Raw genomic sequence first — 144,179 nt, forward strand, 5'->3', positions numbered from 1 at the left:
TTTAGAGCTTTTTTAAACTCTTGATACTTCTTTTTCCGCTCAACTCATGTCATGGCTAACTCCTTGTCCTGTTTTTTGGCCTTTGCTTGAGTATCCTTCCTCGTTTTTCTCGATGTTTGTGGGATTTTTGGATTTTTGTTTGAAGGATATCTACCAGTGATTTTGTCCTTGACACAATCATGTGCATCTATCTGCATCAGGAACTGTGTTCTACTAGAGACTGATGGCATAGGTCTAGCTTTCACGTTTCTAGTGTCTCTTTTTTGTCTATACCATTTCTGTCTTCTCAATTTCTGGTTTGGAAAGTCAAAAAAAATTCCTCCCCTCCTTTCACGAGTAGCTTAGCTCTCACGTGTTCCTTTTCTGATCCCAAATCATTTGAGGTAGTTGAATGTCCTTCTAACACATCTGTTGCATCGTAGTAGAGGTCTGAAAAGACTTGTTGAGCTTTCATTAAGTCCTTGGGTTCTTCAATTTCATCTTCAATGTGGAGGTTTTAGATCATTTGTATGGGAATTATATCATAGCGATCCTCATTGCAAAATTGAGTAGGCACAGACGTATTCACACATACATCCATTGTCGCTAAAATTCGAGTCCACTCAAATGGCTCAAACAGATGCTCTAGAAAGGGTTCAGGTACATAGGCTTCGTCAGTGCAATACCTTTTTAAGATACATTCTTCTCTTTTTAAACTCCCGTTTTTTGAAGCTCCGCACATCCAAATAGGATTGTCTTTGTTCAACCAAGATGGAAGCTTAGTTTCAACCGAAGAGACTAAATCAAACTCTTGTATGTGCGTTCTCATGACATCTCTATACGTGTGACCTTTTAGATTGACTTTTGTTATTGATCCCACTTGCTTCAAGTATAGATAATTGTTTCCCCAATCTTGGATGAGTTGTACCTGTCGCATGAAAGGTCTTCCCAATATGATTTCATAATTTAGTTTCTTTCCAAAGTCTACTATGGCAAAAGTGTGTTGATATTCAATCCCACAGGAATTAACTATCACTTTTTCAAGCAGTCCTAAGGGTCTTTCAATATGTCCATCAGCCAATTGCAATTTCATTCGAGTTTGTCTAATGGCTGGTTGTCCCCAGGATTCGCATACTACTTTCATGGCTATGGCTATGCCTGTCCCACTATCCAGTATTGCCAAGGTTTCTATGTCATTATATTTCACTGGAAGGGTGGTGTTTCCTTCTTCCCCTTTGTAGTATTATCCGACTTTGTTGATTGGAATAGTTCGAATCTCTTTGTTATCCATTTCGTGTTTCAATTTTCCAAAAAAAATTGCGATTAGCCCCGCTATCCCCACCTTCTTTAGAGTTTTCTGAAGATCATTCCATAGATATGGTTTGATTTTTAACAGTTCTCTTAAAGTAAGAGTGCATTGGATAGGTGTAGACATGATTGAATGAATGTTGTCTACTTCGAGGATCTGTTTCGCTCTTTTTACTTGAGTGGTCTTACACACTATGGATTCATCTTCGTTATCTCCCAAGTAAGAGGGTAATGTTTTCAAGGTCAATGTTTAGAAATTCCTGAAGCTTCCGATCCGCAATCCCCATACAAGGATTGTACATTCATGTCCATATCAGGAGGTAGATTGTCTAACCACACTTCCTCTATAGGAGCTGACTTTAGAGTTAGGCTCCCATCATTGATCTCTCTAAATTTTTCCCATAAGTGTCTTGGCCAGTCTTCCTCTACAAATGGAATTCTGTCTAAGATATCTTCACTGTCCGGCACAATAAGTTCTGGCTCTTTTGTTTCTAGGTGGGGTTCTACCACCACTTTGGATTTTTCTTGATTGTCTCTTACCACAAGCTCCTTAGGTTTTGCCAGACTTTCGAGCCTGGGTTTTTGTTTTTCCAACATTTCTTGCGTGATTCTTACCAAATTTTGGTAAGCTTTAAGTCCTGATCGGTAGGCTTCCAAGGCTGCATTAATAGGCTCAAAAATTTTATCAACCAAAATTGATCCTCCAGATTTCACGGTTGTTTCTTTGACTTTGCTTCCAGTTTCTTTCACCTTTTCCTGGAATAGCTTTCTTGCTCCTCAATTTCAGCCCGTTGTTTCTGTTTTCTCATCTCATACCTTTTGCTTCTGCTTCTTGGTCTTTTGAGAGGTAATTTTTGTATTCTCCGAATCATCAGAGGAGTTATGTTTCTTTTCCTTAACCTGGGCTTTGGTGATTACTTGGATTGGAACAATCAGTTCACTCTCCGATGAGCTACTAGGTATCACTTGGACTACGTTCACTACTGTTTTACCCTTGTTTAAAGGATTTTTAGGACAATCTTTCGGGAAGTGTCCTCCCTTTTTGCAACATTTTATGCAATAAGCTTCAACTGACTAAAGGTTCTTGTCAGGCTCTGCGCATTCATTTTTCCAATGATCATCTGCACCACAGTTATGACAGTTTTCCGTTCTTGGCTTAATCATGGGTCTTACCATAGGATGTCTAACACCTTGATTAGCCACAAAGTACATTGGTCCAAGCTCTGGTGGAGTATAATTCATAGGTTCTTCCATTGGTGGTGGATGTGAATTATACCAATCTCCTTCTACCATTACTGTAGATGGACTAGGCTCAGCATAGGGTATAGCAGGCACTAGTGCTTATTCATCTATGACTCCTTCTGAATGCATGTACTTTACAGATACTGCATTATGTCGTGGATATGGAGGTTGTTGACCCAACACAGGTTGAGGTCTTTCCATACCCATCGGTGGTCTTTGAGCTGGTGCTCTATTAGGTTGGTATCTGTACATGGGTTGTCCTTGTGGCCTCATGGGCACATACTGAACATTCCCATCATACTTTGGTCGGTAATAGCACTCATTGGTCTCATGGTTGGTCCATTTACCCTCGATTACACACCATTTTTGTGGTCTAATTGGTTGTCCCTGTTGAGGTATTCCTTGCCCTGGTCCTCCCATAGGTGTTTTTTGCATGTTATTCATCATGTCATTCATCCTTTTGAGCATGTCTTCTATGGCTGAAAGTGGTGCTACAGTAGCCGTTCCCACTTGTGTTGGTTTAGTGGATGTTGTTTTCTCACTTTGATTATCCTAAGGGACATCTTCTTCGTTGAAAATATCACAATTGTTTCCTAAGTCAATACCATCTGACACACACTCTTCTAGGGTTGTATGCTTCTTGCTATACAGTATAGCTTGAAGTTCTTTGTTTAGCAGTTCCTCTAGAAACAATGATACTAGTCGTTCTTCTACAGGTATCTCTAGCTCTGGGCATCTGGCAATGAATTGTTTCATTCAATTTTCACAATCCCTAACAGACTCACTTTGTTTCTGTTTAAAGCTGTAGATTTGAGATACCGTATTGTGTTTGATCCCCGTTTTGAAACAAGCATCTACAAATCCTTGAGCTAATGTGTTCAAGTCCATGATTGACATTGTTGGAATGTTTTGGAACCATGTTAATGCTTTTTCTTCTAATGTCATTCCAAACCCCTTGAATTGAGTATGAAAATTGAATATGTGTTCTGCTCTTAGCACTTGCTTAAAGCTTGCTAAGTGGTCGTATGGATGCCCCGATCTACTATATTTTTTGACCCATTTTTGAAAATCAGCTGGTCTGACACATCTATTTGGTTCAACTCCCGGTCTCCTAGCAGTTTGTCCTGTTCCGAGTCCTTCAAACCAGTCTGTTGGAAATAGTGACTCATGTAGCCCTGGACTGGCTTTAGTGTCACCCAGTTTTCTTTGTGATGAGGTGTTTCTAGTTTCTTAACATTACTCTCAGAAGATCTCTCACGGTGTTCATCTCTTGGAATAGTTTCTGGTCCTTGGCCCAATATCCAATCCCTTATGGAATACCCTTGGTATTTGGTTTGTTCTACCTCCTCAGGAGTCATCATAACAAAGTTGTTGTTATAACAATCTCTAAACAGGTAGGTTGGTATATCTGCCAATCCCTTATCCTTGATCTTGAAGATATAGATGCTCTTCATGGGTGTTAGTTGTTCTGATTTGGCATGCGAAGTCCATAGAAGATCTTTTACATGTCTATCCTCCCAACAATAGACTTCGATCCTAGGATTATCTGTACTAAGCCATTTCAAAGGCTTCAAATCAACTTGATTGTATCCCTCAAATTCTAAAGTTGGTGGACCTTCTTTTGCGGCCATATCTAAAATTATGGTGTTTAGTTCTAACCCACATTTGTCTATCACATCAGGGTTTTCGACTTGTAAATATTGAGTTCCGTTTCTATCCATGTACATTTTTCCTTGTTTGTTTGCCCTGATTTCCTCTTTGAACTCAATACCATGGTCATCAATGCGAATAGCATACTCTTCATTAGGATTCAGGTAAACCTGAGCTCCATGGCGATTAGTCTTATAAAATGAGAGTATATGCTTATAGCGCAGTGTTGTTCCGGTTCTTGAGTGAGTCGAATAAGAAGACATTTTAGATGTTGAATCTGAGAAAGTGTTTGAGACTTCTTCAAGGATAGTGTGCAAAGAATTGCCTTGATTCACACTTTCTTCGGTGGATACTCTACTGGAGGTTTCTCCAAATATGCCTTGGTTTCCTAGTACACGACCAGATCTAAGGTTCATAAAGACTTATGAAGCCCTGGATAGAATACTTACCATTGTTGTCAATTTCTTCCTAAAAACTTGACTTGATTACCTGACTCCTGTATCAATTTTGATCAAGTTAGCTATTCTTTCACAAAGACTGTATAGTTTTTGCTAACTATTGTGATTACTCTATGTGCATCACTTCAATTCGAGCTATGGGAGTCAGCAATTGAGACTTTCAGACTCGACTTTGGCAAAAATCAAAGGATTAATCTGCAGCTTGGAAACTGAGTGAACATGTACCAATTTGGATCCGATTGAACCCAAAATTGCCCGATGCCCTTGTATTATGCTTGTCTAACTCTGTACAAGCTCAAAAGTAAAAAATGGTATCTCTTTGTAGCAGTAGTAAATAATCGCAATTATTTACTTTTGTCAGTTTTTTGTACTTTTTGGCTTGGTTTGCCAAGTATACAACTTGTTAAGGTCCTTGGACAAATTTCAACAAGTTTGGACAAAATATGTTCAAGTTTATCAATTGTTTCGTGTCCGCAGACTCTGATTTCAAGAATCTGGCTTAAATCTCACTTTTGAGATCCAAATTTCACCAAATTTGATTTGTGTGGTCTACTTGATATGCTTGACCTTGTGATATGCTCAGCTATGCAAGATTGTCAATTTTTGAAGCAAATATAAAAAATTACGATTATTTACTCTAGCTAAATTTTTGCAAGTTTTTGTCCCAATCTTGACACAAATTTGTTAAGCGCCTCAATGTAAGGTCTCTAGCCAAGTTTCATCAAGTTTGGATAAGTTTTGATCAAATAGTCATCAATTTTCTGTCCGCAGACTAACTTTGCAAATATGATCACAATTTTCAATCAAATGATCCAAATCCTACTAAATTTGGTTTGTGGGCTTATTACAACATGGTAAAACTAGTGGTATGCTAACTTAGTCAAAAAAGTTTAAAAAATTGGCCAGATGTAAATAATCGCAATTATTTACTTATGGTAACTTTTTGCATCTTTTTGGTCAAGTGAGCATGTACACATGTCTATCACATCAATATAAGCCTATGAATCAAATTTCATTGAGTTTGGACGATTTTTTTCCCAATTTTTACCCAGTTTTTTGCTAGTTTGGTGATCCAAATCTTTTGTGCCTTTACAAAAGCTATTTGTACACATGCAATGAGTCACTGGTACAAACCTTGGTCAATTTTGAGCTGAAAGTAAATAATCACAATTATTTACTTCAAGCTTAAAATGAACATGTTTTTGCACTTTTTCAATGGACAATCTTTTCATGAGTTATTTTAAGTGTATGAATCAAGTCAAAACTTAATTTGGCCTAAAATGTCAAGAAAAAGTAAATAATTTGAGTTTTTGTAAACTCTTGAAGTTTTCACCTCAATGTGTCCTTGAGCTTACCCACTGCTTCATACAAATTTTAAGCATACTCTCGAGTCGGACTGAGTGGTTGGAGTCTTTTCGTGTTATTTCTAACTGTAGACCTAAAATTTTGCAACTTCAAATAACAACTCACAATGATTCTTTCGGAGAAACCAATGTTCTAAAATCCATTTCGGATCCTACTTACCCTACTCTTAGGTTCTCATGCAATGGGGTTATGAAAAGTATCCACAAACACTCATTTTCTTGTTTTTTATGGGTTTCTGAGCATTGATCTTTAGACTTGTTTTGTCTATCAATCATCCTCAAAATCCTAATCTAGTTCTACAATCCTAAATGCACTCAGCAAGTACAATTACCTCCAAGCTACCTCTACACAACAAAAGACAACAATCTTAAGCTATGCAGTTTCTAAAAGAAAGTTCTGACTCTAGGAGATCCTAGAGGAAGTTAAAAGATAACTGCACAAGATGCTCGTGTTTTTTCCTAGTTTAGATCTCTTCGATCCCCAGCAGCGACGCCAAATGTGGGACGTGTGTCTAACCTCACTCTTATCTTATTGCATATTTAGCGAGAACCATGATTAAATTGTCAATCCATGGGACGAAGGTGACACAACTAGTGCATAAAGGCTACAAGAGGTTGTCAATCTCTCGGAAAACAAAAAACAACTCGCATCTAACTCAAGCTACACTCAAGTGACTAAAATCACCAAAAGCCATTAGCGCATTGGCAAACAAATCACATCTGTTACAGCATCAAATGACATCCAAATGTAACGAAGCTTTTAGGACATGTTTATAAGACCTAAGCACACATGCTTATGGTCTCAAATCTCACTTTAGGTCAAGTGAAAAAATCACGATTATTAACAGCAGTTGGATTTTTGACTTAGTTGTTTTCGACCCATAATGCACCTTAATGCTTAACAAACGATGCCCAATATCCCACCTATGCTTAGCTTTTGATTTTGAAGAGTAAACTCCTACTTATGATGAAATTAGGCCGCGGGTCGGCGACGCCAAAAGCTACAAAATACCATGAAGTGTTTACGCCAATGCGTAGAGCTCTTACCTGCGGTTGCAATGCAACAAATGCGACTGCAATGTGACAACCGAGGAGGGAGTAGGAAGCGCGAGAAGGAGAGAAGTGAGCGTTGTTAGCTCACGCTGTGTATTTCATTATCCAAAACTTGAAATTAACTTACAAAAATTGGCTTTTATACCTTAGCCAAGGTTTTTGGTGGTTGAAATCAATAATCTGGGAGCTCTAACTACAGATGGGTTATGACAGGTTGATACAATGTGGAAGCTTGTAGCCTTGGCTCCTCTATTATAAAGTTTATCCAAAAAAAAGGAGTTATAATATTCCCAATTTATCAAAATAATAAGTGTTTTTACAATGAGAGCTCCAAAAAATGGTATCCGAGTTAGTTTGCTGCTAACAGCGACCACAAAGTTGGACGGGTAGGGGACATGTGATTGCCTTCCGACAAGATTTGCTCATTGAGCAACCTATCATTACATCAACAAGTGAACACAACAATCATATTATTGAAATGTAATTTTCACTTTGGCATGCTTAGGATACAAATATTTACTTGAAACGCTCTATGACGGTGGTGTCAGACGACCTGTGGACAAACTGCAAATTAAGCATTACCAAAGAGGTACGGAGAATTGAGATTTTTGCACCATCTTAAAGCGACATACGTGCAAGAGTTTACATCATCTCGTCCTCTTTATCACTGCTATCATGCCGTCGATATGGACGGGATGACTAAGGTTGGTTCGCAGCTTTGCCTTGAATGTTGTCACCTTCTAGGTTTTCAATGACGGGATCCATGTCAAAGAACTCGTCTAACATCTACTCCATCTCTACTTCTTGAAATGTGGAATCATGTATTGGTGGGGTGGACTCACTTAATGGCTGTTTTTTTTTAAATCGTCTTCTCAGGGATGAAGCTGGAGCAATATCTACTTGTAGAGGTTGATCTACTGCCTCCGGACCATGAGATTGATAACGCAGGTCTTGGTAGTTGCTCTCTGGGAAAGAGACTGTTATTGCGTATGTGTTGATCACATATTTTTTGTTTTTGAAAGATTTGATGCTTGCAATGCGCACAAGGACACGCCATCCTATCGTCCATACTTTATCTACCAATGATGCAACAAATAAATAAATCACTCTAGTTATAAGTACACACCACTAACTACATGACAACCTCACATTCTCTAGCCATGTCCAATCCCTGTACACCTCGGTCTAGAGGTACACAAAGATCAGGACCACAAGTAATAATCTCGTCTTTATTGGTCAATGATAATATATTAGGGGTTGTTGGACGGGGAGCGACTCACACACCCATGAAGTGCATGCAAACACTACCTAGATCAACATAATGTCAATCGAGGACACAGATGACACGATAGGCACACGGAGGAAATCTCTTTAGCTTGTCAGGCTGAGACCATCCTACACATACACCACTCTAGAAGGCCAACTAAACCACAATCAAGAACCTCACTGCTCTCAACTACACCACCTTGCCACATACACACATACGGAAGGTAACTCACCCAATCATGTCAGATTCATACGAAACTTAAGGAACACCATCCCCTCACTAGCATACACCTGTCCCTAAGCTTCTACACTCAAAACCCTCACTCTAAACACATCTGCGGAAAACGCGTAGGATGACAGAGCAAAATTTTGAAAGTGCCCGAAACTGAAATTTATGAGTACCTATGCGTAGCTTATGTCTCCACGATTCTATAGACTACTAGCACGCGGAAAACAGACATCGTTTGATACACTTACGGCCACAAATAGCTCGTAGATGCGTCAGCGTGTGCGCTTCGTCTCGCGTGGAATGCTTGGCGTTGTCACGTAGCTCTCCTCGAGCCTACCGCAATGGTGCAGTCGGATCTCCAATGTGTTGAGCGAGTTGGGCGTAGCAAGAGGATGAAGCTCACACTCACTCTCTTTCTCTCTCACACACAGTAGACGGCAGCGCTAAAGTTTGATTATGATAAAAAGTCTTCCTTTTACAAAATGACCTAGGTACCTTATATACTAAGGCTACCTTAGGTTTAACCAAAAATGGGGTTGAAAGGGTCAAATGGCTTTGTATTTACAATCTGGAAGTGCCATTGCACCCCGGCTTCTGAAACTAGAATAACTACTCATTACAAATGATGTTTATAGCCCTAATCCGCAGCATTTCATAACTCACAAAAGATACGACTTTGGTACGAAACTTGAGTTATGTTGTGTTGTTGACCCAGCGGTCAACATTCCCCCCTTCCGCGTTCATGTCGTCCCCGACATGACCTGATTGTCGATGCCGATGTGGTCTTGGCTATCGTTTTGTTGTTGTAAAGAAAGTATAGACTATAGCCTTTGCAGTAGCTTGTCTTGTTCGTCCAATCTGATGTACATAGTCTTCACATGATTCGGGAAAATCATAATTGATGACGAACTTTATGTCTTTCACATCCACACTTCGAGCTGCAGCATCTGTTTCTGTCATTATAGGTCTACTGCCATATCTAAATTCAAAAAGAACCCAATGTCGTTTAACTTGACTCTTATCATCATGGATAGAGAAAGCTCCATCCATCATTTGCTCCAGCAAATCTGTCAATTCGGAGTATTTGTGATTCTCATAAACAACTTCTACAATCTGTAGAATTGAGTGATTGGCTTTCTGATCTTGTGAGCCAATGACAACTTTGTAAGGATTTTGTAGAAATTGTATGGCTAAACCCTTCACTTCTTTAGGCCAAGTTGCACTCCAATGCAAAGTCTGTCTGTCGGGCCGAATCCACGACTTAATTATTCTAATTTGAGGTTCAAAACCCTACCGAGCATTCGATGCGCATTATGAAGGACAAGCTTTTGAAATCCTCTGATTACCCTTATGTCTTCGCTTCTTCATTGGGGACTTCTTTGTTCCTGTGCAATCATGTTGTTAGTGTTGTTTGCAACTTTGTCATTGTAGGCCATTCTTCGACTCGCCATTGAGGAGAAGTATGCTATGATCTGAAATTGGTGCTCCAATTCATTTGTCAATTGATTTGAGTAGCATTTCCTTATTGTTGATGTAGAAGGAATATGTACAAGAGGATGGTGATAGGTGTCTTTAGATTAGGGTCTAAAACCTGGATGACCAAAGGGAAAAACCCGATGGGAAAAAAAATGCCTTTGGTATACGCTCTTATTGGAGTTGAGCAGTTGAACGTGAAGTACATGTTCATGAAAGGTGAGTGCTTGGGTGAAACACGGAAAGAGTGCGTGATGCAAGTGCCAATTATGGGACACTCTATATGCATATGAGAAATTTGCCACCAAAAGCATGCAATGTGAAAGAAGGAGATGATGGGTGTTTCGAGGAATAAATGTAGCACATGTGACATCAAAAGATGTCTCAATAGCTTCCACCTTTCCAAGAAGGGTTTTCTATGTAGAAGTTTCTCCACTCGTATCTCATTGTGCTCAGTATGTGAGTGTCTTTTGGACCTTCTTCTTCACTTCACCAGACTTAAGTACTTAGACTTCGACTCTTTTGCTCACCTATACCAGCATGAGCGACACAACGTAAATATGCTCAACTCTTCCAGCTTGAGCAGTACCTAGAATAGCTAAGACGCTTAGACCATTAGCTACTCGATTCTGACTTTTATGACTTGTCGGTTGCCTGTTGACACTACTTTGTGACAAGTTCTTCGGCTGTTGTAGTGGCTGCTGAGACATACTTCGTGAAGTTTCATCGTTTCTTGTACCTTCTTTTCTTTGTAGTGCTCAGGCCTCTCGTCAGTATTTTCTTCATGTGGATTATGGATTTTTTTTCTTAATAATAAACAAAGAAAATCTTAAAAAAAACTTAACAAAAGAAAAATCATTCAAATAGAAATCTAAATGCTATGTACACTGTACACATGTCCCTAGGGGCTCATATATGGATTTTGTCCCCATACTCCTCTGTAACACTTACTATGAGGGCATATACTCTAAATTTCGTCAAAAAATTATCACAATAAAACGCAAAAATTCAATGCATCTCACAAAACATTGCCCTCTAATAGTCATAATGTTAGGTCCACATTCAGAATGCCTCCCCCCTTCCTATTTGGAGTCATCCTTTACGACAGGGTATTGCAAAGGGTATGTGTTGTGCTTGGGCAATTAAAAGTTGTGCCTATGCAGGCCTTGTAATGTAGCCCTATTATGCATACACAGTCAATGCATGGAAAATATTTATGTTGTGCAATATGTGGGTATAAGCAATTTTCTTATTGGCATTTGTTGGCGAGGCTTCCTATTCTAAGCAATGTAATGGTCTTTGAAGCTTCTGTATCGTTGCTTGATTGAAGCGACTTGCTCTCTTCTAACTGTACTGTAATCGTAGGAATAATTGTAAGAATTCAACCGGCGATGCACTGACAACAGTTTTTTTGTTCTTCTTTGGGACCCATTTCTTTGCGATTATTGGTTGTTTTGTTGCTGACGCTCGTTTGGGAACCCATACTTGCCCGTGCTTCGTTTGTGTTTGAAGAGACTTCTTTGGGATCCACCTTTTTGTTGTGTGAGTCAACAGTGGCCTTTGCTTCAGCCCTTGTACACTTGGTTGGTGACGGGATTCAGGCTTTGAAAGTTGATACTGTGGTTGTTTTGGAATCCAAATGAATTCCTGACTTTTTTGTGCTTGAATCAACTTCTTTGGAGCCCAAACCTGAGTTGTGAAAGCTTGCAATTTTGTGATATTCTTACCTGTTCGTACACGCTTTCCTTGTTTTTGTTTTGGTGTTGGATCTTGTGATTTGTCATTAGAGATCTTTGTCTTCTTTATCCATATCTGTTTTTGGCCGATCTGGCTTTTTGGTATCCAGATTTGTCAAGCTTTTTGGCTTTGACTTGTTGTCCTGTTCTTTTGACCTGTCATGGTTGTTGCTGAAGGGGTTGGTGATAGTGATGGCCTGAGTTGATGATAGGGGATGTCGTAAGATTCATCACTATCGCTACTATCCTCAGCAAGGTTGACTTCTTGTACTTTCCCTTGATTTTTTGGCTGGTAGTGGAAAGTTACTGTCTGTTGCTCGTGGGTGGTAGTTTCTTGGAGGACTTTTCTAGCCGATTGATTAGAGCATTGTTAGCTCGTTGCTCTGGTCGTATTCCTCCTAGTTGAGTCTTTGCATCCTTATTAGGAGCCATGTATGAGGATGCTTGTGGTGGCTGTGTCTTCACCGAGGACTTTGGAATCCACTTTTGATGTACTTTATTCCTGTAGCGATGACCTTGATTCCCGGGTTGTTGATCTTCTTGAAGCTCGAAGTGTTCTACAGAGTCATAGAACTCGTTGTCTTCCTTATCTTTTGATTCTCCACATTTCTTTTTTTGCTCCTTATTTCGAGAGCTTGTTGATGTCTGGTTCTCTTCATTTTCCTGGATTACACTCACTGCAAAATAAGGAACGACATCATAGCCATTTTCATCACAAAACTTTGTTGTGGGAGCATCCTCCACGGTGCACACGTCCAGAGTATCCAAGATGTGTTCCCATCCAAAAGGCTCTAACTCTTCTTCAGGAAATGGTTCTGAGATATAGTCCATATCCTCTATAACCCGCTCTAGGATACATTCCTCATGTTTCAAGCTACCACATTGTGAAGCTCCACACATCCACACTTCTTTAGGCTTACCTAACCACGCTGTAAGTTCTGATCCTACCACCGTGGCGGAATCAAACTCCTCAACCGATGTTCTTGTCACATCCCTATAGCTATGGTCCCTCAAGTTTATCTTTGTTATGGTTTCCATATGTCTCAGGTATATATGGTCATAACCCCAATCTTGGACCATTTTCAATTGTCGCATGAATGGTCGTCCCAGAATGATGTCATAGTTGTTCTTCTTGCCAAAGTCAACAACAGCAAAAGTGTGTTCATATTCAATGCCACAAGAAGTAACAAGTACTTTTTCTAACAGTCCTATGGGCTTTTCCTTGTGTCCGTCTGCAAGTTGCAGGGTTATTCGTGTGGATATCAAGGCAGGTTTTCCCCATTTTTTCCAAACCTCTTTGGTTGCAATGGCCACACCAGCTCCACTGTCAAGGATTTCCATGGTTTTTACACCATTGAATTCCATAGGAAGGGTGGTGTTTCCATCTTCTCCCTCGTAATACTCGCCTACCTTGTTTAATGGCACTGGCCTAGTATTTAGTTGAGGCATTTCAAGCTCTTTGATGCCTTCCTCGATTTGAGTCATTGGGGTTTTTACACCAAATTTCTCTAGACATTTACCCACATTAGCCCACATGTTTGGTCTTATTCTGAGCAACTCGGCTAACATTATTGTACAGGTGACTGAAGTAGATAGAATATCTACTAGCCCCTTTGAATCGATGGCCTTGTTGGGAGACAGTCTCTTTGATGGGACTGCAACCACATCTGACTTGGTCTCGTACTCTCCCATGTAGGACGGTAGTGTTCTTAGCGAATGGGGTTGACTATCCATAGATTGTACAGATCCTTTGTCGCCCCAACACGATTGCACGTCTAGATTCATTTGAGATCCAGTCTCAAATTCCTCTATTGGTGGTAGAAACACTCCTCGTTCATCACCAGTCTTGTCTATTCGTCTTCTTAGGTCATCGGCTTCATTGGCCTCTCTGACTTGTTTCCACAATTCGTCAAGACCATCTATCTCTTTACAATCCTCAGGTATAGCTTGGTGAAATCCCTCGGAAGAGTTATCCGTGGTATTCAGTACTATCCTTGGTTCTAATGCTGGGTCTTTGAGGTTTGTTTTGTGCTCATGACTAGAATCTGGCTCTTTTAGTTCCTGGTTTGGTGGGATTACTTGTGTAGGCATGACACGGATCACATCCTCAGGTTTTGCAACTGGTGGTTCTAGTAAAGCTTGGGTTGTTTGAATCATTTTCTGGCACATTTCAAACTTTTGCTTTTCTAGTTCCGCATAGGGATATGTCATCCACCTGTGTTCTAGGGTTTGGTTGTTTTTGAGCCTCACATCATAGGCTTTCAAGAGGGCATCTAATGTCTCATTAACCTTCTCTGCCAACACAGATCCTCTTGAACTAGCACTTCTCGGTTTCTCATCCGTGGATGGTTCTTCTAGAGGTTTAACCATCTGTGTAAGAGAAGGTGCCTCCTTTTCCTCATGCTGTTTTATCTTCTCCTTAGCTTTGGTAAGCTTCTCAGCTAGGGATTTTTGCTCTCGTTCCCTGTGTGCTTTCATCCTAGTCTTTCTAGCTTTCCAACTATTTCGTTTGCTCTTGGTTTTCTGACTAGGTGCGTCTATCTTTGGTCCATCATCTGTCTTTGGACTCGTGTCACTTTCCGTGTTCTTTGTCTCTGGATTCTCATCAGCTTTCTTTTGAGCTTGTGCTCTCGTAACCACTTGAACTGGTACAACATTTTCATTTTCTGAGCTACTAGGTAGCTGAACAATCCGTAATACATTTGTCGTGATTTTTCTGATTTGGTTTGGTTTTTTCGGGCAATCAGGGATCAAGTGAGTGATGCCACACTCAAGACAATAGGCATTTACTTCAGTGATCTCCGTATGAGGACATTCTTTGACCAAGTGGTTGTCATGACTTTTGTGACAATCTGTCTCTAGTTGAGGAGATTCTTTTAGCATTTCCTCTTGGCGATAAGCAAGCTTTGACCTAGATAAGCCGTTATTTGCAATGAATCACAATGTCCTTTCGTCCATTTCATACCTTCTTTCTTTCGAATGAAACCCAGGAGGTGGAGGTTGTACCGGCCTCACCACTCCATGTGTTTCTCTCACATTTTGTTGCTCCGAAGGGTAGTACTCACTTTGGTTGCTATACCACATTGTAGCTGGTACTGGCGTTGGTTTATTTGATGCTTCCATCATTGGCATGTATCTCATGTCTACCGGCATTCTAGAACCTGGCAGCGGAGGTTGTTGTCCTAAGACAAGCTGTGGCCTTAAAACTCCTACTGGTCTTGGCGCATTCCCCGTAATGTATCTAGGTGGAGTAGGTGCTTCTGGAACAAGTTGTACATACCTCTCCCTAGCATCTTCCATGCTATAATAGCACTCTTCCCCCGTATGGTTCGTCCATTTTCTCTCAATTTCACACCACTTCGGCTCTCCCGAATCAGATCTTACAAGAGGAATCAACCTCTTGACCAAGTCGTCGATAAGCTTTTCTTGATCAATAGGTGTTGTTGGCTTGGCAATGGACTCACTTATTTGTGAAACACTGTGCTGAGAGGATATGTCATCTCCTTGACTCTTTAAGTCCTTTTCTTTGTATGCCTCACAGTTATCCACTAGATAAAGAGCTTCTTTGATCAACTCGTTTAGCGTCATCCTCCTTATCATATGCAAATCCTTCTGAAGGCCCGCATGTCTCATTCCCTGGATAAAGATCAACATCAGTCATGCTTGCGTAGGTCATTCCGCTCTCGGACAGAGCTTAACATATCTCTTGAGCGGTAATGATGCTTTGCGTACTGATTCATCCTCTTTCTGTTTGAATCTATGGATTTGTGAGACCGTGTTGTGAGCAATGCCTTTTGGCGAGAATTCTTCAATAAACTCCTCAAACAGCTCATCTAGGGTCTCAAAATCCCATTTTTCTACCGAGTCGATGCATCATTTTTATCTCTGTTTTCCATGGGCTTGACGTTCCGCCTAGCCCCTTGATGGAAATTGATGCGTGAAGCAACTATGGTGTGATGGATTACCTTGCTGATAGAACCAGGCCGTTGAGAGTTGATGTATTTGGCCATCTCTTCAGGTAATCTTGCACATGATTGCTAACTTTCTCGGCAAAGTCTATCTCTTGAAAGACAGTAGCCTTGAGATGTAAATCCCAAAACTTGTCTACATACTTGTGGATAGACTCATGAGAGAGAAGCTTCAAGCAGCGCCATTCAGTAAGAATTTGTCCTTTGCATCACTTGCAGGGAATTGCTTCATGATGAACTCGTAGAGTTTCCCATGTCTTTGGGTCTTCGTCATTGCCACGAAGGCTAGCCCACCATTGACGAGCTGATTTTTGGAACTGCATAGCTACATGGTGTAGCTTGGAGGACTTTGTGAAGCCCTCGTCTCCAAAGGCCGCATCAAATCGCAGGATGAAGGCCAACACTTTGTAGGTAGCACCAAAGGTTCCATCATAGGTGAGAAAAAAGATACTCTTTCCTCCCTCCTTGAACTTCTTTAGCTTTTGTGACCTTCACCATGCAGGGTATGATTTGTGATGTCCTCCCCTCTTGTATTCTCTAGGAGAATAGCCAGAGCTTTCGTCAAAAGAGGAGGAAGGTGAAGAAGAAGGAGAAGAGGGTGACCTCTTTCTAACCCTTTTCTTCCTTTGTTTCCTCTCTTCCCTCTCGGAATGACAAAGAGAAGGACTGTGTGTTGATCTTTTCTTCTTGGGAAGAGTGGGCGATTGTCTAGACCATCGTCTTTGTGGAGCCACATCTTCAGAGGAACTTAAAGTTTCATTGCTTTCTTGCACTTTGGATTCCTCCTCTCGTATGGGAGAGAGTCTTCTTTTGGGGGTCTCTTCAAAAGGTTTCTAAGATCTCTACCCTCTTGGAGAGGAAGGGAAATTCCATAAGCGCGAAGTTGTTGAGTAACTTCGGCTTGCAAAGCAGGGTTGCCCATAGCTTGCTCCAACCTAGTTACGAGATAATTTACGAACATGGGGGCATCATCATTAGCACCTTCATGTGCAAAATCAAAGCTATCAATGTTCATTCTACTCTCTTGATTATTGTCAGCCATGTTAACAAAGTTTATGTATGTACTTAGTGTATGTTTTTGCAATTCAAAACCTTTAGCCTTTGAAAATTGGCTCTTAAGTATCTACACCCATGGCTCGAAGTTGTTAATTATAGAGAGTAGTGGAGTAGGTCTAACATAGCAGAGTTGCCGAGGGCTAGCTCCTTTTGGAATTCTTATGGCTCAATAATGGTAAAGCCGTAGGCAAGTCTAAAAAGACTCCATTATTAAGTCCAAAGCTCTCGAAGTGTGCACCATATCCCACATAGTGGGCTCAACAAAATCGATAATAGATCTCAGTTCCACTTTCCCTTTATATAATTAATAACATCAACCATTTATAGGCTACTTAAGGACCTCTCTTCTTAAGCAAGAAAAGAGAAACCAAATGCGCTGATACCAATGTAATGGAATTGGCCTATTAATTTGAGAGTAGCGGAAATGAATGAGAGTACTTTGGAGAAACTACTTTGTGAGCATAGGGGGTGACAATAATTGAAGATAGCAACATAATCATAGCAATTAGTTAGCCTGCATGAGCAATACTTTTGCAAGAGAGAGAATTTAGAGAACATGGCAACAATTGAGGACCGGAATTATGTGGAGTCGGTCCCCCCTCCAATAGGCATTTGTATTATGATTTCTCCCATCAAGAGAGACTTGTTACAATACAATCTTTGTGTTCCTTATTACCTAGGTGATGCAATGAAGATGGAAAGCTTCATGGCATCATAAGCATAACATAAACATTGAAGAAAGCTTTAACTATCCCAAGCCTAGTCATAAGCATAACATAAACATTGAAGAAAGCTTTAACTATCCCAAGCCTAGTCACAAGACCTCAAACACCTTTGAAGGTGTTTTGAGCTAGCAGGGAATGAGGGTAGGGAAGAGGAAGAAGAAACATTTCATAGGAGAAAGAATTAGTTCCTCACTTATCGTCGCTCTTCTTGCTAGCATGCATAATAGCATAGTAATGAAGATGGAGAAGATTGCAATCTTAAGTATTGATGCATGGCTCTTGGTTGGATTTGCACTCCATAGCCAAGAGTGTTGGTGTAGGCTCTCAACCTCTACTTGCTTGGAGAAGGAGAGGGAGCTCTTGCACTTTGCACAATGCAGAATGAGAGTGTGTGTGGGAGAGTATACCCCCTAAGCAACCCCCTAGCTTTCTTTGGTCGACCCCCTCTTGTAGCTCATGATTGAAGCTCATTGGACCCCTCCAGGCCTAGCCAATCACAAGCAGGAGGAATTACAAGCAACAGGGGTAGCCTTGGGACAAGTGTCCCCCTTTCCCTTTTGAGAGAGAGGACATGATAAATGCAAAGACGATTAATTAAATCTCCTAATTATCATTGGACCCCTTGGGTGGCCAACCAATAGGCTTCAGGCAAACCATGAGGGAAACATGAGGAGGAACTTGACAAGTGTCCCCTTTTCTTTCTTTGTACTAGGCATGCCGCGCGTGTGTGTATGTGTGTTTGTGTGTTCTCTCTCATGCCCCCTCACGTAGGGCTCGCCCCCTCCTTGTAGGGATTGGCATTGAGCTTTTGCACACCTCAATCCACTGAACTTGGGCTTGGTTTCCACCACAAGCTTGGCAGTTAAGCCCCTCAAGCTTGGGTCTGGTTCCCACCTCAAGTACAACCCTAGCATCTCAAGCATGACAAGCACCTCAAGCATCCCAATCATCAAGCACCTCAAGCATCTCAATCATCAAGCACCTCAAGCACCTTAGTCACCAAGCACGGCAAGCACCTCAAGCTTGGGCCGGGTTCCCACCTCAAGTATATTCCTAGCTTACCTAAGGTCAAAGGACTTTTACACTCATTATTGGAGGTCTTCAATGAAGCTAACCCTAAGGTTTTATGCTCCATTGGTTAGCTTTGCTATTTTATAGACCATCTCTCATTTGGGCCCCTTTACCATTGGCCCCGTGTTGAGATAGATCTATAAGCATGTGTCTATATCTTAACCCTTGTTCCCGTATATTCTCCCACATTAAATGATCAGTTTAATATGAGAAAATCATTTAGTTGGTTAGATATTAGATTTTATGAAATCACCTGTTCCCACCTCAAGCACAACCCTAGGTTACCTAAGGTCAAAGGACTTTTACACTTATTATTGGAGTTCTTCAATGAAGCTAACCCTAAGGTCTTATGCTCCATTGGTTAGCCTTGCTCTTTGATAGACCATCTCTCATTTGAGCCGCTTTACCATTGGCCCCGTGTTGAGATAGATCTATAAGCACATGTCTATATCTTAAGAAAAGAGAAACCAAATGCTCTAATACCAATGTAATGGAATTGGCCTATTAACTTGAGAGTAGTGGAAATTAATGAGAGTACTTTGGAGAAATTGCTTTGTGAGCATAGCGGGTGACAATAATTGAAGATAGCAACATAATCATAGCAATTAGTTAGCCTGCATGAGCAATACTTTTGCAAGAGAGAGAATTTAGAGAACATGGCAACAATTGAGGACCGGAATTATGTGGAGTCGGTCCCCCCTCCAATAGGCATTTGTATTATGATTTCTCCCATCAAGAGAGACTTGTTACGATACAATCTTTGTGTTCCTTATTACCTAGGTGATGCAATGAAGATGGAAAGCTTCATGGCATCATAAGCATAACATAAACATTGAAGAAAGCTTTAACTATCCCAAGCCTAGTCCCAAGACCTCAAACACCTTTGAAGGTGTTTTGAGCTAGCAGGGAATGAGGGTAGGGAAGAGGAAGAAGAAACATTTCATAGGAGAAAGAATTAATTCCTCACTTATCGTCACTCTTCTTGCTAGCATACATAATAGCATAGTAATGAAGATGGAGAAGATGGCAAGCTTAAGTATTGAAGCATGGCTCTTGGTTGGATTTGCACTCCATAGCCAAGAGTGTTGGTGTAGGCTCTCAACCTCTACTTGCTTGGAGAAGGAGAGGGAGCTCTTGCACTTTGCACAATGCACAATGAGAGTGTGTATGGGAGACTATACCCCCTAAGCAACCCCCTGGCTTGCTTTGGTCGACCCCCTCTTGTAGCTCATGCTTGAAGTTCATTGGACCCCTCCAGGCCTAGCCAATCACAAGCAGGAGGCATTACAAGCAACAGGGGTAGCCTTGGGACAAGTGTCCCCCTTTCCCCTTTGAGAGAGAGGACTTGATAACTGAAAAGACGATTAATTAAATCTCCTCAATTATCATTGGACCCCTTGGGTGGCCAACCAATAGGCTTCAGGCACACCATGAGGGCAACATGAGGAGGAACTTGACAAGTGTCCCCTTTGCTTTTTTTGTACTAGGCATGCCTTGTGTGAGTGTGTGTTCTCTCACATCTCCGCTCACGTAGGGCTCGCCCCCTCCTTGTAGCGATTGGTATTGAGCTTTTGCACACCTCAATCCACTCAACTTGGGCTTGGTTCCCACCACAAGCTTGGCCCTTAAGCCCCTCAAGCTTGGGGCGGGTTCCCACCTCAAGTACAACCCTAGCATCTCAAGCATGACAAGCACCTCAAGCATCCCAATCATCAAGCATCTCAAGCACTTCAAGCATCTTAATCATCAAGCACCTCAAGCATCTTAGTCATCAAGCACAACAAGCACCTCAAGCTTGGGCGGGGTTCCCACCTCAAGCACATCCCTAGCTTACCTAAGGTCAAAGGACTTTTACACTCATTATTAAAGGTCTTCAATGAAGCTAACCCTAAAGTTTTATGCTCCATTGGTTAGCCTTGCTCTTGGATAGACCATCTCTCATTTGGGCCCCTTTACCATTGGTCCCGTGTTGAGAGAGATCTATAAGCACATGTCTATATCTTAACCCTTGTTCCCGTTTATTCTCCCACATTAAATAGTTAGTTTAATATGAGAAAATCATTTGGGTTGGTTAGATATTAGATTTTATGACACATGAGGTACTTGTCGGCTTGCTAATTAAAGTGCTTAAAGTGTTTGTGGGAACCTTGCCAAGCTTGAGGTGATTCTCATGCTTAAATGACTAAGGTTCTTGAAGTGTTCAATTCAAAGATAAACTCTCAAGAGGCATATACGGTTTCCATGCTTAATTGACTAAGTGCTTGAAGTGTTCAATTCAAAACAAATGACTTAAGAAGCATAAAAGACACATGTCAAAATCCTCCACATGTGGCCCTCACTCGTGACGTGCTTGAATCCTATTGGATAGGCTTTACAAGTCCGAGGCAGAGCCGCAGCACACGGCATGCCTGACAAAGGGATCCAATGAGAATTTAGATGCATAAAATTAAATAATTAAGTTCTTTCTCTCAAAGAGGAAAAATAGGACACATATCCAAATGATATAATTAAATAATACGAGAGAGAGAGAGAGAGAGAGGTGGACCAAGCTTGAGAGGGGAGGGTATACCCTCCCAACACACACTCACATTCTCTCATTGTGTGGAGTGCAAAGTGCAAGAGCTCCATCTCCTTCTCCAAGCTTGTTGCGAAGTTGAAAGCTTACACCAAGAATCTTGGCTATGGAATGCAAATCCAACTAAGAGCCATGTTTCAATGCTTAAGTTTTCCATCTTCTTCTTATTCATTACTATGCTATTATGCTATGATAAGAAAGAAGAGTGATAGTAAGTGAGGAACTATTTCTTTCTCCTATGAATAATTCTTCTTCCTCTTCCCTACTCTCATTCCCCGCTAGCTCTCTCCACCTTCGAAGGTGTTTGAGGCCTTGGGACTGACGCTTGGGATAGTTAATGCTTTTTGCAAAGTTTATGTTATGCTTGTGATGCATGAAGCTTTCCATTTTCATAGCATCACCAAGGTCACAAGGAACACAAGATTGTATTGTACCAAGTCTCTCTTGATGGGAGAATCTATAATACAAATGCCTTTTGGAGGGGGAACCGGCTCCAAGTAAATCCGGTCCTCAACTACTGTCATGTTCTCTAATAATCTCTCTCTCTCTCTTGCAAAAGTATTGTTCATGCCAAGTTAATTAAGTACTATGTTCATGTTGCTACCATCAATTAAGTTCACCCTCTATGTTCTCACAGTAATCTCACAAAAATGCTCACTCTAATTCTCTTGATTCCGCTATTCTCAAAGTTCATAGACCATTTCCATTACATTTTGGATGGGATGTACATCAATCAGATAATGTTACTGCTTTCTTGAATGGTGATATATTTGAGGAAGTTTATGTAACGCGCCCTCACGTTTTTGTCATAAAAGGCAAGAAAATAAAGTGTAAAAATGTAAGAAAGCTATATATGGGTTGAAGCAATCTCCTTGTGCTTGGTATGAGAAAGCTAACACTCATTTGGTTAAACGAGGTTTCTGTAATAGTCCAATAGAAAGCACTTTGTATATAAAGTGTGAGGGTGATGTACTTCTCATCGTTGTTCTTTATGTTGATGATTTGATGATCATTAGACCAAATGAGACACATATTGTTGAATTTAAGGCTAATTTGAATGCTAATTTCAAGATGAAAGATTTGGGGTTGTTGCATTAATACTTGAGCATATAGTTTAAGCAATGTGATGGTGGTATTGCATTGTGTCAAACAAGTTACATAGAGACATTGCTATGTAAGTTTGGACTTGAGAACTACAAACCTATTGCCACTCCCATGGAAACTTGTTTGAAATCGAGACTTCATGATGTTGGTGGTCCCACATATGTCGCTCTTTACCAAAATGTTGTTGGATGCCTTATTTATGTATGCAACATAATGCCTGATATTCACTTTGCAGTCACACAGGTCAACATATTTATACATAGCCTAGGGTCTAAGCATTGGCAGGCTATCAAGAGGATTTTTTGCTTCTTGAGTGGCACTTTGCATCTTGGTTTTTTAATCCCAAGGGGGGATCATTGTCGCCAGGTTTACATGCTTTTTCAGACTCAGATTGGGCTGCTTGTTATGACACGTGAGTGTTCACAAGTGGTTTTTGTTTCATGTTTGGCAGTTCGTGCATATCATGGTTGAGAAAGAAGCAACCTATTGTGGCCACTTCTAGTTGTGAGGTTGAGTTCGGAGAAGTCTTCACAACTACACTTGAGTGTGCATGGCTCACACGCCTTATGGATGATTTGGGTGTTGGACATGACATTGCCAACATCATCTACATTGACACACAAGGTAGGTCATCCATTTAATTTCCCCTTTCCTTAATCTCCTCCCCCGATCACTGCTTGAAATAGTCTTGCATCGGCATGGGATTGTTTCAAGCAATGATTGAGGCGGAAGAGAGATCTGGGTTAAGTAATTAGGCTCGTGTCAAATGAGCTCGGATGTATGCATAGAGTGTTGAGCACACCAATAGGAGGGGGCATCATTGTTTCTCCCGGTCACATAGGTCCGGAGGACATCTCTCTCGTTTTCGTGTTGGCATGCCAAATGATAGGTAGCAACCCCTCAACAATGGGCGCCCCCCACGCCCCGCTTCCCTCCGCCTATCCTCGGCCATGAAGGATCTCGATAACGTTGATTCATTAGTTGCCTCAACATGGAGTATTCTTTGATGGGCATCCACCTAGTCTGATTAGAGTGCCTTCCCTTAGGCTTGGCAAAACAGCCTCTGAGCAAACCTTCGCTATAAATTGCTATTCCCATAGGGCCACCTAAAGAGCCGCAAGCAATCTTTGATTTGGTGGGTGGTTGAACCACCCCCCACATTGGCCGCCACGCCTCTTAATCGGGAGCAGAAGGTGACCTTCACCACTAATTTAACAGCGACCTTCACCACTAATCGGGAGCAGAAGGTGACCTTCACCACTAATTTAACAGCGACCTTCACAAGAGTGATCAAATGGGACCTAAAATGTTTGAATGCATTTGGCACTATAACATTTAATGGCCTAGTAACTTGTGTGTAGCGAAAAATAGCATAAACATAGTGAGCATTTCATTAGAATAGATTCCTAATGAGCATAACAAGAGTGCTTGGATGGAGAGAGCAACAAAAAGCATAACACGTAGTTAGATAGGCACGAACAATACTTCAAAAGAGAGAGAAATTAAGCAATTGACAGCAGTTGAGGACCTGATTTACATGGAGCCGGTCCCCCCTCCAAAAGGCTTTGTATTATAGGTTTCCCCCATCAAGGGAGACATTTTACAATACAATACTTTGTGTTCCTTCAATAACTTGTTGGTGCAATGAAGATGGAAGATTCAAGCACCATGAACACACTTATAAAACACAACATCAATTCCCTCACGGTCTCAGACCCAAGACCTCACACACCTTCGAAGATGGTGAGAGCTAGCGGGTATGAGAGTAGATTGAGAGGAAGAAGTAGTATTCTTATAAGAAAAAAGTATATCTCCTCTCATAAACACTCATAATAGCTTAGCATAGCTTAGTAATTAGCATGGTAGAGGAGATGAGCATGCATTGAAGCTTGGCTCTTTGTTGGATTTTCATCACAATGCCAAGAGTTGTTAGTGTAGGCCTCCCTTCTCACAAGCTTGGAGTAGATGATGAGCTTTCCCTTAAAGCTTGAGAAGGAGAGAGAGTCGTCTTTGCTTCACACATGAGATTATGTGAGAGTGTGTGTGATAATGCCTTGCCAAAATCAGCCCCCTCTCTTTCTCTCTTAGTCGACCCCTCTTGGATTTTACTCATGCCGGCACCCCATTGGACCCTGCAAAGCTTAGTCAATGATAATCGAGAAGCATAAGTGATAGCCTTTTGACATGTGTCCCCCTTTCCCCTTTTGTGAGAGCTTAGGAAATAATTTATGCAATTAAACTCTCATTGGACCCCTTTGTCTTCTGGTTCATAATGGGCTGAACCTTAGGTCTTTGAAGCCCATTTCTTGTAGATTGGTCTTTTGCATATGGTCCCCCTTTGGATCCCTATTGTGACCAGTCTGCTAGCCTTACCAATAATTTAGCTTTTTCTCCCCTGGTACTTCCCCATACTAAATGATCAGTCTAACGTGAGAAAATCATTTACGAGAATTAGATATTAGTTATTATGACATTACCTCTCTCGTGAAATCATAGTCGTCCTCGACTATGGGGTAGAGAAGATAAAGCCTACTCATTAGTCCTTTTTCTAGCGGGTAGAGGATCCCTATCTTACCCTACGACATCGTTCCAGAATGGATGACTAATCCATTTGGCGCTTGAGAGCCTAAGACTCTACAAGCATGTTTGCGCATTAGTCCTATCAATCTCCCATAGTAGAGTGACAAGCTCTACTTGGTGTTTGGAAGATGTCGTCTCCGCAAACTTGATCCTAAGCATGCATACTACTTAACATTTGTGCACAATAAAGAAAAAGAGTCTTATAAGACAAAAACTTTGTTCATTTTAAACATTTGTACATTTGCTTACTCTAGGGAAGCATTATAAGCATGGACAAGGTTTAGGTTATCCTTTAATTGTATGCCTTGCATCCATCTAGCATCTTCAAAAGGATAGTTCTTAAACTTAATAAGATACCATCGGATAATCTTACTGCCTCTTAATACCTTGTCTTCATGTCGGAGAATGGACTCGGGTTGTAGTACCTCTTCTTGGTCCTCGATCTTTGGTGGGTCTTCAGTAGTTGGTTCTTGAGGTGGCTCTCCTTTGTAAGGCTTTAGTAGGGTCACATGGAAAGCATTGTGTATGAGCCAATGACTGGGTAACTTGAGTTGATAGGCCATTTTATTGATTGGTCTAAGAATCTGGAAGGGACCATAATACCTTTTTGCTAACTTAGCATAGTACTTTTGGTGTCCCGTAGGATTCTTGCCCGTCGCATACCTTAATCAAGCCTTGTGAAATTTAAGCAAGGCCCAATCATTTTCTTTAAAGGCTTGGGCTCTTATGTGCTTATCAACAACAGCCTGTTTTCTTTGCTATGAGATAGAGATAGCATCCTTAATCTTTTGGAAAGATTCTTGTAGGTCTTGGCTATACTCCTCTGCAACAAAGATCTTCCCGTGTACCTTAAGTAGCATGGGGCTTTTGGATCTTCCCTCAATTACCTTAAAAGGTGCTTTTCCCGTGGATGTATGTACAGTACTATTGTAGGCATACTCCACCAAGGGTAAGTACTTCTCCCATTGGGACCTTTGATCTACTTCCGTTACGTAGGCTTTTGGTAGATCAAGAATTGTTAGGTTATCTATTTCACTTTAGCCATCCGTTTGCGGGTGATAGGCCGAAGACAACTTTAGCCTTGTCCCTAAATTCTCAAAGAGACCCTTCCAAAAATTATTGGTCATTCTAGGATCTCTAGCCGACACTATGGACATCGGCAAGCCGTGGTAGTTGAAGATTTGTGATATGAAGAGAGTTGCCATTTGATGGGCTTTGATAGTCTTTTTGATAGGTATAAAATGAGCTTGTTTTTTGAACCTGTCTACTATCGTCCATATTCCCATATTCCCATGGATAGACTTAGGTAATCCAAAGATAAAATCCATGGAATATTTTGGCATACCACACATTTAGAAACATATTCTCGTATGTTTGCTTTCATGGCAGGCAATAGAAATATGTTTCAATCCCTTTTAGGGTAGACTGAATCCCTCTATGCCCCCATAAGGAGGAGCATGAGATTCATACATTACTTTCTCACCTAGTGAGTTAGTAACGCATAGTCTATTGCCATAGACAAGACAACCATCTTGTAAGGTAAATGGTTCCTCTTTTTTCCCTAGTGAAAGGGCTGAAATCACATCTCTAAAATCGGGACCAATAGCATACTCATCTATCATAGAAGATAGATCATTGTGAGTTGCTATGGAAAACGCGTTCACTCTTGGCCGTCTTGAGAGTGCATCGGCTACTAGTTGCTATGGAAACCGCATTCACTCTCAGCCGTCTTGAGAGTGCATCGGCTACTTGATAATGCTTGCCAGCAATGTGAGCAATATGAAAATGAAATCGCAAAAGGAAAATTTCCCACCTCATTTGTTTGTCGGAGAACTTGGTCTGCGTCATGAAGTACTTAAGGCTTTGGTGATCCATCAGCAGAATGAAAGGAGTCCCCAATAAATAGTGCTTTCACGAGTCTAAGGCATGTAGAATTGCGACAAGTTCCTTTTCATATATGTCTAGAGCTTGCTCAATAGGGTCGAGCCTTCAACTTTCGTAGGCTATGGCGTGCCCTTCTTTGAGCAAAACAGCTCCAAGGCAATCACCACAAGCGTCACATTGGACCTTAATGGCTTTGAGAGATCCGGTAGTGTAAGCACATGTTGAGAGATAAGCTTTTCAAAAGCATTGTTCTCCTTGGCATACCATGTATACCTAACATTTTTCTTTGTTAGGTCATGTAATGGTCCCGCGATTTGTGAGAACTTTTCTATGAAGCATCTATAGTATGCACACATACCTATAAAGCTTCTTAGTTCATGAAGATTCCTTGGACTAGGCCATCCTTTTATTACCTCTAGCTTTGATGGATCCATTTGGATGCCATCTTGAGAGATAATGCGACCTAAATACTGAACTCGCTTTTCTTTCGATTAATATAAAGTTTATTCTCTTGTAAGACTTGAAATATTACCTAGAGGTGTTGCTTGTGTTCGTTTAGTGAATTAGAGTAGATGATGATATCATCAAAGAACACTCCAATAAAGGTTCAGTGAGGCCTAAATAGCTTCTCCATCAAGTGGTTAAATGTGGCTGGTGCATTGGTCAAACCAAAAGGCATGACAATGTATTTGTAAATAAATTGGTCAAACCAAAAGGCATGACAATGTATTTGTAAATACCAAACGTAGTGTGAAATACGGTCTTTACAATGTCTTGACCAACTATCCTTATTTGATGGTAGCCACTTTTTAGGTCAATCCTACTGAAGTAGGTCGACCCTTGCAGCTTATCAAATAGGTACTCTACCCCTAGAACGGGAAACCTATTTTTGATAGTGGTCCTATTTAGTGCTCTATATTTGACACACATACGATATGTGCCGTCTTTCTTTTGCACTGATAACACAGGTGAACAAAATGGAGATGAGCTAGGCCTAACTATGCCCTTCTCAACCAACTCATGCACTTGCCGCATTATCTCCTCTTGTTGAGCTTGAGAATCTCTATAAGGAGGTTTATTAGGCGGCGTACTTCCTGGAAGAAGTTCAATTGCATGGTCATCATTGCCTCGTTTAGGAGGTAGTTCACAAGGGATGTCGTCAATAAAAACATCTTGAAATCTCTTGAGAAAATGGGATAACTCTAATTCCTTGTGATTGTTTATATTTTCTTTTGCTAAAGCATTAGGTTCAATTTGAGAATCTTTAACAAAAATCATGTACACGGAAATAGAGCTCTTTATTGACTTATTAACAGCTTGCATATGTACAATGGGTATGGTGTTACCCAACTCCTTAGCATCTATGTACATATCTTTTTCCCTGAACCTAAAGTAGATTTCCTTTTAGGGAATTTAACGTTGGCAGCCATGCGATCAAACCATGGTGCCCCTAGGATTACGTCCTTGTGCTTGAGAGGAGAGATAAAGAAGTCCTCTTTGTCCATATAGCTTTGGACATGGAGCCTCAATTTCCCAATTAAGGGAGTGACTGAAGCTTCTTGCCCCTTGAAAGCACCATCGACGGGTAGGACGTCTCCCATGTCATAGGCTTGGATGCCTAGCTTGGTGGCCAACTTTGTGGATATGAAATTGTGAGTAGAACCAAGGTCAAAGAGAATAAAAGCATCATGTTCTCTTACCTTTCCCCAAGCATGGCATAGAGGAGATCCTTTGTGGTGAGCTTCCTCTTCCTGTATTTCGACCAAGGTAGCTCTAGGAGGCTCATTTCTTGTATTCTTGTGGGGGCAAGCACGATAGGCATGCCCTTGTTCCCCGCACTTGAAATAGCGGTTATCTTTACGATAACGCTCAAGTTCTTCAGGAGAGATTTTATTTTTGCCTTTATAAACTCCCTTCTCCTTAGATTTGTTGTTGTTGGCATTGCCTTTAGGAGACTTTTGGACATTGTCCTTCCCCTTAGGCTCATTGTTACGGTCCTTGTTCTCCATGGGCTTAAGATATCTCCTAGCCCCTATTTGGAAATTGATTCGTGAAGCCACCATGGTATGGTGTATGATTGCAGATATGGTGCGTGGCCTTTGGGAGTTGACATACTCCGCCATATCTTCAGTTAAGCCCACACAAAATTGTTGTTTTTGCTCTCCAAATCCATCTTTTTGAAGACAGTGGCTTTGAGATGTAAGTCTCAAAACTTGTCTACATATTTGTGGATAGATTCGTAAGGAGAGAGCTTCAAGCTTCGCCATTCGGTGAGTACTTTGTCTTTGGCATTGGTAGCCAAAAATTGCTTCATGATGGAAGCTCTTAAATCTTTCCATGTTCGTGGAGCTTCACCATTTGCCCGTAGGCTAGACCACCATTGCCTGGCAGACTTTTGAAAATGGATAGCTACATGTCGTAGCTTAGAGGACTCCGTGAGCCCTCATCTCCAAACGCTGCATCTCATCGAATTGTTGGATGAAAGCCAAGACTTTGTCTGTAGCACCAAAGGTGCCATTGTAGGTAAGGAAAGAGATACTCTTTCCTCCCTCTTTGAACTTCTTGAGCTTGGACGATTCCTTCCACGTGGCATAGGATTTCCTATGGCCTCAGATTTTTGGTGGTTCAAAAGTTGCACCATTGCTTTGTTCAGAAGATGAAGAATTTGAGGAAGATGGAGAAGAGGGTGACCACTTTCTCGCCTTTTTCTTGCCTTGGTCTTCCTTGTCTGCACCATCACTTTCCTCATAAGAGGAAGACGATGAAGAAGATCGAGAAGAGGGTGACCTCTTTCTCGCCTTTTCCTTCTCTTGTTTTCTGTCATCCCTCTTTGAATTATGGTGTGGAGAAGTGTGCGATGGTCTTCTCCGTTTAGGGGGTGTTGGAGGGCGTTTTGCCCGCCGTCTTTGTGGAGCCATCTCCATCGAGGTGGCAGGAGACTCACTTCTTTCTTGTTCTTTTGGTGGGGGCTCTTGAGTTCTCCTTTGGGAAGGAGATGCATCATCAAGTAATAAATTTTTGAGCCCTTCATACGGATCCTCTTCTTCTCCATGAATCGGAGAGAGGCCACTTTTGGAAGTCTCACAAAGAGGCTTCCTAGGTACTCTCTCTTCATGGTGGGAGTTTGGAGAATCCCATGAGCACGAAGCTGCCATTGCACTTCACTTTGGAGGGATGGATTGCCCATGGCTTGTTGAAGCCTAGAAACAAGGTAGTTAACAAGCATAGGGGCATCATTAGTAGCCTGCTCATTAGCAAAATAAAAGCTATCAACATTAATTTCACTCTCTTTACTATTGTCAGGCATTTTAACAACTTTTAGCTGTAAACTTTTTTTTTTAGGTGTACGTTGGCACTTCAAGCCCTAGTTGCTACTCCTCTTTGCCCCTTTAGAAAAGCACTCAAGCTCCTGTACCCGTGGCTCGAATATCATTAATTGCAAGGAATAGAAGAGAGGGTCTTTTAACACCAAAACAATACCGGCTCCTGTCAAGCTTCTATTAGCTCAATAGTGGTTAAGCCGTAGGCAAAGCCCCGTAGGACTCCACTATTAAGACCATAGCTCTCGACGGTGATGCCCCGTTATCTGCACGAAGCAGGCGCACTGCAAGGCTGAAAAATCCCTATTCTACTTACTCAATTGCAATTAATAATACCAATCATTTATAGTTAGCTTGAGGACCTCCCTTCTTGAGCAAGAAAAGAGAAACCTTGTGCTCTGATACCAATGTAACATTTAATGGCCTAGTAACTTGTGTGTAGAGGAAAAATAACATAAACATAGTGAGAATTTCATTAGAATAGATTCCTAATGAGCATAGCAAGAGTGCTTGGATGGAGGGAGCAACAAAAAGCATAACACCTAGTTAGATAGGCATGAACAATACTTCAAAAGAGAGAGAAATTAAGCTATTGACAACAATTGAGGACCGGATTTACATGGAGCCGGTCCCCCCTCCAAAAGGCTTTGTATTTTGAGAGTGTGTGTGATAATGCCTTGCCAAAATCAGTCCCCCTCTCTCTCTCTTGGTCGACCCCTCTTGGATTTTACTCATGCCGGCACCCCATTGGACCGTGCAAAGCTTAGCCATTGGTAATTGAGAATCATAAGTGATAGAATTTTGACATGTGTCCCCCTTTCCCCTTTTGTGAGAGCTTTAGGTATTTAATTAATGCAATTTATAAACTCTCATTGGACCTCTTTGTCTTCTGGCCAATAGGAATCAAGCAAGCCATTGGGCTGCTGAATGCTGATTGGATCCCTTGGGAGACTGTCCAATAGTATTCTAGAGAGCTTAATTTCTATTGGTTCTTTTAAAATGAATTAAACTAAATGTACTCTATGGCCATCCAATAGGATTTGAGTGCACCTTGGGGGCAACTGGGGCTAGCGAGCTAACATGTGTCCCTTATTCCCTTTGTGTAAAGGGAGCCTATGAGTGTGTGTGTGTGTGTGTGTGTGTGTGTTTCTCTCTCATCCCCTACTAAAAGGGCTCGCCCCCTCCTCTTTAGGAGTTTTTGAAGACTTTGTGTACACTACCAAGCATCCAATTTTCCTAAGCAATGACGATTGGACTTAACCTTTGAATTTTGGAAGTCTTAATGGGCTGAACCTTAGGTCTTTGAAGCCCATTGCTTGCACATTGCTCTTCTGCAGATGGTCCCCCTTTGGATCCCTATTTTCTCTCCTTTGGATTCCTACTGTGACCAGTCTGCTAGCCTTACCAATAATCTAGCTTTTTCTCCCTTGGTATTAAATGATCAGTTTAGATTGAGAAAATCATTTAGGAGAATTAGATATTAGTTATTATGACAGGCACCAAGCTGCCAACTGCTTCATCTGCACCGGCTCACTAAAGGACTCTGAGGCAACCTTCTACTAAGGCAAGCCGCATGCAAAGAAGCAATACGATTGGCATCCATATGAGCTCATGGGGTTGAGAAGTGGAGCGACACACACCATAGGAGTCGAGAAGGCGCGGGTTTTTGTCTGAGCTAAATGGAGATGGATTTTGAACACAAACAACAAAAGATGGCTTTTAAATTGAATGGCCCGTGTCCACGTCATTTGCTTTGACATAGTCAGTCATCGGTTGATGCAACTGGCAGCGGTGCCTAGTATGGGAATGTGTCCACTTGACTGAGTGGCCTCATTTCTGAGCGGACCTTCTCAAGGGTGGGGCTTTTGCTCTTAGGATTGTGTACTCGGTCATACTGGCTCATATTTAAAGAAAATGAATAGGTCAGAAAATACCCCCTCCCCCCTCCCAAAAAAAGACATAACCTACCTCCCCTTGCTTTCCCTACCTCCATTCCACCGTTGCCTCTGGCGCCTCCTTGTGCAACCTGCCTCCCCCTACTTTCCCTACCTCCATTCCACCATTGCCCCTGTCGCATAGGCCTTCCCTCTTCCCCCCTCCTCTTTTTGTAACTCTATTGGCACACAAGCTTGTCTTGCGGCATCAAGAGAGAGAAGAAGAAGAAGCAGCGGCCTCCGCTGCACATGTTACCTAACGTAGGCAGAGATAGTGGCATCGAAAGAGAGAAGAAGAAGAAGGAGCAGCCTCTGCTGCACATGCTACCTCGCGACCTCCACACACACACACACACACACACACACACACACACACACACACACACACACACACACACACACACACACAAAGAGGGGGGAGAGAGAGAGAGAGAGAGAGAGAGAGAGAGAGAGAGAGAGAGAGAGAGAGAGAGAGAGAGAGAGAGAGAGAGAGAGAGAGAGAGAGAGAGAGAGAGAGAGAGAGAGAGAGAGAGAGAGAGAGAGAGGCCTTAACGTGTGGCCAAAGAGAGCTTCTTCGCATGTGTACATCACGTGGCAACACTCTCTAAGGGGATAGAGATGATGCAAAGCATCCTCACCAATTCCCCTCAATCTGGTTTTTTCTAAAATCATGCAGACATACTTTTAGGCTTAAAAATGGGCACCCGCCTGCTGTATGCCAGGTTAGCAATGGCCACCATTCTTGTGTGACAAGGGCCTAATACGGGCAACCAACCCCTCTCAAGCTTCGTAAGACACAAAGCTCTATGATGGTAGCCCTGGTGTTCAAGTGTTTAGAGAGAGTATAATTTTTTATAGCTGTAGAAAAAAAGACATCACACTTTGCATACGTACTAAGAATGGCATTCCTAAGAGAGATGTTGTGATAGTAATGTGAGCGTGAATGATGCTGCCTGTGGAAAGGTCCTTGCATAAGGTGCAAGTCCTGATGTACTGGAAAAGAGAAAGATAGTCCATGTTGAGTGCTCCATCCTTTAGGAATGTCTTTTGTACATGGAGCTCTCCATAGCTTCTACTACCAAAGCCTAAAATCAAGGTGCACTTGTTTGCTAATAAAGAAGCTAGTCTCAATAGAGTGTGGTGCAAGCCCGATGATGGTATGCTTGGAGAACCCAAAGAAGCACTCCGACAGCCAGTGCTCTTGATTTCTAGCCTCGTATCAATGACACCCCAAATTTTTGATGTCGATGGACTACATCTGTAGTTCTCTCTCTCTCTCTCTCGCTCTTCCCTTTTTAAACCATTTAACGTCGTAGGAAACTATCCCAGGAGACCTTCAAGATCTATCTGGAGAGAGAGAGAGAGAGAGAGAGAGAGAGAGAGAGAGAGAGAGAGAGAGAGAGAGAGAGAGAGAGAGAGAGAGAGAGAGAAATGAAATGTTATATTAACGTCTTCAAAAGGCCAAAATGACCTATGAGACCAAAGAGTTACAATGTGGTGAATTTGATACAAAGTCAGAGTAACAAAATGAAATGAAAAAATGATAAAATAAAAGTACTATGGGATCCTAAACTGGTAGGTGTGAACTAAGCAGCTAGCAGGGATTGTCATAAGTCACAAGAAATCCAGCATCGGCCGCTGGTGGATCTCATCAATCTCCTCCATGGACAGTAGTCTGACCGGGCGTCGTGCATGTCGGGCCAAAGTGATTCGAATCCTCTGATGTAGCCTCCGTCGATGCTGTGTAGTCCTCCGCAGTCGTGGGCGTCTGGATCTCCCCAGCTCAGTCGCTCGATCGATCAATGTGCCTCTGGTGTGAGGCGACAAGGTCTGCTGTGGTAGTAGCTCCTCTGGGTGTCCAATGTCTGCTCTAAAGAAGTCTGTGATGTGTCTCTGAGATTGGCTAGCCTCTCCTCTCATCAGGCTCTCTCTGTGTCTGCGCGACTCGAGCAGGAACAAACCTAGGCATCTCTGATGCTCGTACCTCATGACGGGGCAGTGGCATGTGTAGTGTAACTCTGTCTCAGGCTCCATGTCACACAGGGTGCATGTCCTAGCCTCTGCTAGCACTCCGCTGTATCTCCCAGTCCTGATCCGTAGCTGGTGTGAGGATGTGCGTATCTGGCCAATGGCACACCATATCCCATGAGACAGGTGGGTGTCCATGTATCTGGGCCTCGTCACAAAACCGTCCGCTGTAAGCTGGAGAAGATGCTCTCTGTAGAAAGCCATCTTCATGCCCAGCACCTGTGCTGGCTGTACCCATGTCCTCCTGGTGTCTAGCTGAGTTAGGTCCTGGCGGATGATCTTTCATTTTATCGCCCGGAATCTCCACAGATTCCACTACATCCTTTCCTTGTTAGTTGGATTCAAACTCATGCAACTGCGTGTAGATTAAGGGTCATCATACACGACCCGATGGTGCTCGAGAGGTGCACTTCACTAAAAAAAAAAGAACTTCTTTTGGCCAGCTCCTCGTGGCACTGGCTGGCCTAGCTCTTACGCGAGCTGCATCACTTGCCACCTTCCTCTCTCCACCTGCGATGTGCCTTGCGCTTTTCGTTTGCTGCCTTCCTCTCTCAACTCGCCGTGTTGTTGCTCACCACACTCAAAGTGGGCATCTTTCTTGATTCCCTCTAATGCAAAAATGCATACTAGTCGCTCTTCTATTTTTTGGGTGGGAGCCTATTTGGATTAAGTTGCAAACGTGCATTCGTCATGATTTCGACAGACAGATTCTCTAAAAGAAAGGCAAATGCTTTTACAGGCTCAAGACGAAGGTAGAGAATGATCGCATCCATGGATCAAATGGTACGCCCATTCAACTTCCGTGAGCTTGCGTGCCTGTGTTTGGGCTTTTCAACTTTAGCTATGCAGTGAGCGAGGAAGAATGGTTGTGCTTGAGGTCCGAATTCATCGAGAATGAGTCCAGAAATATATATATATAGAGAGAGAGAGAGAGAGAGAGAGAGAGAGAGAGAGAGAGAGAGAGAGAGAGAGAGAGAGAGAGAGAGAGAGAGAGAGAGAGAGAGAGAGATATTTATTTTTGTCTTCTGCTATTGCGATCAGTTATCAATTTAAGCTCACAGTGAACTACATGTCTGCGGGAATGCATTCAAGGCTTCGAGTAATTTTACTTACTGCAAACAGCAGAAAAAAACAAAAAAGGAATTTGGCTGCATAATCTAGATGGGTGGTATTTATGCTCGTAGAACATGACTGTGTTTATGGACTTTCACTGATAATTAGTCCATGTTGATGCAGAGGGTTCGAGAGTTTTCGACATGGTTTCTCTTAGTTTCTACATTTGCAGCCTTCAGCTTTGGTTGGAGTGAGAGGATCTCTTGTGATATACAATGTGATGTGAGGATTTACAATACTTCCTCCGGTCCAGTTGCAGACAAATTAAATGTACACTTGGTCCCCCATACACATGATGATGTTGGCTGGCTTAAAACTGTCGATCAGTATTTTGTGGGCTCCAATAACTCCATACAGGTAGGGTAAACAAGCAGTTTTTCATTAATTGCTGTTCTGCTCCATGATTGCATGAGTGTTGACCTTGCTTTGTGGCATGTTATTTAAGCTGTGTCCCATTTACGGTTCTTTGTAAAAATCTGCGTACTTGACAATTATGCATTGCTTTTCATAAGTTTGCTTGTATATTTATGTCTTTTGGGATCACATCTCTGTGGTGATTGACATATTTTGTATATCTATCTTGGAGAGTGTGCTATGAGATGTTCATTTTAATAGAGAAAAAGAAGAGAGTTTTAATGTCGTAGGAAACTATCCCAAGAGACCTTAAAGACTTGAGAGAGAGAGAGAGAGAGAGAGAGAGAGAGAGAGAGAGAGAGAGAGAGAGAGAGAGAGAGAGAGAGAGAGAGAGAGAGAGAAATGAAATGTTATATTAACGTCTTCAAAAGGCCAAAGTGACCTATGAGACCAGAAAGTTACAAGGTGGTGGATCTGATACAAAGTTAGAGTAACAAAATAACAACAGTACAAAACAAAGATATATACTATGGGATCCTAGACTGGGCGATGTGAACTAAGCAAAAATGGGCGGCTTGCTGGGATAGCTGAATCACAGGAGATCTAGCATCGGTCGTTGGCGGATCTCATCAATCTCCTCCATGGTTAGTAGTCTGACCGGGTGTTGTGCATGCCTGGCCAGAGTGCTCCGAATCTTCTGACGTAGCCTTTGTCGATGCTGTGTAGTCCTCCGCAGTCGTGGGTGCCTGGATTTCCCCAGTTCAGTTGCTCGGTCGATCAGTGTGCCTCTGGTGTGAGACGAGGGGGAGCTCTGCTGTGGGAGTGGCTCTTGCGGCTGTCCCGTGTCTGCTCTGAAGAAGTTTGTGATCCGTCTTTGAGACTGGCTAGCCTCGCCACTCATCAGGCTATCTTTGTGTCTGCGCAGCTCGAGCAAGAACAAACCCATGCATCTCTGATCCTCGTATCCCATGACTCTTGAGAGTGGTCCAAAACCCTCTCTGAACAAGCAATGGAAGCGGCCTCGTATCTCGTAGTAGACGGGGCAGCGGCATGTGTAGTACAACTCTGTCTCAGGCTCCATGTCACACAAGGGGCATGTCTTGGCCTCTGCTAGTACTCCGCTGTATCTCCCAGTCTCAATCCGTAGTTGGTGAGAAGATGTGCGTAAGTGGCCAATAGCACATTGTATCCCATGAGACAAGTGGGTGTCCATGTATCTGGGTCTCGTCACAAAACCATCCTCCGTAAGCCGGAGAAGATGGTCTCTATAGAAAGCCATCTTTGTACCCAATTCCTGTGCTGGCTATATCCATGTCCTCCTGGTGTCTAGCTGGGTTAGGTCTTGGCGGATGAGCTTGGTGATCTCTGACTGTGTAAGAGTGAGAGATGGTGCATCCAATGAGTACTAGAATGGTGGCAGCCTGTCTATGCTGAACCCATGCGCCTGAAACCATGATGCCATCTCCCCATACCAGCATGTTGTATCTCCTTGCATGGCTAACTGTCGAGAGGACTCAAGTGCAATGCGAGCATATCTGTCTCTAGGAAGTTCCCGTGTGCGGTTTATGAAGGAGACTGATCTGGTGAGCGCCTCAACCACTAGTGGGGGGGCCGCTAGCTCTACTCGGATAATGGCCCGTGGTACTGATGCCTTGGCTCTAATGAGCTGCGAGATCATAGAGACGAGAGGTTTCTCCATGTTCCCCCATCCATCAGTGCGACCCGGCCTCTCGTGGTGATCCAATGAAGGTCCCCATATCTCAGCTCCATAGAGCAATGCTGAAGCCTGCCAAAGTGTCAAAGAGCGAGAGCTTCGTCTGGGGCTCCTGAAACTGAACCTGTGAACACATCTTCTCCAATCTACCCAATGCTGCGTGGGCTCTAGTCAGTCTGGTCTCTGCTGCTCTTCTGAGTGAGAATGTAGGTCCGCTAAAAACCACTCCAAGGTAAGTGTAAGCATTTGTGTACTCCACAGTCTCCTGGCCATATGTGAATATAGGTGCTGACCTCCTGATCCACTGTGGGGTGGTATTAAACACCATAACCTTGGTTTTACCAAGGTTGACAGACAAACCACTTTCGTGGGCAAACCTATGCAGAACATCCAATTGACGTTGCATTCCCTCTGGAGATTCGGAGATCAACACAATATCATCAGCATATAACAAAAGTGGAATCCATGTCCCTGCCAACTGTGCACCTCTATCACCATCACTCTCAATGTAGTCAGAAACGTCATCCACATACATACCGAAAATAGTAGGGGAGAGCGGGCAGCCCTGCTTCACCCCAATAGTGGAGTGAACCGGTGTAGAAAGTCCCTCAGGGGTGCGTACATGCCCTACTACTGATCTGTACAATGCCATGATCCCCCAAATGAGCTCTATGGGTACTCCCATTTCCTGTAATCTGCGCATCAATCTAGCTCTGGGTACTATGTCAAAAGCTTAGCGGAAGTCCACAAAGCTACAATAGATCCGTCTCCCATGAGATCTGCCCTCCTTGATGATGGCCCTGAGTGTCAAGATATGGTCAAGAGTAGAGAAGCCTCTCCTGAACCCTGCCTGCCCAGCTGCACGCATTCCTTCCCTCTCTGCCCATCTACTCCGCTGTTGCTCAAGAATGGATGCATACAACCGTGCCAGTGTGTGTCCAATCATGATAGTGCGATAATTCCCAGGCTCCATGGGGTCTCCTGACTTGAAGATAGGTACAATCGTAGATAGGCTCCAAGTGTCCGGTAGGCCCTCACACATAGCACGGTTAAACATAACTGCTAGAAGCTCTGCTAGTAGGTCTTTGGCATGCATGAAATGCTCAGCGACTAAGCCATCATGATCATATGCTCTCCCAGTCCTCATCCTGTCAATGGCTTTCTTCACCATCTCAGCGGTGAAAAAAGCACATGTGTGTGGGCATGGATCGGGGGGGGGGGGTTGGGAAGGGGCAGCTGTCCAGGTACTGTGTACAAAGATGATGCGTACTGACCCCAGGTCTTTGTGGAGGTAACAGCAGGGGGGGGGGGACTGCTCATGAAAGAGCTGCTACGCCTCACGCGAGTCCTGACTCAAGAATAGCTGGTATAGATCCTGCTCGAGTCGAGCCAAAAAAGCCCTCTTCTTCCGCCGCACCAGGCGTCGGAAGTCAATCTGTGACTGTCTGTGAGTGACGTCCCCCAAAAGCACCTCCCTCTGAAGTCTAGCTCTAGTCTAGCGGCACTCCTCATCGTACCAGCTGTTCTGAGGCATGCTCCCTGACCGGCGTCTCTGCTCAGGCTGGGTGTGTGGGTATGCCTCTGTTGCTGCATCATGTAATGTCTGTGTCAGTATAGTAGTTAGCTCCTCCAGAGGTCGCCCCGGGTCCTCAGTGCATAGGCATCTGTAGATCCCGTCTATGTATATAGAATCCGTCTCCCGTGTGAAGGTGTAGCGAGTAGGGGCTGCTACCCGTGGCCTGTGTGCTACACTGAACTGGAAGGAGATGGTCATCGACTCAAGAGCATGATCCAATGCTACCCCGACCGGTCTGGGCCCAACTGTGAGATCCTGGATACTAGAGATGAGATTCGGCTGTGCCATGACATAGTCCACTGTGCTGGCTCCATGTCTGTGTGGGAAGCATGTAAAACCTCCCGCAGCAAGAAACCTCTGTAGGCCATTCAAGATGGCCAATCCATGTGTGGTGCCCATGTCTATCAGGTGTCGCCCATACTCAGTATATTCCACATCGTGTGATAGTCTGGATAGGCCCGTCTCTACAACATCTAGCTCTCTCAGCATCTCCTCCTAAGTATCATAAAACACTGTCTGGTGATGGGCAGTCCTAGCATTGAAGTCCCCTAGAATGATAATGTCACCATCTCTAGAGAACTCCCATATGTCATGATCCAAAATAGAAAAAGGGGACTGTCCTCTGGGTGATGCATAGACTTATGTACTCGGGGGAAAGTAGTAAATAACAATGTAGAGATATCTACCTGTCTCTGCTTTCAATCTCACCCACATGTACCTAGCCTGCTCATCCCTACGGGCTATATGTATCAATGGCTGCAGATCCTCTCTAAATAACACTGCCACTCCCCCCGAGCCCGGTCCTCTGTGCTCTCAGCGTGTCTCCTGTCTGTAAGCTGTCTCCCACCTGCATCCATTGATGTGAGGCATGGATTGCCCAGGGGCTTGGTGTGTCTCAGAGTAAAAGATGATGTCTCTTCCAGTAAAGCTATCCTCAAAAGCACCCACATCAAGACGCATAGATCCATTACAGTTCTAGGCAGCCACTTTAAGTGTGGTCCCATAAGTCTCGCACCGTCATGTGGAGCGTCTCTCTAGTATTACCACTCTTCCATCTCGGTAAAAGGGTAAAAGAGAGAGAGAGAGAGAGAGAGAGAGAGAGAGAGAGAGAGAGAGAGAGAGAGAGAGAGAGAGAGAGAGAGAGAGAGAGAGAGAGAGAGAGAGAGAGAGAGAGAGATGAAATGAAATGTTATATTAACATCTTCAAAAGGCCAAAGTGACCTATGAGCCCAGAAAGTTACAATGCGGTGTATCTGATACAAAGTCAGATTAACAAAATAAATTAAACTAGGATAACAAAATATAAATACTGCAGGATCCTAAACTAAGCAGTACAATGTGAAGGCAATATGGGAGGGGAGTAGAGATCCATCTTCATAGGGATCCATCTTCATCTGCACTGTGGACGACGAAAGAGTATGGCTCGAATCCTTTGCTGTATCCTCCTTCGAAACTGTGTAGCTCCTCTTCTCCATCGGGGTCGTCTAGATCTCCCTAGCTCGAATGCTCGGTCTATGAGAATGCTAGTAGTGCGGGTAGACCTCTCCACTGTTGGCTGCTCCTCTGTCTGTTCTTCTGGGTGTACAATATCTAGTGTAAAGAAATCTGTGATCTGTCTCTGGGGTTGTCGCTCTTCAGCTCTCAGAGAGATGAAATGAAATGTTATATTAACTTCTTCAAAAGGCCAAAGTGACCTATGAGACCAGAAAGTTGCAATGTGGTGGATCTGATACAAAGTCAGAGTAACAAAATTAACAACAATGACAACATAACAAAACAAAAATAATAATACTATGGAAACCTAGGTCGCTCGACGTGAACTAAACAGCTGGCTGGGATAGCTAAATAGCTAAATCACAGGAGATCCAGTATCGGTCACTGGCGGATCTCATCAATCTCCTCCATGGTAAGTAGTCTGATTGGGCGTCATGCATGCCTAGCCAAAGTGATCTGAATCTTTTGATGCAGCCTCCGTCGATGTTGTGTAGTCCTCCATAGTCGTGGGCGTCTAGATCTCCCTAGCTCAAACGCTCGGTCGGTCAGTGTGCCTCTAGTGTGAGACAAATGTGAGCTTTGTTGTGGTAGTAACTCCTTCGCTGTCCATTGTCTGTTCTAAAGAAATCTGTGATCCGTCTCTGAGACTGGCTAGCCTTTCCTCTCATCAGGCTCTCCCTGTGTCTGCACAGCTCGAGCAAAAACAAACCCAGGCATCTCTGATCTTCGTACCCCATGACTTTGGAGAGTGGTCCAAAACCCTCTCTAAACAAGCAATGGAAGCGGCCTCGTATCTCATAGTAGACGGGGCAGCGGCATGTGTAGTGCAACTCTGTCTCAGGCTCCATGTCACACAAGGGGCATGTCTTGGCCCTCTGCTGGTACTCCTTTGTATCTCCCAGCCTCAATCCGCAGGTGGTGTGAAGATGTGCGTATTTGGCCAATAGCACATCGTATCCCATGAGACAGGTGGGTGTTCATGTATTTGGATCTTGTAACAAAACCGTCCTCCGTAAGTTGGAGAAGATGCTCTCTGTAGAAAGCCATCTTTGTGCCCAGCTCATGTGTTGGCTGTATCCATGTCCTCCTGGTGTCTAGCTGAGTCAAGTTGTCACAATATAAAATATACTCGAGTAAATAGAATCTATCGCTTAATATTGAAGCCAAAGGATATAGAGAGAAATAAATAGAGAGAGAGAGAGAGTGAGAAGATCGACACAGTAGTGGGGACCAGAAGATGTGCTGGTCCCCCCCCCGTAATAGTATCTTTATTATTGAGGAGAAGTCTATACAAGCACTTGAACCGAACGTATTACCACGTTCGTTCTAGAATAAGACTTGATGGTTCCTGGAAGCCTCGGCTTCCTGTTCCTAGGGCAAAACCCTATTCCAAGGAACTTCTGTTTCGTATTCCAAATCCTCGAGAACCAAGGTTCTCGCCTTTGGATCTCACCTTCTAGACTCAGGGCACGGCATCCCTGCAACTCTGTTTCCAGAGTCCTCTTCCCGCAGAACAACTCTGCTTTCTCGGACACGGAGTCCCTACTTGGGAATCTCAACTTCCGGATCACAACTTGAGAGACTACCTCTCTCCGATTCCCGGATCTACTTCCCAAACTTGGGTACGAAACCCTTGGGCTGATCTGGCTCTAATTCCTCAGAGTGCTTTCGCTGCTCCTACTCTCTCACTAAGAGGAAGTACACTTGCAAACAAATACTTAGAGATCATAACATGAAAATCGTTACCTTCAAAGTCTTGATGCTTGAAACGCAACTCGGTTCTCGAAAAGCAATTCCGCGGAAGAGATTTCTACATAGAAAATCCTCTCTTCCAATCCTACACACAAAAGAGGTGTGTTCTCGGGTTCCTTCTCTTAAACCAGCCCCGTCTACGACGTTTATGGGCTGAAAACAGAGAAAAAACTGCAACTTGTCGCAATGGAAACACGCTCCGTAGGCACTTCTTTGCGAGGGAACTCGCGCACTGGGTCTTGGCGACATCTGGTACACTTGGGGCAGCCATGGGCATCATTGGCAGCGTCTTCTTTGTGGATGAAATCTGCAGCAGCATCTTCTTGCAAAAACTGATCTCCTCCTCTGAGTGAGGGCATGTGATGCTTTTATAGCTCCTGGCCACGGCACGAATAGCTGAGCGCAAGCTGCTCGCGTAGAGATCGTGGCCGTTTTTTTTTGGTTTTTTTTTGCGCTATTTTGCTAGAAAAAGAGAGAAAAATTGTTGGCTGGTTTATACTGCTTTATTTAATCATAGGCTGCCCACTTATTAAGTGGGTGGCCGGTCACCTTTAAAAATGGTCCGAATAAAACCTTATAAGTTATAAACAATGCTTTCACAGCACTTCCTAGGCGTCCCTGGATGCAATCACATGCACAGTTGCAATGTAGACATAGACTTCCTCGCGGGAAAGCATTTGCTTTCCCGAAAAGCAACCCGCTTTCTCAGAAAGCATTTGTTTTTCATCAAAGTTTCCTTTGAACCCATCTTCATTCAAGTGCTTGCTTTTCCTTGTGCACAATTCTAACACACTTCAGAATTTCCTCATGACTATGGATATTCCCTTTCCGATGCACCCGTACCTACCTTGTGACGCATCAGGAATACCCATCACCTAGTCCTTTCCTACCGAACTTGCGGTACATCCTTCGCGATGCTCTATGTCACCCATCCTATGATGCATCAGAGATGTCCGTTCCCGGATGGTCGAATACTTCTTCCCGATGCTCCCTGTCACCCATCCGATGTGACGCATCAGAAGTACTCGTTTGTGGTGGCCTTACATATATTCCCTTTTACGGTGCTCCCGTCATTATTCTGAATGACGCACTAGGAATACTCTGTTCTCGGATGTCTTTAGTGAGAAGAACCCTCTCACTTCCTGACGAGGAGAGCACTGAGTCAGAGTGGCTGAGAAGACCTTACTCCTATGAATAGTCTCCAATCTCAGAGAATTCCCAGAAGGGAATTGACGACCATGGCATGATAAATGCACTGTAATAGGCCTCCAATCAACAATAAGGGAGGAAGCAAAGGGGCAACCTGGAATACTGCCTTCAAGCTTGCCAAATATGACCTCCCAATACGATGTATGCCAATGACCAAAAGCAGGTGTAACAATATTGGTGCATAGATAAGAAAGAATTTGAGTCCAATGTTGCTGCTGAGCCACCAGAACGGGTAATAGCATGGCTTTCTTGGCGTAGACATGTTTTCGCAAATCCAAAATGTTCAATCCTCCAAAGCGCCTAGGAGTCTTTGCAAGAGGAGTTAACCTCTTGACTATGTCGTCGATAAACTTTTCTTGATTGATAGGTGCTGTTGGTTTTACTATGGACTTGGTCATCTGTGAATCACTGTGCTGAGAGGATGTGTCATCCTCTTGACTCTTACAATCCTTTTCTTTATATACCTTACAGTTATCCACCAGATATATACCTCACAGTTATCCACCAGATAAAGAGCTTCTTTGATCAATTCGTTTAGCGTTAGGCTACTTATCATATGCAGATCCTTTTGAAGACCTGCATGTCTCATACTCTGGATAAAGATCAACATCAATTGTGCCTGTGTAGGTAGTTCCACTCTCGGACAGAACTTGACATATTTCTTGAGTCGTAATGCCGCTTTGCGTATTGATTCACCCTCTTTCTGCTTGAATTTGTGAATCTGTAAGACCGTATTGTGAGCTATTCCTTTTTGCAAGAATTCTTTAAAGAATTATTCAAACAGCTCGTCTAGAGTTTCCAAATCTCGTCTTGAGTCAAACCATGTAGCCATGTCATCTTCCGGAGTCAGTCCGAATCCCGCAAACTGTGTCACAAAATCCAAAACTTCCTCTGCTCTAATTACTCTTGTATTCATAGAAAGAAGCCTAATGCCTTTACGACAAGAGGAGGTGTGTCAAAAATGCTCCAAGATGCATGACATGAGGCTATTCAATCTTTGTTGTGGCCAGGATAAGAGAGGCAAATAAAACTGCACATATGCCACAAGAATACATTGAACAATTATGGGACGCACGTGTAGTCGCCAGGTAGATAATTTCCAGTAATGCAATTTAGATTCAAGCTGATGCCATACCCAATCAAGCTTATACTTAGCAAATACATTTCATCTAATTGGATATCCCAAATGACCCACCAGAGTGTGAGAGGAAACAATCTCACCCGGCCATAATACCGTGTGCCATTCATGAGCATTGAGAGGGATCAACCTAGATTTGTGAAAGTTAACTTTTCAGCCCAGCCGCCAATCCAAAGAGATGGAGAACATGTATAATTTGTTGAACATCTTTATAATGATTCCGAGGTGTGAACAGTGAATCATCGGCATAAGCTTGACCAATAAAATGCTTTCCAGATGGCAGTGTCAGGCCATGCAAGTCTCCAGCTGAGGTTAAGGACTCTAAATGCATAGACAAAGGATGAGAAGGAATAGCATAAAGCAAAGCACTGAGAGGACATCCTTGTCTGACAGAACGACCTAGAGACCAAGGATCAGTAATGTAACCATCAAGCAAACCAACGGATGTGCTCTGAGCATATAAGAAATACACCACCTGTGCAAGTTTAGGCCCAAATCCAAGCTTTTGCATTACCTCAGCGATGTAGTCCTATAGGACCGAGTCAAAAGCTTTTTCTATGTCAACCTGCATGACCAGCACATCCTATTGGCTGTACTTTGCATATTCCATACCAAGAATGACATTTGCCAGATTATCAAGATAATTGATAATCTGGCGTCGTGGAATAAAACCATATTGAGATTGATGTATGCTTGAGTGCAGGTAATCTTTGATACGGTTAACAAGCATCTTGGCCATTAACTTAGACAACAGGCATGAGAGTGATCAGTCGCCAATGGGAGAACTACTCACATAGGACTTGTTTCAGCAACAACTTAAGAAGGCCCTCTTTCCAAGGGGACGACATCTGCTGTTGTTCCCATGCCCTATTCACCATAAATAGCAACGGGTCCTTGAGATGATTCCAGAATGAAATGAAAAACTCAATAGTGAGTCCATCCCAACCCGAGGATTTCCCACGACCCAAATACCTTAAGCTGTCCTGCAATTCCTTCTCAGTGAAAGGAACCTCAAGCTCCTATGCTTGTTGCAGGGAAAGGATCAGATTTACATGCGATAGAGACAAAAAATGCGCATGCCGTGCTTCCTGTGAAAGATGAGTAGGAGCCGCAAAAACAGTCCCATAATGTGTCACCAAAGCTTCAACAAGCTCTTGCATGGAAGAAGTCCACTCCCCAGATGGAAGTTTAATTCTTTTGATAGCTTGATTTTGTCTAGTATGATGTAAATGCTTGAAAAACTGCTTGGAAGCACAACCTTTATTTTGAAATGCATGCTGCCTAGCTCGAGTTTGCCACTTGGTCAGTTTTCTTTGATCATCGAGACGACGCCATATAGTTTGAGCTGAAATTAATTCAGCTAGCAGAGAGCTGAGAATGATTGACCAATTGCATTAATGTCTAACATGTACTTTTAGCCTGCTGCACTTGCCTTCGCTGGCGTGACATAGACTTTTCCGTACTCTTGAATGACATGTTGAACTCGCATAACAAAACGGTACCAAGCTGTGTCAATATGACCATACATCTGGAACAAAAGAGGCAGAATGGTATCCACAATCATATTGCGAAATGTTTCATGTGACATATGCATTATTGATATGTAGCAAACGCTTCCTTGGTAATGTGGCAGCATCTTTCATGTAGCCAAAGTGTAATGATACACTTATGGGAGCATGATCCGATATGCCAAACGAATAATCAATACTCATTTCACATATATAGTCCTCATACTATTGCATACGCAGAATATACCATCGATCCAAGCGAGCACGATAAGAGGACAACGCATTGTGCTGGAAAGTGAATCGTGGATCATTCTTATGCAAAGAATACCACATACCCAATGCATTACATCTTGACATCAAGTGATCCCATGACTGCTTTTCCACGGCTAGCATATGAGAATGACTAGTCGTATTATCCCGAGGATTCGGCGCATTATTAAAATCACCACAAAGAAATGCATTTGAGCGCCAATTGTAATATGCCATATCATTCCATAGCCGCTCCCCATCAGCAGAAGCTGTATAGGCATATACACTTGCAAATTCAAAGACTTCCCCATTCACCATACGTCGGATTACCATCCACCTCCCAACAGGATCATTAAAAGCCAGAATTGGTTGCAGTTCATTGACGAATAAGCATAAGCACTCCTGAGTAATCACCAGATCCTGCATAGGCGATCCAATATCCCCCGTAGTAAGATATCTGGCCAGCATACTCATGCTGATTGTGCTCTTGTAAAACTACGATGTCTGCCTTACATGTATGTACATATTGCCAAGTAAGCCGCCACTTTGCGTGATTGCTTAACCCACGCACATTGTATGAAATGCACTTTAAAGAGCTTGGCATTATAACTGATATGTACAAAGGGCAAAGAAAGAGGTTAATCTAATTGCTGCTGTGCATAAGCACATCCTCTATCGGCCAACGGTGGATGAGGAGGTGCTGCCTGATAAGACTCCGACAATATCGAATGGGATGTATTGAGCGAGGAAGAAAGAGGTCTTGAAGTATCCCCTGTGACTACATCCTCATAGAAACGAACGACCTTGTCCCAAGCCTCCGCCAAAGACTTGTTATCGTTGCAGAGAAGCTTCTTCTGAGAGAGGTTGGGAGAAGAGGAAGAAGGTACATAATTGCGTAAAGAAACCTCATTACGTACTTTAATAACTTTTTTGGGGATTGTCCAAACCTCTGTGACTGAGACCGAGGCCTTGCCTTTATCTTTACTCTTGTCTTTCGCTTTATCCTTTGTCGCTGTGTGATCAACAGGCGTATTAGACAATGCTTGTTTCTCTTTACCTTTATTTCCACCAGTTGCCCTTGTAGGAGGAGAGATTCCAGTGATTGTGGCCTCACGTGCAGCTATCGCTAGGGAAGTGGATTGCGAAGGAGGCACAACTGAGGGGGGGGATTGAAGATTAGGTTCAGGACACTCCGATTGCATATGACCGAATTTACCACAGTGAAAACAGGAATTAGCAAATTTGCCCCATTTAAGCTTAAAAGGATGTTTGCCAACTGTCACAAAGTGATTACGTGGCGGACAAGAGAAACCCTAAAATTCCTGCAAACCCTAATTTTTGCCAAAAACCCTAATTTCCGGAAATCGCGGAGGCTGAAAAAAAAATTAAAAAAATGATGAGTGATGCAAATTTTGCTTTTTCTACGCAAATAGCAAGAGAGAGAGAGAGAAAAAGTCTTTTGCTTTCTTTTGGGACTCTTAGAGAGAGAGAGAGAGAGCATATGCTTTTGCTTTCAGGGCTTTTGATTTTGAAGCTTTTGGGGCTCTGCTTTTGGGCATCCCTTGTAACCTTTAAATTAGTGGTGAGGGTCTCACTTCTCAGAGCATCTGGACGCAGAGTCTGAGAGTGAAACCCGACCCACTCTCTTGTACTTTGAATTGATTAATACAAAAAGAAATACCGAAAGGGGCGCCAGTCTTTGGAGCCAATATCTCTAGGCACGGAACTCCGCCGGGCCCATGCAAATCTATTGTGATCTGTGAATTGTTTTGAAGTGGTTATTTGGTACTGTCGCGGTTGATTCTTGACTTGGAGTGTCCAAGTCTGTTACAGTGGTATCTGAGCACGGCCGATTTCTCTTCTACGAGAAATCCGATCCCCAATTTTTTTTTTTTCCGCGGCACCTATGGCTTCACTCAAGGATCAGTCGACTCCCTCTGCATCTGGAGATGCGGGTAGGGATTGTGACGATTCCGGCAGAGTATGGCCCGCCTCGGCCTACTCAAGTGGAGCGGCGAGAGATGGAGCGTCGCCAGTTGATCGGCGATGCAACGAAGATGATGCTCAATTTTGCGAAGGACCCAAAATTTGCAAAATATATGAGCGAGACTTCTTTTCAAGAAGTGCTTGAGCAGTGGCAGAAAACCACTACACCCACTCTCAAGAAACCTTCTGTTCACAGGAAATATGCAGAGAAGGAATTACAAGAGGTGGTTGATGCACGGATTGCTCAGCTTTTTGACGCACAAAAGAAAGCCAAAAAGCACGACAAAAAGCAGAAGAAAAGCACCGACTTCCCGGGATATTTGGGTTGTCAGTCGACTTTTGACAAGGCAAAGAAACAGAAGAAGCGTGTTCGATTTGAAGGACCTAGTTCTTCTTCTTCTTCTTCTTCTTCTGACAGTTCTTCTAGCTCCTCGGATTCGAGCAAAGAAGACAGAAAAGGTAAAAAGCAAAGCAAGAAGCAACGCTTCGGAAAGGGCAAGAGAAAGGCAAAGAAGCCTAATTCTCGCCCAGAGACTGACAGCTCTACTGAGGACTCGTCTACAGACAACTCAGATTCCGCTGACGGAAACTTTTATGCGAACAAGAAGAATTTTTACAAAGCCAACCTATATGACTTTCTCGAAGATAAAAGCAAGAAAGTCCGAGAGTTTAAGGAAGGTGGCCACTCGATCAAGTTTGATACTTTTTCAGGATACTCAGATGCTTCGAAGGCTTTGTCTTTTATACAGCAGTTTGACATCGCTTTCGCGGGAGGACGCTATTCAGAGCACTCCAAGATTCGGAGAGCTGCCTCTTACTTTAAGGGGAATGCTCGTACTTTGTGGTCCACGCTTCTTTTAAACAAGACTGCGCCAGTTAAATGGTTGAAATTTAAGAAGCTTTTTATTTCTTCTTAGTTGACGCAAGAATATGAACGAGATGTACGAGTTGCTTGGAACCATCTTCAGATGACCAAGAAAGATACAATCAATGTTTATTGTGAAAGATTCTGGAGCTCTTTTCTACCTGCCTCTTCATTCAAGAAGATCTCGTTCAGAGAACAGATTGAGCGGTTTACCTTGGGTCTACCTACAGAGATCCAAGATCACTGCTTGGAATAGAAGTCAGCTTCTATTGAGGAGTTGATGAGTCATGCGAAGCGGGGCTTTGCCATTCACTCTGGCAGTCTGACCTACCCCACAGATGAGGCCATGACACAACGAGCCGAACAGACTTCTGGGAATGAAAGTAGAAAGAAAAAGAGCAACCCAGAGAAAAAGGATGCACGACCCAAGCTTACTCCTGAGGAGAGAGCTCGCTTCATCAGAGAGGGGAAGTGCTTTGGATGGGGGAACATGGACATATCTCCGCGAAGTGCCCTAAAAAGGCACAGAAAGAACAGAATGATAAGAACGACGACAGGCCTGAGAGTTCGAGAGCAGCTGAGGAACGTGGCAGAAAAGGCAGATAGAAAAGCAGAACTGGTACCACATGGCGTGGGACTTGCACCGAATCAAATGAATGAAAGTACAAACTTTGCCGCTTTTTGGGGCAAAGTGAAGGGTCAGGAAGCTTTTTTGAAGAAGCCAAGGCCAACTTCTTTTCACTTGGAATTGGCGGCTCGATTTGGAATTACGCCCGACAGACTGACGCCACAGGCGGAGGTAGTTCGATTGGCACTCGGATGGGATGTTGCCATTACACCGAGCATTGGCAAACTTCGTTTGCAATGATAGGGGTGTTCAGGGTACGCGAGTGACGTTCTACTCAGGATCCCTTGGTATCACAAGAACTACGCTATGGTTGACTATCGGGCCGAGAAAGCGACTTTTACAAATAAGGGCTCAGAGATTGTACTTGATGAACTTCAGCTTCTTTACTCATTCTTTTGGGAGAGAATTGAACGATGGATAAAGGTTGAATATGTTTTGACCTTAACAAAAGAACGCCAAGATTTTTCTCCACACTCATGCCGATTGCTTTTTAGAGGGCCTGAAGATCAGACCATTGACCTGATACCTGGAAGCACGTCACCGAACTGGCCACCTTACCGTGTGAGCCGAGTACAGATTGAAAAGATTATGAACCAAGTGAAAGACCTCTTGGAAAAGGGTCTTCTCCAGCCTGGTACTTCACCGTACTGCTCTCCACTGTTGTTGGATTTGAAGAAAGACGAATCTTGGAGAATGTGCATTGATTATAGAGCTCTCAACAAAATCACCATCAAGAACAGATTTTCGATTCCTAGAATCGATGATATACTCGACAGGTTACAGGGATCCTCGTGCTTTAGCAGGATTGACTTGAAGAGTGGATATCATCAGATCCGAATCGTGCCGGAAGACGTCTACAAGACAGCTTTTCGGACGACTTTTGGGTTATTTGAGTTTTTTGGTGATGCCTTTTGGTTTAACCAATGCTCCTGCGACATTTAACCGGATGATGGACAGGATTTTTCGAGAGCACAGGCTATTTGTTGGAACTTTCTTTGATGATATCATTGTTTTCTCTAAGAATGAGGCAGAACACAGAGATCATCTGCTTCAGAGATACACTTTTTGGGACACTTTGTCTCAGCAGCAGGAGTGCAAGTGGATTCGGCCAAGATAGAGAGTATACGTGATTGGCCCGATTTGAAGAATGTCCATGAAGTTGAAAGCTTCTTGGGACTGTGTTCGTACTACGGACGGTTCATTCGAAAGTTTGCAGAGGTTGCTTCCCCTTTGCATATCTTGATACAGAAAGGAGTCCCTTTCTCGTGGGGATCCACAGAGGTGACTGCCTTTCAAACATTGAAAGAGAAATTGACTACAGGACCAGATTTGACTTTGCTGGACTTGCAGAAGTCATTTGAAGTATTTTGTGATGCTTATGGTCGTAGTATGGGTGCGGTCTTGATGCAAGAAGGCCATGTCATTGCTTACGAGAGCCAATTGTTCTCTAGGCTGGAGATGACAGCATAGATTTGTGAGAAAGAGTTATCCATGCTCTTACTCAGTGGCGGCATTACCTACTCGGAGCGGATTTTACTGTCTTTACAGACCATCAGAGTTTGCGCTACTTCTTGCCACAGAAGCAGTTTTTGGAAAAGCAGATGCGGTGGGCGAACATCTTGTCACAGTTTCACTTCCAGATTGTCCATGAGCAGGGACAAAAGAATGTGGTGGCAGATGCTTTGTCTCGGAAGCCGATGGATCTGGCTACTCCCGCGATACATCATAGGAGCTTTGAGAATATGGTAGATCAGTATGCCACAGATACAGATTTTGCAGATATTTTAACACGGATACGGGATGGGGAGACAATAGCTGGATACTCCCTCCGGGAAGGCTACTTGATGAGAAAGACTATGTTGTGCGTTACACAACCCTTGAGGGAAAAGGTTATGACTGAATGCCATTGTCCACCTTTTACGAGTCACCGCGGCATTGCTACCACCATGAAGGGGGAAGAGAGATACTTCTTTGGGCCGAGACTCAAAAAGGATGTGGAAGAGTTTGTGCGCAGTTGCTTAGTATGCCAGAAGGTCAATTTTGACAGGCATAAGGCATAGGGATTGTTAAAGCCTTTACCCATACCCACCTGCCCCTAGAAAAGTATTGAAATGGATTTCATTTTTGATCTCCCGAGAACACAGCATGATCACGATGATTTTTCGATTACATGGCACGTCTGAGACGATTGTCCCCAACAGAGACCCCAGATTTATGAGTTTGTTTTGGAAGGCAATTTGGGAGAACATTGGCACGCAGTTGCAGTTCTCGTCATCGTTCCACTTGCAGACTGACGGGCAATTTGAGATTGCCAATTCAGTGATTTTAGATTTATTGAAGTCTTGAATCTCGGACCAGAAGACTCAATGGGAAAAGAACTTACCTTTGGTGGAATTTGCCTACAATAACATGATACACTCTTCGACGGGGAAGACGCCATGTGAGATTGTTGAATGTGCTGCGAAGGTTCCATCCTTCCTGAGCACGAAAGATTAGATATTTGAAGCGGATGAATATTCGCGAGATTTGGATACGGCTTTTGCCAAGGTTCGCGAGACTTTGTAGGAGTCTCAAGAACGACAGAAAAAGGCAGCGGATCGCCATGGGCGCGACATGAAATTGAAGGAGGATGATTGGGTGCTCTTACGTTTTGAGAAGGTACACCTACGAAAGAAAAAGGGAAAGGAGAGGCTTTTTCTAAAGCTTAGTATGCGATACTACGTCTCCTTCCGATTGAAAGTGCCAGATACTTGGAGGATTCACAATCATTGCATGTGAGTCTCTTGAAACCTGTTAAGGGTGATGTGCCTAATGATGGGGAGCTTGATGAGCAACCCGAAGTGGAAGAAAACGAGGAGATCCTTGTTCCTAAACAGATTTTGGCACATAACGATACGAAGAAAGGTAAAGTCCGAAGGCGGTTCTTGGTTAAGTTCAAGAACTATCCTACATTTGATGCGAAGTGGATGGAGGAGGAGGACCTAGCAGATACTCCTCAAATTGTGAAACTTTACCTCGATTCTTTTGGTTTAGCATAGTCTACTCCAAATGGAACCCAGAATTCAGCTTGGCCGGAGATCTGGTGCAGTGGGATGCACAAGAGGGGAGTCACTCCACTCCTTTGTCAACAGATGTCTCGATTTTGATACTAAAGTCACTGATGTCTCTTTGAGCTTCAGGGATACTGATAGCTGACAGTATTCTACTGGATGACTTTATGAAATGGAATTCCTGATAATGATACTGATTTGTTTCTTCACTTCTTTTGAGTGCAGAACTGATAGACGAAATGACTGCAGCATTTTGGTCTACTTGATCTCGAATAGACATGGTTGCAATAGGGGTTAGTCAATCGGACATCGATGAGGTCTCGATTGGACCTAGATGTGATTGCTAGCTACATTGCTGATAAATCATGCTCTAAGATCCGAATGAATGTTGAATGTCATGTGATGTCCTGTGATGTCTCGTGATGTCCTGTGATGTGACTGTCGATTTTGTACATGTGCTAGATGTGTGTTCCTAGTACATAGGTACTAACAGTCAGTGTCTGCTAAGACGGTTTATGGCTTTTGTCGGTTTTGCAGGCCTAATCGCGGTTGATTACAATGCTTTCACGAGGGGGGTATGTCACAAAGTGATGATGTGGCGGACAGCAGAAACCCTAATTTTTACCAGAATCCCTAAAATTCTTGCAAACCCTAATTTTTGCCAAAAATCCTAATTTCCAGAAATCGTGGAGGTTGAAAAATAAAATAAAATAAAAATAAAAATAAAAATAAAAATGATGAGCGATGCAAATTTTACTTTTTCTACGCAAATAGCAAGACAAAGAGAGAAAAAGTCTTTTGCTTTCTTTTGGGACTCTCAGAGAGAGAGAAAGAGCATATGCTTTTGCTTTCAGGGCTTTTGATTTTGAAGCTTTTGGGACTCTGCTTTTGGGCATCCCTTGTAACCTTTAAATTAGTGGTGAGGGCCTCACTTCTCAAAGCATCTGGACGCAGAGTCTGAGAGTGAAACCCGACCCACTCTCTTGTACTTTGAATTGATTAATACAAAAAGAAATACCGAAAGGGGCGCCAGTCTTTGGGGCCAATATCTCTAGGCACGGAACTCCGTCGGGCCAGTGCAAATTTATTGTCACCTGACACATCCCAACCCTATGTGTCCGTGGACAAGCTACACCACAGCAGGGTTCAGTCAGTTCAATCAAGTCTAGATTAGCAGTGATCTGGCACTTTTGTGAGTCTATTCGTAGACCGTGCATGCCCAGTCACTTAGCATAGATGCATATCCTCCGGTTGCACACAGCATGATCATCGGAATTCCCATCAGTTAGGGGAATTTTCCAGTGCATTTAGCCTATTTTCCTATTTATTGGTATTTTCACTTATTATTTTTAAGTGACTTTCCAACAAAAGTAGGTAGGGCAATTTTGCTAAGTTAATATATAAGCAAACCAAAGTTCACACTTTCTGGCAGAAGAGGCAGCAGGAGCACCTTGCTCAACAGGCAACTTCTTAGCAAGACCAACCCCCGTGACTACTCTGGCGTTTTCTCCACAGAAGACCTAGCGTTTTTGCATCAGATCAGCCTTGGCGATTTGTGCACAGCAGATCAGCCCCGGCTTCATCATGACACAGCAGATCAGCCTAGCGTTTTTGCATTTGCAAAACCTCGGCGACAGAAGGACCAATTTCAGCCCCTTGCGTTTTTGGATTTCAGCAGCAAATTAAGACCGGCATCATTCACCTAAAGTGTAGCAGATTCAGCCCGTAAAGACCATCAGTTTTCAGCCCTAAGAAACCTCATTTGTCAGGCAAGAAAACGCAGCCAAAACAGTCATTTTCAGCCACCGAAACAGTCCCGAAATTCAGCGACTAGAAGATCGCAGATTTCAGCCATCGTCGTCGTCATTGTCATCGGCATAGACCAAGTTGCATAGTCCATTGCATACGCATTGTACACCTTTGTGCAATCAAAGTAGACCACTCTCGCCGACGAGAGTGAGGCCTTCAAAGGAGGGTTTTACAACCTCTCGGTGTCGTATCTCTTCTCTCTCCTTCTCTTAGTCTCATTCACTTGCACGCACAAGATCACTCACTTTGTTCGTGATCACAACACTCTCTATAAGACGGAAAGTTCTCTCTGTCCCTAAGAACTAAAAGGAACCTTGAGCAGTAAAGATCACTAATCTTGAGAAAATACAACATTCATTCCGCTGCACCTAACATTGGTATCAGAGCTTTGGAAGTGTTCTGGATTACTCAAGGGAAGAACCACAAGAATTTTTTGCTTGTTGTGATCGCACGAACCCAAGTTTACTTGGGCGTGGCGAGTCCTAATCGTGTTTTGTTGAAGAGTGACAGGAATCCCAAGAAAGAAGGGCTTGTCCAGCCTCCCCTTGTGTCTCTTTTCACTCATTGAGAGCGGACCGTGCACTTAGCGGCCGGCCAATCGAGGTGAGGTGGGAAAAAGCAACCTTGGTGTGAGCGCAAGGCCGCCAAGGGGTGCGCCCACAGAAAGGAGTAGAACTCGGGTGAAGAGAAGATCCTTCTCCAACGCGATTTGCAAGCGAAAGAAAACCTCAAGAACCCTAGATTCTCACGAATCAAGGACCTCAAGAACCTCAAGACCCCCAAGAACCCAAGTTCCTCGTGAACTTCAGAACCCAAGACCCTCAAGAACCCAAGTTCCTCGTGAACTTCAGAACCAAGAACCCACAAGAACCTAGGACTTTAGAATGATCATCACTCGAAGCGGAATGGATACTTCGCTTGGAAGTGATGAGCATGAGAGAGGCGAAGAAGAATTTTCCCCACCAGGAGGTTTTTCTGACCCTTCCCCATCTACGACACCGATTGCACCAACTCCTATGAAGGCTTTCGACAAGAGGATGATTGACAAGAAGTTAGCAGACAAAGCAAGAGATGCCAAACGAAAAGCAGAAATAGAGCGTGACTACAAAGAAAAGATGGCAGCCATAGAGCGTCAATCCCAAGAAAGAATGGCAGCTATAGCGCGTGCGAGCGAGCAAGCATGCTTGGAAGCCAAAGCAAGAGAAGCAGAAATGGATCGCAGACACGCAAAAGACAAAGCAGAAAGAAAAGCAATACAAGAACAAAGCGACCGACAAAACAAAGAATTTTGGCGACTATATTCTCAAGTTCAGGCACAGATGCAAGAGATTTGGGGAAAGGAGACTCTCTCAGTCTCTTCTTCTCCAAAGCATGACACATAGGATTTGCATGATTGTGTGAAGCATGATGATGATTTGATTGATAATGATTTGCATGATGATGAGAAGCATGATGAATTGAATGATAATGATTTGCATGATGATTTGAAGCACAATGAGAAGCATGATGAAGTGGATGCCAATGATAAGCATGATGATTTGGATGCCAATGATAAGCATGATGATTTGAATGATAAAGACAAGCATGATGATCAAGATGTGATTTCTCACAAGCATGATGAGTTGCATGAAGATGAGGTGATTGTTCACAAGGATGATGTGTTAGTTGATGCTTTTTCTAGCGAAGCTAACCTCGTTGTCGATTCGATCAATCACCAAGAATCGATCTTGGCTTTCGAGTCGAGGTCCACAGATCCCCCACAAGAAGATTCGATAGATCCCAAAGAAGCGATCTTGGCTCTCCAGCCTTGGTCCAAAGAACCATCACAGGAAGTATTATGTGTTCGCATGATTGATACGCACGCATTGTTCGAGTGTTTCATTCGTGAAGGTTTCCTGTATTTTAGTCAGCATCGTTATGTGATCCTTTTACCTAGGCATGACATATTGCATGTTGAACACGTTTCTCTCATGGATGAGCACGAATGTATGCGGATTGTTCATGAAAAATTGAAAAGTTTGTATGTAAGGAAGTCACATTCCATGTCTCTTCCTTGGCATGACACAGTTTCCGAAAGAGCACATGATTGTATGAGTATCAAGCATGGGTATTTCCATTGTGATTTGCCACAGTTGATTGATTTTGATCAAACAGAAAAGCTTCGAGCGCATTGTTTGCATGTGTTTGATGAACGGGTTGTCACTCCGTCTCTATGTTCATCTACATTGCATAGACAGTCTTTAGAGAAGACAATATCTTTTTCCTTCACTATACATGGAATGGGTATGTTCATGGTTTTGTGTTGGAGATTGTTTCAGGAATTTTCAGCCATGGAGATTCTTGAAGACGAAAGAAGCAGGACTCTAGACGAAGTTGAAGCAAGAAAGGAGATCAGAAGACTTTGTGTCGCTTTCGGCGCGGCCCAAAGAAGCAAGCGTTGCAGACCTTTATGAAGTTCAAGTACCGCTCGACCCACACAGCAGAGTGGGCCGGCGAAGAGTCCCTTTTAGGATTTCGGATGCTGTTGGCGATCTCCCTCGACGCCATACAGTTCGGTACCAGTACCTCACTTTGAAAAGGAGGGGATGTCACGTGACTCTATGTGTCCGTGGACAAGCTACACCACAGCAGGGTTCAGTCAGTTCAATCAAGTCTAGATTAGCAGTGATCTGGCACTTTTGTGAGTCTATTCGTAGACCGTGCATGCCCAGTCACTTAGCATAGATGCATATCCTCCAGTTGCACACAGCATGATCATCGGAATTCCCATCAGAATCCATTAGCATCAGTTAGGGGAATTTTCTAGTGCATTTAGCCTATTTTCCTATTTATTGGTATTTTCACTTATTATTTTTAAGTGACTTTCCAACAAAAGTAGGTAGGGCAATTTTGCTAAGTTAATATATAAGCAAACCAAAGTTCACACTTTCTGGCAGAAGAGGCAGCAGGAGCACCTTGCTCAACAGGCAACTTCTCAGCAAGACCAACCCCCGCGACTACTCTGGCGTTTTCTCCACAGAAGACCTAGCGTTTTTGCATCAGATCAGCCTTGGCGATTTGTGCACAGCAGATCAGCCCCGGCATCATCACGACACAGCAGATCAGCCTATGTTTTTTGCATTTGCAAAACCTCAGCGACAGAAGGACCAATTTCAGCCCCTGGCGTTTTTGGATTTCAGCAGCAAATTAAGACCGGCATCATTCACCTAAAGTGTAGCAGATTCAGCCCGTAAAGACCATTAGTTTTCAGCCGTAAGAAACCTCATTTTTCAGGCAAGAAAACGCAGCCAAAACAGTCATTTTCAGCCACCGAAACAGTCCCGAAATTCAGCGATTAGAAGATCTCAGATTTCAGCCATCGTCGTCGTCATTGTCATCGGCATAGACCAAGTTGCATAGTCCATTGCATACGCATTGTACACCTTTGTGCAATCAAAGTAGACCACTCTCACCGACGAGAGTGGGGCCTTCGGAGGAGGGTTTTACAACCTCTCGGTTTCGTATCTCTTCTCTCTCCTTCTCTCAGTCTCATTCACTTGCACGCACAAGATCCACTCACTTTGTTCGTGATCACAGTACTCTCTATAAGACGGAAAGCTCTCTCTTTCCCTAAGAACTTAAAGGAACCTTGAGCAGTAAAGATCACTAATCTTGAGAAAATACAACATTCATTCCGCTGCACCTAACATCTATTGTGATCTGTGAATTGTTTTGAAGTGGTTATTTAGTGCTGTCGCGATTGATTCTTGACTTGTAGTGTCCAAGTCTGTTACACCAACAACAAGATCACCCACACACACAAACAGCACAGAGGCGCAATATACACACACCCTTAGAGACACACTCGTGCGCAGACTGCAAAAAAAGGCTCACGCAGGCTGCAGAACAGGGTTCGCGCAGGCAACAAAGCAAGGGTCGTGCAGATTAGGGCTCGCACGCAGTGCAAAAATTAGGGTTTGTGCAGATTCGCACGCACGCTGCAGGTTTTACGGTTCGCGCCACCAAACACACACACACGTGTGACACACCCACGGGCGCACACGTGCACATGCGAGTGTGACATAGGTGGAGTTTGGAGATTGGAATCTACCCCAAGCTTGTGAGAGTGTGCTTGTGCGGAAGCGTTTGAGAGAGAGAGAGAGAGAGAGAGAGAGAGAGAGAGAGAGAGAGAGAGAGAACGCAAACTCTAGAGATGGTGAAGAAGGGGCGATCAGCCCCCCATGACTACCATGAGCAGAGGACCCTGTTGTATTGGGTCTTCTGCTCATGGTAGTCATGAGGGGCTGATTGCCCTCTCTTTACCATCTCTAGCGTTTGTGTTCTCTGTCTCTCTCACGCTTCCGCACACGCGCGCACTCACATGGTATCAGCAACTTTAGGCTCTCCATGGACTAGGCGCTTCTACAGAGGTTCTCCTCCCAAGAGATCACATCAGCCAGCGTTTTTTGCAAGATTTGCGTTTTCTGATGGGCTGCTTGTGTTTTTGCTTCTGGCTGCCAGCACTACCTCTATTGGGCACTTTCGTCGCCGGATCACCCCTCCCTCTACCTGCGTTTTTGGCCAGATCTGGCATTTTTGGCAATCAACAGCGTTTACAGCAGAGGGGGGCAGTGCTCAGCTTGCCCATGGGATCTTGCTATACCTACATGGCTCGGCATCCGATGCCTCATTGTCGAGATTCCTCTACATCTGCTACGGATTTCAGCCATACACGTGGCTTGGCTTGGATGGTAGTGCAGTGGCTCTTCTACACTCCTGATCATTTGGATTGCTACCTTCAGAGTTGCTTACACTCACCCTCAGTAAGCAGACTTATCCCCCGACCTGGGCAATAGGCCACTCCCAGCTCATTCACATTGAGAGTCACATCGAGATGCGGTTTGGTGGCATGGATTCTGTTTTGGTTGACATCGGAGGATTGGAGGCAGGAGATACAGGCAAGACGATGCAGACATATTAGTATGGCCTTTCCTCTTCTCAGAGGTTCTTCACATCGTAGACTTATTTGTCCGGCTTCCCTACTTCTACAGGATGATCACGGTGCAGACAACTTGGTTTGACCACCCCTCTCCTCAGAGGCCCTTCACAGCGCAGATTGTTGAGTCTGGCTTTCCCCTCATCTTGGATTACCCTACCTACTGACAGGACACCATCCGGTAATGGTCCGTGCGGTCTCCGTGTGACTGCTGCAGCTTATGGTAGCTTCTACAATGCATACCGTTTAGTTTGGCTTTCCTTGTTTCGGAGGACGTTTACGTCACAAATTGCTACATCTGGCCTTCCTGGAGTTTTACAGAGTCTAGCCACCTGGCCACACTAGGTTACAGGTTCATGCATTGACAGGCTTCCGGTCATTCTACTGATGGTTCCTGGGCTTCCCCATTTTCTCGAGACGGTTTGACTATAGACACCACAAATCCTATTGGGCAGGACACTCTCAGGTCTATTGACACTTCTTTTCGGACAAGGAGTTGTTTTCACACTCAGTTCGGGACCTCACGTAGTAACTTCACCCTGTATCGACGGAGTACAGTGGTTTGATACACTGCTCGTGACAGCACTTTACCATGGAGATCTCTTGCCGGTCGGGACACCCCAGACTGCTGCTACACTCATGGAGTAATGTCCTTCAGTGGACATCGCAACAGACATCTTCATCATTTGCCTTACATCTTCGTCTTCATGCGGTTTGTTCAGCATCAGGTGCTGAGAGGGGGTGTTAGACTTACACCACTTTGTTGCTTCACAAGTCTAGGGCATACATGTACGGCTAGTGTGCCTCCGGACTGGCCACCCTTTGCATATGCATTTAGGTTGCATCATTGTCCGGCTGCCCACTTCTGGGCAGCCCTCCCACTTTGTCCGAGTTTTCCCGCTCCCATATATTTCATTTTCTATTGGGTCGTCGGGATTTTTATTAGGCCTTGCCTTGGACACCTATATATGGGGCCAGGGGGTACCCACTTCCACATCTCATCACACAGAGATCTATCTGATCATTGTATGGGTCTTTTGCTCATGGTAGTCATTGGGGGGCTGATCGCCCCCTTTTCCGAGACACAACGTTTTTGTCTCTCTCTCTCTCTCTCTCTCTCTCTCTCTCTCTCTCTCTCTCTCTCTCTCTCTCTCTCTCTCTCTCTCTCTCTCTCTCTCTCTCTCTCTCTCTCAGGCTACAGGGGCGCGCGCTCCCACCACCGACAGATCGAGGAGATCCGAGCCCGGGAGCGCCGTGCCACTGAGGAGCGAGTGGCCCAGATGAGGGCCGACCCGACAGCTTTCATCCGGGCAGCCTTGGCACCAGACCCGCCCATGTACCACATCTTACATCCCCCCATTAGTACAGGATGGAGCTAGATAGCTTGATGCATTCTCATGATTGTACTACCTTGAGCATATAGACATGCATATACCCCTAGAGATAGAGCTCCATCCCTCCTCAGATACCCCACTACCTACATTCAGTTCAGTTTAGTATCAGTTTTGTTTCATTTGTCTTTCCGATAGACGGATGACATACACACCATGTACATTTGATTTGTCTCATAGGCCGATTTCGGCCTGACATAGACGTTAAAAATCTTTCTTTCTCTCTCTCTCTCTCTCTCTCTCTCTCCCCCATGGGTTTGGATTCTCTCTCACTGATTTTAGGGTTTTGTCACCTCTTTTTTGCTGTTTTTAGGGTTTCGTCATTGTTTTTTTTGCTGTTTTTAGGGTTTTGCACTTTTTTTTTGTTGTTTTTTAGGGTTTCAAAATGGTTTTTTGCTGTTTTTTAGGTTTTCAAATATGTATTTGCTGTTGTTTAACGTTTCGAAGCTGATTTTCTCTGTTTTTTAGGGTTTCACAAGCGTTTCTTGCTGTTTTTTAAAGTTTCTTCTCCTTTTTTTTGGTTGTTTTAGTCTCTCTCTCTCTCACTCCTGGTCTCCCTCCATTGGGCTACCCATTGATCCCCTTTTACATGGCCTCCCCAATGTCTATAGCCCACCGCCTCCTTCTCAGCATGAAGTTCTCGATCACCAACAAGCGGTTATCAACACTTGAAGTTGAAGTGAAAGAGTGGAAGAAAGAGATGGATGCAATCTTTCTTCAAAAGATGGAGGAATGGAAAGAGGAGAAGAAGAACCTATGCGAAAGGATTTCTCGTGTCGAAGAGCAAGCGGCTTCACAAGAAGCCACAATCCGAACTCTTCAAGGTAAACTTCTTGCATCAAAAATTGGGTGGCTCCAAGAAGGCGAAATTCAGCCATCCATGATGGAAGAATTGAATACCATGAGAGAAGAAATATGGGTTATCAAGGAAGATGAGGAGAAGAAGTCATGGGCGCCGTCATCTTCCCAACACAAAAGAAAGTAGAGGAGGCCGAAAAATGGATTGAGGTCTCCAAGAAAGGGAAAAGTAAGGAAGCTCCTTGTACACCCACTCTTATTAACATGACCCTCGAAGAGGAACAAAGGAGGAGGATGCGGGCTCTACATGTGAGGGTAACCGGCCTCAAGGACATAAACAATGTGGAAAAAGAGGTCACAATCCTCACATCCATGATGGGGGTGGACAAGCCTTCACACACAAAGGCATGGAGAGTGGGCAAGAAGAGTGATGGCCCGAAAGAATCTTCAAAAGAGAGAGCTCTCATACTACGCTTCCCCTCCTTAGAAGAGAAGAAGAAATTCCTGAAAAAGAGGCCTACTCTCAAGAAGACAAGTATTTTCCTTGGTGATGATCTCTCTCTCTCTGTCACAACCGGGAGCGCATAACAATATAAAATACATTTGGATAAATAGACTTTATCACTTAGTACTGAAGCCAAAGGATATAGAGAGAAATAGATAGAGAGAGAGATAGAGAGTGAGAAGATCGACACAGTACTGGGGACCAGAAGATGGGCTGGTCCCCCCCCGTAATAGTATCTTTATTATTGAGGAGAAGTCTATACAAGCACTTAAACCGAACGTATTACCACGTTCGTTCTAGAATAAGACTTAATGGTTCCCGGAAGCCTCGGCTTCCGATTCCTAGGGCAAAACCCTATTCCAAGGAACTTCCGTTCCTTATTCCAAATCCTTGAGAACCAAGGTTCTAACTCTGTTTTCAGAGTCCTCTTCCTGCAGATTAACTCCGCTTTCCTGGACATGAAGTCCTTCCCTTGGGAATTTCAACTTCCGGATCACATCTCGAGAGTCTACCTCTCTTCGATCTGTGGATCTGCTTCCCAAACTTGGGTACGAAACCCTTGGGCTGATCTTGCTCTAGTTCCTCAGAGCGCTTTTCTTCTCCACAGGCTCATGCCTTCCTCTGCTCCTACTCCCTCACGAAGAGGAAGTACACCTGCAATCAAATACTTAGAGATCATAACATGAAAATCGTACCTTCAAAGTCTCAATGCTCGTAACGCAACTCGTTTCTCAAAAAAAACAATTCCCCGGAAGAGATCTCTACATAGAAAATCCTCTCTTCCAATCCTACACACAAAAGAGGTGTGTTCTCGGGTTCCTTCTCATAAATCAGCCCCGTCTATGACGTTTATGGGCTGAAAACAGAGAAAAACAGCAACTTGTCGCGATGGAAATACGCTCCATAGGCACTTCTTCGCAAGGGAACTCGCGCACTGGGTCTTAGCGACATCTGGTACACTTGGGACAGTCATGGGCATCACCGGCAAATGTCTTCTCTGCGGGTGAACTCTGCAGCAGCTATAACCGGCCTATACACGTAGAGGGCGGTACTATTTCAATTACCTGTTAACTTTACACAGAGCACTGAGAAGGGAAGAGAACACAGTTGCGTCTAGCGACTAGAATGTCACTGCGCACACGAGACCGACACCCTGTAGGCCCCAAAGACTGGCGCCCCTTTCGGTATTTCTTTAATTTAGAGAGAGGGAATGACAAAAAAAAGTCCTTGGAAGATAACACCTGCATCCAGCTAGTACGCTCCAGATTCAGCAGAATTTCGGCAGCATAACGGTACCGAAATTAATCCGAATCAGTTTCCAAGCTCAGGAATCTATCCCAATGGCGTTATCCCTCAGTCGGGAGCACAAAACAGTAAATTTCAGGTCGCTGTAATTTCTGGTTCAGTCCTGTTTTTGACCTGATTTGGGCACACGACGGTCCCTACACTGTTCCTTGCTCCTTGGGCTTGGTGCCCCTTGATTCTGGAAACATTCCGGGCACAAAACAATCTCAAAAACAGAGTAAAAACAGCAAGCAGACAGTGCTGAATTTACTGCGCAATCGAGAGGTTATCACCCTCTCGTGGACCTGCTTTGGTGCAGCAGCTAGCTACACCGGTTCCTGTGCAAAGAGGCTCTTGCCTCGGCATGAAAGCATATTTCCCCACAGCTGTACATAGGTCAAATGAGAAGCCCACTAGTGGGGCATAACATACTGTACGTAGGGGAGAAAGAGAGCAGTATGTAGCGTGCGGGGCATCACTCTCGTCACCATACTGTGCATAGAGGGCAAGGTAAGCATTCCATAGCTTCTGTACATGCTACAATCCACCTGAGGCTGAAAATGGCGCCCCCTTTGTTGATATGCAGCTCGTTTTTGCCTCCCAGAGTGGCAGAATCGCTCACAGGCTAACACGTCGCCCAATTTCCGAGTTTGGGCTTTCCGTGCTAAAAATATCTCAACTGGTGCGTCAGTTGACTTGGCAGCAGAGCAATAAAATGTTCCCCTTGTCATTCCAGAGCTAATGACGCGAACACATTTTCCGGTCAAAAATAGCAGTTTCCTAAATTTTAGGAGATGCTTCCATGGCGTCCCTATCGGTCTCTTGACCATCATTGAAGACTACCATTTGACCAACATCTACAATGTGGGTTAATTTACTGGCCCCTTTCAACTTAAAAAGTTGCAGTGACTTGACGAGTGGCCCAAATTCCAGTTTCGCGCACACGAGCTTCCATACTCATCAGAATTCAGTGCTAACTAGCCCGGGCAGTCCCTGTCTGACCGACCTAGATCCCCGATGTGAGAAACCCATTTGGCTGCAGCCGTTTCACACTGGCCATGCAATGTCCACTTGCACCTTTTCAAGGGTTCCGGGACAAACAAGTAAAAATAAAATAAATATATCTAATACTTATTTACGAAAGGCAACAAGAAAAATACACCTCCTGGTGACAGCAGCATCTCCTTCTTGCAAAAACTGATTCTCCTTCTGAAAAAGGGCATGTGATGTTTTATAGCTCCTAGCCACGGGCACGAATAGCTGCTCGCGTAGAGATCGCGGCCGTTTTTTTTTTTCAAAAATTTTTTTTTTTCATTTTTTTTCCGCTGTTCTGCCAGAAAAAGAGAGAGAAAACGCTAGTTGATTTGTTGCCTTATTTATCAGATGGCTGCCCACTTATAAAGTGGGCGGCCGGCGTATTTTAAAAATAGTCTAAACCTGCCCAAAAACTCAATAAAACCTTATAAGTTAAAAACAATGCTTTCACAGCACTTCCCAGGCGTCCCTGGATGCAATCACATGCACAGTTGCAATGCAGACATAGACTTCCTCGCGAGAAAGCATCTGCTTTCCCGAAAAGCAATCCCGCTTTCTCAAAAAGCATCTGTTTTTCCTCAAAGTTTCCTCTGAACCCATCTTCATTCAAGTGCTTGCTTTTTCCTTGTGCACAATTCTAACACAGTTCGGAATTTCCTCCCTACTATGGATATTCCCTTTCCGATGTACCCGTCACCCACCTTGTGACGCATCAGGAATACCCATCACCTAGTCCTTTCCTACCGAACTTACGGTACAATCTCCTTCACGATGCTCTATGTCACCCATCCTATGACGCATCAGAGATGTCCGTTCCCGGATGGTCGGATACTTCTTTCCGATGCTCCCTGTCACCCATCCGATGTAACGCATCAGAAGTACCTGTTCCTGGTGGCCTTAGAGATATTTCCGTTCTCAGTGCTCCCGTCATTACTTTGAATGACGCACTAGGAATACTCTGTACTCGGATGTCTCCAGTGAGAAAAGCCCTCTCACTTAAAATTCCAATAATTCATTTAGAATTATTTTTCCTTGGTGTTCCAAGCGAGAAAACCCTCTCACTTATAAATCCAATAATTCATTTAGAATTATTTTTCTGTAAGATAAAGCCAATTTAGCAACACTCTCACAGCTTGCGCATATGAGAGAGGTAATGCTAGAGATTGTGGTGGCAAGGGAGAAGACGGCCTTTTACAGAGATGGTCGGGTGGTGATTGTAGAGCGGCACTCTACATGACGGTGTGAGACCTATGGGACCACACTAAAGATGGCTACTTGGAATTGTAATGGATCTATGAGGTTGGACGTTGGTGCCTTTGAGCACAGTTTCAAAGACAGGGACATTGTTTTCTTCTTAGAGACTCATCAGGCCCCTAGGCAGCTTATGCCACGTGGTGGGATACAAATGGGAGACAACCCACATGACAGTCGCAAGGGAGTAGAGGTTTTGGAGGAGTAGTAGTGCTATTTAGGGAGGAGTTACAGCCACTACTACATATTGTACGGAGAGATGATCATGCTAGATACATGTAGGTGAGGCTGAGAGCTGACACATGCCGATTTATATACATTGCCATATGTTACTTCCTCCCATTACGTCAGTATATGCTGCACCCGAAGGACAATTGCCTTTCTCTATACCAGATGATGATATATGGGAGTTTTCTAGGGATGGTAATATCATCCTCCTAGGGGACTTCAATGCCCGACGAGCAACTCCCAGACAGTCTGTCACCAGCGTGTGACTACTATCTATCCTTTTTGTTGATTTCTTTCTTATTATCTATTTACTTTCACTTTTTCGAAACACCCCTCGGGAAATTTAACTGCCCTGCATTGCATAGCTAGTGTGGAATTGTCCAGAGGGAGTCCAGGCCTGAGGGCAAGAGAGCACTAAGGTTGGACAAGGACTATGGTTAGCCAAGTGGGGTCATTGACTATCCAAAGTGGAATCCTTTGCTACAGAGGCTACATTTCAGTTCTGGATGTGGCCGCAGCGTACAAAGAGGGTCGGATGACCTAGAAAGATACAATGGCAGTATCTCCTAAAATTTAGGGACCTGCTATTTTGGGACCTGAAAATGTGTTGGCGTCATTACCTCCGGAATGACAAGGGGAACATTTTCTTACTCTGCCGTGAAGTCAACTGGGCAACCGGTTGGGAGATTTTTAGGCGGCAACCCCGAAACGGGAAAATGCTTGTAAATGTGCCAAGTGGCACATTCTGGTGCAGTTTCTAATGCAAGAGAGAGTTGGCGCTGAATTTGAAGAGAGGAGGGGCTGTTTTGCAGAAATTGTCACAGGTTAAGAGCTATGGAGTGCTTGCTTTCCCTCTTATGCACAGTGCGGTGCCAGGAGTGATGCCCTGCACGCTACGCATTGCCCTCTCTCTCCCCTTTGGCAGTATGTTATGCCCCACTAGTGGGCTCTTCATTTGACCAATGTAAAGTTGTGTGGGTTCATGCGCGATTGCCGAGGCAAGAGTCTCTTGCATAGGTACTGGATTAGCTAGCGGCTAATCCCCCCCGCAGGTACAGGTGAATTCGGAGAGGTTTCACGCCAGAAATCTCGTCCGATTCAAAGGGCAAGTAGCCCTACAGGTGCGGGAGCTCGAGGACTTGCTACGGATGCGACCGGCACGCGAAACGGAGCCCGAAACAGTAAATTACAGCCTGCTGTGTATTTTTGCAGGTTTAGGGTTTTGGCCCTAAACGGACCCTAACACCCCCAGGAGGTTCGGGGACGCAAGGGGACCGCTGTACAGGCGATCTGGCGCATTTTCAGGGCTGAAAACAGAGAATTCAGCGTGCTGCAGATTCTCGCCAGGTTTTGCAAAGTGCCCGTATGCGTCGGGAAAGTCATTCAACGCGTGGGAATACTGACTGTGAAGGGTTATAGTACAGTTATGTTGCCGAAATCAGGCCAGAACAGTAAAAAATCAGCCAAGGTTGTGCGAGGCAGCTTGGAAAGAACCACAACGTTTATTCCCTCTTTTAAACAGTAAAGAAATACCGAAAGGGGCGCCTAAGTTAGGGGCCAATCTGGTGTCGGTCTTCTCATACAGGTGCATTCTAGCATCTGTATCCCATTCCCCTCTCTTGTGTCACTATAGCGCAGGTATAATAGACGACTAATAATGGGTGAAAGCTAAATCAAGGTTTGAAGTAAAGTCTACCGCCCTTTTTGGATTGAACAGGCCGGTTTCATGGTTCCATTGTCGGAATTAAATCACTTTTTCCCATAGAAGTGAGCCTTGGTCAGTTTTGGGCTTGAAGACACAGGGGATCATAGACCAGACATAGGGAATTGCAATTATGGCTGACAGACCAGATGATGTGACTGAAGAGGTTTCCTCTTCACAGGGTCAACAGACACATGAAGTGGGTGAGTCCTCAAGACCACCACAGACGGATGATGATATATTCAGGACCCAATTGGCTACTGCTGTGGCTATGTTCACACAAGTAATGCAGAACCCGAGGTTTTTAGCCTTTCTGCAACCTCCTGTTCCGTCTCAGCAAGTTGGGTCACTTGGATCATATTCAAAAGCCTGTTAAGGCTCGAGCACAGGTGATTCATACTGCACAGTCAATGGAAACACCTGTACACTTGACGGAGAACATGCAATCTCCACAACCTATGCCTAAGATGCAAGAATAGGTGGCTGAGATGCCACTCTTTCAAGCTGTACCAGTTCAGCCCGCCACCTTTCAGCAGCCTATAGCTGGTTCTAATGGGCAGGGAAGCAACCTACAGGCTATGCAACAAGTCTTCCCACCACCTTCAGTACACCCTGGCTATTTTGGAGGTGGATCGGTATTCCAGAGCATGGCTGGTCATGCACCTGGAAATCAGTTTTATACGCCAGGAACAGTGTTCGGGGGTGCTCAAACGATGATGCCTAGCCCCATGTACAGTGTCATGGGTATGTAACCAGGGTTTCAAAGCACTCAGGGCCAATTTGGGATGCCACAGGCAAATTTTGGTATGGCTGGAATTACGAATCAGCAGCCAAATATGGCATTTCCAGGTCAACTTAATTGCGGTCAGGGAACACAAATGAACCCTAACAGTGTTCCCATGTTTCAATCACTTCCATATGACAATTTAACGCCGCTAGAGAGGCCAACTCCATACAAAGAAGGTGGCAAAGGTGGGTCTTTCACGACCTTTACAGGGGTTGATGACAGGAAGAAGGATCTCTCATTCCTCCAGCAGTTTGATAAAGCCTATGCAGGGGGAAACTTTACAGAGGCTTCAAAGGTCCGTAAGGCAGACACTTTCTTGACAGGGAATGCGGGACAATGGTGGACAACTTTATTGCTTCAAGGGCAAGCTCCGTCCACATGGATTTACTTCAAGCAGATTTTTGCAGCAGCATGGTTATCTGATGACTTTGAAGCAGATGTCATGACAGAATGGCACCAACTTAATGTTGCCACTTGCAGAAATCTGGATGATTACAATCGGAAGTTTTGGAAAGCTCTACTTCCAGTAACTTCCTATAGGTTTGTACCATTGACAGAACAGATTGAAAAATATTGTTGTGGCCTACCTAAAGGATTGAGAAAGTACTGTACGAAGACAAAAGTCACTACTTTGACGCAGCTCATCGAGGTAGCAAACACTGGCAATGGTTTGCTTAAGGGAGAAGATTGTGAATTTAACACTGGCGTCAAGGCAGGATCAGGCAAGAAAAATTCAGCTAGGAAGCACGTTCCCAATGAGGCTCCTAAAGGGACTCGGGAGTCAGCCAACGCAGGGAAAGATAAAGCTACGGTTGAATCAGAAAAGGGACCAGCAAAGAAATGGAAAAGACGTTTTCCTCGCAAGTCAGAAGAGCAAAAGAAGGTCCTGAGGACAGAGAACAAATGCTTTATATGTGAGAAGCCTGGCCACATTGCTTACAATTGTCCTACAAAGAAAAGAACAGCTGATTCTGATGACAAGGAAGACAAGAAAGGAAAGAAGCCCATGGCTGGTCTAGTGCCAGATATGGTGGGCGACAAGCCAAATTCAGATGCAAGTGAGCTTTGCAGAGCATGGGGAAAAGTTAGGGATCAAACAATGCTTATTTTCTTTGATCCAGGTGCCAAAGCCAACTTTATTTCCCCAGAATTGGCTTCAAAGTTGGGAATCAGACCTAAAGAGATGGGGTATACAGCAGAGGCAGGTTTGGCATGTCCTAGCCATACAGAGGCTGTGACACCCATCATTGGAAAATTGCGCCTACATATCCAGTCCTATGTAGATGCTGAAGAATTTTACATCATGCCACTGGACGGATGTGATGTGTTGTTAGGTATTCCTTCGTTGTTTCGTGTACAGGGAATCATGGATGCCTACAACAAAAAGATCACTGTACAGAGCAGGGGAAAGACTCACATTCTGGATGTAAAGCTTAAAGGGGAGTCTATTCCCACTGTATCAGCTTCTGCTATTACTTTTGTAATGAAAAAGCATCTTTCTGCGTACTTGGTTTTTGCACGTGAAGTGTCAGATTGTGATAAATCAAATTTATCTGTGTTAGATAAAGAAAGGTCAATGTTTTTACAACAGTATAGTGACTCTTTTTCCGATTCATTACCGTCTCAATTACTGCCAGAGAGACCCGAGGACCATGCGATAGATTTGGTGCCAGGCAGTAGCCCACCAAATAAGCCTCTGTACAGGGTTAGTGCGGCTCAGCAGAAAGAGATAATGGGCCAAGTACAGGAGCTGTTAGAAAAGGGGCTGATTCAGCCCAGTTCATCTCCATTCTGTTCTCCAGTGTTGTTGGTGCAGAAAAAGGATGGCTCATGGCGTATGTGCATCGACTACTGTGCACTGAACAAGAATACCATCAAGAATAGGTTCCCTATACCTAGAATTGATGATATTATGGACAAATGAGAAGGAGCAGCTATGTTTAGCAAGATAGATCTAAAGAGTGGGTACCATCAGATCCACATTAGATCAGAGGAGTGCACAAGACTGCTTTTAGAAGGACGTTTGGCCTTTACGAATTTTTAGTGATGCCCTTTGGTCTCACAAATGCTCCTGCTACGTTCAATAGGATGATGGACAGAATTTTCCGTCCACATCAGCAGTTTGTTTGTACATTCTTTGATGACATGATAGTCTACTCAAAGAATGAAGAGGAGCATAGGCATCACTTGGCCATTGTGTTCGAAGAGCTACGCAGTCATAGGTTGCTCATCAATGCAAAGAAAAGTGAATTTTTCCTGGAAGAGATCCACTTTCTGGGACACATTGTCTCAAAGGATGGTGTCAGAATGGATCCTGCAAAAGTTGAAGCGATCAAGTCATGGCCAAATTTGAAGACGGTGCATGATGTCCGAAGCTTTTTGGGACTATGCTCCTATTACAGAAGGTTTATCCTAAATTTCGCTGAGATTGCTTCACCTTTACATGCTCTTTAAAAGAAGGCAGTCACCTTTAGATGGACATAGAAAGAGATTTCAGCTTTTAATCTCTTAAAGGAAAAGATGACTTCAGATCCAGTCATTGTGTTGCCAGATCTTAGGAAGTCATTTGTGGTCCAGTGTGATGCGTGCGGTAGTAGCATTGGTGCAGTGCTAATGCAAGATGGCAAGGTAGTAGCCTATGAGAGCAGAATTTTGCAAGGGCCAGAGATAACCATGCAGGTCTATGAGAAAGAGTTACTGGCTGTGATTCATGCGCTCTTAAGTTGGAAACACTACCTGCTAGGTGCAGATTTCGTTGTCCAAACGGACCATCAGACCTTGCGATACTTCTTGACACAGACAAAGTTATCTGAGAAGCTAATGCGATGGGCAAATATCTTGTCCATGTTCCATTTTCAGATTGTGCATGTGGAAGGTAAGAAGAACGTTGTGGCTGATGCCTTGTCTAGGAAGCCACAAATTTCAGCTGTGTCAATTCCTTATCATCATGAACTTGATGATATGAGAGAACAATATGAAAATGATGAAGGTTTTGCAAGGGTCTTCGAGCAACTAATGCAAGGACAACGTCATGAACACTATCTTCGCAAAGATGGGTTCATGATGATGCATGGCAGATTGTGTGTCACAAAGCCATTGCGACGCAAAGTTATGGAAGAGAGTCATGTCCCACCGTATGCAGGGCATCGTGGTATCGATGCTACAGTTAAAGCGGTTGAGACATTCTTCTATTGGCCTACATTGAGAAGAGATGTGGATGCCTTTGTGCGAGAATGCCTAATTTGCCAGAAGGTCAAGTTTAACAGGCAAAAGGCACCAGGGTTATTGCAACCACTACCTATTCCAGATAAACCATGGGAAAGTATTGCTATGGATTTTATCTTCGATCTTCCGAGAACGCAGACAGGAAACGATGGTATTTTGACCATTATTTGCAGATTCAGCAAACAGGCTCATTTTATTCCTGTCAGGAAGAAGATAAAGCCAAATCAGATGGCACGCTTATTTATGAGCAATATTTTCAAGTATCATGGCATGCCACAGTCGATTGTTAGCGAGCGTGATCCACGCATGACAAGTTTGTTCTGGAGAGGTTTGTTTGAGAATATGGGCACCACGCTCAAATTCTCTTCGTCATTTCATCCTCAAACAGATGGGCAGTCAGAAGAGGCAAATTCTACTGTCCTAGATCTGCTGAAGTGCTATGTGTCAGAGCATAAAGGAAAGTGGGAGCAGTATTTGCCATTGGTGGAGTATGCATACAATAATACAGTGCATTCATCAACTGGCAAGGCACCCTTTGAGATAGTTGAAGGTGGCAAGAAAGTTCCTCCCATACTGCATACAAAGGACAAGATATTCGAAGCAGACAAGTATGTTCAGGACATGGATGAAATGTACAAGAAGGTCAAAGTGGCCTTAGAAAAGACTCAGGCAAAGCAAAAGAAAGCAGCTGATCGTCACCGTCGTGAAGTGGTATATTCACGTGGTGATTGGGTGCTTTTACGCTTTGAAAAGGCAAGGTTAAAGAAGATGAAGGGCAAGGAAAGACTGTTTCCAAAGCTCAGCATGCGTTACTATGGGCCTTTTCAAGTGTGCGACATAATCAGTGATGTTGCATATAGGCTGAAATTGCCTGACAGTTGGAAGATTCACAATGCGTCATGTGAGTCTTCTCAGACCCTATGTGGGTGATGTGCCAGAAGATATGCCAGCTGAAGATCAGCCAGAAGTCGAGGAACTTGACGAGATCTTGGTCCCGGAACAAATTTTGGCACATAAGGAAAGAAAAGTGAAAGGCAAGGTTGCTAGGCGTTACTTGGTAAAGTTCATAAACTATCCACCAATGGATGCAAAGTGGATGGAAGAAGGTGAACTTGCAGAGTCACCAACTGTGTTATCACTTTACCTTGAAGCCTTCGATTTGCAACCTACCTTGACCCCTTGAGTTTCAAAGCTACATGGATTGTCAGTGTGACAATGGCTTCTGGAACAAATCATGTACATGGTATTTAAAGTGAGCTCAAATGAAATACCTGTTACATGAATGTTAGAGCTGTACAGATTGTCAGTTTGGCAATTGCTCTTATGGAATGTCCAAAAGTTTGGTTAGTCCTATAGAAGTGAGTATTTCTTGTCAGTTTGTCAAGTATACAATAGTTGCTTCTATTAAAGAGTACATGTGTAACTGCATTCTTAAACTGTCGGTTTGGGTATGCTCGAAAGTGTTACGGGATCCAACGTGTACTATAAGACAGCGGCAAAATGTGCAGCTACCATTTTGTCATTGGAAAGTTCGTGACTCAAAGCAATGGCAGAGTGCGAAGCTACCACTATGTCATTGGGACAGGGTTCACACGCAGGCAATACATGAGTCGACGAGGTGTTGAATACACCAGGGTTGACAATGAGCATGTATGTGTCGTATATGTGTCGACAGGTGTTGAATACATCAGTGTTGACTATAAGCATGTACGACATAGATGCAAACGAGGACGTTTGAGATTTCAAGAGGGGGGTATGCCACCAGTGTGTGACTACTATCTATCCTTTTTGTTGATTTCTTTCTTATTATCTATTTACTTTCACTTTTTGGAAACACCCCTCGGGAAATCTAGCTGCCCTGCATTGCATAGCTAGTGTGGAATTGTCCAGAGGGAGTCCAGGCCTGAGGGCAAGAGAGCACTAAGGTTGGGCAAGGACTATGGTTAGCCAAGTGGAGTCATTGACTAGCCAAAGTGAAATCCTTTGCTACAGAGGCTACATTTCAGTTCTGGATGTGGCCGCAGCGTACAAAGAGGGTCGGATGACCTAGAAAGATACAATGGCAGCATCTCCTAAAATTTAGGGAACTGCTATTTTGGGACCTAAAAATGTGTTGGCGTCATTACCTCCGGAACGACAAGGGGAACATTTTCTTACTCTGCCGTGAAGTCAACTGGGCAGCCGGTTGGGAGATTTTTAGGCGGCAACCCCGAAACGGGAAAATGCTTGTAAATGTGCCAAGTGGCACATTCTGGTGCAGTTTCTAATGCAAGAGAGAGTTGGCGCTGAATTTGAAGAGAGGAGGGGCTGTTTTGCAGAAATTGTCACAGGTTAAGAGCTATGGAGTGCTTGCTTTCCCTCTTATGCACAGTGCGGTGCCAGGAGTGATGCCCTGCACGCTACGCATTGCCCTCTCTCTCCCCTTTGGCAGTATGTTATGCCCCACTAGTGGGCTCTTCATTTGACCAATGTACAGTTGTGTGGGTTCATGCGTGATTGCCGAGGCAAGAGCCTCTTGCACAGGTACTGGATTAGCTAGCGGCTAATCCCCCCGCAGGTAAGGTGAATTCGGAGAGGTTTCATGCCAGAAATCTCGTCCGATTCAAAGGGCAAGTAGCCCTACAGGTGCGGGAGCTCGAGGACTTGCTACGGATGCGACCGGCACGCGAAACGGAGCCCGAAACAGTAAATTACAGCTTGCTGTGTATTTTTGCAGGTTTAGGGTTTTGGCCCTAAACGGACCCTAATACCCCCAGGAGGTTCGGGGACGCAAGGGGACCGCTGTACAGGCGATCTGGCGCATTTTCAGGGCTGAAAACAGAGAATTCAGCGTGCTGCAGATTCTCGCCAGGTTTTGCAAAGTGTCCGTATGCGTCGGGAAAGTCATTCAATGCGTGGGAATACTAACTGTGAAGGGTTATAGTACAGTTATGTTGCCGAAATCAGGCCAGAACAGTAAAAAATCAGCCAAGGTTGTGCGGGGCAGCTTGGAAAGAACCACAACGTTTATTCCCTCTTTTAAACAGTAAAGAAATACCGAAAGGGGTGCCTAAGTTAGGGGCCAATCTGGTGTCGGTCTTCTCATAAAGGTGCATTCTAGCATCTGTATCCCATTCCCCTCTCTTGTGTCACTATAGCGCAGGTATAATAGACGACTAATAATGGGTGAAAGCTAAATCAAGGTTTGAAGTAAAGTCTACCGCCCTTTTTGGATTGAACAGGCCGGTTTCACAGTCTTCTATGACACTTCATACGAGATGCTTAGAAAGTGGATGTGGGCGACTTGGGGCTTGACAGATGCTAATACCTCACGGAGATGATGACCGCACATGGGGTAGCCATACTTAATGCCTTACAACGGTTTCTTGGAGCAGCCGGTTTCACATGCTTCCCACACAAACATGGGGCCAGTACAGTGGACTATGTTATGGCACTACCGAGCTTTATTCCTTGTATTCAGGATTTCATAGTGGGAGCCAGACCAGTGGGCGTAGCAGTGGATCATGCTCTTTCGACATTGTTCGTTTCATTTCAGTACAGTACAGCCGAGACATCAGAAGGCAGGTCACATACCCGTTATACATTTACACTAGAGATTGACTCGGTTTATACAGAGGAGATCTATAGCCGTCTATGCATAGCTAGTCCTGGCCTCTCAGTGGAGGAGTGCACCACTTTACTGACTGAGACACTGCATGGTGCAGCATCAGAGGCATACCCACACACTCAGCTGGGTCGGAGGCAACATTCTAGGAGCATGCCCCAGAATAGTCGGTATGATGAGGAGTGCAGAGAGATGAGAGCCCAGCTCTTGAGAGATCTTCTTTTAGAAGTCATCACATATAGATAGTCTCGGATTGCTTCTCGACGCCTTGTGTGACGGAAGAAACGAGCTTACATGGCCCAGATGGAGCGAGACTGTTGAGTAGAGACTCAAGAGAGGCATGGCGATTCTTTCATGAGCACTCCCCTCCCTCAGTGATTACTTATCCTGTTGTGTGGGGCCAGTATGTGACATCGTTATATACAGTTCTCGGACAGGACCCCCTTCCAGATCTTACAGAGCCATGCCCACCTACCGGCACCTTCTTTACCACTGAGATGGTAAAGAGAGCCATTGACAGGATAAGCACCAACAGGGCATATGATCATGATGGTCTAGTAGCATAGCACTTTATACATGCTAGAGATATGCTGGTGGAGGTTCTTGCAGTGCTGTTCAATTGTGCCATGTGTGAGGGGTTACCAGAGACTTGGAGGTTGTCTACTATTGTGCCTATCTTCAAGACAGGTGATCCTACAGAGCTTGGGAATTACCGCACTATTATGGTTAGGCACACATTGGCACGGTTGTATGCATCCATTCTTGAGCAGTAGTTGAGTAATTGGGGAGAGGGTTAGGGTGTAAGGGCAAAGGGCCAGGCAGGTTTTAGGAGGGGTTTCTCTACTCTTGATCATATTCTGACACTCAGAGCCATCATTGAGGAGTGCAGATCACACGGGAGACGGATTTATTGTAGCTTTGTGGATTTCCGCAAAGCATTTGACATTGTACCGAGAGCTCAATTGATGCGCAGACTGCAGGAGACGGAGGTGCCCATAGTGCTGATTTGGGGGATTATGGCTCTATACAGATCGGTGATGGGGCATGTACGCACCTCAGAGGGGATATCTGATTTAGTTCACTCCACCATTGGGGTGAAACAGGGTTGCCCATTGTCTCCTCTATTTGGTATGTATGTTGATGAGGTGTCTGATTACATTGACAGATAGGGTGATAAGAGGTGGCCAGCTGGCAGGGACGTGGATCCCGTTGCTATATGCTGATGATATTGTGTTGATCTTTGACTCACCAGAGGGTATGTGGCAACAGTTGGATGCATTACACAATTTTGCAGAGGATAGTGGATTGTTTGTAAACCTTGGTAAAACCAAGGTTATGGTGTTTAACACCACACCACAGTGGATCAGGAGATCAACACTGACTTTCACATATGGTCAGGAGATTGTAGAGTATACAGATGCATACACTTACCTTGGGGTTGTCTTCAGTGAGCCGAGGTTTCTTTGGGGAGAGCAGCAGAGACTAGACTGACTAGAGCTTATGCGGCCTTGGGAGGCTTGGAGAGGATGTGTTCGCAGGTTCAGTTCCAGGAACCTCGGACAAAGTTATGGCTCTTTGATACTTTAGTGGCCTCAGCTATGTTGTATGGGGTGCAGATATGGGGACCTTCTGTAGGCGAGGATGGTTGGAGGCGTATGGAGAGGCCCTTGGTATCTATGATCTCTCGAATTATCAAAGCCAAGGCCTTTGTACCCCACGCTATCATTCGAGCAAAGCTAGCTCCTCCTCCTATGGAGATTGAGGCGCTTACCAAATCAGTCTCCTTTGTGCACAGCTTGTGGGAAACTACTAGAGACAGATATGCTAGATTGGCCCTTGAGTCTTCCAGACAGTTAGCTCTTCATGGGGACACTTCATGTGGTATGCATAGATGACATCATGGTTTCAGATGCATGGCTTTACCATGGACAGGCTGCCCCCTTTCCAGTACTCTCTTCAAACACCCTCGATGTCTCTTACACTGGTGGAGATTACTAGACTCATTCGTCAGGACCTGATCCAGGTGGATACCAGGAGGACATGGATAGAGCCGCCACGGGAGTTGGGCACGAAGATGGCTTTTTATAGAGAGCATCTTCTCCACCTCATAGGAGATGGGTTTGTGATTCGACCCAGCTACATGGATACACATGTCTCATGGTTTGCGGTGTACCATTGGTCATATACGCACATCCTCACATCAACTGGGGATTGAGACTGGTAGATTAAGAGGGATAATACCAGCAGACAGCAGGATATGCTGCTTATGCCAGCTAGAGCCAGAGACAGAGCTACATTACATATGTCATTGCACAGTGTACTATGAGATTCGGGGCCGTTTCCACTGCTTATTCAGAGAGGGTTTCGGTCCTTTCTAAAGGGTCACGAGTTATGAGGATCAGAGATGTCTTGGGCTATATCTACTTGAGTTACATAGATATAGAGACATTTTACTGGGGAGAGCTAGAGAGAGACAGTCCCAGAGACAGATTACAGATTTCTTTTCACTAGATATGGGACAGCCAGAGGAGCAGCCATCATTGCAGAGCTCGCCTCACACTCACTCGACCACTACTGGCACCCATCAACCGAGCACAGGAGCTACGGAGATCCAGACGGCCACGATTGAGGAGAGGGGCTACACAACATCGACGGAGACTACAACAGAGGATTCTAGCCGTACTCTCTCGACATCTAGAGTGCAGATGAGGATGGATTCTAGTAGTAGTAGTATTTTTGTTCTAGTTGATATTGTGCCAATTCTTTCTATCTTTTGTGGTGCGTATGCCCTATCAACTACCTCATTTGTGCTAATTTTTTCGATTTCATGCTTCTTTTAGTGCTAGGCTTCATTATGACTGAGTCTGCCCTTGATCTCCGGAGTCATGACAGAAACTCAGTACGCTGAACTTTGTGTTGATGTATGCTCATGTGTGTGTGCGTGTGGTGTGTGTTGTGTTGGGGAGCATATGTTAGTACCTAGTTCTACACCCACTACTGGGCACTGACGACGTTAGTGGGGATGTCGTGGTATTTAGTCAATACTATGCATGATGGAGCTGATGGTTATATCGTCTTGTGGGTGACTACCATGGGTCTATACCTTGCACTTTCCTTCAAGGGTGAATCTGGGCTTATCCTGGATTCATCTAGGTATATATATATAGTCTTTTTGTGCCAGACATGGTATCAGATTCACTATTTTGTAACAGATTGGTCTCATAGGTCATTTTGGCCTTTTGAAGACGTTAATATAACATTTCATTTCTCCTCTCTCATGCTTCTGCACTCGTGCACTTTCACAAAGCTCACCTTGGAAGTTACACGTAAACCCTAAAGTTTAAACTGGCTCACCTTGCACTGTGGAGCTTGGAGTGCGTAGGCAGTGGCAGTGTGGCCTCGCAAGGAAGATGCACCGAGCTCGAGGCGTGCCGGCACCCAGGCACGTGAGCTACAGAAGGGGAGGGACCACCTTGGTACTCCCTTGGTGCCCACTGGGTAGTATGCAACCTTGCGACAGTTGGCAGGGGGCGCGAGTGGCAAAACTGGCATTTGCCCAAAAATATTACACTCGGCCAAAACCTGCCAGCTGGGCGTACGGAAAGAGGTTCTGTACATGATCTGTACCTGCACCCATACGTGAGTACGGGTATGCTTGCATATGTGGACCAAAAATACTGTGAGCTGAAGGCTAGAAAATAAATGTTTTGTTTGAACAATGTCTTCTTCCAATGCTGCAGGTGGCTGCCGTTCAATACATCCTAGACTCAGTTATTTCTGCTCTGCAAGCAGATCCCAACCGCAAGTTTATATATGTTGAGCAGGTAGACACATGCAAATTTCGAGAATCTTAGTGTTCCAACAGCCAGTGTGGTTTACAAAGAATATAGCTGCCTATCTGTGTCCCTTTTATTGCAGGCTTTCTTCCAGAGGTGGTGGAGACAACAAACATCAACAACGAAAAAGGCTGTGCGGAAGCTTGTAGACAGAGGACAGCTAGAATTCATGTAGCTATATACAATGATAACATCTATCTTCCTTACTTTATTAATTTTGCTCTGGGCTGATTTTGATAAAAGTTTTCATTGCTATTCCTTTTGATTTGAACAGAAATGGCGGTTGGTGTATGCATGATGAAGCAAGTACACATTATATTGATATGATAGATCAAACCACCCTTGGTCATAGGTACATTAAAGAGCAGTTTGGCAAAGTGCCTCGAATTGGTTGGCAAATTGATCCTTTTGGACATTCAGCTGTTCAGGCATATCTATTAGGGGCAGAGGTGTGTCTTGTGTTTCTGCAGCCACTAGAGTTTCATCAGTCCATCTCCTGTCTTTTGTTGATGTTTTAAGATACTGTTTGGATCATACAAGAGACTTTTTGTTGTAACTGGAGTTTTATTTTCTACCAGGTAGGGTTTGATGCTGTATTTTTTGCGAGGGCAGATTATCAGGATGTTTTACAACGCAGGAAAGATCGAACAATGGAAGCCATCTGGCGGGGCTCAAAGTCTCTTGGGTCATCTGCCCAGGTGAATCAAGTGGGCTGTGTCTTTTCTTCTGCTACACTTGCACAGCTTAATAGTTTCATCTATAAGGACTCGAGATTATGCAGATATTTGCTGGCATTTTAGCGAACCACTATGAGCCTCCGGATGGATTTAGTTTCGACATTGGCTCAAGCAATCCTCCAGTTCAGGTGGAGATACACTCACAACAACCATTGGATACTTTCAAGACTAAGTGCACCATCTCATTAATTGCTTTTGGTTGGAAACAGGATGACTCGGAACTTTTTGATTACAACCTTGAAGAAAGAGTCAATCTTTTTGTCCAGCGCGCACAAGAGCAGGTTGTAGATAATCTCTTTTCCTGTTAAAATCAAGCTATATATTTGTTTGCTTGTTAGTGGGGCTGTCAGTAAACCAAGTGGTGTTTTTTCAGGCCAAGGAGTTTCGAACCAACCATTTGATGTGGACAATGGGAGATGATTTTGCATATGAGTATGCACACACATGGTTTAAGCAGTTGGATAAGCTTGTGCACTATGTTAATAAGGTGATATTGCTTTTCTTTTCCAGGAAATTAGATTTGTTACATATAGTAAAGGTTAGGGTCTCAACATTGCGTAGTATAGTAGACTGGGAGCTGCCCAAGAGGGACTCAGATACAGCCCCCTTGCCTGCCCCTGCTGAGTCCACTGCCCAATTTCTACTTCACAAGAGGAGAGCGAGTTGACAGGCCCCAATACAAAGTAGACAACAATCTAATGGTTTCCTGGCTAGATAACTACAATCATGAGGTTGACAAGCAAGTTTGCATGCTACTTTGATTACTTGTGAGGTTCTTGGCACCCATTACAGTTGGGAAGAAGATTCGGGACCTGTTACAGGTTCGATTTCTCTCGTAGGGGGGACAAGATCATTAACGCCCAGATCATGGCAGAGGTTAACCACTTACAGGCTACCTTGGTTATTTGCAAGGTTAAGGGGGAGATTCAGGACCTGCTCCAAGTTTATCTTTTCACGGAGGCTGGCATGATCATTGATGTGTAGATCATTGGCAGAGTTTATTATTATAATAGATTGAGTTTGAGGCCCAGTCAGGCGGTGATTCGGGGACCTGTTGCAAGCTGGCCTTCTCACGGATGATAGGTGCTGATGGCTTTGAACCTGCAGTTGATTCCACTGTTGAGGAGGCAGGCTTTCTGATTTGGTCTGCTTCCTCGGCCTGCAAGCAATGAGAGTATCTACCCCTGCTCTCTCGACTTGTTGATCTTATTTCTATATTGAGTTTCCACAGACTATTGCTTTAGTGGCTGCTACAAAGGCTGAAATCTCATTGCTTCAGTTCTTATTCACGACCCTCATTCACTCCGAAAGGAGATTCTTCTTCCTGAAGTCAGTGGAGGATCCATCAAGGACCGAGTCGATTACTTTGGGTTGCCTAACTAGTGTCTCTTTTCTTGCTGGATGGGGCATGTGGCGAAGGCTTGCCCTCGTTGGAAGGTCCATCCAGCCCAGCAGCCTCATACTGAAGACTCCAACACAGTGCTAGCAGGCTCAATCGCCACAGACAAGAACTAGAGCACATCCATTTTCGTTGACCTATGCTGAGGTGTGATGGGTTTTAGGGTTAGGTTTTCTGTGTTGAGGTCATAAGACGCAACTGATCTTTGCGTTCGTTTGGCCAATAATAGACTCTCTCACTTTAGAAAGGTGGTCCATGCCAATCTCTTTGTCAAAGTCAGAATCCTTTTGCAGCGCATTGCTTTCTCTCTCTAGATTCTCTCTTCTCTTTCTAGAGATTGTTGATTTTCTCGCTCTAAATTTTTTATTCTCTTCTACAGGTTTTCTCTCTCTGAAATTTACTGATTATTTATCTCTAGAATCTATCGATTCTCTCTCTCTCTAGAATAGTGAAGAATTTTCTCTATGAAAATCAGTTTCTCTCTTTAAAACTGAATTTTAAAGTTTTTGCTTTAAAATGCCACATTTTTATAGGTTTCAATGGTTGAGAATTTGGAGACACCACAAAAGCAAAGTTGATCCTCTCAACAAGCCACACACATTGATGCAACCGAATTTTTATTCCGACTACCATGAAAATTTAGGGCTTTCAGTAGAAAATTAGAGTTTTTGCAGAAAATTTTAGCATTTGTCTAGATGTTTCTCGATCCTCTTGTTGATTGCTTACGGAGAATAAGTTGTGGGATTAATTTGGACCAAGGCAAATTTACAAACATTTGGATACTTAAAAAACATTAGACTGCTTATGCTTTGAATACATTAGTATGGAATAATGCGACAATCTTGTCCTATTGTGTTGGTCTTTGGGACCAAAGTACTGATTAATAGGGATATTGGGGGCATTCGTATTTTGTTGTTAAGAGGTGAAATTCTTGGATCAATGAAAGACAAACTACTATGAAATCATTTCCCAAGGATGTGTTCATTATCAAGAACAAAAGTTGGGGGCTGAAAGACGATCATATACCATCCTAGTCTCAACCATAAACATCGTTGAATCGGTGCCCCATCCGATTAAGGCCAAGAGCGCATTCTCGACAAAAAGGGCGGAGTGACCAGTGCATACCGAAGGAGGCAGACCTCTCCATTCATGAAAGTCTCCAACGAAGAGGAGATGCGTAAGTTTGAAGGGACTCTAACTGGCACTCCAGAAGAGTATGAAGTTTACCCTCAAAACAACCTTCAGCTTATGATGCAATCTGCCTTGGTTGCTAGGAATTTGTATTCGAAAGGAACTCCTCGCAAACAAGAGTTTAGTACCTTCCATGCAAACTAGAAGGCTCTCTACTGAGATAGATACCTCCTCTCATAAGCAGCTTCAGATCAGCCCAAAGGTCAAGACAAGAAGCCAGAGGGAGATAAGAAAAGCAGATACCTTACTCCCTCTCAGCTAAAGGCTTATATGGAAGAGGGTAAATGTTTCTTTTGTGGTAAGAAAGGCCACAGGATACCAGATTGCCCACATCTCAAAAAAGATTCCCCACCTCTTGCTTCAAGCTGAGTCCCTCACGTACAAGCCAACACTAAGAAGGAGAAAGGTAAGCGACAACTTTTAAAGGGATGGAGCAGTCTTAATGGGTAGAGGGTCCCGATTCTATTCTTGATAGATGGTCGGTCGCATCACTGCTAAAAGAGAAATAAAGAAGCTTGTCAAATTTAGGTAAAGATCGCTTAACTTTTCTTAATGAGTACTAGGATTGCTTTACAGACACTTTCCCCGATGAATTACCTCTAGAAAGACTGGAAGATCATTGTATAGATCTTATTCCGGGCAGCTCAACTTCAAATCAACCACCTTACTAGTTTATTACAAGAACTAGAAATTCTTAAGCAAATGAATGAACTTTTGGACAAGGGTCTTGTTCGACCTAGTACTTCTCCATACTGTTCACCAGTTTTTCTTGTTCAAAAGAAGGATGGCACTTTTCAAATGTGCATTGATTATCGTTCGCTAAACAAGATTTTGATCAAGAACATATTTCCAATCCCTAGAATTGATGATAGTTTAGATAAGTTACAAGGGGCACGAATGTTCAGCCACATAGATCTCAAAAGCGGCTATCATCAGATTTGTATTGCTCTTGAAGATAAACATAAGATTGCATTCCGTACAACCTTCGAATTGTACAAATTTTTAGTAATGCCTTTTAGCTTTACTAATGCTCCAACAACTTTCAATTGAATGATGAATCGAATTTTCCGTCCTCATCGACAATTCACAGGAATCTTTTTTGACAATATCTTGGTCTTCTCTCGCATAGAGGTAGAACATAAACGACATTTGCAAGTTGTCTTTGAAGAATTGCAGAAGCATAAACTTCAAGTTAATGCCAAGAAAAGTGATGTAAACTCACTATCTGGGACACATAGTCTCTCATTATCAAGTATGCATGGACCCACAAAACTATTCTAGCACGACATGGGAGACGCCCAATACGACTATTTACAGAGGCGGACATTGACAAAGCTCTTCAGCGCCCGATGCAATACTTTCTCGGACAACGCCCACTGCCGGGCATGGATGATAATGATGATGATTATCAGTCTGACGTTTTTAGTCTTTTAGTTTTAGTGTTTCACTTTACTTCATTTTATTTTTGTATCCAGACATTGGATTAGATCCACAAGGATTGTATCGGTTTGGTCTCATAGGTCATTTTGGCTTTTTGAAGCGTTTAATATAACATTTCATTTCATTTCATTTCTACTCAAGTTCAGTTATTTGCAGATTTTGTTTGTGTGTTGCTATTGATTTCTTGCTTGGAGTGTCCAAGCAAGAAAGTGTAATAGAGACTTAGGAGGCATCTTATCCTTCAAATACAGTAGGGGGCCCCTATTAGTGCGCCTGGATGGATCTATCTTCGGCCATTTGAACCTAGGAGCGTGATTTAAGTTTGGAGCTGATCAGCCGCCTAGCGATTTGGTTTACCTGGAGGGCTTGATGCTTGCGAGGCTTTGAGGGGCGTTCTGAGCCTCTGGCAGTGAGCATCAGGGCTTTTTGATCCACACACCAAAGGACAGCATGCTCGCGTACAGGGCACGTCAGCTGAGAGACGCCACGAGGCCTTCACGAGCCCCTGGTGGTCGGGTCCCTTCTTTACTATGGAGCATGGCATTTGCTGGCACCCGCTGCCCCACCGCACCCCTCCCCAACAGTCAAAAGAAAAAAAGGCCCCATTTTATTTATATAGGGGTGATGTAGCCCTATGGTTGGTTTCTGAACTGATGAAGGATTTATTTTGTGCAAAAAAAATGTTTGTTCACACATACATATTACATAAATACAAATAACCAAGTGAATAGCTATATGTCTAAATTTCTACGTATACACTATTTGTGTGTGCGCATGTGGGCGCGTGTGTATGAAATGCATGTCTGTATGTATGTGAATTTATGCATGTATATGCACACACACACACCTATGCCTTGTTGAGCTTTGAAGCCCCACGGTCGAAGTTAAATGCTTATAAGCTCATGAGTGTAGCTTTTAGATTGTTTGCATAACTGTGTAAGTGACTTGATCATTGTGTCACATGATATGGTCTTATTGGAATTGTAGGATGGACGTGTTAATGCATTTTATTCAACCCCATCACTCTATGTTGATATGAAAGAGGCATCTAATGAAACATGGCCACTGAAGCTGGATGACTATTTCCCGTAAGAAACGGTTCTTCTGATCACGGTTTGTTATATTTACATTTATTTGTCATGGGCCTAGACATATGTGGCATTTGTTAGTTCCGTTTCAGGCATTGGTGTATCACTTTCTAAAAGGGAAAGGAAAAATATTCTGTGATTTTGAAATAGCCGAGTCCCTTAAAATATGTGAAATTAAAGAAGACTGGCTTTATGTTCCACATGGATTCAAATGTGTTTTAGCATGTTCAGGAGGCAAGCCACTAAATCCTAGCAGAATTGCAAATACAGATTGTTTCGTGTGCTATCTTGGATTTTGTGAAACTAACCAATCAAAATGGATTGGAACCCCTAAATTAAGGAGAAAGTTTTCTCTCTTACCTAAATAAGAGAATCAAAATCATGCAGCCAGTCTGCTTACATCTTTGAACAAGTAGTTTGACCTCAAATTAAAAGTAAAAACTTTAATTGCGCTGAATTCAGTAGTGATTTGCGAGACTTAGCTTTTATTCATGAAGGACCTTGGACATAACTAGCGAGATATGCATGAGAAGTCGGATTTTTTTCCTCTCTCAAAATGATGGAAAAATGATTCTTGTTGTAATTTGGATGCCTTGTTTAGTGACACCTTGTCACTAAAACCAATTGTGCTCAAGAGCTTTCAAATTTTTTTGTGAATCTGATCTGAAGCATGCCATGACTCAGTAAATTGCTATATTTACAGCTATGCAGACTCGGAAAATGGCTATTGGACAGGTTACTTTACTAGTAGGCCTGCTTTAAAGGGCTATGTTCGCAAGTTGTCAGCCTATCTTCAGGTAAGTCACAAGCTGTATTCCTATTTTCTTATTTGGAGAGGAATTTGCCGCAGAATATGTGTTCAATCTGTTGCCCCTCTCCTCATGACCTTTGGGCCTGCTTGGTTGGCAGGTGGCACGGCAACTTGAACTTATTGTTGGCAGGAAAGATCTTGGATTGAGCAGCGACTCTTTGGAAGAGGCTCTTGCCGTTCTGCAGCACCATGATGGAGTTAGTGGCACAGAGCAGCAACATGTTGCCAGCGACTATACCAAGCGGCTTTTTCTTGCCTCAGTTGAGGTGAGAACATGCTGATATTCTTGAATTTTTGGGTTTGGCTTATCTCTTGGCGAAAGTTGAACAATTCTCCATAGTAGAAGGCACTCAAGTAATTTATTTCTGAGGATCTTTGCAAACCAACCATATTGTATCAAACTGGTTGTTTCTTGTTCAGTCAGAGTCCCTCATCAATGCAGCCCTTGCACAATTAATCACTGGAAAATCTCGCTTGGCTGGCTATGTTGGACGTTTACAAATGGTTACTAATGAGATTTCAAACAATTATGGACATCAGGCAATTAAAGAAACTGGAAGTTCCAGTATGAATTTTCAGCAGGTATACTTAAAGCCAGCAGATGCACGTCACACTATCTGATAAATCCAATAGGTCTCTGGTACGTTTTTAAAATCTTGATTTTCGGTTGTAGTGTCCTTTATCAAACATTAGTTACTGTCCACCATCAGAGGCCGATCTCACAGGAAAATCCCTGGTATGATGGTAAACATTTTGATGGTTTTTTATCGTCAAGTTACAAATATGCAGCTGAATGTTTTTTTCTTGAAGGCAGTAATTGCCTACAATCCTCTTGGATGGGAGCGAAAAGAGACCGTTCGAATAACCGTAAGTTACACAACTTTCTGAAAGATCTCTGCAAAGGTGCATTTTAAAGCTGTGTTGGATCCTGGTCATTATCATCCTGCTTTGCAATATATGTGGTTTCAAGGTTTACAAATTGTTTTTATAGGTTTCAGACTACAAGCTTGACGTGTTTGACTCATCTGGCAATCTAGTACCCTCACAAATTATTCCAGTGAGTCAGACTTCCACAAAGTTGCGAGAACGACATTTGAGGAGCATACAGAAACCTATTGTGTCTGATGAGCCTTTATTTGAACTTCTTTTCGAGTGTAGCACCCCACCATTGGGTTATTCTACGTACTATGTAAAGCCATCTCAAAACGATTCATGTATGGCTTTTCTGGGCTATGTCAGAAGATTTATTGAAGGTCCTCAGTTTTACTGATCATCGTGGTTGTTTGAGCAGATTCTGCAGAGCATTCTTTGATTGAAGAAAATATTCAAAGCCATGGGGCACATGCCAAGTCAAATTCTGTTCAGTTTACTTTCTCGTCCTCCACAGGACTGCTTGAACGACTAAAGCGGAAGGATGGGGTACGTTAAGTTTGAGTGTATGCATTTCAATGGGGTAAACTTGCAATCCATTGTTTGAGGAGCTCTCGCATGCCTACACATTTGCATGCATATGCACATGCATGTGCATGCATGCATACCACAAACACACACACGTGCCCATGTTATGGATGCTCTTGGGGTGAGAGTTTCCTTAATGATGTTCAGATTTGCATCTGAACTTCTGAACAGTTGATAGGAGGGACGGAATGAACTGTCTTAAAGGGTTGAAGTAAGCAATCTGTTTCTGTTTGACTGAAATAATTTTTTCAATAATTTACGTTGGTTCGAAGCAAACTTTATTGACGGTTCAAGGATAATTTACTGATCGTTAAGTTTTCTGCTTCGTACCCAAAATTCCATCATCTCTCGTGCCTTACTTTTTTTTTCTGATAAGATCAAATTCTTTCAAAATAAAAAGAAGAAAAGGAAGTACCTTTATTGAATGCCAAGCATCCATTTACGTGTCTTAAAAAGATCTAAATTACTGTTATTGAGGTCTTTTATGTCACAGGTTGATGTTTTAGTTGCTTGTTCAAGTCTAAAATTTATATAGCTGCATCATTGTGATTAGTATTGTTTTGGCTTTACAGGTTGAAGTTTCTTTGGAGCAGTCTTTTTGCTGGTATAATGCGAGTGATGGGAATACAGAGGAGACAAGGGGCCAAGTTTGTTTCTGTCAAAATTTCTGATTTTAGTTAGCCATTCGTATAGGTGTGAAGCTTGTCAAGAAAGACATAAAATTTGACCTAGACTTCACATATATGGCAGGCGTCCGGAGCATACGTATTCCGTCCTAATACGAGCTCATGCTTTGCTTTGGGATATAATGTATGTTCGCTTGTTCATTATTTAGGCTTAGTTGTTTCCTTTTTTGGGGGGAGGGGTGTGAAGAAACTGTATAACGATTGCTTTTCTCTCTTCTGGTCGTAGGTCACAACATCTAGTGTGAAAGGCTCTCTCGTTGAGGAAGTGCATCAACAGCTTACGTCTTGGGTGTCTCAGGTTCTCTTTGTCATTTATGTTTGTAGTTTTCCTCCAGCACCACACCAAGGACAGCAAAGTTCAGTTTTTTTGAGCATACATGCTAAAGCTGTTATTATCTCAACAGGTGGTGAGGGTCTTCAAGGATTCTGAAAATGCTGAGGTTGAGTTTACGGTGCGTTTCTTCTGATGATAAACCTTGTCATGTTTCTTTTGACGTGCTTAAGAATCTGACCATGAAGAAATGGGTGATAACTATGCACTGCTTCATTGATATCATAACATGCCAGGGGATGGATTTTAAAGCCAAGCACAAGTATAAATTTAAGCTTGTTATGCTCATCTAAGTTAAGAGAGGTTGGTTATTCAAATGCAGTTACCTTTGTATATAACGTAAGGAACTGACACACTTCAAGAGATGCAGCATTTCCAAGTGATATGTGATCATTTGATTGTGCTCCATACAGGGTAGCAGTTCTCATTCAGGGTTGATGCCCCGAAGTTCTAGTGTTTGTCACTGCGTGTATAATTTCAAGATACATATTATTTACACGAAAATCAGAGAATTGGGTCAATGCCGATTGCACAATAAAGATAGAAGTGTGATGTCTATGTATTAAGATTTACTGATATCTTTCCTGTTCTGTTGCCATCATCGAAGGTTATTGTTGACGTCCTGGGTTGTACTGTTCAGGTGGGACCCATTCCTTTTGAAGACCAGCTTGGGAAGGAAATTGTGACCAAACTGTCAACTGACTTGGAGAGCAATGGGGTTTTCTACACTGATTCTAATGGACGAGATTTTATCAAAAGGGTCAGTAATTTTGATTTAAAGGCCTTGTAATGTTGCTTTAGGTCTCATTACCTTTGATTTATCAAAAGAGTCAGTAATTTTGATTTAAAGGCCTTGTAATGTTGCTTTAGGTTTGCTTGCTATCTTTGCCGACGTCATCTTTGCAAAAAGGATGTTTGTCATGTGGGTTACTGGTTGTAGGGTTGTTTATCATACCCGAACGTGAAAAATGAGACTATGGCTAGAGTTGCATGTTACGTCATACAATTAATGGGATTAAAGATGGTCTATTGAGCCTCCCCCCCCCCCTCAACACACGGGCGCGTGCACTGTGCAGGCATGTGCGCGCACACACACACATGCATACATGAGCACGTGTGTACATTTTTTGGGTAATGCTATATTACTGGTGGGAAACCTCGGGATGAGGGAAAACCCACAAAAAAGATAATGTACAGAGTCAAATCGTGGTTTGAGAACATGAAGAACAGTGTCGAGGCAGTAGCAGTCAAAAACAGCCCTATGGTCTGTTGCAAGCTGTCCCAAATAGTGAACAAAAAGTGTAATGAATGTCGAAGAGACATGTTGAAAGAAGTAAAAAGGATCTTTTGGAGTTTAAAGGAACAAAAGATCATGCCTAAAACTCCCAGTAGACCACAAAGCCCAATGACAGATCTGGGTGAGCAACCATAGGAAGGTAGAACAGCACACCGAACAGCTAGATTCACTTCCCAAATCAGAGAAGGGAACTAAACAAGAAGGCACTTGAAAATGTGCAAAAGCAATTCACATAAACATGAATACATTAAGTCCATCCACCAGAGGTGGGGTAGCGCAAGGGACATCTAGTTGAGGGGCCAATGCACCTGGGAGTGGAACTTTGCCACTCCTTATCTCACCTATAGTATTAAGTTCTTTTTCATTTCAAGTATTTAAAGTGTTTGCAGGTTTGTTCTGGTTGTGTTTAAGCCCGTTTCAGTCTATCTTCCTGTTGGCACGTGGTGTGTTGGAATTAGGGTTGCAGGAAAACACACACAGCTTGGAGAAGACAAAGGAAGCTCAAGGCACACAACAAAGACATTATTACTTAGTGTGCAATGGAAAAATAAGTTAGCCCTTGAGTGATGGGCGTATATACAATGCACAGGGGAAAAAACCTCCTAGTGAGGGAAAAAAATGCCCCGGTGGTCCTAAGTGTGTTCACACACATCACTACCACATGTATATGGTAACAAATCCCCCCTAGGAGTGATGCGGTGAAGAGAGCTGGTACATAGAGTATAGGAAAGTGCCATGCCCTGAGGATATGATGGGAGTAAGCCCAAAGCTTTGCGGAAAGCTTCAAAACTTCTCACGAGACAATGCCTTTGTGAAAAGATTTGCAAGGTTGTTTTGTTTTGGCATATAAGCCAAGCTGATCTCTCCTGCTGAGAGCCTCTCCCTGACATAGTGGTAATGCACCTCAATGTGCTTTGTGCGAGCATGAAAAACTGGGTTCCTCGCAACTGCCAATGCGCTTTGACAGTCTGTGTAGATAGTGTTGACAGTGCCCTGTCCAACACCCAAATTAGTCATAAGGCGTTTGATCCATACACACTCAATCGTAGCTGTGAAGACTGCCCTGTACTCAACCTCACAACTGGAAGTGGCCAGAGTAGATTGCTTCTTGCTCAACCATGATATGCATGAGCTGCCAAGCATGAAAACTTGTGGACACTCGTGTGTCAAAACAACCAGCCCAATCTGAGTCTAAAAAAGCATGTAAATCTGGCGGCAATGATCCCCCCTTGGGATTAAACAAGCCAAGATGTAAAGTGCCACTCAAGTAGCGAAAAATCCTCTTGACAGCCTGCCAATGCTTAGACCCTGGGCTATGCATAAATCTGTTAACCTGTGAGACTGCAAACTGAATATCTGGCCTCGTGTTGCATACATAAATGAGGCAGCTAGCAACAGTTTGGTAAAGAGTGACATCAGCAGGACCACAAGCATCATGAAGACTCAATTTCAAATTTGTTTCCATGGGAGTGACAATAGGTTTGCAATCCTCAAGTCCAAACTTACATAGAAATGTCTCTATGTAACTTTTCTGACACAAGGCAATACCACCATCACACTGCTTAAACTGTATACCCAAGTAATGATGCAACAACCCCAAATCTTTCATCTTAAAAGTAGCATTCAAATCAGCCTTAAATTCAGAAATATGTCTCTCATTTGGTCAAGTGATGAGCAAATCATCCACATAGAGAACCACAATGAGAAGTACATCACCCTCACGCTTTACATACAATGTGCTTTTGGTTGGAATGTTACGAAAACCTGGTTTGACCAAATGAGTGTCAGCTTTCTCATATGAAGCACGAGGAGATTGCGTCAATCCATACAAAGCCTTCTTACATCTACACACTCTGTCCTCTTGTCCTTTCTTGACAAAACCGCGAGGTTGTGTTACATAAACTTCCTCAAATATGTCACCATTCAAGAAAGAAATAACAATGTCTGATTGATGTACATCCCAACCAAAATGAGCTGCCAATGCACATAGAAAACGCACAGTAGTCATACGACAAGTGGGAGAAAAAGTCTCTTCATAATCTATGCCTTTTTGCCGTGCATAACCTTTTGCAACAAGTCAAGCCTTATAGCGATCAATCTCACCATCCGGCTTGCGTTTCAACTTGTAAACCCCACTTTGTACCAATGGTCTTTTTGCCAGGAGGCAAATCACATAAAGTCCATGTATCATTTTCTATGTGTGCATCATATTCAGATTGCATGGCAGGTATCCAATTTTTTGAATTTTGTGCTTCAACCATAGCCAGAAATTGCTTGAAGCACAAAAACACTTCGGACTTAGCTTTAAGCGGATATATCTATGTATGCCTGGAGTAATCATCAATAAAAGTCACGAAGTACAGGTAATTTCCCAAGGACAGAGTTTGCATGGGCCCATAAACATCACGATGCACAAGCTGCAACCTGCATGTGGCCCTAGCTGAACCATCCTTTAGAAACTTAGAACGCTGTATCTTACCCAAAGTACAGCCTTTACAAACATGTTTGACAGGTGCTTCAAGAGGCGGCAAAGAAGCAACCATATCAGATTTCTGCAAACGCAACAAACTGGCAAAATTCAGATGCCCAAAACGTGCATGCCAAAGTTTTGCATCTGAAATAGCCTTAGAATCGACAACTGCATCTGTAAAATTCTGCCCACACTTGTCATACCAAGTGAGCATATACAACCCACGGCATAAAATGCCAGATGCAATTATTTCATCACCAAAACTCAAATTATGTACTGTATATCTATCATCCACAAATTTGACTACAAGACCAAGTCTAGTAAGTGCAGATACAGATAAAAGATTCTTCTTGATCCTAGGTACATACAATGCATCAACAATTGTGAAATAATTGCCATTTGCAATAGTAAGCACAATCTTTCCAACTCCCTTGACCGGATAAGAGGCATTGTTAGCACAAGTGACTGAATTCCCACGAGGGACATCCTCGAGAGGTAAACAAGTCACGATGAGAGGTAATGTGCTTTGTAGCACCACTATCAAAGTACCACCCATGAGCATGTGCAACAATTGACTAACATGCATCATGGGCAGTAGGATCATAAGTGCACTCTACACTAAAAGCCCATTGTGCATCAACATTAGCATCACAGTCTCCTTTCACAGAAGACTCAAGAATAGCTGCATTTGTAGTGGAACCAGCATTAGTAATGAAACCAGCCTCTTTCTTCTTGGCTTCTTTGGCCTTCAACTTAGGACACTGCTTGATCAAATGATCATTAGCTTTACAATAATGGCAACGCATCTTCTTTTTGCCCCTATCACCAGAATTCCCAGACGAATTGCTGTCAGCAGAAGCATTAGGAACAGGTGATTTACCACTCGCAGAAGAACCATGAGAAGTGGCTACATTTCTGTTACCACCTTTTCTTTGAGCAGCAATAAAGGCCAGTTCAACTGTACGCTGTCTAGTCCTATTTTTCTGGAAAGTGCCTCTTGCAACAGCAATGTGCATAATGCATCAAACTTGACAGCTTCTGGATTTCCTTGGGTTATGAGTCTCCAAAGTACTAGCAAAAGTCTGGTAAGAATCTAGCAAGGCATCAAGAACAGTCTGCACAAGGAAACTGTCTGAAATGACTTCACCTGCATAAATAAGTTACTCATTGATATCCTTGACACCAACAAGGAAAGTGTCCATGTCATCTTCCTCATGCATAATCTTCGACTCCAGCTCTTTACGTAGCAACTCAATTTTTGCCTCATTGCGACTTGCATAAAGACCAGCTAGAATATCCCAAGTCTGTTTTGCTGATTTTGCTGAACAAATGTGAGGAGTAATAGTGCGCTTCACAGACAACGCAATCAATGCATGAGCCTGCGCATCTTTTACATCCCAACAAGCTTGCTCAGTCGTAGGCAAAACAGCTCTAACAACAGCAACCCTGCTACCAAAACCTGCAACATCCTCAACATCGCCTACATCCTCAGAACCAGGATGTACACCAATGCCTTGCGCAATGTTCCAAACGCCCTTTGACACAAGGACATGTTGTATCATGTAAGCCTACATAGGGTAATTGTCCCCATCCAACGTATCCTCAACCGCAAACATCTTGAACACATCTGTGTTGTTGTCAGCCATGGCGAATGCTGCACCTGATGTGCTGTCCGAAAAGAGGAGAAACAAATTGGGAACAACACGTGCTATATAGCACAAACCGTAGAAGACTGTACGGGACCTGTTATGTAGTAAACGGCACTGACAGAAATTTTGCACAAAATGATGAAATAGCTTGCGCAGTACTGCCTGTAGTGGAAAGTTGAAACGGAGGCAGAAATGAGCCCAAATCAAAAAAAATTTGAGCGGCCCATAATATTTGTCGACCTGCAAACGCTCGCCAAAGCTCACAGAAATCAGAGAAAGTGAGCAGGCGTGTGTTGGAGCTGCTGGCGACTAAGTCCGGCAGGACGCAACCTGCTCTGATACCAATTGTTGGAATTAGGGTTTCAAGAAAACGCACAGAGCTTGGAGAAGACGAAGGAAGCTCAAGACACACAACAGAGAGAGTATTACTTAGTGTGCAATGGAAAGATAAGTTTAGCCCTAGAGTGATGGGCCTATATACAATGCACGGGGGGGAAAACCTCCTCGTGAGGGAAAAAATGCACGGGCAGTCCTAAGCGTGTTCACACACATCACTACCACATGTATATGGTAACATGGTGCCCTCTGGTTACAACGAGGGAACAACCTTGTCTGATAGATCTAGACGATGCAAACCTCGGCGCTTGCATTCTTGCATCTGAAATCGAGGAGTGTATCGCGAATCTTCATTATAGCCAAGAGAAGCCTCCATCACAACCCTGCAAACAGCCATTTTTCAATGACTTGAAGAAAATCCTAGTAAAGACTGAATGCCGTGCTCTTTTACATAGAACTGGAGTGCTGCTCACTATTCTCCATGGTTGGGCTATTGAATTCAATGGTTGTGAAGCACAGTGTTATAGGATACCCTACGGAGTAGAGACCCTGACATGCCAGTTGTAGCTTATAGCTCCAGAGTCATTTAGGAGCATTTCATTGTCTATTTTAGCAGGGGATCTATACACGTGTGCTACACACAACTTGAAACCTTCTAATCTTCTTATGCGTGTTTCTACGCTTCATTTTTTTGTCACATTTTATGATGAGAGATATCGTCATCGGCTGTCCATTGTTCTCGGCATGGGCCATTTTGGTCTTTAAGAGATGTTAATATATCTGTTTTTCTTTCTTTCTTTTTGAGACATTCCTATAATAAAAGCTAGAAACAGAATCTTGGATATAATCCTTAAGAGCCTAATTTCAGATTGTACATCTAGGCGTGTTACAGAATGTTGAATGGTCCAGATCAGATGGGATGAGAGAGAGGTACCTGGGCATGTGGTATTGGCTAATGATTTGGCCATGTGTCCCATCGATTCCTATGACTCGGAAACATTGAGCGATGTCTTCCAAATCTGAGGTCTGATGGCTGTGTCACTCCCGTTCTGTTTTGGACACATGCCCATCAGTGTGTGTAATATATCTTATTCAAGTCCACAACCTTGCCAGCTTGAAAGAATGAAACGTTTCTCGCCGAAACCCGAGAAACTCATGACCTCCGCAACCTTTCTAGTGATGCGGCTAGTATAGTGCCAAATAACTTATTATATAATTATGGGGCAAAGAACAGAGTCTGGTGAGAATGACATGTTGAAAAATAAGGTATTGGAAAATCAACTACTCAAGCTATAAGTGAAAGATCAAGTCTCTATTCTCTAGCATGCATGTCACAAGGCTGTGGCAACCATTAACCTTAGTTGTTGGTTTCTTTCCCTTGATTTTTATTTAATTTTTGGAACCCTCTTTTTGAAGTCACAAATGGCTTGACATTGTGTGGCTAATGTGAAATGGCCGACGGTCGAGAGTTTCACCCGCAATCGAGAAGGGCGGGTTGCCACGAGATGGTTGGGCCAGTCGGCACTGAAATCCGAGCAGTAAAAGGGTGTCTAGGCTCAGTTCAAAGTCATTTAGGCCCCTCGCTACACTTTATAAGTCGGTGGGTTCTAGGAAATTAACTCAAAAGAGGCAAAGTGGACACATGGTGGCTCCAGATGATTTTTACAAGTTTGCATGAAGAGGGGGAGCCCAAATTGAGAGAAAGCTTAACTTCTCCCTTGTTTTATGTAGCGCGATGATTCCGCTCTCGCGCACCTCTCTCCCCCTTTGAATATAGGATTGTAATGCCTAGCTCAAGGGCTTTCCATCTGTATGTACAGTTGTGTGGGTTCATGCGCGTATGCCGAGGCAAGAGCCTCTTGTTGAGGTATTGGATTAGCTAATTGCTAATTCCCCGCAGGTACAAGTGAATTCGGAGAGATTTCACGCGAGAAATCTCATCCTATTCAAAGGGCAAGTAGCCCTACATGTGCGGGAGTACGAGGGCTTGCTACAGATACGACCAGCACATGAAACGGAGCCCAAAACAGCAAAATAGTCTGCTGTGTATTTTTGCAGGTTTAGGGTTTTGACCCTAATTGATCCTGAATACCCCTAGGAGCTTCGGGGAAGCGATGGGATCATTGTATGGGTGATCTGGTGCATTTCGGGGCAAAAAACAGAGAATATAGCACTGTTGCAGATTCTCGCCAGGTTTGGAAAGTGCTCGTATGCGCCAGGGAAGTCATCTTTTACATGGGGATTTTGTTTGTGAAGCCTCCTACTGCGGTTATGTTGCCGAAATCAGGCTAGAGTAGGCCATTTTCAGCATGGTAAAAGCGGGACAGCTCCTAGGAATTTACAGGTTTTCTCCCAAGTTTTATAAAAATAAAGAAATATGATAAGGGGCACCAGTCTTTGGGGCCTACAGGGTGTCGCTGTGTGCTTGGAAGCACTCTAGCTCCCAATCTGTGCTTCGTGTGAAGTGTTAATTCCAGTCACAGGTTTATTCGTGAAGTTTTCCTTGTGTTGTAAACTCAAGTAAAGTTTATGAAGTAAAGATTCGGGTGAAAGCTAAAGTCACGCCCTACGGGCCAGTTTCAATGCATATGAATCAGAAACATGCTAGGAAGACTGAAGGTATCTTGGCAAACGTTTGAAGACAAAGGGGTGTGGTTTATCGTGAAAATTAGAACTGGCTGTTCCTTTGTCTTTGATTTTTCATCTTCTGCTGGTTATTGGACTCCATGAAACAAGCTTATAACTGCCGCTGCTCCTGTGAAATAAGAATGCAATGCGTATTCTCTATATGCTTCTTTTTGAGCTTGATTGATGTGAAATTGAAGATATTTTAGACCTGTCATGGAAATGAAGTGTGGCTTTTGCAGTTTCTGGTCTTGATCTTTATCTTCCATTGCAGGTGAGGGACTACAGATCTGACTGGGAGCTTGAGGTGCATGAAGAGATTGCGGGCAATTATTATCCAGTAAGAAATTCTATAAAATCCTTGTTCTTATGACTTTCTTATTTGTTTTTAAGTGCTAGTAAGCTTTATACTTTAGTGTTTGTACATGATCATAATCGACACTCATGGGCAAGCATGTGGTATAGATACATGCACTCGTTTGGAAATTACTTATGATTTATTCTCAAACAGGAGCATAAAAAGGAGTTCTGTGAGGAATGTCATAGCAGTCAGAAACAGGGGGTGGTTTGGGAGAGTGGGGAATGAATGGGCCTGTCAAGCAACTCGTCCTTCTCTGCTGCCTTGAAGGTTGTGTTTAGGGATGGAAGAAAATAGGGAACCATTGAGTAGCTTGTCCTTTTAGCCCGAAGCCTGTGCTTGTCAGCCTTGTGCGCAGATTTCTTCACTCAAACTTTATGTAATAAATCTTCATCTTGTAATTAGTGGGGTTTGCAAAGTGCTTGGTTGCAGTTGTTTGTCTACAATACTGCAGGACCGTGAACAGGTAGATGCATGGAGCCCAATTAACCTTCAGAAAAATTGTTATCTTTCCTGTATGGTGAATGTTGTCTTTGGTATGGATCCTTTGGACTTCCACCAGAAATTTTGTAACACCTACTGGACATTTGGAAGAGCCTTGGCAATGTGATTGGCGGGTCCAGATTCTTAAGATGATTCGATTTTTTGGGAGGGACAGTTCACATGGCAGCTGATGCACTTGTCAATGGGCGGCTCAAGAGCGGAGATAGAAAGCAACAGAACAGGGAAAGGGGATGCAGGATCAACTAAAGAGGAATGCAGGTGCTTTGAAAAGTTCTAAAAGGATGTAGGAAAAGCCAGGAGAAGAGATCATACTTGCCAATATGTGGGACGCGATGGGAAGATTGATGTTTGGGCTTACATGGTGTCTGCAAAAGCTCACTAGTTGAGAGACTTCTAGAAAACATCGAAACATAGAAAAAGCTGTATATTTTGCTTAAAAGCATACAACTTTCCATGTCCTCACATGGTATTGCATGCACACACTCTGCATGTTGATTTTAATGTTCTTAGTCAATGCACGATCAGCACTACTCTGAATGTGGGCAAACGTGGCCACTCTGGTCAAATGACCCTATTCTTACCTTCTTCTTCAGGGCCATTATATATTTTGTTAACCGTTGCTTTTGTGCTAGAATCTTGAACATTGTGAAAGGAAGTAAATTTTTCTTTCCCTTTGTAGTGAGAAGGCAAGAAAAGTGATAGCTTATACCTCTGTACCAGCTTTTAGACAAGTAACGTAGTAACAAGGGAGCGAGAGCGAGTAAAACAATGTGAGACCAAGAGTTAAAAAGAAAGAAAGAAAGTTATTTTTACGTCTATTAGAGGCTAAAGTCGGCCTATGAGACAAATCAAATGTACAGGTGTGTGTCCTCCATCTATTAGGAAAGGCTATGATTGACGATGAATTGGTGGTTCTAAGGGATCTTTCTAAAGGCCTTTGGCTCATTCTCAAAATGTACCATTGCAAATATAAAGCAAAACTCAAAAGATAAGCACAAACCAAAAATTCAGAACAAAATATTAGCGCAGAAGTTTCTTATCTCATATGGAAGGGACTGATGAGTATCCAGCTGCTGCTATCGAGATGTCAAGCTGATGTAGGAAATTTTGGTTTTGCAGGTTAATTCTGGAATCTTCCTTAGTGACAACTCCACAGATTTTTCAATTTTAGTTGACCGCTCTATTGGTGGTTCCAGCATTTCTGATGGAGAGCTTGAGCTCATGGTGCACAGGTTTTTTTTCTATTGCTGTTTTATCTTCATCAGTTGTGTACTGCTGCATCTTTAGCTGGTTGCTAATGTCATACTGCAGAATATTACTGTTGGCAACTTTTGCAGGCGACTGCTGCATGACGATGGCAAAGGTGTAGCTGAAGCGTTAAATGAGACTACCTGCTTGGATGATTCCAGTACTTGTGAAGGACTAGTTGTAAGAACCTCGATGAGTTCTTGGCTGTGGCTGTCAAAGAAAAGCTTTGTAGCATATATATGTCAATCTGATGGGCTACTGCTGCTGCACGATTCTTTGTTTCTTCTTCTTTTGCTGAAAATGGAGGAGGGGAGAAGCAAGCTTGAAGGGTCGGGGCTGTGGAAATAGAGGGGAGAGAAATGTGCTTTTTTTCTCTTTTTTTTTTGGGGGGGGGGTGGGGGGGGTGGGTAGTAGAGTGTTTTATGTTGGATGAAGCAGGGTTCTCAAGGGAAATGAAGGGCCTATCCAGTTTTGCTTTTCAATCTTTTCTGAGTGTCCCCTCATTTTGCAGGTTCGGGGCACCTTTCTCATCGATGTTCGACCTGTGAATGAATCAGCTTTTTGGCGGCGGAATCTCATACAAAGGAAACTCTTCCCCCTGCAACTTGTTTTCTCTGTTGTCAATGTATTACATTTTATCTTGCTCCAGGCAGCCAGCTCCTTTGCTCTGTACTCTCTATTTTAAGGGGAAAAAAAAGATTGAATTGTAGTCGTCTGCAATGGGCATGCCTAGGCTGACCTCAAAGGCTGCAACATCTTGTTGTTTCAGGATGAAGATGGCCAGTTTAACATTTCCGAGTACTCAGCAATGGAAATTGGGTATCAGCTGCCTCCTAATGTTGCTCTTGTTACTCTTCAGGTCCGTGCTATCATTTTTCTGTGGCTCAGGCCCATTAACAAAGCTGCCTAGCGTGTGTCTTTAATGAAGGCCTTAGTTTCTACAAATAAAGATAAGAAAAGCATTACCTGAACACACTCCGGTTTATTGAGAGCAGGAGCTGCATGATTCTAGTGTTCTTTTGAGGCTGGCTCATTTATTTGAGGTATAATCTGTTTGTCTTTTACCTTGTCTAGCATTAGGTGAAGGTTCTGACAAAATTATTGTGTCCCCTCAGATTCATGAGGACGATCTTTGGTCAAATGTTGCTGTAGTTAATTTGCAAAATATCTTTGCAAATCACAAGGTACGCCACCTTACCCACCCCTAAGAAAAGATACTGCCAGTGTGATTTTTCAAAGCTTTGTCAAGTCTTGTATCTGACTTATCTCTTTTAATCAGATCAAGAAAGTGGAAGAGCTCTCACTTAGTGCAAACCAGAAAAAATCCGAAATGAAGGTCAAGCAATGGCAGATTGAGAATGATGATATGGAAGGAGTAAGATACATCCGGAGCAGTGGATTTCTCGAAGATGGGTATCAGATCGAGCTGCGGCCAATGGAAATTCGAACCTTTTCAGTTACGTTGGAGTGAGCTTATAACTTTCATGTACACTTCCCAAGAGCCATTGGGTTGCTAGATAAATCTCAAAAATATAATAGCCATAAATAGTAGATGAACTGACAATGTTGACAAAATGGACATAACTATTAGCCCGTTTCAAGCATTTCAAATTGATAGTCCTAGAAGAACAATGCCATGTATCTAATGGGGTGACTTGCTCTCTTCGCATTCCGGCTTTCTGTTGTACAAATTGCTTGTATATACAAAACAGGAGAGAGCTTATTTAGCTGTGCACAGAGAACATATGTAACAAAAAGACCTTGTAAAGCCGAATAAATTAGTGAGTTCAACTCTCACTTCACAGCATGGTCCTTGTACAGTGTGGGTGTTGTATGCATGCGAGCCAAACATATACCAGACCTAAAGCATAATTTGATATGCTTATTTCTTGTACTGTGGAAAAGTATAGCAAACAGTGCCTTGCTGCAAATGCAAGGCACGCTAACAATTGCTGTATGGAAATATTGAACCAATTTGCTAATTGTTGCGAGTACCAAAGCAGTTTGCCTTCACAACAAACCATTATTTTCAATACCTATGGATGAATATTCCTGCAGTGCTTGAAGTAGGTCCTGTTAGTTTGAACAGGGATTCAAAAAAGCAAATGGCATGTAGATTTCCTAAAACAAAAAAAGCACTTCTTCATGAGCTCGAGACTGACAGGCAAGGGTGTGCGTTTAGAAATGGGAAGGTGGATAAGTGGAAAAGGGCAAAGGAATACTGCCCTTTGGGAAAGGAGAGGAGGGGGCATATTATGATAACCTTGAACTTGACCTAGAGGTCCAAAGTCTTATCACCTTGTTTCTTTCTTTGCCATGATATGAGGGCTAAAACAAATCATTCAAAGAAAAGTTTGTAGACGTACTTGATTAATGTCATTAATTGCAAAGGGGTTGCTCAATCAACGCATTATGAAAGGGCTAGTATCTTAAGAGGTGTATCACTCTAGTGGAATGTGCCTAAGGCATACTCGAAGGACAATTGTAGCATTCATGTAGAGAACAGTCCAACAAGTAACTTTCAAGAATTTTGGAGGCACAAAGAGCGACACCAATGATATGACAACAAATCAATGAAAAGATCAATCAAGTATTCGAGCTTCTTATGGACCTTTCAACTTGTAGATGTAGACATTGTGGTTGGCATCATCCTACTAAGCAATGTTTACCACCAATCATTGGATGTCCTTTGCAAGTGCATACTCACCCAACATCATATCATGATGAGCAATTTTCAAAACAAATCAACACTTCGATGTTCATAGCCAATTCGACCAAACCATACTTGCAATGACAAAGAGGACTATGTTATAGGGGTGGCAATGGCCACTTTGCATGATAAATGCTTTGAGAGAGAGTGTGCATTGCCTAAGCTATTCTGCAAGGACTGTGGAATCACTCATCTCATTGTGCATTGTCCAAAAAATCCAAACAAGAAAGGAAAGGGTACGATGAATCTAATTAAAGTAAGCAATGCCTTCCATCTCGTGCATTTGAGAGCAAACAAGCAAACAATTGCCTCTAGTGAACATAACCACATGTGCCCAAGCTAAGAAAGACATGGGAGAAAAGAAGAATGATGTATCTAGCTAGGTCACACAGAAAACCTAGAAAACCTAGGAAGAAACACAAAGAAGAGGCATAGAGTTTGGAGTACATCTTAGGGTTGTCGACCCACCTCAACGTCTTGAAAAGGAGTTGCCAAGTGCTAGATTTAGAGGACCTTGCTTATAAACACTATCTTTGAGCCACTAAGAGGCTTATTAGCTAGACTCAGACCTCACTAGACCAGAGAGCATCCCCAAAGTAGAGAATCAAAGGCTATAGATATACAAAAAGTGATTGAGAAAGTGCAAGCTTCATGGATCTTTTCAAGCCTATGCCTCTTTCTGAAAAGATAGCGTTACTGCCAGCAAGGAAACTTGGGCGTTAGGACATAATGCACCTAACTATTGATGTCACGGATCCTTAAGGGAAACCAAAGACTGTCAAGATTCAAGATCCAAAGATAATAGGGAGCACAACTCATGATCTCAACTTAATAAATTAAAAAAATGAGGCTGATTGGAAGATGAACTTTAAAATTCTATTCTAGAATCTATAAACAAAAGTATGACTGCTATGATCTCTAAACTAAACCATGCTGGCCTTGGAGCTACAATCCTTGTAGGATGATGTACAATCACAAGTCTCAAACGATAGTAGCTTGACTTTAAAAGCCGCTCCAATCATCGAAATATACCTATAAGCAACCACTTTTGGAACTACAATCCTTCCCATCATTCATAAAAGATTTTGGAGGTCTTTTAGCTTTAGCAAGTCTGCCAAAGCTAGAAGTTGGTTGGAGTGGATAACTCCAATGGATCTTTAGAGTCTAGAATGGAGCCATCTTACACTTTTTGAGTCTAACATACTTCCATCTTAGACTCAAAAGGTGTAGAGAAGTTTGTATCCACAAAGGTTCTAAGATACTTCCATCTCAGACTCAGAAGGTCTACAAGAGTCCTTATCTAGTGTAGTAAACTACACAATAACTTTAGCAGATCTACTAATGCCAAAACCTTATGGATGTTCCAAATCCTTTTATACATTTCTTAACCCTGTATTCAAATCTCACAATACTTGGTTCTATATACTACTTGCACCAAGTTGGGATTGTTGTAGTACTAATTGTATGGCAAGAAAAGTTATTATCTTATAGAGAAGAATCTTTTGAGTGTGGTCAAGCTTATGGAAATAGGGAAAACTACATAAACTAGAGCTACCCAAGTTGCAAGCATTGGATATCATCCTTGTAGCAATGCATGATAAGTTTTTCCACAACTTGGATGATGCTTTGTCAACTTGGGATGCTTTGAAAGGATGGAAAAATGCTTTGAGGCAAGGACTAAGAACTCCAGGGTTTCTTTGAAGGTGTCTTTATTTGGCTTGATGGTGTATGATGGAGAAGAGATGGTTGACCTTGAATTTCCATACAATGGGTCTAATTGGAATTCAATATTGATGAATTTAACAAGGTTGTGCTACCTAAATCAGCTTGTAGCAAGAAGAGAAGAAGATATTGAAGGCTAAGAAGAAGGTACCGTTTGCTACTTTTGGTCCTTCCAAAGGTGATGATGGTTCAACCAAGAGTGCTTATTTCACCTCTTCTAGAAAGAGAAGGAAATCTTATAAATTTGTAAAAATAGGGCTTTTGCTAGAGGAGTTCTACATCAAGAAGCCATGCCCTCGCTATGAGAAAACCAATCATCCACCTTCTAATAATAAGAAAAGGGAGACATAGCAAAAGCAAAGGCAAACTTCATGTCCTAGAGGAAGATCAATGTTCACATACCCATTTCATAGACAAGTTTGACAATGATGTTTTGTGAATGTTTTTGTATATTTAATCACGTGATTTTTTTATTTTCTCTCATTAGAATTAATTTATTTTAAGCTTTTCCATAAGTTTTCTATATTCTGTTTGAAAGAAAGGATGTAGTCTCAAAGGCTATTTTCATAATTTCATCTTGATGATCGTGTCATTCTGTCACTCAAAAAGAGTTCTTGGGAATTGGTAGGATTGGATTTTTATTTTCCTTCCATGTGTATGCTTTCTTGTCTATACTTTTTCATCCATGTATGCACCCATGATGTCTATACCCTTTGCTTATGGCAGAGTCAATTTTTTCTATCCAAGAAATTTAGTGATTTTAGGAGGTATCAATCAAAGTGATGCACCCCTCATGTGGGAAGAATCTCATAGAGCAAGCAAGATTTATGCGAGACCTAAAAGCCAAGAACAACGAGACAAGCTAAGATATTTTTTTAACTTTACGAGCAAAAAGAAGCTCAAAAATCCAAACAAGGAAACAAAAAGGAAGAGGCTAATAAGCCAAAGAAAATGGGAATTGCAAAGGATGGTGAAGACCAAAATTTGATGAAGTAGGGGCACCCTTCTCTACGTTCATCAAGAAGCCTACCGAATGGAACAAGAACCATATCACTTGTGATGAGAGGTCTAAATTGTTATATACTTGTTGATCTGACTTGGAAACTGCTGATTTTCTATTTCCACTCCAACAAAAAGAATCTGATATATGAGTTATTTTTAACCATTATTTTTGCAAAAAGTAAAATACATTCACTAGGAAAAAAAAGCTAAGGCTCATAGGGGTGCAATCTAGGTAATCAATTTTTTTCGTATGTGTCGTGTGTCTCTGTATTCTAGTGAAGATTTTTTAAAACAATTTTTTTTCTTTTTTTGTTCACGAGATCTCATCGTAGAGGTTCAAAAAGGAGTGCTTACCAACACCCACCTTATATTGTGTGTATGGCTCAAAATTTGAAAAACCCGGTTCAAATATAATTTTCCTGGTCAACAATATTAGCCAAAAAACTAGAGAAACCTTTGAAATTTTGCTTTACTCAAAGTATGGAAATATTTTAAGAGATGTGATTAGTGTCACTATTGGTGTAATTACAAATAGTTTTATGCATTTAAAATATATAACAGGCATTTTGTTTAAAATGCATCTAAGGCTTGAACTTGGATACCTATGCACCCACATAAAACACACACCATCAGGTTATGAGCTTGCCACATTGTGCATGCTATAAAAGTAACCAAATTTTTAATATTGTTTAAAAAGAGAAAATAGGAGCAATTGTTTTTCAGGGGCGGTGAGAGATGCAAAGGCTTGCAAGTAGGGTGAATTGGGTGCAATTTCAATTGAACATAAAGGTTTCATTGGGTATTGAGGAAGGTGCTCTTACGTGTCGCAGAGGGGGGGGGGGGGGGGGAACAAGAAGAGGAAGAAGAGAGAAGAGAGAAGAGAGAAGAGAAATTTTAATCTCCTTTTAATGGTGTAGCAAGAAGCTGAACAAGTCTCATAGATATGTGTGTGTGTGTGTGTGTGTGTGTGTGTGTGTGTGTGTGTGTGTGTGTGTGTGTGTGTGTGTGTGCGTGAGAGAGAGAGAGAGAGAGAGAGAGAGAGAGAGAGAGAGAGAGAGAGAGAGAGGGGGGGGGGGGGCAATGGTATGTATCACATTCTCGTGGTAAATTTTTGCTACAAAAGAATGTTAAACCATCCCCCCTCCTCCCCTTTAGAATGTTACAAAAGACTCAAGATTTCATCATACAATTGAGTAAGGAGGTATGCCATAATCATGACAATGGAACATTCCATACATTTTTCTTTTTCCTACATGAAGAGTTGCTAGCTAAATTGGAAAGGAATAACTAGTGCCAAACCGTTTTCCACAAAGAATGGAATTTAGAGTACTTGTGCAATCACCTTCCTTGTATAGTTGTACAAGTGACAAAGTATCAATAACTTTTGGCGACAATACTTAGTCCAAAGTTTGAATCTTTCATAAAGAATACCTCTTATTGCATGGCAAGATCCCACTTACGCCTTTCATTCCTCAACATAGTGTCATCAATGCAAGAGAGCTCTCCACAATGTGTGAACATAATGTAGTATGCACTCAGCCTCCACTCAACACAAAAAACATCAGGTTGTCTCAAAACTTGACTTGACTTTCACAATATAGAAGGATTTGCATTTGGAACTATCTTGTTGATATTTCAATACTACTTGATTAATTGCAACTACTTTACTCATGTTTAGAGCAATAGGAGCATCACTGCACTATTTCTTTGCCTTGTCATACATGCAAAGCTTATCTTCTGTGCACCTGAACTTGTGGCATAACACCCTAGAAATTAACTTTTCTCATATAGATCCGTAGGAGGAATATTATGCATTTTCTTCCCATTGAAGATCGCATGATTGCTGGGAATAATTGTATTGTATATAGGATCATGCGAATGCTATCTCCACACTCTCTTTCTAGCGTGCAAAATTTTACTTTTTTAAAACCTTGATTTACGTCATTTTTCATATCTCTTCAAGCATGTGCACAAAAAATTTCCAACCAAACAATATCAAGCAATTTTGAGACTATTTATACTTACCCTTTGTCTCTTCTAGATGCCAATATCTTGTGCAAATTTTTTTTGATCTCTCAAACACATGAACAATTGTTTTGGTCATCCAGCTGTGAATTTTGCATGGTAATCATACCGCAAAATTTTTCCTTAAAATGTATAACTCATTCTTTTTGCAAACCCATTTTGAGTAGACATATGATAGGAGTAGTAGAATCTTTTTCAATTCCATTCATGACACAAAAATAGTGGAATTCATTGGGGGCATATTCTCCACCATTCTCAATTCTTAAGCACATAAGCTTTTAGCTTGACCTTATTTTGAAATTAGATGAATAAATTGGAAGGTACTAAATGAATATCCTTATGAGACGGTGAGTATTCCATACTATATGAGTTGCATCATTTATAAAGGTCATGAATTATGCAGCACCATCAAGAGATATATTGGGCATATGAATGCACACTCATCCATATGCACTAGGACTAAGTGGTCAAGATTTTTCTTCTCTTACAAGCTTTTATGATCTAAAGTAGAATGGTTACCATAAGCACAATGTCCACACAAATTTTACTTTTTTTAAGACACTCCAAATAGGAGAGAAAATTCATTCCATTTTGGCTTGTAGCCCCATATAGAAGTACTTGGATCCTCAATGACATTAACAACATGAATCCTATTTGGGAAAAAAAAAACCATGTAACGGATATAGAGTGCCACATTTTCTCCCCTAGCCACCACTCCAGATTTCCCATGTAAAAGATGTTGATAGCATTCAATTTCTCACTGAGAAAAAGACAATTCATGAGACTTGGAAAATATATCCCATTCATCACAATAAAACAAAGAGCCATCAACAAGTCTTAGATGAAAATCACTTGCACCCATTATGTCACACACAAAATCATTGCCTGAATGAATGCATCCTTATATGGTACTGTCGCACTTAGATGACCATTCCGTGCATGGGGTCACATGTAGGGATCATCTATGTATAGCCTAGCATCCAATTTTGGGTAAACGTGAATCTTTATTGGTTAAAAGACATGCAAGCAACAAAGAGGCAAACAAAGCAAAATTGTAATTTGTGAGTGCGCTGACTAGTCTTTGTTCTCTTTCTTGCCATTATCATGCTTATCTTGATTCTTTCTTTCTTCCAAATTTACCAGTTTTCTTGATGCCTCCTTTCTTTTTGCAATGAAAGAAAACATACTCTTGTCCATTATTGTTCACAAATATATTGCTAGACTTGCCTCTCTCATGAAACCTTTATGTGGCCTAGTCTACCTCAATCAATTGTAAGAGTTGCTCTCTACTTTGCTTGGTCAATGGACTTACATCTACCTCCGTCAAGAGCAAGATTTCAAACACTCATCAAAATTTAGAGTGCCACAAAGTGCAGCCAAAATGCTAACAGGCATTACAAACATGGATCATGATGCCGGTAGCAAACAAAATAAATGGTCTTATTGTTTTTGTCTTTTCTATCAAGAAAAAGCCTAGTTCTTGGGGGAGGGGGGGGGAGGTTTATGCAAAGTGTGATCCTTTAGATATTGTAGAATATTTTCCATGATTTTTGCACGTTTCTCAGGGTTGTGGATAACCCTCATACGAGCAATCCATTTAAAAGTAGTATGTTCCTGAAAAAATGAGATTAACACAAGGGTAAGTGAACTTGAATTAACATGCAACCCTAAAACTGGCACAACCCAAAGAGTACAAGAGTCGTGGGTAGGAATCCGATCTATAGTCAAGGACGGACCACGTAAAAGCTAACTTAACGATGAATTATAGACAATGGGTAAGTCAAAGCACTATAGACCAAGAATATTCTAAAGCCATTGTCCCGATCCCCAAGTAACCTGAGAGAGCCTTGTGTTTAGGACGTGTGTGTTGACGTATCAAACTTAATACATATACACAAAAGAACAAAAAATGTTCAAAAGATAGTTAACTTCAGAAAAAAACAGAGATTAGCACAAAAACGACTCAGTCTTAGATTCATTTTTGCACATTCCAAATGCTCTTGAGTAAAGATAGAATTATCATCTGTATCCATATAAACGACACAACAGATTTGTTAGCCTTGAATATGTATTTTAGGTATCAACAAACCTATCAATTTTTATCCTTGTTCTACTTAAAAATATTTCAACTTAAAGTACTATAAAAAATTATTTTTTATTGCTATGTTGATCAGAAGGCCATCACCCCCTTCTCATTCAAGTGGTATAACCAAAGTTATCTATAGTTTTTCTTATAACTTCCAAATTTAATCATGTTGCGTAACCATTTGAAGTTTTTTTTTTAAAAACTTTCATTATGGTCTTAGAATATCCAGATAAGCTATGCACTTGTGTTAATGCCTTGTACAATACCAACAATTGAATAGTATATGATGATTCAAAAAAAAAAAGAGTGCGGAGTTAATTTACAGCATTCTCTTAAAAGCAGTATGTTACTTTGTCATGAAAAGAAACCATACTCCAAAAGTCAGTGTATAATAATCATCCAGATTTCAATTTTTTCAAAGCAAAACATCAAAGTAAGTTTATAAGATCTTTGTCAAAGGCTCAACTAGGTATTTATATGTCTTGAAAGCATATCATCAGTGCCTCAACACTAGAAACATCGGGGGTAAAAAAGCATGGTCCTAAATGCCTATTCTTTTTTAGAGAAAATTATCAAAAGTTGAAAAACTAGCTTCCTTAAAAATTATTTTTGGCACCCTTGGTAAAGACCACCAATAGCCTTCTTGTTTACGGTAAGTTTTATGAAAGAAAACTTAGATTTGAGCATTATTTACAATCACGTCCCATATCACTAAGACAAATACCATCAGTGCCTCAGTCATAGTAATATCTTAAATGTCATTGAGTATTAATATTTTTCAAAAAAACCAGAGAAAAATATCAAATATGAGTAATGTTAATAGGTTAGCCTCCTTGAAATAGATTTTTGGTTCCTTGGTTTTAAAAAAAACATATTTAAGCCACATTCTAGATTAGAAAAGCATCTGCTTTACAATAGGTTAAGCTTATGAAAAAAATCTCAATTTATTAGAAGGGCATTTAGTTTCAATTTATCACATCCGATATTTAATTATGGTGCTCCCACATAAGCAACCAAGACCCATTTCTGAAAAAATACCACACATGGGACCATTAGGTATTACAGAGTTTATCAAACTCAAGCAAGCAACATTATCAAAAGTAAGCACACACCATTTTCAAAAGTAAGCAGGCATGAGTTAAACATCAACATTATTCACCTACACATGGCTAAAGAATTCCATTAACATTTACATAGTGAATATTGTTAGAAAATATGACGTAACTGAATAGATATTTGAATAGCTTACTTAATGGAGAGAGAGAAATTTTCACACTCAAGAGATTATAGAGGAGAGAGAGAGAGAGAGAGAGAGAGAGAGAGAGAGAGAGAGAGAGAGAGAGAGAGAGAGAGAGAGAGAGAGAGAGAGAGCACACGATATACGTGGTTCACCCAATGTGGGTTACATCCACAGGAAAGGAGCCACTTAATGGCTTTAGTACTTCAAACAAGAAGTAGGTTACAAAGGGATTATACCCTTAATAGAGCTCCCGCTTTGCTTCACTCACACCCACCTTGTTGCATCAACTTCACACTATGAAATGTGTGTAGAACTGGCATCCTTTTATAGGCCAAAAGGGTTGCCCTCTCTCATCAGAGGCAGCCGTGTGTAGCCACCCTTGTGTAGACAAGTCCAAATCGGACCCCTATGTTGGAATTAGGGTTGCACACACAGGTTGGAGAAGACGAAGGAAGCTCAAGGCACACAACTGAGAGTGTATTACTTAGTGTGCAATGGAAAGATAGATAGCCCTAGAGTGATGGGCGTATATATAATGCACGGAGGAAAAAACCTCCTAAAGAGGGAAAAAATACCCCGGCGGTCCTAGTATGTTCACACACATCACTACCACATGTATATGGTAACAAATCCCCCCTGGAGTGATGCGTTGAACGAGAGCTGGCACATTAGTAAAGGGAAGTGCCATGCCCTGAGACATGATCAGTCTACAAAGGGGAGTAAGCCCAAAGCTTTTTGGAAAGCTTCAAGCTTCTCACGAGACAATGCCTTTGTGAAAAGATCTGCAAGGTTGTCCTGTGTTGGCACATAAGCCAAGCTGATCTCTCCTGCGGAGAGCCTCTCCCTGACATAGTGGTAATGCACCTCAATGTGCTTCATGCGAGCATGAAAAATTGGGTTCCTCGCAACTGCCGATGCGCTCTGACTGTCAGTGTAGATAGTGTTGGTAGTGTCATATCCAACACCCAAATCAACCATAAGGCATTTGAGCCATACACACTCAACCGTAGCTGTGAATATTGCCCTGTACTCAGCCTCACAACTCGAAGTGGCCACAGTAGGTTGCTTCTTGCTCAACCATGATATACATGAACTGCCAAGCATGAAACAGAAACCACTTGTGGACACTCGCGTGTCAAAACAACCAGCCCAATCTGAGTCCAAAAAAGCATGTAAGTCTGGCGGCAATGATCCCCCATTGGGATAAAAAAATCCAAGATGTAAAGTGCCACTAAGATAGCAGAAAATCCTCTTGACAGCCTGCCAATGCTTAGACCCTGGGCTATGCATAAATCTGATGACCTGTAAGATTGAAAACTGAATATCTGGCCTCGTGTTGCATACATAAATGAGGCATCCAACAATAGTTTGGTAAAGAGTGACATCAATAGGATCACCAGCATCATGAAGACTCAATTTCAAACCTGTTTCCATGGGAGTGGCATTAGGTTTGCAATCCTCAAGTCCAAACTTACATAGCAATGTCTCTATGTAACTTTTTTGACACAAGACAATACCACCATCACACTGCTTAAATTGTATAGCCAAGTAATGATGCAATAGTCCCAAATCTTTCATCTTGAAAGTAGCATTTAAATCAGCCTTAAATTCAACAATATGTCTCTCCTTTGGTCCAGTGACCAACAAATCATTCACATAAAGAACCACAATAAGAAGTACATCACCCTCACGCTTTACATACAATGTGCTTTTTGTTGGATTGTTACGAAAGCCTTGTTTGACCAAATGAGTGTCAGCTTTCTCATACCAAGCAGGAGGAGATTGCTTCAACCCATACAAAGCCTTCTTACATCTACGCACTTTGTCCTCTTATTTTTTCTTGACAAAACCGCGAGGCTGTGTTACATAAACTTCCTCAAATATGTCACCATTCAAGAAAGCAATAACAATGTCTGATTGATGTACATCTCAAACAAAATGAGCTGCCAATGCACATAGAAAACGCACAATAGTCATACGACAAGTGGGAGCAAAAGTCTCTTCATAATCTATGCCTTTTTGCTATGCATAACCCTTTGCAGCAAGTCGAGCCTTATGGTGATCGATCTCACCATCTGGCTTGCATTTCAATTTGTAAACCCACTTCGTACCAATGGCCTTTTTGCCAGGAGGCAAATCACATAAATTCCATGTGTCATTTTCTATAAGTGCATCATATTCTGATTGCATATGGTAGCCATCCAATTTTTTGAATTTTGTGCTTCATCAAAAGATAGAGGTTGCTCAACATCATGTAAGCTAGACACAGCCAAAGCATAACAATCTGATGCATAAGATGCATGGCGAGAGCCTGAACGAGTACGACTAGACAAAGGTGCATCCAACACCATGCAATGTATGCACCAGCCATTTTGGCATACTTCTAGCCTGCTCATTTTCATCCCTTTCCTCACATCAAGTACATCATGTGTATCTGCATCAGTAATAGGCTGATCTGTAACATTTTCAGAAACCCCCATAGGCTGTACATTTGCCTCATTGGAATTTACATTCGTATTTCCACCACTAAAAAGAGGCGACAAAGTGTCATAAATGTCATGTGGGCTTACATTACTGTCTCTAGTACATGACAGCAAGGGCTGAACATAATCTTCCACAAACACTACATCTTGTGAAACCAGAATCCGCTTTGTTTGTGGATGATACAACCTGTAACCTTTCTTTCAGCACTATAACCAACAAAAATACATTTGATAGCCTTATCATCCAATTTTCTGTGTTGTATTTGTGGCACCAAAGCATATGCCAAACATCCAAAAACACGCATGTGCTCAATAAAAGGCTTTCTATGCCATGCTTCATATGAAGTAATAGACTGCAAAGCTTTTGTAGGACACTTGTTTAGCACATAAGTGGCACACATGATGGCCTCAAGCCAAAAAGAATGCGGCAAAGCTTGACTTTTGACCATACATCGTGCCATTTCCGTAAGTGACTTGTTTTTCCTCTCAGCAACACCATTTTGCTGAGGTGTATAAGGCATTGTGCATTGGTGTTTTATCCCATGACTAGCCACAAATGCATTAAATTCATGAGACATATACTCCCCCCGTCGATCGGAACAGAGGGTGCCCGTAGTACATTTTGAGACAATTTTAGCCATAGCTAGAAATTGTTTGAAGCACATAAAAACTTTGGACTTTACTTTAAGCGGAAATACCCATGCATGCCTGGACTAATCATCAATGAAACTCACGAAATATAGGTAATTGCCCAAGGATGGAGTTTGCATGAGCCCACAAATATCACTATGCACAAGGTGCAACCTGCATGTGGCCCGAACTGAACCATCCTTTGGAAACTTAGAACGCTGCATCTTACCCAAAATACAGCCTTCACAAACATATTTGACAGGTGCTTCAAGAGGCGGCAAAGAAGCTTCAAGAGGCGGCAAAGAAGCAACCATATCAGATTTCTGCAAATGTAGCAAACTGGCAAAATTCAGATGACCAAAACATGCATGCCAAAGTTTTGCATCTGAAATAGCCCTTTAATCTGTAACTGCATTTGCAAAATTTTGTCCACACTTGTCATACAAAGTGAGCTTATACAACCCATGGCACAAGAGCCCAGATGCAACAATTTCATTATCAAAACTGAACTGTACATCTGTCATCCACAAATTTGACTACGAGTCCAAGTCTAACAAGTGCAGATATAGACAAAAGATTCTTCTTGATCCCAGGTACATAAAGTGCATCAACAAGTGTTAAAGAACTGCCATTTGCAGTAGTAAGCACAATCTTTCCAACTCCTTGGACAGGATAAGAGGCATTGTTGGCACAAGTGGTTGAATTACCACGAGGGACAGACTCGAGAGAGGTGAACAATTCACGATGTGAGGTAATGTGATTTGTAGCACCACTATCGAAATATCACACATGTGAATCTGCAGCAGTTGACATGCATGCATCATGGACAACAGGATTGTAAGTGCACTCTGCAGTAGAAGCCCATTCTGCGTCAACATCACAGTCTCCTTTCGACAAAAGACTCAACAATGGCTGCATTTGTAGTGGAACTAGATTTTTGCAGTGAAACCACCCTCTTTCTTCTTAGTCTCTTTGGCCTTCAACTTAGGACACTGCTTGATCAAGTGATCATTAGCTTTACAATAATGGCAACGCATCTTCTTTTTGCCCTTATCACTAGAATTGCTAGACGAAGTGCCGCCAGCAGAAGCATTGGGAACATAAGTTTTGCCACTCACAGAAGAACCATAAGAAGTGGTTGCATTGCTGTTACCACCCTTTCTTTGAGAAGCAATAAAAGCCTGTTTAATTGCACTCTATCTAGTCCTGTTTTTTCTGGAAAGTGACTCTTGCAATAGCAATGTGCATAATGCATCAAACTTGACAACTTCAAGATTTCCTTGGGTCATAAGTCTCCAAGTACTAGCAAAAGTCTGGTAAGAATCTGGTAAGGAATCAAGAACAGTCTGCACAAGGGAACTGTCTGAAATGACTTCACCTTGCTTATTGATATCCTTGACACCAGCAAGGAAAGTTTCCATATCATCTTCCTCATGCATAATCTTTGACTCCAGCTCTTTACGCAGCAAAGCAATTTTAGCCTCATTGCGACTTGCATAAAGACCAGCCAAAATATCCCAAGCCTATTTTGCAGATTTTGTTGAGCGAATGTGAGGAACAATGGTGCGCTTCACAAATAATGCAATCAATGCATGAGCTTGTGCATCCTTTACATCCCAACGGAGATTGTTCTGTCGTAGGCAAAACAACTCTAATAGCAGAAATCCTTGCAGCAAGATCTGCCACATCCTCAACATCGCCTACATCCTCAGAACTAGGACGTACATCAATGCCCTGCACAATATTCCAAATGCCCTGTGACACAAGAACGTGTTGTATCATATAAGCCCACATAGGGTAATTGTCCCCATCCAACCTGTCCTCAGCAGCAAACATCTTGAACACATTTGTGTTGTTGTCAGCCATGGTAAATGTTGCACCTGATGTGAAAACTGCTCAAAAAGAGGAGAATCGAAGCGGGAACAACACGTGCTATATAGCACAAACCATAAAAGATTGTAAGGCACCTGGTATGCAAAAAACGGCACTGACAAGAATTCTACACAAAATGAAGAAATTGCCTGCGCAGACCTGCCTATTGAGGAAACAGAGACCGAAATGAGCCCGAATCAAAAATCTCGACCTGCGAACGCTCACCAAACCTCACTCAAATTGAAGAAAGTGAGTAGGCGTGTGTTAGAGCAGTACTGAGCCCGAGAGACGCAACCTGCTCTAGTGCCAATTATTGAAATTAGGGTCGCAGAGAAACGCGCACAGCTTGGAGAACACGAAGGAAGCTCAAGGCACACAACTAAGAGTGTATTACTGAGTGTGCAATGGAAAGATAGATAGCCTTAGAGTGATGGGCGTATATACAATGCACGGAGAAAGAAACCTCCTAAAGAGGGAAAAAATGCCCCAGCTGTCCTAGTGTGTTCACACACATCACTACCACATGTATATGGTAAAATCCTAATTCCGCCCATGTGTGGCCGCCCTTGAGAAGACAAGTCTGCCTTTGAAATCGGCCACCGGCCATTGACTACCGGCCACCAACCAACCGACCAAACGACCGACCGTTTTCTGACCACTTGTCGACCATCGTTTGGCCATAATATTCTGGCGAAAAGGAATATTTTGGCAAAAAATTTTGGTTTTCGGTGAGTAGGTGAGTGATGTTTCTTCACGCACGATGGCTTCTCCTCATAACGGGGGCCTAACAAGTGTGCGTTTTTAATACAAAACATTACAAGGGGTAAATCAAGCTCCATACTTAACAATCTCCCACTTGGAGACTGATCTCCACACCAAACTTGTGACTACTTTCCATCCTAGCTTCTTATCCTTGAATGCCGATTGTGCAATGTTTGGCCTTGTCCAGACCATAGTATCCATAAGAGAACCTACCGCTGCAGCATATGGAACTTTAGACATATAGGCTATCTCCTCTTGTGTCTTTGGACAAATATCCTTGGTTAGTTTAAAGTGACCAGCCAAAGGTGTAGAAACCGTTTTCGCATTCTGCATTGAAAACAATACCTTCTTGATGTAATCCTCTTGAGATAGCTTTATTGTCTTCTTCATCCTGTCCCTTGATATCTTCATACCAAGTATCCTCTTTGCAGCACCTAAATCTTTCATTGAAAACGATTGAGACAGCCCCTCTTTTAGGTCTTTGATGTCTTGCATGTTAGCAATTGTAATCAACATGTCATCAACATACAACATTAGGATGATGAACTTTCCATCTCCCAACTTCTTTGTGTAGATGCAATGATCTGAGTTGCATCTTGTGAATCCATGATCCAACATCCATCGATTGAACTTCAAGTACCACTATCTTGATGCTTGCTTAAAACCATACAAGCTCTTCTTTAATCTGCAAACCGTTTTCTCCTTACCCATTACCTCATACCCCTTCTTACCTCATACCCCTTTGGTTGAAGCATGTAAAATTCCTCCTCTGAGTCACCGTGAGGGAATGCCGTATTTACATCCATTTGCTCAAGATTTAAATCATGAGCAGCCACAAGGCTTAAGACAAACCTTTCTAGAGGTCTACTTGCTCTTGTGGATCTTCGGGGAATCGGTTGAGGCTCCTCATTTGGTTGACGTTGATGCATGTTGTCACCGTTTGCACTCCTTGGGTCTTCATCGTCCTCAAGCTCCATGTACTCATCACCATGTTTCTTTTCTTTGTTTTCTTTCCAAGTAGTCTTTGTACATATTTTGTTCGTTGAAAATTACATCCCAACTTCTAAAGATTTTACCATCTTCGAGATTCCATAGGCGCCCAAATTCACCTTCTCCATAGCAAATGAAGAAACACTTTTTGGACTTTGCATCTAGCTTTGACCTTAGGCTTCTATCTATGTGCATGAAAGCCTCACACCCAAACACTTTGAGAAATGAATAATTCATCGGTTTACCTGTCCATGCCTCCTCTGGAACTCCCCCATCCAATGCCGTTGAGGGTGACTGGTTCATTAAGTACACAAACATACTTATAGCTTCCGCCCAAAGCTCAAGCGGCAAGCCTGCATGTAGCCGCATGCTTCGTGCTTGCTTCATGATTGTTCTCTTTATCCTTTCAGAAATTCCATTTTGTTGAGGTGTCCTTGGGGTTGTCCTTTGCCTCTGTATGCCATTGCTAGCACAAAAGCTTTCAAAAGCTTGGCTGCAATATTTACCTCCATTGTCGGATCTGAGGCATTTAACCTTTGTACCTACTTCATTCTCCACAAAGTCTTTCCACCTTTGAAATATGGAAAATACATCAGATTTATTCTTCATGACATAAACCCATGTTTTTCTAGTTGCATCGTCTATGAATGTTACATAGTACAATGGGCCACCAAGGGATGGTGTTCTTGCAGCAACCCAAACATCAGAATGAACCAATTCAAATTTTTTACTTTTTCTTTCATTTCTTGCTTTTAGAAATTTTACCCTCTTTTGTTTACCATAAACACAATCTTCATAGAACTCTAAGTCCACTTCTTTCAAACCTGGTAGAAGCTTCTTTGATTGAAGGATTTGCATTTCTTTGACACTCATATGCCCACGTTGATAGTGCCACACCACACTGTTAACTTTTGTAGCTAATGCACAAGTTCAAGATTGCGTGCTAACAATACACAAATAAAGTGTACTGACCTTTTCTCCCTTGGCTACCACCAAAGATCCCGTTGAGATCTTCCACCGTTTGTTTCCAAATGCAATGTTGTGACCTTTATTGTCCAATTGTCCTGTAGAGATCAATTTTTTGCAAAGAGAAGGAAGGAACATGCCTAACATCTTTAAGCTTCCATTAATTTTTGTTAGAAGTTTTGACACAAACTGTACCTTTGCCGACAATTTCACAAGCTTCATCATCTCCCAAGTATACATACCCAAAATTATCTTTGGTGTAATCTTGAAAATGTTGCTTGTGTAGTGTCGCATGGAATGAAGCCCTATAATCTACTATCCAGGAATTAGACACATTGTCTAATGAGATAATTAGAGCATTTTGCTCTACTTTACCTGCCACATTGGCCTCCGATGTTGGCTTGTTGTCTTGAGACTCCGACTCCTTCTTCTTCTTGGACCAGCAATCCTTCTTGACGTGGCCTTTCTTGCCGCAGTTCCAACATTCAAGGACGGACTTTGTGTGTGATTTGCTCCGTCTTGAGCGATCACGACCCTTTTGGTTTTCAAACCTCTCCTTAGGCCTTCCTCTGGTTTCCAGTGATAGTGCAACACTTGATGATTCTTTTGTGCTTCTCCTTCACATTTCCTCGCTTAGGAGAACACCCACAACATCATCAAACTTAAGATTATTTGTGTCAGAGATGGAATTACTTATAGCCATCACAAGGCTGTCCCAACTATTCGGTAGAGATAATAGTATAAGGAGAGCTCGCACTTCATCATCAAATTGAATTTCATCGATCAAAGTTTACTTATGTTGGTGTTAAAGTCATTTAGGTGTTCTGAAACTGAACCATTCTCTACCATCTTTAGATCGAACAAGCGCTTCATGAGAAATACCTTATTGGATGTTGATGGTTTCTTGTAGAGGCCGTCAAGTGACTTCATCAAGTCCTCCGTGGTCTTCATCTCCGAAACGTTGAAGGCCACCATTGACTCCAAGCTTAGCCCGATTGTTCCTAATGCCTTTCGGTCAAGGACAATCCATGCTTTGTCTGCCATTGTTGTGCGCTTCTTTGCAAGACCGCCTAGTGGCAAATAAAGGTCCTTCTGGTAGAAATAGTCTTCAATCTGCATCTTCCAATGTTGGTAGTTTCTGCCGTTGAACTTCTCGATCTTGAGCTTCCCTTCCTCCGCCATTACTCCCATCAATTCAAGGAATCCTTTCCTTGAGATAATTTAGCTACGAGCAAACCTTGCTCTGATACCAGTTGTTAGGAAATATGACGTAGCTAAATAGATTTTTGAGTAGCTTACTTAATGGAGAGAGAGAAATTTTCACACACAAGAGATTATAGAGTAGAGTAGAGAGAGAGAGAGAGAGAGAGAGAGAGAGAGAGAGAGAGAGAGAGAGAGAGAAAGAGCACACACAATATACCTGGTTCACCCAATGTGGGCTACATCCACGGAAAAGCAGCCACTTATTAATGGCTTTAGTACTTCAAACAAGAAGTAGGTTATAAAGGGATTGTAACTTTAATAGAGCTCCAGCCTTGCTTCACTCTCACCACCTCACACCCACCTTGTTGCATCAGCTTCACACTATGAAATGTGTGTAGAAATGGCCTCCTTTTATAGGCCAAAAGGGTTGCCCTCTCTCATGAGAGGCAGCTGTGTGTAGCCGCCCTTGTGTAGACAATTCCAAATGGGACCCCTAAATCCGCCCATGTGTGGCCGCCCTTGACAAGACAAGTCCGCCTTTGAAATCGGCCACCGGCCATTGACTTTCCACCACCGGCCATCAGCCATTAACTACCGGCTACCGACCAAACGATCAGCCGTTTTTCGACCACTTTTCGACCTCCATCCGGACATAATATCCCGACCATGGCCGTGAAAATTTTGGTTTCCGCAACGAGTGATTTTTCTTCACGCACGATGGATTCTCCTCATAATGGGGGCCTTACAAATGTGCGTTTTCAATACAAAAAATTACAAGGGGGTAAATCAAGCTCCATACTTAACAAATACTTCAGTCAAATCATTGACTATTGATCTACGACCACTTCCAATATAAGCAAAGTAGCATCAGTATTGGGTCCAATCCTAGCACACATACTATATCTCCACAAAATCTTGTTGTATAGGAGTCGAGGGTACAAAGCCAGCAATAGGGTAGGTAGCAAGACAACTAGTCGGCAGAGGGAAAAGAGAGGGAGGAGAGGAGAGTATGTAGAAGGGAGAGAACACAACTCAAAAGTGTTGCATTCGATGCCGCACTTGAAGGGTGCAACTGATAATCATCATGGGGAGAAGAGACCATCGTAAAGAAGGGGTGCAGTAAAAATGTACACCTTTTATAACTATGGTGGGTGTTGAGGGTGTTCCCACCCCTCCATAAGAAATGCCAGAAACACAATCACTTGGTAACTCATATGGTTACTAGGAGCTTGGAATAAGTGACATTTTTAGTGTCTGCTTTTAGTTTTCAAGCCTTCCCTTCATGGAGTCAATGATTGGCATGTGATGTTGTTCACTTTTAGAGTGCAATAGGAGTTAATATCACAAGTGAGTTCCAAATTCCCACCAAGGGCTTAGGAGCAAAAAGGAAAGACTACCCAAGGTATATATAATAGCAAACTGTTCAGATCTACTAGGAAATGCTCAAAGCTTAGCAAGTATTGTGAGAATTTAAAAGAGAATTAGTAATAGATTATAAAGAGGCATCAATGGCATGTGTGTGTGTGTGTGTGCGCGCGCGCGTGTGTCCACCCAATCCCAGGCACCATACTCAATGAGTCGGGAATAGGCCCATTGACTATGGCCCTACTGGCTAATTAGTTCAATGAGGTTAGTGCGATTTAAGTTTTAGCCCATGCTAGTTATTATGTGAAATAGCATGGGTAATGGTGTTTAATAGTTCACTTCTTTTAAAACCATAAAGGAAAAATTTATTAATCAGACAGTTGATTTCTTCCCGTGCAATAAAACAGCTAGATGATGAGTACATGATCACATGGAGTAGGCTCGGGCAAGTATTAATGGCAGCATTTGCTGGCCTATTACTTTTCTTTTTAACAAACTTGGTAGGGAATATTTTTAAATTGTCTCTTTTCCACATAAAACGGAGTTCAAAATTTTCATTAAAGGGGGTATGGAAACAAATACAGAAGTTCAAGAAATGTATAGAGGTAGAAAAGAAACTAGAGGGGGTATCAAAACCAAGCCCAAGAGTTAGCTCTATTTTAAGACAATTGGGGTAGATAGATAAAATAGCCTTATGAAAGGATCTATTGTTAATACGAAGTAGATTGTCCATGTACCGGTAAGTGTACGAAAAAGGTTAAGTTTGTGAAGGGTTTGTTTGTTCACCATGATATTTAAAAACCAACTGTATTCAAAAAAATCAAGATAGAGATTGCACATTACTGGTGAACATGAGAAACCCATTGGAATGCCAAGACATTGTTTAAAACATCGTCCCCCAAAGTGTATAACACAATTTTCAAGTATCCATGAAATGGAATTACAAAGGTCTTGTTCATCAAAGTGTGATGGTGGATTCAAAGAAGTTATTTTAATCCATCTAGGTTTATGAGATAACGAGATTTTTGAAAATCCCCTTATGTTAGCATTATCAAAAGCACCGAGTGATGTCGATAGAGAATAGGTAATAAATTTGATATGGGAGATTAAGTGTGGTCTCAATAAAGTTTTTGATAAGACAAAATGGGTTGTAGTGGCTTTTGAGGAAATCTTTACACACTTTTTGTTTTTTTGCAATTCAAACTGGGTGAGGATGAGATCAAGACAAAGGGTAATGTCCTTATTAAATTTTGTGAAAATATCGTTAGAGGCATCAAAATTCCGTTTGAATTTATGTTTGTGACTATTATAAGGTGAAAATAAAATGGAAATTTATTTACCTCTATAGAATATCCCATATTCTCATAATGATATATGATAGTGGTGGTGATCACATTAGGAGATAAGTTTAGTAGAGTAAATTCATCACCAACGAGTCATATGTGGGTTCCATTCCAAGTGAGTTATTTACATAATATTTCAGGGTTGTGAGAGGCTTTATCAAGCCCTGAAATAAACCATTTCTATGAAATAATTTGTAGATATCTGCCAATATCTGGGGTAATCCAAGAGTAAAGCATGGATAACTGTTTAGGTGATAAACGAGCAATTTTTTGTAAAAATCACTCTTTCCTGTTGGACTGTCATCTCGAGTGAGAGAGTTTTGACTAAGTTAGTCAAAGAGCCAAGTAAGACTTGAAGGGCAAGATAAAGGTTATTAGGAAAAATCGGAATATGATTCAAACCCTTAGAAATGATTTTCCAAACTTTGGGATTATCTATGATCCACAGGTCACAAGTGCAAACATGTATACCTAGATTGTCAAAGTCTTTACAAAACATATCAAATTGTGCACAAAAACATTCAAGCATCGTATTATTTCATTAAAAAATTGTGTTGTAGATAAGGCTTTTGATGGGATGATGCTAAGTCCAACCAATCATGACATGTTTAGCATATTGTGGTGACCAAAAAGAGTGCCAAAACATTCACAAAATAGAGATAGGAAATAGAGGATTTCTTTTCTATTGATAAAAACGATTCATATATAAGTTGTGAAGCATCCAAATTGTTATTACATCGAAGGACAAGAGAGCTGGCCACAGAAAGATGTTCAAAAGCTAGATCAAACCCTTGTGAAAGGGTTAAAGCCTGTATAAAAAAGATGAGGGATTAGTTGTACAGAAGTACTTATTCAAAAAAAGAGTTCTTATTGTTTTTGGCTTTTGTATCAAGAAAAGCCCTAGTTCTAGGGAGAGGAGGTTTTTGCAAAGGGTGATCCTTTAGATACTATAGAATATTTTCCATGATATTTGCGTGTTTCTCAAGGTCGTGGATAACCCTCATATGAGCAGTCCATTCAAAAGCAGTGTTTTCCTGAAAAAATAAGATTAACACAGGGGTAAGTGAACTTGGATTAACTTGCAACCCTAAAATCGGCAAAACCCAAAGACTACAAGAGCAATGAGTGGAATCCGATCCAGTCAAGGACGGACCACCTAACACATGGCAACCTAATGAGGATTTATAGACAGTGGATCAGTCAAAGCACTATGGACCAAAAATATTAAAAAGCCAGTGTCTTGGTCTCCCAGTAACTTGGGAGAGCCTTGTGCTTAGGACGTGTGTGTCGTTGTATTAAACTTAATACATATATACGAAAGAATAAAAAATGTTCAAAAAAAAAGTTGGTTTTAGAGAAAAAAGAGAGATTAGCACAAAAATGACTCAGTCTTAGATTCATTTTTGCACTTTACAATTGGAATGATGCATCATTCAAGTATTTTGATACAAGGAATAGTAGAGTTCACAAAGTCCTGTGGGTAAGGGTGGCTATGATCTTCAATGTCAGACATCAGCTAAGCCAAAATGCTCTTAATTAAAGATAGAATTCTCATGTGTATCCATATAAACAACATAACAGATTTTTTAGCCTTGAATACGTATTACAGGTGTCGACGAACCTATCAGTTGTTATCCTTGTCGTAATTAAAAAATATTTTAATTTAAACTACTATCTGAAAAATATGTTTTATTGTTATGTGGATCAGAAGGCCATCACCCCCTTCTCATTCAAGTGGCATAACCAATGTTATCTATAGTTTTTCTTATAAGTTCCAAATTTAATCATGTTGAGTTACCTTTTGAAGTGTTTTTTTATATAAACTTTCATTATGGTCTTAGAATATCCAGATAAGCTATGCACTTGTCTTAATGTTTTGTACAATACCAACAATTGAATAGTATGTAATGATTCAAGAAAAAAAATTGTGAGTCCAAAGTTAATTTGCAGCATCCTCTTAAAAGCAGTATGCTACTTTGTCATGAAAAGAAACCATACTCCAAAAGTTGGTGTATAATAATCGTCCAAATTTCAATTTTTTAAAAGCAAACATCGACTAAGTTTATAAGATCTTTGTCAAAGGCTCAACTAGGTATTTATATGCGTTGAAAGAATGTCATTAGTGCCTCACCACTAGCAAAATCAGAGGTAGAAAAGCTTGGTCCTAAATGCCATATTCTTTTTTAGAGAAAATTATCAAAAGTTGAAAAACCAGCTTCCTTAGAAATGATTTCTGGAGTCCCTTGGTAAAGACCACCAAGAGCCTTCATGTTTACAGTAAGTTTTATGAAAGAAAACTCATATTCAAGCAGTATTTAGAATCACGACCCAGATCATAAAGACAAATACCATCAGTGCCTTAGTCACAGTAATATCTTAAATGCCATTAAGTATTAACGATCTTTTTTTTTAAACAAAGAAAAATACCATATATGAGTAATGTTGATAGGCCAGCCTCAATAGATTTCTAGTGTTCCTTTGTTTAAAAAAACCATATTTAAACCACATTCTAGCTTACGAAAGTATCCAATTTACAATAAGGTTAAGCTTATGAAAAAAATATCAGTTTATTAGAAGGGCTTTTCTTTTTTAATTTATCACATTCCGTATTTAATTCTGGTGCTCCCACATAAGCAACCAAGACCCATTTCTTAAAAAATATAGAGTTCAGACTAAACATGGGACCATTATGCATTATAGAGTTTATCAAAAGTAAGCAGGCAACATTATCAAAAGTAAGTATGCATCAATTAAGCATCAACAATATTCACCTACACACAACCAAAGAATTCCATTAACATTTACACATTGAATACTTCAGTCAAATCATTAAATATTGACCTACGACCACTGCCAGTATAAGCAAAGTAGCAGCATATTAAACAGTTTAATGAAAGAGCACCTGAGAAGGAGCTTATCCTGTTACGAGACTGGGCACCCTCCTGTTGTAGTGGTTAGCTGCAACTGGGATAGCTGGCGTAATGGTTAATTATGTGCTATCTATTTGTTTTCTAATTGAGTTGATGATGATTTTGTAGAGTGGAATGCGGGGAGTTGATGAAGAAGTGCCGGCAATTACTCTTGGCCATTTTATAATGGCACAGTATTTTGAATCTCATTTCAATAAGCCACTATGGCTCTGTAAATATTTGTAGTGGGAACTCCCCTTATGGGTCATGCAAGAACTAATGAGCTTCACTCATTTACAAAAGTGAAGTGGTTGTAAAAAGAGGGGCCTCAATTTTTGGCACCTTAAACTCAAAAATAATATATTAAATACCAACTCCACAAGAGAGGTGCCGTGGAGTTTGGGGCTAGATTTAGGTTTTTCTCTTGCAGATTCTCTTCTATACTCTCTTATGCTATGGTTATTTTTTTGTGTACTCTCTAATCTAGTCTCCATCCCTTACACATCTCTTACAATCTCTTACAAGCATGTCTATGTCAATTCTATGTTTATTGTGTGTGTGTGTGTGTGTGTGTGTGTGTGTGTGTGTGTGTGTGTGTTATAGTCTAGGTGTGAGTGTGTGTGCTTGGAAATTGGAAGAAGAGGTGGACAGGTTGATGGTGATGCTTGGGAGCTTTTGTTGAATAGTTTAAGCGGTCGATCTCCCCCTCTTCACTCAACAGTGGTATCAGAGCGAAGGTTCCGTTCACTTGGGTAATTATGCGAACAAGAAGACTCCATTTCGTCAATCAAGAAGCTATGGTTGCAAAAGCCGAAGTACAGTTAGAAATTTTGATGCAAATTTTCATTAAGGAATTGTAGAATTCGAGCAAGGATCAAGGAAATCTATATCGACCACAATTCAAAAACCGGCAAAGCTTTGAAATCTTGCCACGAAGACTCGAAGATTGAAGGAAAGCAAGAAGCGGCGAAGAAGAGAAGAGAAAATTTTGCAGGTATTCAAGAGCATTTCAAGAGCTTTTAAGCTGGGCAAATTTCGACCTCAACTAGCACCTCCAAGAGGCTCGAGTTTCTCCAATCAACGTGGGAACAGGCCCTTAATTGCAATTCTTCAGTCCTGTCGACCTCAGTCAAATCGTGCTACGACTGCACAACGCTGTCTTCATCGCGCTGTCTGTTGAAGCCTGCACGCCCGTCGCCACCATGCAAGGCTTTATATAAAGTCTTTAGACACTTTAAAAAAAAGGTGTGGCTTAATGTAATGGCTAGGCATTATTGGTCAGCCGCCCACTGAAGCCTTCAAGGTTTTTTTTTTAAAAAAAAAATCTCCAAAAGGGTTTTCCCACGCTACTTCGACCGCCCAGCGCAGGGTTTCAGCAATTAAATTTAATCTCTTCATCACTTCAAGGGGCAATCATTCCCCCCTATTGTTCGGCCATTGAAGAAGTCCAAGCAACCCACTAAAGACAAAGAAAAAAAAATTGCGCTTCGATTGGCTTTCCGCAACATTTGAAATTGCCAATCGCCCTTAACTTTACGACCGATTATTTTTCAAGAATCGCATCCAAAGATCAAAGCGGGCGACGATCAAAGGCCGTGCATCATTAACGACTATCCGTCCCGACGCAGGGCATGGATCGGGCAGTGACCATACCGTAAAATTGACAGTTGTATTATCATTTTGTGGTAAGGGAGATCGGACACTACAAAATTCAACCAGCTCGGTGATGCACCGTCGGAACGTCTACTTTTCTGGCAATTTCCTAGCGCATCGCCATTCCGGACTGGACGCCACCAAAATTTTTCAGCTAAGTACATTACATTTCAGTTATTTATTTTACTCTTTTATTTCACATATTGTACCTGTAAATATCAGTAAATAGCCCTTTTTAAGCATTATTCTTAAAAAATTATTTATTAAAAAAAAAACAGAAAAAGCACGCAATCATGGCACACCTTCCTCAGGCACCCACAATTGCGGAACAACTTCAAAATCTGCAACAGCCACTCACATATGAACGCATGCGAAGGCAAGAACTTGAAGATAAATTATTGCATTCTACACGCACCGAATCTGCACTAGCACCCAAGAAAATTCAAATTAGCAGAAAAACCTTCACTTTCAAGGATTTTGATGGCACTAAAGATGCTAGTACGGTTCTAGCATGGATTAGCCAACTAGATGACTATTTTCATGATGAAGACTTTCCCTAGCGTGAAATGGTAAAATGTGCATCAAATCATCTCACTAGTAGCGTTGTATTGTGGTGGAACGCCACCAAACAACATGGAAGAAGACCACGCACCTGGCATGCATTTAAAAAAGTGTTTTTATCCCAATTTTTGCCCACACAGTACAAAGCTAAAGCACGACGTCGATAGGATTTAATTGGACAGGGTCGAAATGAAGATGTACAGGGTTACACTGACTGTTTTTTGAATTGTTTAATTCAATTGCAAGCTATTGAATATGCTAGTCGCAGGAAATTGAAGCGAAAGTACATAGCAATCTTGGCACTACAAATTAGTGCTGAGGTCGATATGTTCGAACCAGATTATCTGTCAAAGGCTATTAATTTGGCTCTCAACACAGAAAAGAAGAAAGGTGGACAATCCTCGCACACTGATCAACCTGCTAACACTAACCGCAACAAGAGACCTCCTTTCTCTACTAACTTTGACAGAAACAAACACCAAAGCCGTACTTTTTTCAAGAGACGTAGATTCGACAATTCCCCTACAACTGCTCAACCTCCTACAAGAACAACAACACCAACACCCAGCAACGAGGCAACCAAAATTCTTTCAACCAACGTTCTCCTCCAAATTCTAATGGTAACAAAAAGGTGAAGTGTTTTAAATGCTTTCAGTATGGTCACTATGCAAATAAGTGCCCAAATGGCCGTGCTAAGGGCAATGGTCAATCCAATGGCCACTCCAATGGAGTCAACAAAAATTCAAGTCAAAAACCCTTCACCAACAATCGCCCCAACGGAGCTACTCTTAACCTCATCAAAGATGGCACACCCAACGACAATGAAGTGGAAGCTAACTACGGTGAGGGATATGATCATGATTATGCTAACGATGACAACCCATCCTCAGGTACTCCTATATCTCCTCACACTTTGTTTAAAGTGCAAGGCACTGTTAAGGGTGAAAATGTCACCATCCTGTTAGACGATGGTAGTAGCCATGACTTCATTTCCACACGATTGGCACAACAACTATCACTCTCTAAAATCTCATCACCTCACAAGGTCAAAACTGTTTTTAATAATCAACGTTTTATTGTAAAACTCAAGTCACTGTTGAAGTTTGCATTGTTGAATTCACACAAGCACGTACATTTTTGGTAGCACCATTGCATGGTCTTGTTATGATTTTGGGAATGCCATTTCGTCATGAATTTGACCCGTTGATTAATTATAAAACACGTACAATGTCTTTCACTCATAATAATAAAAATTTCTCCATCCAAGCAACACTGGAATATCAAAAATTTCCACTCCTCTCTCACACTCAAGCCAAACGAGCAATTCGAAAACAGGGCAAAACATATTTAGTATTGGTAAATCGAATTTTTGTTGAAACTGAAACTTCACGTAACTCCACACGATGAATTTCTCTCACAATTTAAAGATTGTTTCATGCATGATCTGCCACCTGGAATTCCACCATCACGCCCAGAAGACCACAAAATTGACATTATACCAGGTAGTGAACCTCCTTTTAGAGCACCTTATCGTGTAAATCCAACCGCGCACAGGGAGATACAAACTCAAATTATTGATTTACTTGACCGAGGCCTAATCCGACCTAGTAGTTCACCATACGAAGCTCCAATACTTCTTGTCAAGAAAAAAAATGGAACCTTTCGTATGTGTATCGACTACAGGGCTTTAAACAAGATCACCATTAAGAATAGGTTTCCTATTCCTAGAGTGGATGATCTATTAGACAAACTAAAAGGGACAAAAATCTTCAGCAAAATTGACCTCAAATCAGGGTACCATCAAGTTAAAATGTTTGAACATGATGTCTACAAAACTGGTTTTAGAACACAAACTGGACACTATGAATTCCTTGTCATGCCATTTGGTTTGACCAATGCACCAGCCACCTTTACACGCATGATGAATAGAGTTTTCATTGACTATCAAGATTTTGTGATTGTATTTTTTTATGACATCTTGGTATTCAGTAAATCTAAAGAAGAGCATAAACAATATTTAACACGTGTATTTAATCTGCTTGCACAAAATCACTTGTATTTGAATCTTGAAAAGAGTTCATTTTTCCAATCTGAAATTGAATATTTGGGACATATGGTATCGCGTAAGGGAATACATGTCGATCTAAAGAAAATTGAAGCCATTCAATCATGGCCTAAACCCAAAAATTTGCATGAGCTACATTCTTTTATTGGTCTCTGTAGTTATTACAGGAAATTTGTTCATAATTTTGCTTACAAATCACATTATTTGACTCTCCTGTTGAAGAAAAACACGCCTGATGAATTTATGAATGGATTGATTTGCAAGAAAGCTCATTTGATGCACTTAAACATGCTTTGACTAATGCACCTGTATTGCAATTGCCTGATTTTGAAAGTCCATTCTTTGTGGTAGTCACTGATGGTAGTGGAAAAGGTATCGATGCAGTCCTTATGCAAGATAACCATCCAATTGCTTTTGAAAGTCATAAATTCAAACCATCTGAAACAAAGTTCAGTACTTATGATAAAGAGTTGACTGTTGTGGTACATGCATTGAAAATTTGGAAACACTATGTAATGGGTACTGACTTGATCATTAAAACTAATCAACAAAGTATCAAATATTTACTTTCTCAGCGCTTAATAGATGATAGACATATTAAGTGGGCCGCTTTTATTCAAAGTTTTCAGCCCAACGTTCAATACCAACCTTGTAAAGAAAACGTTGTAGCTCATGCTTTGAGTAGAAGACCCTCACTTAATCATCTATCAACCATTACGGGAACTTCATTTGACACTATGCCTGACACTTATGTACATGATGATGACTTCAAAAGGACATGGTTGCACATGCTTGATAATTCTGTACACACATTCCTCGAATACACTATTCAAGAAAACTTCCTTTATTTCAAACAAAAATTGTGTGTGACTAAACCTTTCCGTACATTAATTATTGAAGAATTGTACAAACCACCTTAAGTTGGACATAGAGGATTTGCTGCAACTTTGCAAAATTTATGTCGTGATTTCTATTGGCCTACTATGAGAATGGATGTTAAACAGTATGTTTCAACTTGTTTGATTTGTCAAAAAATCAAAGCAGCTCTACAGGTAAGAAATTGGGACTTTTACACCCTCTCCCCATTCCTGAAAGACCTTGGAAACATATTTCAATGGATTTTGTTACTGGTTCCCCCCTCACAATGCACAAACATGACATGATTTGGACCATTATTGACCGTTTCTCTAAACAAGCGTATTTCATTCCTTGTAAGAAAACACTCACAGCACATCAAGCTGCACTTCTATTTCTTAAAACTGTTTTTCCACATCATGGTTTGCCTAAAGTGATTATTTCTGACCGAGATTCAAAATTTTGTAGTGCTGTTTGGACTACTGTGTTTGAAAATCTTGGCACTACACTTGACTTCACTTCTGCGTTTCATCCTGAATCTAATGGTCAAACTGAAGTCACCAACCGTACTATTATTGACTTGTTAAAGGCTTATGTTTCTTCTCAACCTAAGAAATGGGATGATTACCTACATATTTTACAATTTGCATACAACAACACCACTCACACTGCCATGGGTAAGTCTCCATTTGAAATTGTATATGGTCACTCTCTTCCTACTCCTGCTTCACGTCTTTCTAATGTTGTACCTACCGCTGATGATTTCACTACTGACTTTCATGATATTTATGCAAGTGTGCATTCTGCCATTAAACACTCACAAGAACTTTACACCAAGCATGCTAACAAGCACCGCAAGGCACACTAATTCAAAGAAGGTGATCATGTTTTACTTCGCATCGAAAAATGAAGGATCAAAAGTGTTGATACCAATGTCTTTGTTAAGTTTGCTCCTCGTTTTTATGGACCTTTTAAAATTTCAGCTGTCATTAATGATGTTTCTTTCCATTTAGAACTACTTGCACATTGGCACATTCACAATGCCTTTCACATTAGTCTTTTACGTCCATTCCGAGGACCCCTACCTACACACCACATATGAAGACCCACCTTCACTTATAGACCAAGAAGAGCAACTCATCCCTCACAAAATAGTTGATCACGAGACCACCACTACACGCACTAGAATGGTTTATAACCGTTACTTTTTTACTTTCAAGGGCCACCCTAGAGAGGATGCCAATGGATGCCTGAAAAGTTTTTTCGCAACTTTTCCGACCTTCTTCACACTTTCCATCACTCACGGTCCAGTTGATTTCTCTATTGAGCAACTGAGGACAGTTGCTATCCCTAGTGGGAGGGATGTTACGAGACTGTGCACCCTCCTGTTGTAGTGGTTAGCTGCAACTGGGATAGCTGGCGTAATGGTTAATTATGTGCTGTCTATTTGTTTTCTAATTGAGTTGATGATAATTTTGTAGAGTGGAATGCGGGGAGTTGATGAAGAGGCGCCAGCAATTACTCTTGGCCATTTTATAATGGCACAGTATTTTGAATCTCATTTCAATAAGACACTATGGCTCTGTAAATATTTGTAGTGGGAACTCCCCTTATGGGTCATGCAAGAACTAATGAGCTTCACTCATTTACAAAAGTGAAGTGGTTGTAAAAAGAGGGGCCTCAATTTTTGGCACCTTAAACTCAAAAATAATATATTAAATACCAACTCCACAAGAGAGGTGCCGTGGAGTTTGGGGCTAGATTTAGGCCTTTCTCTTGCAGATTCTCTTCTCTACTCTCTTATGCTATGGTTATTTTGTTATGTACTCTCTAATATAGTCTCCATCCCTTACACATCTCTTACAATCTCTTACAAGCATGTTTATGTCAATTCTATGTTTACTCTGTGTGTGTGTGTGTGTGTGTGTGTGTGTGTGTGTGTGTGTGTGTGTGTGTGTGTCATAGTTTAGGTGTGAGTGTGTGTGCTTGGAAATTGGAAGAAGAGGTGGACAGGTTGATGGTGATGCTTGGGAGATTTTGTTGAATAGTTTAAGTGGTCGATCTCCCACTGTTCACTCAACATATCCATAGTGCAGAACACACAGATCAGGCGACAACACTTCCACGACCCTCACTATCTTTTTCGAAAAACAGACAAAACCTCGTAAATGCAAGGCTAAGTGAGGGAGGTGAGAATCCCTCACCTTTAAATAAGCAAGGAGTCTCCACGATGTAGTAGTATTGGGTCCAATCCGAGCACATCTACCATAAATCTTGGCGTGCAGGAGTCGGGGGTACAAAGCCAACAATAGGGTAGACATCAAGATAACTTGTCAGCACAGGGGAAAGAGAGAGGGAAGGAGAGTATGTAGAAGGGAGAGAACAAAACTCGGGAGTGTTGCAGTCGATGTTACAGCAGAAGGGTGCAACCGTAATCAGTGCGGGGAGAAGAGACCACCATAAAAAAAGGGGTGCAGTAAAAATGTACACTTATTATAACTATGGTGGGTGGTGAGGGTGTTCCTACCCCTCCATAAGAAATGCCGAAAACACAATCACTTGGTAACTCATATAGTTACTAGGAGCTAGGCAATCAATGAGTTTCTTTATCCAAATTAATTAACATTTTTAGTGTCTGCTTTTGGTTTCCAAGCCTTCTCCTTCAGGGAGTCAATGATAGGCACATGAGGGAGTTCATTTAGAGTGCATTAGGAGGTAATATCACAAGTGAGGTACAAATTCCCATCTAGGGCTTAGGAGCAAAAAGGAAAGACTACCCAAGGTATATATAATAGCAGACTGTTCATATCTACTGGGAAATGCTCAAAGCTTAGAAAGTATTTTGAGATTTCAAAAGAGAATCAGTAATAGATTATAAAGGGAGATTAGTGAGATGTGTGTGTGTGTGTGTGTGTGTGTGTGTGTGTGTGTGTGTGTGTGTGTGTGTGTGTGTGTGTGAGAGAGAGAGAGAGAGAGAGAGAGAGAGAGAGAGAGAGATTGCATCATTTATAGATGGTCAATTCACAAAGCTTCAATTCACCATCATGATCCAAGGTCACGAGGCCATTTATCCCAACCGTCAAAATTTGCAACATTATTGAGCGGAGTTGTGGTGTTGAATATGTAGATGGGTGACAACTCAGCACATGTAGTAATACCACTAATCATTAGCCCAACAATCAATTAACATTATTGAGCGAAATTGTGGTGTTGTATTGCAACATTGTTGAGTGGAATTATGGTGTTGAATAGGTAGATGGGTGACAACTCACCACATGTGTAATACCGCTAATCATTAGCTCAACAATCAATTAACAACTGACAAGTGAGGATGCATAATGCAAATGGCCGGTTCTTAACAAATCTAATGATTACACATCAGTTGCAACTTGCAAGAATACTGCATGCATACGTCCCATTGCTGATCGTATTGTCACCTACCTCATTTCCATCGACCATGATGAATATTGAGCTCTTGACAATCATGTGCACCCCACTACCTTGGACCATGATGGCCGGGAAAGGACACTTGGTGTCCTTTCCCATAAAACATGCTCGCCACATGGCTATCAGCTCCCGTCGGTTAACATAGTGGCTTGCATGCTTTATGGGGAAAGGACAACCTCATAATATAGCCTAAAGATAGATAGTGCTCTTGAAACCATCCATAAACTCACAAGACTATAAAACTTTAAGAAATTTAGGTACAAACCTTCTGAATGGCCAACATCACCCTCACAAAATCATCACCCTACGCATTGTCCTTCCTGCCAATGTCAATCGCCAAGAGAGGTTACCTATTCTAGTGTCTTTTGCCTACCCCTTTATAGATGAACCATCCATGGCAACCACGCAAGAGCATTCATGGATGCCTCCATTTTCTTGAACATGGTATCCTCTTTTCTTAACCGCTTGTGAGCACCATGAGATCGAAGACTAGGTGCCCAATAAGCACATTTTGCTCGCTTCTCTTTGTAATTTTTCTCTTTTCTAACCCCTCAAGAGAGAAATTATAAGGGAAAATAAATAATTCTAAGACCTTTCTTTCTTGCATTGAGCTCATTGTCTCTCATTGGCAGACAAGGGGGGACAGCATGAGTTCAACTACAATGCACAAATTGAAAGCATTCGAAGCATCATGGCTTGCCAAAAACTCAAGTAGGCATGTTGTAAATTGCCAACATTAAGTTTGCAGGAGGCTTAGTTGCCTTGAGGGATGGAAAATTACAAGGTCCATATAGACTTCATTCCCTTTCCTGTGTACAACCAGTAGGTTCGCACTACATGTAAGGTAAAATTGAGAAATTTTCTTAAGGGTTACAAGAAACCATCATTTGCATTGGAGAACAGTCACCAGGACAACTTCAGATCCCTAAACTAGCTTTGCCCTTGCCCAACAAAGCCAAATGCCTAGAACAATATCACCAATGGAATATTCTTGATACAGCAATGTTTGTAAATGACAACGGTACCAAAAATGTTCACAATGGACGTGTGGTAGCATTGTATTTTTCAGCAACACGCTCACACTACAGCGTTATGATGGTAATCTTTATAGTAGGGAAGGTATGTTAGAAACTAACTGATAAAAGCACTTTGGTTACACATCGAGTGGTACACTGCTCTCATTTTGCTAAATCGTTCTTAAATTTAACAAGCTCTACCGAGAGCCAAGTTTATTCGTGAGCCATAGTCTAACCAAATGAAAAACACCCAACTATCAATCAAAAAAGGTAGTCAACAAGACCTTTGGTAATTGTCATTTAACCATCTTTGATTGGGTACCCAGGCCTTACAAAAGGTAAGAGTATCCAAGTCCCTACTACTCTCTCTCAATATAAAATCCATGCTTATATATGACAATAAAATCACTTTTCCTTTGAAAAGATAAATAACCATCATACAAGAACCCAGGTCATCCACACAAAATTCCTTAGCAGAAGTTTCTCATACAAATATGTGCATTTGATGTGCAAGCATGAGGTCCAATTTTATTCTCAGCAACAATAGACCATTCCTGATCTTGGAAAAAACAATTCTACACAACAAGCACCATACAAGAGCCATGCTTTGTGTAGCAAATAAATGATGCAAGAAGAACCTGCAATCATGGACTTTGCGCAAGCGACATCTTGAGTGGCATCTACTACATAGAGCACTTTGCTCTAAGTGATTGGCTACTTTGAAGCTTCTAGGTCGGCTCAACTTGTTCCAGAAAAGAAAACCAACAAGCAAAACTCCCCTATAGCGTGGTCATTGCCTCATATTGCTGTTTGCCATCCAGAACAAAGATCAGACAAAGCAGGTGCAGTAAGTCAAATAGGTTAAGTTGTGCGCTAATTCACTGGATGACTTCATGGAGGATAACACCAGAACTTTTACATTATATGAGACCAAGCACCAAATTGGAAATCCTCAAAATGCTATTTATTACCCACAATCAGTACAAACAACACGAAGCCCACAACTCACCCCAACACATGGAAAATTCTCCAGACAATCAAATCAAGGTTAGAGACAAGGTGTTTCTGCATTGCCTGATCAATACAAATTATCAGAAAAATACTAAAATGAATCCCAGAATTTGATCAGCTCATCGATGCATTTTTTGTAATTTATTGAATACCAATGACCAACTTTCATGGATTCCTGCATGAATTGGCACATCTTCACAACATAATCAGACAGATCACAAATACCAGAGGACCATACCTTTCAAATCCAAAAACAGAACGAGGATCGGTCTTGCCCCGCAGTATATTTCTTTTGCTTTCAGTATTGCTTTACACATGATTAAATGCTGTCGAGGCTGGTTAAACAATTGTCTATTATCAGTTAGCAACCTTCAGCCGTTAAATGTCATCGATGCGTCTTGGGCGAGTCCGAATGTGTTATGTCCAATATGCCCCGCGCACACGCATGAATAACAAGGTCATAAAGACAAAGAACCATCGGCTTGAGATAAAGCCCTACTCCGGAATGCGACCCTGCACAGCAGAAACCAATTCCCGAGCGTCATCTAAAAGTGACCATACATCTAGATGCCCTGCCATGCTATTGCACTCTCTCAGAATTTCATCCATTCCTTTGCACTTTTCAATCAACTTCCTCTTTTGACGGACTGCCGCTGCTATCACAAACAATATTAAATCATCTGTGACATAGCTTCGCTTTCTTGATTTCCGCCAAGACAAAGTTCTCACATGACTTATTCCTGCAGCCCTCTTCTCAGCCCAAATGACCTCCCACAGGGAGATAGTCTGTTCAAAAGTTAGCTCCCTTCTAAGTAGTACTACGACCATTCGGTACACAAAGTAACAGTCTTGGGCGTCCATGCTCTCAAGATGAGAGTACAGATGAGGATCACCCACTTTGAAAATACTTGAGATCTTGTTGAGCTGACGTCGGATGCCAGCTTCATCAAGACGGAAATTGTGACGAGCAGTGTTCATAAACTGAACGAAGCACCAGAAAGCCTGATAATCCTCATCCAGAAGGGCAACAAAGGGGGAGAGGAGGTCGCTCATACCTTGACAATATCCTGTCTCAGGGTCAAATAAAGCATACGCTTCTAAAATACCAACAAGGCGGGCAGCATGATGTTGCCTGCAGGGCTCCAAATGTTCATCATCTTTAAGCCCTACACTTGTGGCAAGCTCCCCTGCCACTTCCTCGCTTACATTTGCTTGACTTGGAGAGTAAGGAACCCATTCTGCATTCATCCGGACAGCATCCAACCGCATGATACGTTGCCACGTGATAAAATCCTCTGTATCCTTCAAGCAGCCATCCTTAATATTTTGATTTTCCATTGCTGTTGATGCAGGTGTAGCTGTGGTTGTTGCAACCTCTGCTCTGTGCTCCTTTTCGGAAGCCTCTTCACTGCTATCCATTTCCGAATCGGCATTTTTTGCAAACATTTGCTGTTCTTCCAAACCAAAGGAGCTTGAAGCTCCCAACTCTGTATCAATAGTTTTGTCTACCCCATTAAGATCTGCGACATCTTCGGAAACGTTCCCTCTCAAGGTATCACATTGGGTTCTAAGATCTCTATACACATCTCTGCCAAAACCAAAGACATTATCACATGCTCCTTCTATACGATCCAAGAAGCACAATCCATCTATACAAAGAAACTGGCAGATAAACTGAAGAATGCAGCAAAACAGCTTGACATTGTAAATGTAACTAAAGGGGCAACACCTTTTGCGACACTCCTCGGCCTCTCGTTCCTCCTGTGTGCTGTCAAGATCATAACTGAAAAACCAAGAAAGATTTACTTTTCTGTTCTTCAACCTCACCAAAATATATATATAGCTATGTGACAAAAAGGCCATGATGAAAAGAGCAATCACTTACAAGCCTAAAAGAAAGAGCCATACTTCAGCCCTGATGCTTCGATCGATACCCTGTCGAACCACCACACCCACAACCACGCACCCATAAACAAGAGGAAAAGCATTGTGTTTGCCTAGCAAAAAACATGACTGTGCAATGGAAAGCATAAAATAGAAATATTCGCTACCCCATGGCGAATCTTTTTGAGAACTTTGTGCTGATCAATTAGTCGACCAGATTCAGGGTCAAATGCATCACGCCATTGCTTCTCTGAAAGAGGACTTTTTCTCTTCTTCCTCCGCCGGAAAGGTGATCTGAGAGAGAAAAGAACAAAACACAGAAGCTCAGGGCTTCCACTTTTCCAAAGTTTACGTGTCCCTATTCAGTTCTGCATTAGTCACTACCACGATGTTACCTTGTGCAGAAGACAAATGATAAATTTTACAGGCTGAAAGGCCCTTTTCAATCAGCTTCTGGAGAAATACTTGTAATACAATCCAGTTTTCCTTGTCCACACCTTGGTGTACAATTGGTGCAAACGCACTAGCAATATCGTGCAAAAATAACATAATCACTACCTTCCTAAATAGCAAAAAGCTGGGCGAGTGTCCAAACTCAGAGCAGGAGACAGAAGCGGTCAAAGGACCCACATTATTCAGATCCATTGCACTTTTCCTGGCAACATTCCCCAATGTCCCATAATCTCCAAAACAATAAAGATGACCCCTGGTTTGTGATGCGCAGATGACAAACCACACGGTAAGTCATGCTACACATAGCGCGCACATCCATAATACAAGCTCACAGGGGTGATCATTTTCAGTACCCTCCACAACAGATTGCTATCACTAGACAAGTGACCCACATATAGATGCATCCTAGACCTTACCTGCGGCTGTAGATGAGTGTTCCTCCAACAGCGGCAGCTACCGCCACACCTGCAACTGCAGTGATGGCAACTCCAACGGCCACCGAGGACTCAAGGGAGGGATTCCGCATAGGACTGGACGAGGACATTGCCGACTGCTGCAAAAAAGACAAAGCTTCATGAAGAGCAGCCGCAGCCCGCACAAAGAACTCCTGCTCAAACATTCCAATGTCTTTACGTGAAGGGTTCCCGGCAAGGGGATGACGATGAGGGTGCCATATGCTTCAATTTCAAGGTTAGGGTTAAGGTTGGGATTGGGGTTTCAACTGTGAGGATGGGGGGCTTCGATGGGCACATTGAGCTCCGAGAAAAGAAGAAGAAGAAGCTCGCACAGCATCTCACGTATCTTGCATTACATTCCCTCATCAAGCCTCAAGCACTGGTTTCATCTATTTTCAGCGCCCTTCCAAAAAGCTACTACTTAGCATGGTTAATTAATAATTATTTGCAACCTTCCTTTGAGATTTGCCCTGCAAATGCATGTAAAACACTCGGGAAAATTACAAAATATATGGTAATTTTCAAAATACTTGCAAGAAATTTCCCAAATACCGTAAACATTTTCTAATAATGCCAAAATTACCCCTTGTTAATCATGCAAATATCTCCCAAAAAATTTTGTTGCAAGTCTTTACACGAACATTGGTTCTCCTTCAATAGAAGATGATGAAACCAGGATTTTAGATAATATTGTATGCTCTTGAGATGAAATGATTAGTCATGTGTAAACATAAATGCCTCTATTTGTGCGCTTATCGGTGGAAATCTTCGCATTAAATACTTAAAAATAGATCTTTCTATGTTTAAAAGAATGACCTATGCAATTACTGAAGCAATCAATCCAAGTCAAAACAAGGGTAGTTTGGGAATTTTTAAAATTTCAGGGGTATTTTGGTAATCAAATTTCAGCTAGTAGTACACAGACAGTGGTTATCAATGTGCGTGTGCGCACACACACACATAGAGTTCTTACCTTGATAGTATATCATCCTTCATAGGTGGCTTCTCTCTTGTTTAAAGGAATCCTTCCAATTCCGAAGTCATACATATTCCTTTCTATTTTGTGTACCTCTCCTTGCAAGCACAAACAAGAAAAATCACAATGTTAGCGGTGATATGTCACAATATATGTATGATGATAGAGTGGGCATTTAGTGCAAAGTGTGCTTATGGTCTTCTAATCCATGATGTATGTATGTTAGTTGTTGCACAGTCACATGTTTGGTACTTTGATGGTGGTGCTACAAAGCACATTACTTTGCATCGTAATTTGTTTTGCCTCTCTTGAGGCTGTCCCTCATGGGAATATGGTCACTTGTGCCAAAAATGCCTCTTATCTAATCAAGGGAGTTGGAAAGATTGTGTTGACTTCAGCAAATGACAATTCTTTCACAGTTGCTGATGCACTTTATATATCAGGGATCATATAGAACCTTTTGTCTATATTTGCACTTGCAAGACTTGGTCTTGTTTCCAAATTTGTGGATAACAAATGTACAGTTCATGATCTCAGTTTTGGTGATGAAATTGTTGCATCTGGTCTTTTGTGTCGTGGGATATATAAGCTCACTTTGAATGACGAGTGTGTGCAAAATTTTGCAAATGCAATTGTGGATTTAAAAGCTATTTCAAATGCCAAACTTTGTCACGCACGTTTTCGGCATTTGAATTTTGCCACTTTGCTACATTTGTAGAAATCTGATACAATCGCTTCTTTGCTGCCTCTTGAAGCACCTTCTAAGCATGTTTGTGAATGCTATATTTTGGGTAAAACGTAGCATTCAAAGTTTCCAAGGTATGGTTCAGTAAGGGCTACATGCAAATTGCAACTTGTGCATAGTGGTGTTTGTGGGCCTCTGCAAACTCCATCCTTGGGTAATCATTTGTACTTCGTGGCTTTCATTGATGATTACTCTAGGCATGCATGGGTTTATCTGCTTAAAGCTAAGTCTGAAGTGTTCACGTGTTTCAAGTGTTTTCTGGTTATGGGAGAAAATATCTTTAAATGTACTATGGGCACCCTCTGTTCAGATCAAGGGGGCTAGTACATGTCTCATGAATTTAATGCATTTATGACTAGTTGTTGGACAAAACACCAACGTACAGTGTTGTATACACCGTAGCAAGATGGTGGTGCTGAAAGAAAAAAACAGGTCGCTTATAGAGATGGCATGATGTATGGTCAAGGGTCAAGATTTACCACATTCATTTTAGCTCGAGGCTATCATGTGTGCTACTTATGTACGTACAGGTGTCCTACCAAAGCCTTGCAGTCTATGACTCCTTATGAATATTGATCACATGCACATTTTTTGTTGTTTAGCTTATGCTTTAGTGCCACAAGTGCAATGCAAAAAACTGGATGATAAGGCTGTCAAATGCATTTTTGTTGGTTAGAGTCCTGAAGGCAAAGGTTATGTCATCCACATACAAAATGTATCATGGTTTCGTTGTATTTGTGGAAGATTTTGTTGGGCCCTTGTTATATCATGTACCAAAGATAGTGTTGTAAGCTCACATGACATTTATGACACTTCGTTGCCTCTTTTTAATGGTGCAAACTTGAATATAAGTTCCAATGAGGCAAATGTACATCCTATGGGGGTCTCAAAAAATGTTACATATCAGCTTATTATTGATGCAGATGTACATGTTGTACTTGATGTGGAAAGGGCTGAGAATGAAGAGGTTGGGCGTATGCCAAAATGATATGTGCATACTTTGTATGACAATAAATTGGATGTACCTATGTCTAGTCGTACTTGTTCAGGTTGTTGCCATGCATCATATGTGCTATATTGTTATGCTTTGGCTATTTCTAGTTTATTGATGAAGAGGAACTTCTTTCCTTTGGTGAAGCATAGATTTCAAAAAATTGGATGGCTGCAATGCAATCAGAATATGATGCACTTATAGAGAATGAAACATGCACTTTATGTGATTTGCCTCTTGGCAAAAAGGTCATTGAGATGAAGCAGGTTTACAAGTTGAAATGTAAGCCAGATGGTGAGATTCATCGCTATAAGGCTAGACTTGTTGTAAAAGGTTATGCATAGAAAAAAAGCATTGACTATGAAGAGACTTTTTCTCCCAGTTGTCATATGACTACTGTTTGTTTTCTATGTGAATTGATAACTCATTTTGGATGGAATGTACATCAATTAGACATTGTTATTGCCTCCTTGGATGGTGATATGTTTGAGGAAGTATATGTAACGTAGCCTTGAGATTTTTTCAAGAAAAGATAATAAACAAAAGTGTGCAAATGTAAAAAAGCTTTGTATGGGTTGATGCAGTCTCCTCATGCTTGGTATGATTGAAACTCATTGGTTCAACAAGGCTTTCATAACAGTCCAACTGAAAGCACTTTGTATGTTAGATGTGAGGGTGATGTATATCTCATCGTTGTTTTGCATGTAGATGATTTGATGATTACTGATCCAAATGAGATGCACACTGTTGAATTTAAGGCTAAATTGAATGCTACTTTCAAGATGAAAGGCTTGGGGGTTTTGCATCATTACTTTTGGGCATACAATTTAAGCAGTGTGATGGAGGTATTTCTTTGTGCCAATCAAGATACATAAAGACATACCATGTAAGTTTGGACTTGCGGAATGAAAATTTATAGCTACTCCAATGGAAACAGATTTGAAATTCAGTCTTATGTTGGAGATCTTGTTGATGCCACTCTTTATCAAAGTGCTATTGTATGCCTTATTTATTTATGCAATATGAGGCCAGATATTCAGTTTGTGGTCTCATAGGTCAACAGATTTATGCATAGCCTAGGGTCTAAGCATTGGCAGGCTGTTAAAACAATCTTTCACTACTTGGAGTGGCACTTTACATCTTGGGTTGTTTTATCGAAAGGGGGGATCACTGCCATTAGGTTTGCATGCTTTTTCGCACTGAGATTGGGGTAGTTGTTATGACACATGAGTGTCCACAAGTGGTTTTTGTTTCGTGCTTGGATATCATGGTTGAGCAAGAAGCAACCTACTATGGCTACTTCGAGTTGTGAAGTTGAGTATAGGAGAATCTTCACAACTATGGTTGAGTGTGTATGAATTAGACGCCTTATGGCTCATTTGAGTGTTGGATAGGACACTATCAACATCATCTACACTAACAGTGAGAGCTCATTGGCAGTTAGAGGAACCTAGTTTTTCATGCTCACATAAAGAACATTGAGGTGCATTATGACTATGTCAAGGAGAGATTCTTAGCTAGAGAGATCATCTTGGCTTATGTGCTGACACATGACAACCTTTCAAATCTGTTCACAAAGGCATTGCCTTCATGAGAAGTTTGAAGCTTTCCGCAAAGATTTGGGTGCTTCCCTTTGTGGATTAACCATGCTCTTGGGGCATGGCACTTCCCTATACAGCTCACACAATGGAAAATCCATGTAATCTAACATAGGTAAGTAGACAAAATGTTGAAGTGTTTCCATTCCCTTCTGGCTAATATGCCCTAGTTGGCTATGCCACAACTCAGTAGACGGCAGCTCAGTGACATATACAGAATGCTCGTCGACACTCGATACAAACATAGAGTACAAGGATCCGTTTTTACGACCTTTCATCATGACAAGTTTGTTCTTGCGGATTAGCCAAGAACGATTACCAAATACTATAGTGTAACCAAGGTCATCCAATTGCCCTATAGAAAGCAAGCTCTTTGTAATCTTGGGCACATTTCTAACATTCTCCAATACAAAAATAATGTTTTTATGCATCTGAAGCTTCACATCATCGATGCCAATAATGTCAAGCTCATAGGAATCACCAAGCTCAACTATGCCCTATGAACACATAACACGAAAACCAATCTCTATGCGGTGTGACATGAAAACTTGTGCCAAATTTTAGAATCCAATTCTGTGCATAACCCTCATCCTGTGCCCAAAGCATATGGAGTGAGATCCAAAGTGAAAATGAGAACATCTGAGGGATCTATTGTCACCTCTGCATGAACCATTGATGGCATAATATTCATCACTGAAGGAGGAGCATTCTCTACTGTAGTGGTAGGTATGGGAGACTCAACCATGTTGATCTCCTCAGTCTTTATCGTACTTTTGCCTTTGCTAGAATTATCTTTTTGCATGTGTTTTTCTCTCTTAGGAAACTGCTACAAGCCTTTTTGTAATGGCCCTTTTTGTGACAATGGTAACGCTCGACATTTATGGCACTGTGTTCTCTACTAGAGTTTTTGTTTTAGCTCGGACTACGAGGATTTTGCTCTCTACTTTTGCTTTTGCTTTTGTTCATGTTCTTGTCACAGACTCTTTGCTTCGTTGAACTGCCAACCATATATGCATCTCCATGACTAGCACCTTCAAGAGATTTACGCTGAATCACTTCAGTGAGCAACGCATTTGTGACATCATTGAACACTAACTTGCAATTTGGAGCTGAATTGCTAATGGTTGTGCATGAACTAGGTAGAGAGCATAACAGGAATATAGACTTGAGTTCTTCGTCAAACTCACTAAAGCCATGAGAGGTCAACTGATAAACAAGGAGTTTAACACATTTAAGTGTCCAAAAATTGTGCTACCTTCTCTCATGCTGAGCTTCATAAGTTTTTTCATGAGAAAATATTTTTTGAATAGATTTTTTCTCTCCCATGCAAAACATAAGCTATCCCATAGATCCTTGGTTGTCGTCTTCCCTATGATAGTGAAGAACACTAACGTGGCTAGATGTAGACGTATCGTAGCCATGGCTTTTGCATCCAAAAGCTCCCAGTGAGCCTGCATATAGCCATCACCCTTTGTACGCTCTTTTAGCTATTCTGATTGACATGTGTTAGTCAAAACATTCTTCATGCGCTCTTTCCACATGGTGAAGTTGTTGCCATCAAACTTGCGAATGAAATACTCCTCCTTTTTTGAAGAAGAAGCCATCAATGACAAGAGGGTTTGAGAGGTGCCAAACTATGGCGAGAAGTTCAAAACTTTGGGTAGAGTAACCTTTGTATCGGGAGAAAATTCTCAAATGAAATAGGCTCAAAAGTGCCAACAATAAAAGTCACGACTCGCAAGAAAAGTCCGCAGAGTCACCTTTTTATGAGGAGTCAAAACTCAACTCAAAAAACGCATAGAATGTGCCAGTTGCACTAATTGGGCATTAAAAAATTGACACTATCATTGCCAATTGACTACCATACACGGCGTCAAACATAAAATTCGACCGAATACATATCCTATGGCGAGGGTACCGTAATGGGGAACTCCAGCTATCTGTATTACCGAAGGTATCTCAACATTTGAGCATACCCCAGCTCAAAGAAAACCTCACACAAACAACCCCCCAGAGGCTAAGTAGACTCAAAGACACTAGCCATAGTCTTAGAAAAGGGCTCTTCCAAAACCGAGCCTCAAAAATGGCCGAGAAACTGCCAAAGTATATCACGCCAAATTGATGCCACAAACAACATACATAGGCAGTGAGATCGCAACTCAACGACATGAGTGTCGCGCATGAACAGGCACCAAGAAATATTGCGTGCAGTAAGCAAGATCCTTGCGGGATATCTGCTCTCAAAAGAGCTCAATAGCACTATGTGTGCTCAAAAGAACATGCATCTATTAATGCATGGCCAACCGCAGAGAAACAGCCACCAAAATGAGTGTCAGAATTTCATGTGAAGGCTATGTGCCTATAGGTGTATGTGGGCTCGAAACCCCCTGTAAACCTGCGTATCGGTGTAGACTAGGAACGTTGATGGTGATTTTCGTCGCTTGATGGGAATATGCTCTATGTG

The 144,179-nt window shown here is 42.2% G+C and overlaps 2 protein-coding genes across 4 annotated transcripts; one reads left to right on the forward strand and one right to left on the reverse strand.

Annotated features, from left to right (window-relative positions):
- The first annotated feature begins 34,635 nt into the window (after window positions 1-34,635).
- Window positions 34,636-100,504, forward strand: LOC147440311 (alpha-mannosidase-like). Of its 3 annotated transcripts, none has more exons than XM_086530089.1 (30): window positions 34,636-34,786; window positions 35,240-35,473; window positions 78,974-79,057; window positions 79,152-79,240; window positions 79,344-79,518; window positions 79,648-79,767; window positions 79,851-79,934; window positions 80,016-80,087; window positions 80,180-80,293; window positions 84,824-84,924; window positions 85,628-85,721; window positions 85,834-86,001; window positions 86,156-86,317; window positions 86,409-86,471; window positions 86,546-86,602; window positions 86,727-86,949; window positions 87,027-87,154; window positions 87,766-87,840; window positions 87,944-88,003; window positions 88,106-88,177; window positions 88,284-88,331; window positions 88,851-88,970; window positions 96,862-96,927; window positions 98,569-98,681; window positions 98,787-98,877; window positions 99,209-99,322; window positions 99,467-99,556; window positions 99,693-99,740; window positions 99,813-99,881; window positions 99,977-100,504. In XM_086530089.1, the coding sequence occupies exons 1-30, from the start codon at window positions 34,763-34,765 to the stop codon at window positions 100,166-100,168; spliced, it is 3,150 nt and encodes a 1,049-aa protein (XP_086386215.1). In that variant the 5' UTR covers window positions 34,636-34,762; the 3' UTR covers window positions 100,169-100,504. The 3 variants fall into 3 exon arrangements, with proteins under 3 accessions (XP_086386215.1, XP_086386216.1, XP_086386214.1); XM_086530090.1 differs by having other exon boundaries at window positions 34,761-34,880; XM_086530088.1 differs by lacking the exon at window positions 34,636-34,786 and adding an exon at window positions 34,966-35,102.
- Window positions 100,505-134,722: 34,218 nt separating this feature from the next.
- LOC147440312 (rab GTPase-activating protein 22-like) lies at window positions 134,723-137,809 on the reverse strand. Its single transcript, XM_086530091.1, has 5 exons — window positions 137,367-137,809; window positions 136,665-136,791; window positions 136,499-136,548; window positions 136,343-136,396; window positions 134,723-136,201 (listed from the first exon to the last, which is right to left on the reverse strand). The coding sequence occupies exons 1-5, from the start codon at window positions 137,567-137,569 to the stop codon at window positions 135,109-135,111; spliced, it is 1,527 nt and encodes a 508-aa protein (XP_086386217.1). The 5' UTR covers window positions 137,570-137,809; the 3' UTR covers window positions 134,723-135,108.
- Between the last annotated feature and the right edge of the window lie 6,370 nt (window positions 137,810-144,179).

This window comes from Adiantum capillus-veneris, chromosome 15 (genome assembly GCF_014529385.1).
Source record: "Adiantum capillus-veneris isolate H3 chromosome 15, ASM1452938v2, whole genome shotgun sequence".
NCBI lineage: Eukaryota > Viridiplantae > Streptophyta > Polypodiopsida > Polypodiales > Pteridaceae > Adiantum > Adiantum capillus-veneris.

Bases quoted from the DNA above. Each gene is read 5' to 3' on its own strand.
- LOC147440311 (XM_086530088.1), top strand. From the start codon at position 35,073: ATGTCTGCGGGAATGCATTCAAGGCTTCGA. The intron at 86,950-87,026 runs GTATGGCTTTTC...TTGTTTGAGCAG, and splicing joins GCCATCTCAAAACGATTCAT to ATTCTGCAGAGCATTCTTTG. The intron at 88,332-88,850 runs GTGCGTTTCTTC...TGTACTGTTCAG, and splicing joins ATGCTGAGGTTGAGTTTACG to GTGGGACCCATTCCTTTTGA.
- LOC147440312 (XM_086530091.1), bottom strand. From the start codon at position 137,569: ATGTTTGAGCAGGAGTTCTTTGTGCGGGCTGCGGCTGCTCTTCATGAA. The intron at 136,792-137,366 runs GTAAGGTCTAGG...TTTCTCTCTCAG, and splicing joins ACACTCATCTACAGCCGCAG to ATCACCTTTCCGGCGGAGGA. The intron at 136,202-136,342 runs GTGTTGCCCCTT...TGGTTTTGGCAG, and splicing joins GCCGAGGAGTGTCGCAAAAG to AGATGTGTATAGAGATCTTA.